This window comes from Lepisma saccharinum, chromosome 18 (genome assembly GCF_977018435.1).
Source record: "Lepisma saccharinum chromosome 18, izLepSacc3.1, whole genome shotgun sequence".
NCBI classification, from domain to species: Eukaryota; Metazoa; Arthropoda; class Insecta; order Zygentoma; family Lepismatidae; genus Lepisma; species Lepisma saccharinum.
In genome coordinates, this window is record NC_139246.1 from 34,756,876 (window position 1) to 34,901,054 (window position 144,179).

General features: G+C 38.6%; 2 protein-coding genes across 2 annotated transcripts; both read right to left on the reverse strand.

Annotated features, from left to right (window-relative positions):
* Window positions 1–8,859: 8,859 nt before the first annotated feature.
* Window positions 8,860–31,161, reverse strand: LOC146001956 (endoglucanase F-like). Its single transcript, XM_083139675.1, has 9 exons — window positions 31,044–31,161; window positions 28,727–28,891; window positions 27,716–27,811; window positions 25,753–25,935; window positions 24,749–24,926; window positions 24,231–24,393; window positions 21,602–21,766; window positions 9,658–9,800; window positions 8,860–9,158 (listed from the first exon to the last, which is right to left on the reverse strand). The coding sequence occupies exons 1-9, from the start codon at window positions 31,117–31,119 to the stop codon at window positions 8,951–8,953; spliced, it is 1,377 nt and encodes a 458-aa protein (XP_082995801.1). The 5' UTR covers window positions 31,120–31,161; the 3' UTR covers window positions 8,860–8,950.
* An 18,426-nt stretch (window positions 31,162–49,587) lies between these two features.
* On the reverse strand, window positions 49,588–102,932 carry LOC146002519 (endoglucanase E-4-like). Its single transcript, XM_083140417.1, has 9 exons — window positions 102,677–102,932; window positions 89,913–90,071; window positions 88,674–88,769; window positions 86,003–86,185; window positions 70,792–70,969; window positions 65,720–65,882; window positions 62,422–62,586; window positions 53,997–54,136; window positions 49,588–50,154 (listed from the first exon to the last, which is right to left on the reverse strand). The coding sequence occupies exons 1-9, from the start codon at window positions 102,732–102,734 to the stop codon at window positions 49,926–49,928; spliced, it is 1,371 nt and encodes a 456-aa protein (XP_082996543.1). The 5' UTR covers window positions 102,735–102,932; the 3' UTR covers window positions 49,588–49,925.
* Window positions 102,933–144,179: the final 41,247 nt, after the last annotated feature.

Sequence of the window (144,179 nt, forward strand, 5' to 3'; positions counted from 1 at the left end):
CTTATTGCAAGTGCCGAGTTTGATCCCTCAATAAAAGAGCATTTATTAAATTCTATAGTTTCTCGCGGTACTTCGGCAGGCATTCAAAATGATTTAATAAATTCAGTTTCGGATGTTCTGAGAGATGGAATCTACAATGAAATTCAAAACACAGACTTTGTGGCTATCATGGTCGATGAAACATCAGATATTAGCAATAAATCTCAGGTGCCAACCGTGTTACGTTTTTTTTCGGCCTCGCAGAAAAAGTAATTGAATGATTTCTTGGATTTCATGACATGAGCGCCAATAAAACTGCAGGAGCTCTTTTTAATCAAGTGCTAAATGTGAAATAATGGATAAATATAAGTGTGAAAAATTAATTGCCCAGTCATACGATGGATCTTCGGTAATGAGTGGCCATTTGAATGGCCTTCAAAGCAAAGTTTTGGAAAAGTATCCAAAAGCTTTTTTTACGCAATGTTATGCTCATGTCATGAACTTGGTGCTGCAACAATCGTTAGAATGTAACAAAGAGCTTAAGGTGTTCTTTTGTGGTCTTAAATCACTTAAACCTCATTCTCCAAAGAGGTTACACGAACTTTCTGCTTTCATGTCCAGAAAGCTCCCGTCATTAGGAAATTTTACCTCTAGGCTAGTGTGATGTCAATGACAACAGAGAAGCACTGCTTATGTTTTTTGAACATGTTAGTGAAAGTGGAGACTTCGATCATTTCACTGCAATGACTTCAAGAGGATTTTCTAGCTTCCTGAAGGATTTCGATAATATATTTTTAATAAAGGCTTTATCCAACTTGCTTGCCTTTTTCAGACGTATTATTCAGTATTTTGCAGTCTAAAAATGTTGATATTTTGTATTGCAGTAATAAAATAAACTTAATTTCAACAACAGCTGCAAAAGGAAAGTGAGAATTTCGAAACACTATGGAATTCTATAACTGGTGCAGTAGAAGAGGAAGAGGTTGTTGAAATTAAAAGGAGGCGACTGAACAACGAATCACAGAAGGAACACTGCCGGAGGCTTTAATTTGAAATCATTGATAATATCAGCAACGAGATCACAATTAGATTCGCATCATTTGAAAAATTACAATATTTTGATTTACTAAATCCTACAACACGGGGCTACTTCAATAAAAGAGAAAACTTTCCTCACCATCTCGGAAATTTATGGCAGTCTGTTTAATTTAACCAAACTACAGAATGAACTTTATGTTTGGTATGCTTCCACTGAAGTATCAGAGAAAGACCAATTGAGATTGTAAATTATCAACTGAACACGAATCTAATGGGTGGGTTTACGGAAATATATAAATTAGCAGTGTTGATCGCAACAATTCCTTCCACGATGTCATCTGTCGAGAGATCGTTCTCATCACTGAAGAGGATCCACACATTCTGCCGCTCTACTCAAACTCGGAACCGGATGACGAATTTAAGTCTTATCTCCATCGAGAAAGAATTACTTTCTAAGCTGCGAGAAAGGAATAAATCCAAATTTTATGAGGCGGTGATCAGCGCATTTCTCTCTAAAGAAAGAAGAATAGAGCTGGAATTCAAGTAACTGTAAGAAATGAGCAGTTGATTTTTCAAAATTTACTTTTTGGAAAGATAAATGAAGGGTAAAGGAAAAAACCGGGAATGCATTTTAGCGATTTTTCAATGAACAGGTCATTCTTATGTCCAGGGTGTGTTTTGTAGGGGGGTGATGGGAGTTCCACCAACCCCTCTGGTTGCAAACTCATGCTCTAAAAATTAATTGTATGGCGAAGTATTGAACATTAATTTTCTCGTTTAACCTGTTCTTTGGCAGTCCTTGCTTCTCCTTACCCTTCAAATATATTAATATTTTAAATGAAGTATTTAGTTCATTTAAAATAATTTATGTAATTTAATGTTATTTCTAAATATTTCTAAATTTACACCAAAAATGTTCTGAGAAAATTTGTAATATTTGTTCACAGAAATGAGAGGGGAAGGGGTTAACATTCCTTCTTTGCCAACGCCTTAAGTTCAGAGTCAAGAAACGGCACTGGTCTCGGTCTTGTATTCATAGCCGGCCCCCGTGGCAAAATGGTTAGCACATCGCGCTACGACGCCAGGGGTCCCGGGTTCGAATCCGGCCTGAACTTGGATTTTTGTGAGTGTCCATTCATCAATTTCATCATGTCATGACTCATCCCCATCTTCGCAAATTAGCCAAAAGTGGCACAATAAGCGAAGAGAAATCAATCAATTAGGTAGAAGAACCGGGCATTGAACCCGAGAACTCCTTGATTACAAGGCGACGGTCTTACCACTATACCATCCAATATAAGTATATTTATACATACACACGCACATTTTCACCTTCTCTTTCTCCTTATAATGAGATTTCCGGTAAGTGCCACATGTGCAGACACCGATTGCAAAACACACATACTAGATGTACTATTGTAGTTCCAGTAACCGCATGTGCATGCCATGGAGAACTCCCTAGAAGGATGGTATCCAATTGGGATGGTAGGCTTCTATACTGCAGGAGGTCTTAGAAAGAGCGCTTCGCGGACTAACAGCAGACGTCGCTCGCACTCTATTGCCGATACTCTTCTGTCGTCTGCTCCTCAGCCGAACAAACAGGCCGAGGTAGCAAGAGGCAGACGTCACTCACCCTTCCAGAAGGATGCAGCGAGCTAGCTGTGGCAACCGAGCTCGCTCATTCGCGTGCCTGATTTGTTCTCACAGACATACACCCATATTGTCGCCTGCTGCAAGCCCGCGAAGCGATCTTTTTTAGGCCTCATAGAGTATAGAGTGGCTGCGTTCCTCACGCGGCGCCGTAGATATGTGCTGGGCCCCACTCACCCCGGCAGGCCTTTGGTGGCCTGGATTACTACTTACTTTCTACTTCTACGCGCGCACATACACATGAAGGGTTGGGTGGGTGTCTTCTATCTTAAGCTACCCCTTTGCTTTTCAAAGGCAGTAAAAAGGAGTTTTCTTGCAGTTCTGCTTGCAGCATGTACTAGGAGTTATAGCTTATTGAGAACACAATAACTGCAAAGAACCTTACAGATACTATTTAAGGTACTGGTAACTCTAACTTTCCAAAGTTTAGCTCATAGCATGTGCCAACATTGTAATACAGGGTGATTCTTATAGAACTGGCCCGACAAAATTAACTGTAATATGAAATATACCACACAGATATTAACGTAATTTATACATGACGTACCTTGGATAGTGTGCCGTTAAATGTTCATTCTGATCAGAGCATGTGTTGAAAATGTCCGCCGTATTCAAGAAGCCACGCCTCCACCCGCGTTTGCATATTCGCCGTGACTCGCCGCAGTGTTTCTCCGGTGATGTTCCTGATTTCAGCCGACATGTCGTCTTTTAAATCTTGTAACGTAAGAGGATTGTTTGCATACACCGTGTCCCAGTAAACCCCACAAGAAAAAATCCGGGCTGGTAGGGTATATTTGTGGCCTTACGCCTAGACAATGCAAACACAGGAAGCTGGAAGAGCTGGAGAAAGAAAACGCGGCGCTCCGAGAAGAGAACGACTCACTGTGACGGAGATTGTGTTCGGCGGAGACGGAGGTAGAAAAAGTTGTGGGACATTCGAAACGAAATAATTTAATTTTCGATGGTGTGGAAGAGAATGGACATGAGACCTGGCTGCAGTCGGAGGAGAAGATCAGGGAGCTGGCGAAAGAGAAGCTGAACGTGGACCTCGACGATCTGGCGGTGCATAGGCTCAACTACAAAGTCTCGGGTTGCAGGCCGATCATTGTTAAGTTCCACCACTACAAATAGAAGGAAGAGATATTGGCATGCCGGAAGAAGCTACGGGGCACCTCCATATTCCTCCGAGAAGATTTCTCGCCACAGATCCTGAAGCAGAGGCAACTTATCACGGAACACATGAGGGATGCCAGGAGAGAGGGAAGACGGGCCTTTATTACTTATAATAAATTAATAGTTGATGGCCAAGCCTACGTTATGAACGACGATTGCTCCGACATCATCTGCGTTGGACAAAGGCGAGGACACGGAGGACGGACATTTGGCAACCAGGGACGGGAGGTGGACAAAGGCGAACCGGGCGGCAGCAGGATGGAAGGTCCTAGAGAGGTGAAAGGCCAGAAAAGGGTTGCTTCCCAGAGGAAAGATGTCACGGGTGGACGCGGCTCGCACGACGGGGGAGTTTGGAACGAAAGGCCACAATCGTCCAGCCAGGACACCAGGGATCCACGACTTAAGAAAAGGAGAGGCACAGAATGACCCCCGGACTCTGTAGTGGAGGGGGAAAGAGCCCGACGAGAACAACAAGTGCGTCCTAGGAATTCGGGTTTAAATTGTGCCGATGTGTGTGATGTTTCCAACCGCAGACGTCCAAGGGTGAGGAACAAGGAGAGGCCTTCGGAGCTGCAGCCGAAATCAGTGCAACCACCGGAAGGAGACAAGAATGATTCTGGACACTTTCAAGATGCAGTCGAGGGAACTTTCTCCTTAGTCCAAAATGTGGAATGCTCGGTCAACGACCCCAGATTGCGTATCCTAACCTGGAATATCGAGGGTCTGGAGAAGAGGGTGCGTGACGAGAGTTTTATGGAATTTGTCCAGCAATTTGACATTCAGTGTTATACGGAAACTTGGGGAAGGTCTAATAGTGTTCCAGAGTCGCTGGGGGAGGGGTTCTCGAAAGTCACATGTAGGAGGGCTAATAGGGGCAGGCATCCGGGTGGGATAGCAATCATATTTAAACAAAAATGGAAAAAGTTCATAAAGCCACTAGATATTAATTATGAGGGGATGCTGGAGATTCAATTTGGGGGGATGTCTCTGAACTTCATGCTAATAGCAGTATACATGCAACCACCGGGGTCAAAATTCTACGTTCGATAACCTTGGAACGTATATGTTGCGTTTGGGGGAGGATCACCCGGGAATCAGCATCGTAGTCACGGGCGACCTGAATGCTCGCATAGGGGGAGGAAGTTCCATGGGACACTTACCGAGAGATCGACGGGGACCAAATGACGGATGACAGAATGTATTTAGGACACAGGAGAGAAATCAGGGACACAACTTTAAACGCGGGGGGCGGGAGGACGCTGTTGGATCTCTGTGCGATACATAAGATGCAGATATTAAACGGCAAATTTTTCTATGATCAACCAGGACACTTTACGTACGTAGGGGAGGGGGGAAGCAGCACAATTTACTATACCATATGCTCACTCGATATGCTGAAAGAGATCATAGATTTTCGTGTGCATACCCAAACGCAATCCCATCATATGCCTCTCGAATTCTCCCTCCAGTACAAAATAAACGGGAAATCAGTTTTCAATAACAGTAATACGAAACTCAAGACAGAGCCGGGAAAAAATTTACATAAATACATATACGTCGGTTTTATGGGGGATGACACAACAAAAATGATGCGTGAACGCATGTGCGCAGCCTTAGACAAATCCCATATAGACGAAGCGGTCCAGCTGGGATATGATATCTTTGAACGTGCAGGAAGAAATATGGTAAAGGGAGGGGGAAGGGGGACAGGCCTGCAAAGACAGGGTGGTACAACGGGAAGTGTAAAGCAATGAAAAAGAAACTAGATCACGCGTTAAAAGGGTATAGATAAGTAAATAGCATGGATACCAGAAACAACTATATCTCGAGTAGAAAAACTTATAATAACATTTTAACGGAAGAAAAGGAGAAATAGGAACAGGGGAATTTTGAAGATAAAAAAAAGGCCGTAGCAGAAAAGAATAACACCGCTTTGTGGGGCATATTACGGAAATTGCGGGGCCAAAAGAGCAACTGGGCACAGACTGACGCGAAGGAAACCAAGTCTCGGCACTGCAGCCTTCGCTCAGGGGACTCAAACAAGGATGCATCCTATCACCAGTGCTATTCTCACTGTTCATAGATTGGGTACCGCATGAAATTAAAATGGACCAGGATTCTATCCTATGTATAGGAGTGCAAAGTATACCAGTCCTTATGTATGCAGACGACATAGTCATCTTGTCCGAGACAATAGAGGGTCTTCAAAGGGGCATATATAGCATATATGAGGGGTGCATCAAATATAAAATGAAGGTAAACATTAAAAAAAACACAAATCATTGCTTTCAAAAATGGCTACATATTTAGCAGACGGGAGACATGGACATACGGGGGGGGGGGTCTAATGGAGCGGGTTAAAAACTTCACATACCTGGGGGCAACACTCTCCATGACAGGGAGCTGGACACACCACATAAGGGCAAGAAAAACTAAAACAAAATTTGCAATAGAACAAGTCATAAGGACAATAAATAAGGCACCTCAAGTGCCTTTCCCGGTCATTCAAAACCTCTATTCATCAATAGTATTAGGTACATTAAACTATGGACTAGAACTGTGGTGGTTAAGGGGGGACAACACAATAATTCTCATACAAACCGAATTTTATAAGAAAGTAATGGGCCTAAGCAGAGGCAACGCCAACTGTGGGATTCTCAAGGAACTGGGCCTGAACAGAGACGCGGTACAAGCACGGATGAGGGTTGTTAAATATTGGATGCGAAATATTGGACAAACTACGCTGAGGGGACAATGTTTGGAAATACAGACAAGGGAGGAAAACGTTTACAGCTGGGGTCTGGAAGTGAAAAATATCTTATATAATAGTGGAATGGCTTGGGTATGGGAAGAGAGATGAAGCTGGGACATCTCAACAGAAAATCAAATCAGAGACAGGTTACTGGACATAGACAGACAAGAAATAATAGCAGACTGCCAAACAAAGACCTCAATCAGGGAACAGCTAAGAGTAAGAGAATGGAGTAAAGCTAAATATATCCAGGTTGTGGGGGAAAAATGAAAGAGGCGTGCTGGCATGGTTCAAACTAGGTGGATGAAAACAACTAAGAAGGAGAAACGAAGCAGGGGAAACGATATGTTCTTTGTGCGATGGGGAGGAGACGGACATGCATATCCTACTGAACTGCCCTTCTACACGTGACCTAAGGGACAAATGGTTGAAAAACTTAACAGGGGGGGGAGGTGATAGAAGTGGTAGACGACAGAATAAAGATAAAAGAAGCGGGGCAGCAAGTGGGGAAATACCTTGGAGAAGTAAAAGAACGGCTGGGGAAAGCTATTAGAGATGGCAGTGAAATGAGTGATCATGCTCCAGACGAGCCATCTTTATAGTGCAAGTGTGTGTAAAGTAAAATGTATGCGTTTTTTGATGAGAGTGCAGGAAAAGAGAAGTGGGGCGAGGAAGAAGGAAGAAAGACTGGAAGAAAAACTGTTGAGGGAGGGGAAGAATGTGTATATAGGGGACAAAGTAAGAGATAGCTTAAAATAAAACTAAATGTAACGAAATATTGTAGAAAAATCAAAACTATGTAGTGCGTATAACCTATGGCTCGCACAAAAAGAAAATAAATCTAAAAATGCCCGTTCGTTCGTGCTCCACTATGTGTCATTTAACCTTGAAGCATAAGTGCTGCCACCTGTCATATCATCTGCACACCATTCGACTCAGCACATGAGCGGCTAGGGACAGCAATAGCACCTTGGGAAATACATGATAACAGCACCAAAAAGGACCTGCCTAACCTATCCACGTATGCATATAATGACATAAATAAGCATGTAAATAGGTTTGGGAAGTTATATTTTGTTTACTTAAGCTATTATATGCCTATGTGAATAGGTTAGGTAGGCCAGGTTTGGTGCTGTTAGCATGTAATTTCCCAAGGTGCTAATGCTGTCCCTAGCCGCTTGTCTCAGCACAGCCCACGAATTATTATGTTGTAATTGTGAGCTCTTATATGCATCACCTGCAGCATTATTAGCAAATTCATCAGGCAGGTTCTATAAGAATCACCCTGTATAATAAAAGGCAGTGGCGGCCGGCGGCAAGTGTGATGGGTAGTGCCAACGTGATCAAGAAATCGAAAAAAAAACAACTCCGCAATGCCCCCGCTCCCTCCTTGAGGTTGCCCCACTGGCCAAGATGTTTATCCTCGTTTGGTAACGTGGAAAACAGTGTGGGTTTAAGTAATAACACACTAATACGATTCATCTTCACTCACTAACCTATCTTTATACACTACAGGACACTTCACTAAAAACACAATTATCAAAATGTTCATTTAACTTTGGAAAAATACTAGGTTCGTTTCTCCAAAAGTTGCCAGAAAAGTAGATAGTACCTTTTTCAAGAATACTTCCCAAACGGGTCTTACAAATCCGTCGTATTTAGCGACTTATCTCTGAAGATGGCAACTGTGTCAGCACTGCGAAAGTTCCCTCGCTGTGCCAAAGCAAAAACGGGCACGGCTGGTGTCTTATGGGCTAACTCCATTGGCTAACACCACCCCCTGCCACCTTCTTCCCGGCTCATGGTGGAAATGTTACTCGCTGAGACTTCTCACATGTTTCAACTTGGTTAGGCCAGCTCTTGGGTGGTGCGGACCGCTGCCTCGCCGAGGGTACGAAACAGCTGGCGATGCAGTGAGGAGGTTGGGGCTGTTCATATCTAGTCTGTGGTTGGGGCGGTCGTCACGTCAGCTTGACCGATTGCAAGATTCGAATCTCCTTGTCTGTAAACTATCAATGTATAAATTTAACAATACTTGGGCTATTTATGCATTTCTTCTGAGGGTAGTGCCATGGCAAGGCGGCTTTCCCCCTTGAGCCGCCGCTGGAAAAGGTACAGTTAGCACAGAGAAATATGATCTCATGACAAGATGAGTACCTTTTATCATATTTTTCTCCAAGAAATGATGATCGTTTACACTATAGAGCAAACTGCCACTGCATGTGGTATTAAGCTATCATTATAATAAGCAACATAAATTATGTTTCAATATTTATTATATTTACATTACAGAAATTCCCACGAGCTGTAAGTGTAACTATTTTCTTCATATATGAAGCCTGGCGAGGTTAATGAAACCTAGTGGCTGTTGAAGTAGGCAAGAACACCCGTGTAAGCTGCGTTATAGTCGCAAGTAGGCTCATTGTGTGTAGCATCTGGTCTACTGTCTTCATAATTATCATATTGATCTGGACCTCCGGTCATGGCACCAGCGTTAATGTGATAGTTTGGTTGGTTTCCATTGTACACGTTCCAGCCACACTCTGTTGGTGGGTCAGGGCAAGATCTGAAATCAAACAAAGTTTTAATGTTCCAGGAATGAGAAACGCTGTAGTAAAATAATATGTAATGGAATCAAGTACTAACTCTATCCCCAAAACTATTTATCTGCGGTTCTATTACTTTTCTTGTTATCAAGATAAGAAAATAAATTCTATTGAGATAATATATTCATTTACAGTAAAGCAATTTAGAAATGTTGTATTACTTTAATTATACAAAATAAGCATGTATTTTCACTTTTAACTTTGTATATTGTAAAGAAATCGGTAGTGTAAATATTTTATATTTACAATTAAATTAAGGAACTCGTTAGACTTTGATATGCAATACTGAATGGAAAATATTGTGGAATATTGATTATATTTTCCAGGGACCATGTCTACATAAATTGTACCCACTCCTCGCCTAAAATTTGATTCATTTGAACCATAAAACTAAAAGCGGATATAATGTAATATCCAGGATAAAAAACCTGGATCAAACTGTATTTCTTGTGAACGTACGCTGGTCTGTTGTGAACATGTGTGGGTGGGTTTGTTCCATATCCAACAATGAAACTCCTTCCAGTGCTTCCCAAAGCATAGTGAAGCTGCTCCTGTGCGAAATTCACGTAAGTAGTTGAATCTCCTATACCAGCATTGCTTGCCTACAAAATAAAAACAAATAAAACTTGTCCAGAATTCTTGACAGTTAATCAATTAAATGTTGTTGTTGTTTTTTTTACATTACATATGTTTTAACTAGAAATGTATATAGTACACACAATTTCATTACTTTATCGGTATAAGAAGAGAAAACTCAGGTCCTTAAGTACTTTAACATATTATGAGCAGCTACTATATCAGCTTGTGTTCATACAAAATATTCAGTCTCTCTTCAGTTTAATACTTATTTGTCACTATTACAGACCAACCTATTTTACACTGATTATCTAACTATAGAAAACTGTTTCTTGTCCTCCATGAAATAATGTTAAGTATACAGTTATGCAAATTGTAGTATATAGATATACAGAATATGAAAATTACAAATGTATGTAATTTAAAAAAAACATACGTAGTAGTAGTAGAAATAGTAATGAAGGGTCGTTCTTGGTAAGAGCTATTTTTAAAAAATTGTGCGAACGGTTTACAATGTGTTTTTCAAGTCAAAATAGGGCTTTAAGGCATTTATAGGAATATATAGTTCATTTAGGAATTTTTAGGTCCTATAAAATTTCAGTAGAGGAGTGCTGTGTACTACACGAAACGAAAAGATCTCTAAAAAAAAATTATATATCTAGGACTTAGCAAACAAAAATAGGTATGGACCTCTAAATCCATTTCCTAAATATAATAATAATAATAATAAAAGTTTCTGTGACTGCCCCCCCCCCCCTGAGAAAAAATCCTGCGGACTCATTTGATTCGTTTATTTATAGAATGACAACATGAAGTGACAATATTATTTTATGTGTGTTCTCCTTGAGCTCTCAGAGAAACACCAGAAGAACGGACCGTCCTCGCTGCTTTCTGCTTTACAGTGTTGGCCTGTGAGAAAGCACGTAGCCAGGAGGCAGTTTGAGGGGCTGCATTATGCACACAACGTGAAGTAGGTACCATCCCATTCAGTTATCATGGAGAAGTGGGATGGTGCGCAGCGTGCATGTGCTGTGAAAGTGTATTATTATAAGAATAACGACAGTGTGGAGGCTGCACATTGCGATTTTCGGCGACATTGTCAACTTCTGCGACATGCACAAGTTCCATCCGCGCATGCAGTGCGAACTTGGGTTAAAATATTCGAAGAAACAGGTTCGACCTTGAAGCTGAAACAAGCAGGTCGACCTCGCAGTGCTCGAACACAGTGTTACGACCGAGATTCCGTGTTAAAAGAAAATTTGATATAGTGTTACCTCAAGTCATTGTTAATGTCCGTGATACTACATGTTGTGACGCAAATATGAACGCGCCAATCAAGGCGTTGTTGAACTAATGTATTCACCTTTCTGTAACTATCTAATGAAGACAGCTCGCTTAAGACAACGGGCATTTATTATGATGTAAATATAGATTTGCCAATCAAAGATTATCCATGTTTGATGAACTAACCTAATTGTAATTAAATAATGGCGGAACATTTAAATTTGTATATTTCCAAAATGTAATATTTTATCAACGTTAAAGAAATAATTGTTAATTCAAATGAATATGTAAACTTTCTTTGTAAATTATTAATTGCCAAACTATGTATTTTTCAAATATCTTTCTGTTGTAATTGTGACTAGCACAATAGTTACAATGTTGTGATGAGTTTGTAATGTGAATTTATGAACGTACGTGTTGTGTTATGTTGAGCTATGATGAGTTTGCAATGCGAATTTATGAACGTACGTGTTCAAAATGAAACATATGACTATCGAATATAGTAAACAGTTTGTAAAAAGTTATGTACCATATCTAAGTTAAAAATACAAAAAATATTAATATTGGAATCTAGTTTTATGTTGATACAAATGTGTAGGTTTCAATAATTTGGCGACCCAGTTTCCAGGATACGAATTAGTAAGTGTTTAGCTATGCGTTTTTCTTAATAATATAGTTAAATAATGACAGATAAAGGGAAAAGATCAACACGAAAAGGACAAACTATCGATGAAAGCTTGATTTCTGACAATGCGGAAATCAATGTTGAAAATTTGGGTTGTTGTAAGGATCCAGATAAGAATGCTAAGTGTATAACTTGTCGCAAATGTGGAAAGTTATATCACCATAAATGTCTACAGTTAGCAGCGTTACATTCCAGTAATTCTGATACATTTGATCAGTACTTGTGTAAAGTATGCGATCCGATGTTTAGCCAGCATGGGACTGAACACAATAAATATACTAATTTCAATGCATTATTGGAGACAATAATTCATAAAATGGATGACGTTCAGTTGCAGTTTACAGACAGCCAAGCACAGATGAAACACCTTACAGACAGCCAAGCGCAGATGAAACAACAACTTACAGACAGCCAAGCGCAGATGAAACAACAACTTACAGACAGCCAAGCGCAGATGAAACAGCAGCTTACCGACAGCCAAGCGCAGATGAAACAGCAGCTTACAGACACCCAAGAACAGATGAAACAACAGCTGACAGACAGCCAAGAGCATATGAAACAGCAACTCACTGATCAAATGAAAAAGTTTTCTGAAAGTCAGGAGTTAATAACAGCGACTCTTTCTGAAAGTTTCAATCAGTCTCTTGTTACGTTTCGCGCTGAACTCCGAGAAGAAATAAAACAGGTGGCTGATGCTTGCAAAATAAATACTAACGCCCTTAAAAATGAGGTTAAAGAGGAATTCAGTGGTGTGCAGTCTAATATAGAATCACTTATTGCAAAGATTTCTTCTCATCAGGAACATTTCGTCGAACTAACGTCACAAGCGGAAGAACAAGCCTGCAATATAAGTGCTGTTAAAATTACACTAAATGAACAACAAGTATCTATTTCTCGCTTAGAAGATGAGATTGGTGTAATTAAAACTAAAATAGGGCACATTAGTAGTACAAAAGTGTTAGCTCCTGAGAATGATAATGCACCAACCGTTGATAAAATATCTGACGTGTCTGAAGCCAATCAAGTCGATGTAAATTCTCAAACTGCACAAACTACTCCAATAACAGCTTTAACTAGAAACCATGTTAAGAGAAAGAAGAAATTTGTTTCTTTTAAAGGCAAAAATACAAACGCAACTTCATCCGATACAGATGTAACAGATTTTGGGAGTGAAGATTCGAATACTACGCATGTAAAGCAAATGTACAAGGGCAAGAGAACGAAGAGAAGCAGATTAGTTAGGGAGCGCTATCAGGCCATCAATAATGTTAATTCTAAACAGTGTGCAAGTGCTTCTTTCACTAATTCATATGTCACACGAGATTTGTGCGGTTGTGATAATTCGTTACAAGGGCAATTTAACACCGGTTCTGTTCACAACTCACCTGACAATTGCACTAGCAATGTCCATGCTTGTTTCCCGGGCTGTTCAACAAATGGTATGACTACGGATTCTATTAACTGTAGCATTCATACCAATTCCTGCCCATTAACAGTTTGCAGAAATAGTTGTGTGTTAGACAATAATTCTGAACGAATTAATGCTACATATAATCGCGGCAGAGGTTTTGGTACTGCCAGAAGTAATGTACACTTCATAAGTCCGAATAATCAGGATAGCACAGTAGTAACTACAGTACCGTATGACCCAATGACACCCCGTCTTCAGAATTCGATGACTTCGTTCAATAACCGTACTCCACAAGCAATAGTAACTGGCTGTAATGAGACTATGCAACGCATATTAAAAGTGAGTGACTTGAACCTACTCCCAAAGTTCGGGGGAAATTTAGAGAAACAAAGTCCTAGAGACTATATTGATCAGTTAGTTTCAACATTCAATCTAATGGGAGTTCCGGAGGAATACAGGTTGAATAGTATATACAAGTGTTTTTACGGCAAGGCATTGTTATGGTATAATTCTCATAAGAAGAGATTTTCATGTTTTCAGGATTTCGTAGGAAAGTTTTTGCATCATTATGCTTCTGAACAAGTAGTACAAGCACAATTGGCAGCTCTACGAACAAGAAAATATGATCCTAATGTTGATGAAAACTTAGCTACTTTTGCATTAAAACTCTATTCTGCCTATTCAAATTTGGAAGAAGACCCATCTGAATCTGATATGATTCAGTTAGTGTTGCGACAAATACCGAGAAATGTGTCAGAATATGTGTCATGTCATGACATACCAAGTATGGACAGACTGATATCTATTTTAGACAGAATTGATTTGGTTCATTCGGGAAAAAACAAATCTTTTAGAGTTCCAGAGGACCAGGAAGAATTTATGAGAAGAAATAAGACAGCCAAATTTCTGAACAACAAATCCAAACAATCATTCAATGTTGGACAAGTTTCTGTCAAAACGCAAGATTTTCGTAAGACCAGGAATTTTACATCTTCCCAAAATGCCGAACCTACAACAATTGGTGGTGCAAGTAGATTTTCGAGCAACGTTCAGCAATCAAATCCATGCTCAAATCAACAGATCCAAAATACTTTACGAACGGATGAAGGCTTTTCATCTCCGAATAGTGTTCAACCAAATACACAAAGTGGTTATAACAGACGTCCAGTAAGGAATCAACGGGGTAGATGTAATTGGAACACAGTACGAAGCAACACTGAACAATCTAAACAACAATCTCAACCTTCTTTAGCTGAACCGTGGTTAAGGCCTTCGCAGAGTATGCAGGTGAATCCATCTGTACCTTTACCTCAGTGGAATGCAAATCATTTAAATTCCATGGTGCAATATCCTACTCAACCGTGGATATTCTCTCCCTGGACTACACCATTTACTTCTTGCAGTACTACAGTAACTCAGCCAAGTATATATCCAGCGAATAACTCTTTATGGTATGGTAATAATTCCAATTTGTTACCACAACCTGGGACTAGCAGTACCGTGACCCAAAGTCAAGTACCTTCGAGTAGTGGAGTGTGTAATTTAACAGGAACGACTGCTAATACAAGTGAACACTCATCCTTAAACATGTAAGGCAGAGTAATGAGCTCCGGTTCCTCTGTCCAGTTAATTACAAGGAGCATATTCATCACTATACTCCAACATCAATTGAAGATAATCTCAATTATCAGAGCAACACATCTATTGTTCCCAACCATTCGGAAAAGGAAGTTCTTACTATAAACTTTGTACTCGATTGGTATGAAGCTGAACCAGAATGGGTAATGGACGATGACGGTGTTCTTGTTTCAAACAGAAGAGTTATTGTGTTGCCAGGTCAAATTTGTGACTTAACCATTAACTGTATTATTGATTGTGGGAGTCAAGCAAATTTAATGGATTATGCAACTTGGTTAAAATTGAAAACTATTATTCCCACTGCTAGATTAGATTCAGTGGATAATGTTAAATTATTTTCTTTTGCTGGTGACAAAAGATTTAGAGTTATTGGTTCTAAGAATATTAGTTTAATAATAGCTTCAGAGCACTTTCATATAGAGTTATATGTTATTAAGCAGTTACATGCCGAAGTAATATTAGGATTGCCATTTCTTTGGCGCTTCGGAGCAATAATTGATTTCAAGAAGCAAAACATCACATTATCAAGTGATAAGGGAGTTCAATCTAATTATGTTTTAGAAACGACTGACACATTCCCTTCATGTTCTCTTCAAAGTAACTTTGTAACATTTTATAAGAATTCTGAGGAAGAAGAGGATGAAAACTACTTAGCATCAGAAACCGATCTTAAAGCTTCTTTAGCTGATAATAGTTTGTTGATTGCTACTGATGAAATGTATGATTTATTTTTTAAGTTATTGTTAAGTTTCAGAACATTGTTTTCTGATAAACCAAGGCAAGCTAAAGTAGAGCCTTACGAGATTAAATTAAATACAACAGAAACAATTGTGGCTCCCATATATCCTATACCTATAGCTCGAAGAGATGATTTGGAGAAGGAACTCACTAAATGGAAGTCTTGGGGAGTCATTCAAGAATCGGCTTCACCTTATTTAAATCCGCTACATATAGTACCAAAAGCTGGTGGACAGTGGCGGCCAGTGGTTGATTTTCGTCGTTTAAATAAACATGTGATATCTCCTCTAGTTCGTGTGGAACCGATTAATGAACTACTTCAGAGATTCCAAGGAGCTACAGTGTTTTCAACCTTGGATTTATCGTCGGGTTATTTCCAAATTCCACTTACAGAGTGCTCTTACAAGTATACAGCATTTTCATACAGAGGCCGACAGTACGTGTTTAAATTCTTGCCGTTTGGCATAACGTCAGCTGTATCTGTTTTTGTGGAAAGAATGAATCAGATTTTTAATCCATCTACAAGTTCGTTCCTAATCTGTTACATAGACGATCTTCTTATATTTTCATCTGATTTGTCTTCTCATTATGAGCAATTGAAATATGTGCTAGAGACACTTCATAACGTAAATATGTCTGTAAAATTGTCTAAGTGCAGGTTCATTAGGACTGAAATTAAATTTCTAGGACATATAATATCTGGCACCGAAATAAAAGTAGATCCAGAGAGCAATAAGGCAATCTCCGAATTTCCAGTTCCAAAATGTAAGAAAGATGTTCGTCGTTTTCTGGGTTTGGCTAACTGGAGGAGAAAATTTGTGCGAAATTTTGCAACTGCTGCAGCTCCTTTGTATCAATTACTGAAAGGAAACTCAAACTGGTGCTGGACGGAAGATCATCAGCAGTCCTTTAATAACCTAAAGAAATTAATCTTATCATCTTCATCATTAGGACAACCTGATTATAATAAGGAATTCTGTATTAATGTTGATGGTTCTAAGATCGGCGTAGGAGCAGTACTTTGGCAACCGGATGAAGATGGAAATGTAAATGTCATTCAGTATGTCAGTCGCACTTTGAAAGGAGTTGAAACCACGTACAGTACACATGAAATAGAATGCCTTGCTATTCTTTATGCCGTGGAAAAGTTTACCGTGTATATTACTGGAAGACATTTTACAATCTACAGTGACCACAAATCGTTGTGCTGGCTTGAATCAGTAAGGACACTGAACCCTAGGTTGAACCGATGGGCACTTAAGCTACAATCATACAACTTTACAATCGAACATGTAGCTGGTTCTCAAAATCCAGTTGCTGATACATTAAGTCGTTATCCAATTAGTAAATCACCAGTGACTACGATCAAAGAACTGTATGTAAATCACGTAATCTCTGATATAGAACCCAATTTCTGGCGAAGTGCACAAGAGAAAGATCTGCTTTGTTCGTCGTTAAGAAGAAAATTGGAGTCTCAAGAAGTAAATCTGATAATTAAAAGGAAGTATTCCGTTCATGATGGCATACTATTTTTCAAACCTTATGTAGATGATGATTGGAAGATAATAGTTCCTAGTGCTTTAATTGGAGATGTTTTGTATAAACAGCATGATTTAAAGGGACATTTCGGCTATTTTAAAATTTACGATTTTTGTAAAAGGTTTTATTATTGGCCTAAAATGCGTAAAAGTATTAAGGACTATTTAAGAAACTGTCTTTCATGTGCAAGGGATAAGCAATGCACCTTTAAAATTTCAAAGGAAGAATTACATGTGTATTCAACCAAACCTCACTACTTACTTTCAGCCGACTTAATTGGTCCATTACCTTTGTCTAAAGGTTTCCAACATATATTAGTCATTGTAGATGTAATGAGTAAATTTGTGATGGTTTATTGTCTTCGACGTGCAACCTCAAAGGAAATAATTAACAAGTTTGGAATTTATTTTAATCATTACCCAAAGTGTAAGGTAATTCTCACCGACAATGGTTCGCAATTTAAGTCAACTGAATTTAAAAGTTATTTGGATTCTGTGAGTGTTAAACATGTGTTAACTTCACCATATGCACCTTTTGCCAATCCTGTCGAACGTTACAATAAAGAGCTGGTGAGACTATTGAGAATGTTTTGTAAGTATAACCATAAACTTTGGTTTAATTATGTGAATATTGTCGTTCATCTATTGAATAATTCAAAATCGGAAACAACCGGTTTCACACCATCTGAACTTTTTATGCATGTTGATTATCACGATGAAATAATAGACAAAATAAGTTGGCCAGATGACTTGAAACATTTACCCTGGAAGACAAAGTGTATAATGGCTGAAGCAAATATAAAACAGAAAAACCAAAAGATTAAAAGGGATTTTAATGAACCTAAGCATCCGATAAAATCTGGTGACCTGGTTCTTGTTAGAAACCATCTTAAAAGCAAAGCTATTAGTGATAGCATTCACAAATTTTTCAGCTTGTATGTTGGTCCTTATCAAGTCAAGGAAGTTAAGAATAACCAAGCACATTTAATATCATTGTCGACGCCAGCAAAGGAACAAAAGCAGAACTTAACAAATCTTAAAGTTTTTAATTGTACAGAAGAAAAGAGAAGAGAGCTATTGAAAGAAAAAAATGAGTAACCCAAATGATTTTTGTGGATAATGTTGTATTTATTTTCTGTGTTCTCAATTAAATATTTGTGTATATTTATGAAAGTCATAAATTTTGCTTTTTTGTATAAAGAGAATATGACACATAAGATTTGCCTGAATTATGTATGAATGGCATGCTTGAACGCAAATATTTGTATTGCGTTAGTGTTTGTAGAAAGCACTGTGTAATCATGCCCCTTTTATTGTAAATTTTCTTCTTGTTCGACAATTTAATGTATATTGAATAATTGTCTCATGCAGAAAATGTTTCCTAAGAGAGGGGATTATATTGTGACTAGCACAATAGTTACAATGTTGTGATGAGTTTGTAATGTGAATTTATGAACGTACGTGTTGTGTTATGTTGAGCTATGATGAGTTTGCAATGCGAATTTATGAACGTACGTGTTCAAAATGAAACATATGACTATCGAATATAGTAAACAGTTTGTAAAAAGTTATGTACCATATCTAAGTTAAAAATACAAAAAATATTAATATTGGAATCTAGTTTTATGTTGATACAAATGTGTAGGTTTCATAATTTAGAGTATTGTAATAAGAAATTACCTAAAGACAGGTGTTCGAGGCTGGAACTTTGGGTATAAATACGAAGGAGTTTGGTCCGTAAGGAGGTCTGTTCTGGTGTCAGTCTAGGAAGAAGTGAATAGGTGCAAGCCGCTCTTCTGTAAAACCTAGACTGGCCAAATAGGAACGGTCTACTCTAGGAAGAAGTGAATAGGTGTATGCCGCTCTTCTGTAAAACCTAGGTTAGCCGAATGGGATATAAGTTCCAATTTAGGAAGAAGTGAATAGGTGCAAGCCGCTCTTCTGTAAAACCTAAATTGGCAATCTCGGGTGATAACTCCAAGTCTAGGAAGAAGTGAATAGGTGTATGCCGCTCTTCTGTAAAACCTAGGTTTGGGCCACCCTAGTTTGACCTTTCTAGTAAGTTTGAAATTATCTATTAAAAATTGATCTCCAAGTTCCAGTTATGAATTACCTATCCACTGGCTGTAAGTACTCAAGCAGTAAATAAACATTTCATTAAAATTTCACGACGTTGGTTGGATTTGTTCTGCACCTACCCTGAAGATAGGTTTCAGTGTAGAGCCTCAATGCTCCCGGCTATAGGAGTAAAGGGTGAGGAAAGTTACTAGGAACGTAACAACAGGATAACTTACTGGCTGTCCAGGCTGCCATTGAGAGAAGTCAACGCCAAGCGTCATCTCCGCAGCTGCATAGGTCAAGTGTGCACCGCATAATGAAGTTTGACCTTAATTCCATCCATACAAACTTCAGATCGTCCAGCAATTGAAACTAAACGACCAGAAGCAACCCAGGGATTTCTGTGCAGCAGTGCTGGCAAAATTGGACATTGACGAACAATTCATTGACAAGGTGTGGATGTCAGACGAGGCATTTTCACAGCAGCGGCTTCGTCAATAAGCAAAATTTCAGGTATTGGGCCCTCAAAACCCGCAGTTAGTGCATGAAGTGCCGTTACACAGCCAGAAAGTGACTGTATGGTGTGCAGTGTCATCATCTGGCATCATAGGCCCTTATTTGTTTGAAGATGATAAAGGTAACCCAGTAACCATCAATTCCGAACGTTATATTGCTATAGCGAACAACTTCCTTGCTCAAGAACTAAATCGCTTTCCACACATTCGTGACAACGCCTAGTTTCAACAGGACGGGACAACATCACACACAACTCGGCAGTCATTTGCAGCATTGAGACAGTTGTTTGGCAATAGACTGATTTCTCGATAAGGTGACATCCCATGGCCTCCCAGATCCCCAGATCTCTCGGTCTGCGACTTCTTTTTGTGAGGTTACCTCAAGACAAAGGTGTTCCTTTAGATGAAATCATGTGATTTGGACTAAACAAAGGATACAAAATTGAAGTGTGAAAACCGTATGCCACTATCACGCATCATTTTCATTGGACAGCCACCTTATTCATTGCCACAAGTACGTGCGAAAGGCATATTACAATACACTGTACAGTAAGAAAACACAGTAACAATACCTACGAACATGACGTTGTGGAGCATTTACACTTGTACATATCTGTAGGGGTCTCCCTGATTGATGATAGACCAATAATAGTCAGCAAGCATACTGCCATTTCAACGTCTTCTGATGTTCATCACTGACTGCTTCCAGGTTTTTCGGGGAAAAGCCCACATGTGAGTACAGAAAGTGTAATTTGAGGTACATGTGGCACCCCATGATATGAAATCAGTGCACCATGTCACGAGCAGTGACTTCATATTTGTGTGCTTTGACATTACCTAGGAAACTAGAACACACCAACTTGAGTGCCTGCCATGCTGCCTTTGCTGGGTCAGAAAGTGTAGAATCAAACGGCTCTAATCTGTGTGCCAATAAACACACCTTCCTTAACCTTTGCTTCACTTAAGTGTGGGAATTTCATCCAGAGGTACCTGAAAGCTTGGCCTTCTCGGCCTAGTGCTTTGACGAAGATTTTCATCAAACCAAGCTTGAAGTGTAATGGGACAGAAAGACATTCTGATTGATTGATTGTATTAAAATTTTTGGTTGCGTCGGCACGTGTGGCCATTTTGTACCCTTAAATATATGCAGGGAAATATTCCTTTATCTAATATTCTTACTTAAAATGTTAAAACAAGGGTTGTAAAAAGCGCAAGGTTGTACACAAGACAAAAACAGCACATTAAAGAGTCTAATTAACTAGAAGCTTCCTCACAGACCAGCTAAAGCTAAAACCATTTGATAAAACACTGTCATCATCTCCCAACAGGGATGAGAAACAGCTGACGAAATTAGAAGTTTGCCAGAGGAATGCAAAATCCGCACATTCAACAAGAATAAGGAGAATACTTAAAACGACATCACAAATACAGCAATTGGAGAGTCCAACCCGTGCAGCAAGTGACCATGGGTTAGACGGCTATGTCCAATACACAGTCGAATAAGAACTTCTTGACTAGAGAGAAAGGGAGGAACGCCATGCACCTTAATCGCGTGAAGCTTCTTCCTCGTTGCCAGATCCCACATTTTGGGGTTTGTCAATTTGATCTCATGATATTTTCTTGATTCCTGTCATGGCGGCCAGTGTTTACGGACATAATGATTATCTCTGTCCCACTCACAGAGGAAGCAACATTATTCCATGTAACCTTCTTGCATACATCTTATGCTATCATACCAATGTATAATTAGAGCTTGCATTCCTTGTAACACAGGAGAAACACACTTTCGGCTATTGTACCATACGTTTCTTATGTAACATTAAAATTTTGTGTTTTTGGCTAAATGACACGTGTTACACGGAAACAAATTGCAGATTCGTTTTTGTCATGCACAAAGACATTAGAATCACACATTTTCATCTAAAGGACAAAGTTCGTGTTGTACAGTGTTATCACTTACCTCCAAGCAAATGAATGCAATGTTAATGGCCCAGCGAAGAGTGCCCCATTCCATGATGTAGACCAATCCTTTAGGAGTTCGTTGTCTTTCATTAATCATGTAGTCACAAAATTCTTGGATTTGAGCGTTGTAATCAGCTTTAGAAGTTAATTGGGCCAAAAGAACCTGTTAGTAAAACATTAGAGTTTACAACTAAGTTCTCCGTAATGATTCGCATTGAACCAGGAACATTGAGCATTAGATACCATAATAATATAATTTTCAGGCTGTTGAAGTTGAATAAGTTGTAAATCGAACATCTTTATGAGGATGATGATTGTGTTTGAAAATAACTGAGTGCAATGAAACAATTACAAATTCCTATCCAAATGCAAATTTTCTTTATTTTTATGTGAATGCTAAATAATCTACTTCCAATAAAAAATTGTAATATTAATATGATAGTTTACAATAAGAGATTTCTTTCAAAACTTTATGGCCACAATGAAACACAGATTCAACAAAACCTCAAAATAGTACCATCCCATTATTCACCTTGATATACTGAGAAAGATATTACAGATTTTGCAACACTACAAATGTAAACGTTCATTACATATCAGTATTCTTTGATGGGAAGACGCTAATGTAAATAATTCATTTTCTTTATTATTTTACGATGTTTTTCATGGCATAATCCCATCGATGCGGATTGCCAATTAATTGATGAAATCTGTAGTTGGGCAAAAACAATGAAACCTGACCAATTTAGCATTAGAATCTGGTAGCGCGGACTTTTTAGCTGACCACAATGGTAATTTATGAAGCTTTGAATCGAGTCACTGCATTAGACTATACATCCCCACACTGATATAAACTTAGAAATGTGCCACATAAAAACTTCCATGAAGTTTTTCTCAAATTTTTAAGTCATTCTAACAAAAACAGAGAGTTCAAATTCTCGTAACAAACTTCAAATTCAGTTCAGGAATTTTTCTATAACACTTTTGAACAGAACAATTAAAATTAGAAATAATTTTATGACAGATGAACAGGCCTGAATAGGTACTAACAAAAATATAAGGGCATTTCCCCATCCTGACTGCTGTCAAAGAGAAGTTGAGACATGTATGGTCATAGACAGGAAAAACACTTTCTGGGAGGGAGTTTCGTACATAATTGGTGGTACTATACTTATATTGCATACAGTCACTATACAGGCATATGTTTTATGTGGCCAAGTACATACTACACTGACCCAAGGGTGAGGGAGCTGAGCATAACTTGCTAGGAAGCCATAGATCCCAGTTTTGAACTTTTGTCAAGGAGAACTGAAAACTTTATCCAGCAACACAGAAGATTTAAGGATCGGAAATGGAATTTTAGGGCATCAATAAAGAAATTTTCACTCTGAGGATGCCAGAAGTTAAAATAGCAGGCTCACAGGTAGGGTGGGATTCCAAGAAAAATTTCTATTTCCCAGGAGTGTCAGGAAATCCGAATATCTGAACATTCTGGCTTGACTGTCTTTAGGAGATTTCCTTTGCATTGTCTCCCCATTTTATTTTTGTTAATCTTTGAATAAGTATATTGAAATGAGTTGCTAATTTTAGTTTTTAAACTTGCATTAATCCAATATGCCAGAAATTTAGGGGGGGCGAGTTTAACCCTTGCCCCATACTCTAATCAATATGGCTGTTGTATTCTACTCAGTATTGAGTTATTCTTTTCCCTGCTAACAACATTTTCCCATAACTGAAATCTGATTGTATGTGAAGTGTGTGTTCGTGTGAATTTGTTTCTTCTTGTTCTTCACACAATAAGCTAACCATAAGCTGTTATCTGGCTTGGACAAAGGTGTCACTGCATCATATGTGCATTCCGAGTACCCTACACAGCTCAGCACTTGACATAAGTATGGTTTATTTGGGTTTAGTTGTTAATAAGCTGTTGACTCCTGTATTACTTTTAATCTGTGGATTAATCAATGCTTAAAAGACGTTTTTCATTTTTTTGCAAGAGCCCTTACCATTATTTTCTTTTCAGTAATGAGTTCGCCTCTGTGTTATGTGCTCAACTCGATCAACAATTGCACTAAAATACCTATTACTATTTAGGTGTAATTTCAAAATAAATAAATTGTTATAACAGTCTGCATGTTCGAAACGAGGTGGTGAACACATTATGTTTGCATTTGTTTGTTCATCTAGTTCATCAGCATATGTGGCACATGTCTCTCATGATTATTGATATTGCATGACACTCAAAACACAATGGAGACATTTTAGAATGAACAGTCTTAATTTCAGTCCTCATTTATTGGAAATTCTTTGTCTTGGTCAGTTTACAGATACTGTATATACAACATCACAAGTATCATTGTTCTTCTGTATCTGTCTTAGGTAAGACTTCCAAGTTGTTTTCAAGTCGTCTCTCTTAAGAAGGGACGCTAGTTGTAATTCTGCCACGCGACCCTGGAAGATACTTCAGAGCAATTGTTTGCTGTGTTGGGTTGCACACATCTAGTGAGATTTTAAGCACTTACAGTGCAGAAACTAAGCATTTTTGAGGCAATGTTGGTAAGGAATAGTTACTTGTTTTTATGATATCTACCATTTGTATGTTCACACCTCAATACACATCTGATTACCTGAATACCAGCTGCTTTGTTGTCCCATCCAAAATCCGGAGGCCTGTAGTTTAGGTAGAACCCAGCATACATTTCCTCTGCAGCATCCAAGTAACTCTGCTCTTCAGTGGCTTTGTAAAGCCATATAGCTGCCCAAACAATTTCATCTTTAAATTCATAGGAGCTGTGAAAATAATGTACCTATGCTTGAGATGAATTGTTTGAATATAAGTGCCATGGTACTTACATTATACTGCCTATTTGTTTCATGGTAGTAATAATAAAGCAACAATAATAGAAAACAAATACACGCGGGCACCAAATTGTAATAGTTTTTATATATTATTTGGCTATTGAAAGTTGAGATTCATGAATATTGCAGAAACTAGAGACATAATTAATAATAGAAGTTACATATCATACAAATAATTACTAGTATAAAATTATTTAATTGCATATCATATTAATAATCAATTAATCATATTAATGATACTTTTACATTCTCTCAAGGGTAAATAACCACAAAAATGTCAACTTACTTGTACCATAAAGCAGCATCACTAATAGCATCGGAATATTTTCCTCTAAATTGATCAGCAAAGTCATACAGAGTTCTTGCATGATCTAGTAGCTCGGATGCATAGCTAGCATCATAGTCTCTGAAGACCATAGAAGCTGCTGCAAATGCAGCTGCTGTTTCGCCAACAACATCAGAACCTAGAGGAGGAAACAACCTCAATTATAGCTGCGATAAACATAAAACTGCCAAACCTGTAAGAGGCCAGGAACTACCATAGGCTATAGTGATGGTGAGAGACAGAGATCTAAGAGAGAGTGTGTGTGTGTGTGTGTGCCAAATAACCAAGGTTACACAATAGACTGGATATCATGGAAGAATGTAAGTGCTAATTTAAAAAATTATAAGAAATAAGAAATAAGATGAATTATGTAAATAGAAAGCTATTTCACAATAAATACAAAACAATATCTTGCAAAACCATTTCTTTCAATAAGACATCTCAATTTGACAAGCAAAGCCATGTAACAAGCAAACCCATTTAATATACTTGGCCTACTTCCGAATCATCCACATCAAGTAGATTTTCCTATATTTGTATGATCAACAAAATAACACAAACAAGAAACCTCACACAAACCAAAATCTAAATTATACATGAGTAAATACAGTAGTTAATGCAGTAAAATGCACCTTAGTAATTTAACTGTGTACAAAAAATTAACAATAAAATAAAAATAATAGATTCCTTGCAACAGCTAGTTAATTTTCATTAGAATCAGAGAGAATACAGTGGGACCTCGATTTTACATTTCCATACAGCCAAAATGAACTTAGGCATGTAAAAATGTAAAATCTGGCATATCTTATAACATGTTGCCATGAAGATTATACATAATGTAGGGAAATGTCAAATCCAGAAGCATTAAACTGAGGTGCTACTGTATCAAGTATATGAGATGTATCACTATTTAAATATCTGCCAATCATTATAATTTACTAAAATTAAAATGGACTATGTCATACCTGGGTTTTGCTCATCAACATACCAAGCTGGCCGTTCCATAGTCATGTCTTCAGGTCTTCCCCATAGGCTGTGGTCAAGAGTCCCATTTCCAACCTGGGCATAGAATTTATGGGGAGCCACATGGGCCTTGATGAAATAATCTGTTGCCCATTTAATGGTGTTCAAGAAATATTGAGTTTGGCCTGGTTTAAAAATGAAAATATAATAATAATTATTGATTAATTCAATAAAAATATGAGATTTAAATAGTATATCTGACTGTATGCACCATATAAATAATATATAATAATAATAATAATAAATTTCCTTTATTAAGCGAGCGAGGTACAGCCAATATGATGATACATATAAGATAAGATAAACTGTGTATGGAGCAGTAAGCTAAATGTAAAATAATACACATACAGATACAAAAATACACAAGAATTAGATGCATACAAAAAAAGTGTAACTACAAATGCAAAAGACAATAGTAATAATAGAACAATAATACAATACCATATAGTAAGTGCCTTGATACCTTCAGTGTGTGACTCTGCCATTGTTGCATTAACAGCAGAGTTTTTACTTTACCTTTGAAATTTAATAGGTTGTTTATACTTGCGATGTTCACAGGCAATGCATTCCATTCTTTGGGAGCCGAAAAGGAAAAATATGATTTGTAGCTGTGGTAGAATGATGGGGTAAATCGAAATTGTTCCGCTTTACGGGTAACATATTGATGGATTTCCTTATGGGAAGTAGAATGTATGTTCATTTGAATTTGAATATGTTCATTTCATTTGAAATGTTACAATTTGTTCAAGATAAGGAAGGATAGTATTCTAATACATAGCATGAATCACTAAAAACAATATTCACAGATTTGGGAACATGTTCTACTGTGACACAAAAAAACGTCTTACATCATGTGTGGCAACATTTCCTTAACAAGAGTGTTCAACTATCAGATCACTTTAAAATTAAAAAATTGTACCCCAAGTACTCCACTTAGATATCTCTAATGGTTGAAGTTGATTCATGTTCATGGGTAGTGCTGAAAATGTTTAATGAAATAAAATTAATATGTTGTGTGAATATTATTTGTGTTCTTGTAAAAAAAAAAACTCTCACCTAGACATTTGTTCAGGATATCTTTGAGTGAGAAATATACATTTCACTAACACTCCATGTTTAAAAAAGTATTTTTATGTAAAGAAATGTGAAATTGTATAAAACGAACATATATGTAGAGATGAGAAGATATGCTGTTGTATCCTTATTTCTCTGACATTTCAAAATCATTTTCAGTTTCTTTCTCAGGAATAGTCAAGAATTCAAACATTAAAGGTAGTTGAAAGTTTATGTCACCTGTGGAGGTACAGCAAGGTGGGAAAATCTGTTTTCCTAGGAGGAAACAAGGACACAAACTACACATTCCTTACAAGTGTAGAGTGACTATATATAGCCATGTAAGGTTGTGTGTGTGTGTGTGTGTTTATCTTGGTGTAAGCTTGAAATAGTTCTGCGAAACCTGTACGAAACATCACAGGAAAAATAAAAACCACTACAAATAACTGTATTATATTATTTTACAACTACAAAAAGTTGATACGTGAACCATAGATAAGATGAGCATAGTTAAAAGTTTATGGAAAGGTTAAAATTAAAGGTATGATCATATTGCCAGTCCGAATTCATCAAATGGACCCACAGTTGCAGATGTTGTCAACAGCAAGAAACCGGGACTTGATGTTGACAATGTCTACAAACATAGATCTACATCATCAGTTGAAAATATCAACATAATCTTACCTTTTACTTTTTTAAACTTGTTCACCCTTTTAACTAACTACCTTTCATGTTTTCATTCTAGCCTATTAGTGAAGAAGAAACCAAACTTACACCCTTCTTCATGGATTTGAACAGATGTGGTTATTTAAGAAAGTACTACGAAAGTTACTACAATACAAGTATACATACCAGCTGCCTCATACCCGGCTTTGTTGGACAGGAAACCCCAGGATAATATCACAACAGTATGAGCCATTGGGAATCCAAATTTAACAAGATCACCAGCTAAAAGTAGAGAGAATACAAATTATTAGCAATTTTGAAATCCAAGTGTAATCACCATAATTGACCAATTGACTTATTCACTTTTAGAAATAAGCAATGAAGTTATTCCAGTATTAGTGAATAAATAATATAATATCACATCACATGAATATTTTCCATTAAGACAATGCAAAGATTTTTTTAAAGAAGTTTGAAAAAAAAATCATTAACACAAGCAATAACACAGTAAATCCGAGGAAAAGTTATTCAAAAAATAAAAACAGATTTTTTAAGTGCTTCCAGCAGTGGCGTACCCAAGGGAGGGTTGTGTCATAGCCCCCTTCCCCTCACTTTGGCCCAGTATTTCTAAAAAAAAAAAAAGAATGTCAAAGGCAGGAAAAGTTGGCAAAATGAGGACTGACTACTAAAAACATGTATACATCCCCCTTCTTCCATCTTTCAAAACCCCTGGGCACGCCACTAACTTCCAGTATTAGCTAGGCATTTCATGATGTGTAAAATTCTTCTTCCGAAACAATCTAATTTCAATAGAAACTTAATTTATAAAGAATTCCTTTAATGTACAGGGTCAACGAAATTAGTAATAAGTTGTGTTTTATTGTATTTTGAATTGTATCTTCTGCAAATATGCTGTATAAAGAAACAAACTGCCGAAGTACTAATTGAGGCGAGTGTACCTTGGTGTCCTATTTCCTATTCATTGATTTTTCAATAATGAAAATTTAAAGATTTACGAAATCGTAACCCATAGGTTACTTTTTATAAAAATATAAATTCTTAAAAATATTAAACAGCATTGTAAAGAACCCTTGAAACATAAGAACAAAAAGACCACACCAGACTATTTGAGGCTGACTGCAACATAGAAATGCCAGTAATTGGACAATAAATTAGACATAAAATAATTATATTTACCATCATAGTAGCCTCCCACCAGATCTTCTCCATTCTGCCCTCTATCATTAAGAGCAGAGTCTCCCCTCCATGGTATACGGTTGTCTGCCGGGAGTTTTCCTGATCTTTGAGCTTCATAGAAAAGCATTGACCCTTCAATGAGTTCTCCGTAGTCATATTGCGCAACTAAAAATATATATATATGTATAAACGTCTGTAAAGATATAGTGATAAAACAAAGAATCTATGTTATACCGATAATATTTTGTACATACTAAACTCAATTCATAGTGCAACAATGATTTGTGATCCAAGGTCTACCAGGAAGTTATTCATTGGTTGGCATGTGGTCAGGAAAGCAAGTACCTTCGACCTGCAGAATGTGTTTCGTTGTTGCCTTCCTGACACTTGGCAGGTAGATTGGGATGCGGTAATGGGCAACAAGCCTCGCGCTATTAAACCCATCATAGATGTATGACGTTCCTCGTTCCGTCCCTCTCGTCAAGAAGTTCTTCTCACTCGACTGTGTATTGGACACAGCCGTCTAACACATGGTCACTTGCTGCAAGGGCTGGACCCTCCGATGTGTCATGTCTGCAATGTTGCTTTAAGTTTTCCGCATATTCTTATTGAACGTGCCAATTTTGCTTTTCTCAGGCAGACTTTTCATCTTCCCAACTGTTGGGAATTGACGACAGTGTTTAATCAAAAGTCTGTGATTAAGTTTTTAGATAGTTCTTACTTCTTAACAGTGACATGCACTGAGGAGTAGCTAGTCTAGCAGAGCTAGATCAATCAATCTCACATCTCGAATTATTTTCAAATCACAATATTTATTGTCTTGTTAAAGCCACACTTCATATGCAACACTTTTTTTTCACGTGCTTCTCGTCCCTCGGTGCGATCCGCATGCAAAGCTGGCCTAGCTCACTCTGCCTCACCAGTTACAGGTAGAACCGGCCGCCCGAAGGAAAAGGGAAAATTTCTGCCTCTACCTCGCTTGCCCCCTCACGCCCTGCTGCAATGGTTGAAAGCCCATGCTTTCAGGTCCCCCAGTCTATCTCCTATAGGACATATAGGGGATTGGTTTCCCTTCGATTCTGTGATACCTTTCAATCTCCACACGAAAGTTCCCAGATTTGAGTCCCAGCCTGCATGGGTGTTCTCTCTGAGTGTCCCTTCATAATTTCATTTCAAACCTTCACTGATCCTCATTGTTGCGATTAGCTAAAAAGTGTCAGAAAGTTGACACTAAATGGCAATAATGCGAATACAACAATTGAAACTAACTAAATAACTCTCTGGTATTCCTAAATCCAGAGGCATGTACCCAGTGTTACTGTAGGTAACAGCAAAATGTGAAGAATTAAAAAGGTGTTTCAATAAAATAAGAACATTGTTAAATACATTAACCAACAGTGTTGTTGTCGAGTATACTCGTATATTGCAGAGGACATTTTTCTGCAGCCGACAGAAGCAAAAAGGGAGGCTGTATCCGCTACCCTGAAGAGGTAACAAGAAGAGAGAGTACCAATGCAAGGGAAGAGTGGGGAATACTTTGGGGCAAAGTGTGTTACAGGGTTACTCACATGCCAGTGTTGTCACATTGGATTTTCAGAAAAGAGCTAAATCCCACCTAAAATGGGATACTATTTCTCTGAAGCAACTAGTGGTAGACTGCAAAGCTAAGGCTGGATTTAACTACAACTGAGGCCCGTTAGGTAAGGACGAAAAGATAGTTCCTTGGTGCAATTCATGATTTGAACAAACCTTGCTCCAAAAAACTAAGTTGGCAACAGTAGTATGTACAGCTGGACTTCCCTTCCACTATTTGACTGTTGCTTAAGGAGCAAAATTCTGTCGTCTGCTCACCGTACAAATGTCAAACTGCCCAGAGAAATGTTCCATCTCAATTGCAAAGAAACAGAGATGAAGAATTGACAAGGTTTGACCACAAATCTTTGCATTTTCGTGGTAACTGTCTCATATAAGTGGTAGTTCTTTTTAGGAGTGTGTGTGACAAAATCACTGAGCAGATTGTAAGAAATGAACGAAATGAACAAAAATGAAGATCGAAGGCACGTTTTTTTTTTGTGGGGGGGGGGCAGATTAGGTATAATTGTCATGGTCGGGAACACTTTTGAAAAAGTCACGCCATGCCACTGCCTAAAGCTGAAGGTTCTTTGCCAAGCTAACCCAAGCCCTCCATCCTCGCCTATCGAAGACGAGATCACTAATACCTTCACCAAGCTTTAGATCATAATATTAGACCATAGACAAATGCTGGCAACTTATTATCAAGTGATTTCTCTATATAGAGATAAGTAATTAAATGTACCTGCAATATGAGCACTGGCAATGAAGATCAGGCAAACCAGCATAGACTTCTGCATGATGAAGAAGACCTCCAACATCTTCAACTCTCAATTTATACCAGACATCTTTATATATTATTGTGAGCCTGAATGATGTTACGACGAATGTGTAATTAAGACTTTTGCCTGCAAATAATGTTGATCGAAAAGGACTAATTCAATGTTGATAATTTTACTTAAGGAAGCTGTGTTTGTCAGTGTTTCCTAAATGCATTCATTGATGGGTGTAGTAAAGGTATGGCCTTCATGTAATCAGCACAATTATAGTACAAACAATACTCATCACATACAGCTTCCGTCCTTACTTATATAGCTTGTGCAACAGTTGATCAAATATTTGCCATCTGTGTAAATAGAATACAACATATGATAGGAATTTGAAGAATACTGAGGTGTTCTCATTAATGTTTTCTGAAATAAGGTACCTCGACCTAATATGGCCTATTTGGTGTTTCAAAGTAGTTACATGGTTGATTCATCAGATGACATTAGCATGTCATTCAGACTGTTGACTGCACCTATAGTGTAGTAACTTGAGGACAAAAAAGCAAAATAATTTGACTTCACCAAATTGCCAAAATATAATGCTCTATTTTTACCATTTACAATTTTAAATACTTCCCCAGAAACTTCTAGTCATTATTCAGTAACTTGCACATCACACCATCATGAAAAAATCCTATTCAATAAATATTTTCGGGCAATAAGTGTAAACTTTGTCTGACTATTTCATTAAAGACAGGAAACAGTCGTGAGTGTATAGAAAAAAAAGATCTGACAATACTATTAATATAATTCTGCATCAATGCTTTTGTAGTTCACCATTTGCCCCTTGGGCCTCCCCGATGGTGCAATGGTAGCGTCGTCACCTTGTAATCAAGGGATCTCAGGTTCGATACCCTGTGGAGGCACATAGTGGTTCGGATCCCACTTTAAACTGTAGGTCTAGTCCCGATTAGCCTTACTGTGCATAAAGTGGACTTAAAACACCAACTCAATCAACTATTTTCCTTTTTTCCCAGGGCAATTGCCTCCTTCGCTCCTGCATCGACAGTTAAACTAAGCTGAATATTCTACGTGATAAAATTAAAGATAACCAAAATAAGCGCTTAAAGATAGTTAAATGCTTATAGAGGTAATAGCTGTGGTCTAGTCGGTTGGGTGTCTGACTGCTGCATGGAAGACCCATGTTTGATTCCTTGGTTGGATGATCTTAGGTCAGAATTTATCCGGCCTTGTCCATGCATGAAGAAGCTCAAGTAAATTGGTACCTGAGGGGCAGGGGCGGCGCCAGAAATTTTCGACCGGGTGGGCAGAAGCTCCAAAGTGATAGATTAGGGTGGGCAGTATAAATGTAAGACCATGTATGTGTACGTAAGACGTATGTATCCCCCCTCTCTCTTACACTCCCGATTTTCCTCTTACTTCTTTTCTTTTAATTCTCAGTCTCCACACCAGAATTTCCGCAACAGGCTAAGACAATAGTAATACACAAGAATTGGATACCATAATGCTCAATGCCCCTCTAACTAAAATACCCGCCATAATCTAAGACTCAGAGTTGAATACTGTCCCCGCCAACGTTTAATTCAGAATTGCCCCCAGAACCCACGTGTCAATTAAGGCCTAACAGATAAGAGTTGGATATTTATCCCCCCATCGCACCTTCAATAATAACCTTAAACGCTTTCTTTTCTTCATCTAATGGATTAAATATGGTGAATTTAAGGTGTAAGATTTTTACCTGTATTTTGGAAAAATATATAAATGTTCAATTTTACATTATTTGAAGGGAAAAAATCCCCTAAAGAATCTCGATGGCGCAGCCTGCGTGATAATCCTCCCCCCCCGTGGGCACCCCTGAATATACCTTTTCTTGGTATAAAAGGCTTAGCATAAAGAGGCCATAGTGCGGGGGCAAAAAGTGGCAAAATGTGGAGGGGGAACTACATCCCCCACTTCCCGCTCCTCCTAATCGCCGCCACTGAATGTTTGGATTAAAATGAACGTGTTATTAGGAATGATTTAAAACACACACGGAAAACATTAAGTATCCCTAGGCTAATGAAAGGCTATTTTGACAAAATATCACTCGTCATAAGTAATAAACAAGTAAGATTGCGAAATCTGTTAAGAATTTTAAGAGATTACGAGGGTCACTATTTATATTTTGAGCCTAACAATGAAAAAACAGGAATTTGGCATTGAAAACTGCTTTATTGTTTTTCCAAGTATTCTCCTTTATGGTCAATACACTTTTGCATTCGTTCGAACTATTTGTCAAAGCAGTTTTTCCAATCTTCTTGAGAGACCTCCATAATATGGTTTTTGAACGCATCAACGGCGTCTTCCGCAGACGAAAATCGTTGTCCACGCAATTTATTCTTGACATTCGGGAACAAGAAGAAGTCATTGGGTGCCAAATCAGGACTGTACGGCGGATGACCCATCAATTCGATTTTTTGACTGTTCATAAAGTCGGTTGTTAGACGAGATGTGTGACAGCTGGCATTGTCTTGATGAAGAATGATCCGACGGCGTTTGTTTGTTTTCCGTATTTGACCGAAGACCTCTGGCAAACAAATTGTTGTGTACCATTCAGAGTTGACCGTTCTACGTTCCTCTAAAGGCACAGTTGCCACATGACCAGTTTTCCCGAAAAAACAGGCGACCATTTGTTTCGATGTGCTTCGAGTGCGAACAACTTTTGTTGGATTGGGTTCATCTTGAAACACCCATACAGTCGACTACTGTTCACGTTGCATATATCCATGATTCGTCACCTGTTACAATCTTATATACGTCTTTTGAAGCACCACGATTGTATTTATTGAGCATTTGTTTGCACCAATTGACGCGAGCGTCTTTTTGAGTTTTTGTCAAATTGTGTGGGATCCAACGAGAACATACCTTTCTCACAGCTAAATGATCATGTAATATTTTATATATGCTGGTGGAACTAATGCCTATGGTTGGTTGCCTCAATCTCACATGACGATCTTGCAGTATTAGGTTTTGCACAGCATCAATGTTTTCTTGAACAACAACTGATTTTGGACGACCTTCGCGAATCTCGTCGGTGAGCGAATGGCGGCCACGATTAAATTCGTTATACCAGCGTTTCACAGTGGCAAAGGATGGGGCTTCATCGCCAAATGTGGAAATAAGTTGATCGATGCACTCTTGTCTTGATAATCCACGTCGAAAATCGTAAAAAATCATCGCACGAAAATGTTCACGAGTTAATTCCATTTTATTGTTGTCGCGCAATCTCCAAGGCAACATAAACAACACAAATGAAGCTATTGACAAAACATTTGAAGTACGTTATGGTCAATAATGCCAGACGATTCCGTGCAAACGTCAAATCGCGCCTAACTTCAATCAGTGTTGCCAAGGCTCAAAATATAAATAGTGGCCCTCGTATTAGCTAAGTTGCTCTTCGTTTTCTGAAGAACTGTCACATTACTAATGCGGGAGAAGGAATACACTTATGGTTACATGAACATATTTTTTGAGGTAACAAAATGATTTAGGACACAAGGAATTCATCGAAGTTGATCATCGTACCAGTAATACTTCATGTATTTTTCATTGGGTTGTATGGCGTTACCATTTCGAACACACTAGAATGTCAACCTCTATCCTGTGCAGCATACCCTGGAAACTTTATTCTTTCAGGGCAACGAGTCCCTGGCGCCTAGAATCACTGTCAAAGTAATAATTTATGAGGGTTTGTATTTTGAGTGTCAGCATGTGTTTGTTTTCGCCCCTTCCTCACTTTCATCTAATCACCATTGAACCTTATAACGTCGTCATTATTAAAATTAACAGAAAAATGATTTACAATAAAACAAATGAACCAGAACTTACTCTTCCAAAAATGGAGTTTCATTAGTTCATACCTCTTAGAAAGTTGAGGTGGTCATTTCAATCGCACAGCGTTTCATTAGTGGATCAAGGCAGCTAATTCCGTGAACAATGACGTTGTTTTCCGAAAGTCTCAAATATTTGTCTCAGGCAATCACCCTCTTAAAATAGACGCATCTTCTGTGGTGATAAAATGCAAAGTTTTGTGCGAGTTCTTTCTGTATATTTTTTCCCCCAATGGCATAACGCTGTCGCATTATAATGAAGAGGTCCTGTGTTCGACTCCCCCCTCCTCTGGTGGAAGCACAATGCACACGGGTTCGGACTACACGTTAAACTGTAGGTTTAGTCCCGATTAGCCTATCTGAGCATAAAAGTGGGCTTAGAAACAAACTAACAAAATCGTCTTCTATATACTTCGTGACGTAACTTTTTTCTTTACTTCAGCTGCATCTACAGATTCTGTTGACAGTTTCGGCTGATTCATGTGACAACATTTATATGTGGAACGAGGATTTCTAAATAGGATAAGCCACTCATTAGCAATTGAATAATTCTGTAGCTTTTTCCATATCTAACTGATTTATTAAAATTTATTCACTTCGGTATTGTAGTGATTGTAGTGATCCTTCTTATTAGTAGAACGAATATAAAGTTGATATTTCATATACCATATTGATATTTGAAGATGACAGGTATATAAAAATTGTAATGTAAAAAAAGGGACACTTCTGGAATTTCAATGCAGAGCTAATTAAAATTATATTATACTCTATAGCAGGCATGTCCAACTTCAATCAAGCAGTTATCTACTTTTTATTGTCACAACAGGCAGTGAGCTACTATTAATCGTTCATCTTTGCAAAAATTTGTACCTACTCAACCATTACACATTATAGAAGTTGAATTCAAATAACGTAGATTCGTATAATTACAATAGATAACTGCGATCGACCGGTCATTCGCGATCGACGCGTTGGACATGCCTGCTCTATAGCATACTTAAACCAGAAGGTTTATGGCTGCAGCAACAAAAGCCTTCCATCTGTCCCTATCCTGGGCAAGATCAATCCAATCTTTCCCATCCTTACCGATTTATTTTAGGTCCATCTCAACGTTATCCCTCCATCCTCGTCTTAGCCTTCCTACTGGTCCCTTACCATCAGGTTTCCCAACAAGAATCCTGTAAACTATTCTTTCCTTTGCCATTCGTGTCACATGGCCTGCCCATCTAACTAAGTGTTCTTGATTAAATTATTCTAATATTAATTAAAAAGTCGAAATAATTTATTGTGTTGCTGGTGGAAGTAACGCTAAGATGATGTTTAGATTTGTTTATTTGGAGATTATTTTAACCATAGCCAGGCCGGAATATATATACGTAGTGGAGGCCCGGAATTGCAGCAACCAAGTTCACCCTCAATTCTGATTTAATCTTGATCATACCCTGCATAATTTTGAGCCTCCTAATCCTACTAGCTGCTTTTAAACATGGAAGTATTAATTTGATCACAGTTTTTGTTCCAACAATGACAAAAGTGGCTTTTTATGGGTTGATAATATGTGAACATTTCCAGCATAGATAATATTTACAAGTAAAATATACATGTTATGAACACCAGGTTACACTTAAATATTTAATCATTCATATATCCCCGAGTATATGTACTTATTGAATTTGATTGGGTGGGCAATCGGGTGGGCACCGGAATTTTTGGGTGGGCGCTTGTCCACCCGTGCCCACCCCTGTCGCCGTCCCTGCTGAGGGGGTGTGGAGGTAAAGACAACTTGAGTGTGGTGCTGATCATACCAATGCCTAAAATGGCCAAGGTCAAGAATGTGTGAGGCCCTACCACTACACCCCCTACCATGTGCCTTCGTGGCATGGTGCAATATGAAAGGGGAACATTACCTAACCTTACCTTAAATGCTTAAAGAGAAATTTGAAATTCTTATCAATAGAGTCCATTTTGATAATATTTCATCTACCTGAATAATAAGCTGGCTTATAAGTGTATTAAACTGAACCATTCATCTGAATAATTTTTACTGAAGAGTTTTTCTATTACAATTCAACGAGATGCCCATAGTTAAGTAGAGAAAGCATTGTTTCTTAGGAAATTAATTGGAATATAATGAAAAATTTGTCCCTTTCACTCATCTTAGGACACCTTATCTTTTGTGACAAACGTTGATCAAAATGTCCAACACCAGCTGATCACCAACCCCATACATACATACATATGCTACCTCTGGGCAAATGGAGTTGATCACTACAATTGCAGTCACTTATATACTGGCTCTCCATTATTTCAACCATACAAACTGTACTGGATTGAAGTGATTAATTTGTGTGATATTAAGCCCTAGTAGAAGAAGAGCACAAAAAATTCTTAATAAAAGACATGTACTTAAAATTGCCCGCAATATATATACAGGGTGTCCATAAAGTCTCACCCCACCCTGGGTATTGTGAGAATGGCTGTAAATAGGCATAAATGGCGAAACACGGATTCCATTATGTTCAGGGAGAAACGTTTTTAGGCCACCCATTCCACACCCGGGGCCCCCCCACAAGGGGGTAGGCTGGGGTCGACTCAATTTTTTCAAATAGCAAGGGGGGTCGAAGAATATGTTGTTTGAAAGGTCTTATCATAACAACAATAATACAGCAAATCCGGGGTCTCTATGTAGCTCCAATTGATAATGGCATGAAATCAAATTTAGAACATGACCAGCATTGGACAGGACTCCTACAGTAGTAATCCTAGACAACAGTGGGAGCTGGAAAAATGTTCCTACACTGTACCATGCTTCGGAGATATCCTAGCAGTGTCTACAAATACGTACACCCCCCCCCCCCCCAAGAGATGTCAATGGCCTATTGATATATTTTGGGTAACACTTTACTATACCGGAGACGGATTTCTTCAAATTTACAGGAGAAAGTACTTACGCAAATCATTTTCTGTAGCGTTGTTGATGTTGGGGAATGTAGTTTTGATCCATTTTAAGCCGAATGCATGTGGTTTTCTACGAAAATCTATTTCCGACGCGCTATTGCTGCTGCCGCCATTTGCTTTCTGCACGAGAGCACAATACGCGCTATTGCTGCTGCTACAACATGATGTGTCGAGGATGCGTCGTGAAGTTGTTGGCGGGTGTGGAAGATGCCGTGGAATTTGTAATTCCGATGTCCGTATATGCTAAATTGAACGAAAGGAGTGCTAATGGAACCTAACCTAGTAGGCATACCTCGTCCCAGTGATGGTTCGTGGGGCTATCGTATGTAAGAAATAGACATTATTTTCGTTAGAAATCCATTATTTCACGTAAAGAAATGTTCTGCAACGCAGAATAGTACGTTATCAATGTAAAAAATTGCGAAATAAATCATTGATAGGTGTCTCCAGTATAGTAAAGTAGTACCATATGTTGTTCTTTCACAGCAAAATATGCAACGGAAATTGTAAAGAAAGTACAACAATGCTCGTAGATAAGTATATGAACACACTTAGATTTTATTTACATAATGGCATATGAGGTTACATAAAAATTAATAGCGCTTGCAAAAACACTAAACTATTTGTCACCAGAAGACATGGACAGTGGCGGATTACCAAATAGGCCCACTAGGCACGTCCCTAGGGGCGGCAACTCTTGGGGGCGGCAAATCTATTTTTTTCCAGAATATCAAGAATAATAAAAAGTGCCATACGTACACAGTGACAATTTAGACCTATGAAACCAAAGTTTCAAATCAACGGTTTGCAACACTTTGGCTTCATACGAAAGAAACCTTGATGTATCGGATTTATGTGTTATCAAGAAATGTTTCGTCTGCTCTGCCTCCTTCAAGCGCCAATCAATTTGTTTTTAACCCGTGATGTGGCTTTTATCGCTTACAATGACAATGCAAGCCGCCCAGCCTTTGTTGGTTTGTTTTTGTAAATAGGCTACATACCCCTCGATCTTCCGCTAAGCGTTTGTTAATGGCCAGGTAGGAAAGAAGACTGATTGTTTGAAGATCGAATCTGTAACAATGCCAGTCTTAAAAAAAAATAAACACATAAACACTGCTGATAAGTGAGTGAGTGAGTGCAGCTTTCGCGTGGACCGCAACTAGTTTTTGTCTTACTCAGTGACGTGTACTGAGGAGTAGCTAGTCTAGCAGAGATAGATCAATCAATCTCAAATCTCTAATTATTTTCAAATCACAATATTTATTGTTTTGTTGAAGCCACAGTTCATATGCAACACTTTTTTTTCACGCGCTTCTCGTCCCTCGGTACGTTCAGCGGCCTAGCTCGCTCTTTCTCCGCCTCACAGTTCCAGGTAGAAACGGGTTTTCGAAGGGAAAGGGAAGATTTGTGCCTGTACCTCCCTTGCCCCCTCGCCCCCCGCTCCCATGGTTGAAAGCCCATGGTTTCAGGTCCTCCAGTCTATCTCCTATAGGACAGATAGGGGATTGGTTTCCCTTCGATTCCTTTGTAAATCCTCTAAAGAACTAAGGGGAAATTTTTCTGCAGTACTTATGATCTCTGTATTTACACTACTTTTTACACGTTGTACAATATGTATGTATAATATGGGATGTACTTTTATTATTTATGCAATTGGAACGTCTTATGTGCAGACAAAAATTTTATGCTTTTTTTTTTAATGTGGAATATATAATGATTAAATAACAAATATTTGCTCACGCTCTCTCTTGCTCTCGTTTTAGTAGTGTTTTATTTAAATGTACTAATCTCTTGGCCTCCAATAAAAAAATGGATAAGCTAAACAATCATACATACGGATGTATTTATTTGAGCAAGTGAACGCGCGTTCTAATTCTTGTTGTTGGTTTGGTTTATTTTACTTCGCTTTTCTGCCACATTTGGTTATCGCGTAAATGAGGATGAGTGATGATATGATGAAACTGATGAACGGACCTCACAATGAACAATTCAGGCCGGAATTCGTAACGAGCCAGCATTCTTGTTCTTATGTGTTGTACTCTGCCTGCAGTGAATAATGAAAAAATTAGAAATGAAAAATGTATCCCAGAACTCGAAAAGCCAAATTAATATCATTGAAGAAAGTAGAAAAAAGCTTTGTTTAAAGGTGTGTTTTGTTACCCATCGCTTTTTCTAGCTGTATAGATTTAGTCGGAATAAGTAGCTAAGAGCTTGGAAAGTCGTGAGGGACAATCATAAACAGAGAATTCTAGGCTCCTGATTTCACAGTGCCCTGCAGATGCACTGGGAAGAAATTATTTGTATTTTCTTCTCTCTTCCATCGCTTTACCTAATTTCTGCCATGACGATGAACGTTGAATAAATTAAACGGGTGAAGAGTGGTTGCAAAGAAACACTCATGCAAAGGCCAGGGCTCGAGTCCGGATCCTTCAGTAACGAGATCGTGAGATTGGGAAATTAGGGAAATCAAGCAATGCAAAATTTTTGAAAAAACGTTAATCATATATAAAGATGATATTTCAAAAATTCAATTGAAATTTACTACTCAGGAAAAATGCAGTTTGCTTTACCGATACCCACGTATCCGAATGGTTAGCGCCTTCCTCACAGGTTTGTTGTGGGCCGACCTCCGTGGGGGAGTGCAAGTGGTCCCGGATCTGTACCCGATGGAGGTACATAGTGGTTCGGATCTCACATTAAACTATAGGTCTAGTTCCGATTAGCCTTTCTGTGTATAAAATGTACTTAAAACGTCAAATCAACCATCAAATCAACCAACCGTGGGGGAGTGGTTACCACAGCACACTACGATACCAGGAGTTCCGGGTTCGAACCTCTACCTGGACATGGGTGTTCTTTATGTTTGTCCCTTCATTAATTTTGTCGTATCATCTTCGCGATTAACTAAATGTATCAAAAAAGCGAATCAAATCAAATCATTCATTGATTGATTGTTTGATTTGGTTTATTTTACTTCGCTTTCCGCCATATTTGGCTAATCGCGAAGACGATACGATAAAATTGATGAAGGGACGCACACACAAAGATCACCCATTGCCAAGCCGAGATTCAAACCCGGTATCTCTGGCTCAGTAGTCAAATCAAATGGTTTTTGATTTTCGAAAGTGGGTGGAAGTTATGTGTACAATTTTTGTAGTCATTCCTAACTTTGCAATTTTTCCTGTTTTTGACGATCTTCTTTTAGGAATACTGGGTCCTAAAAAGGGAAGGGGGGGTTATGACCCGTTGGGCACGCCACTCATTGCTACACCAAGTGTCGACGTCACCGCACGTCACTGGTCTTACTGTATTCTCTGGCTGGTGCATTCAGTTTGTTGCTAGTGCATTTGCGATTTGGTGGGTTGTTTTTCTTTATGCAGCAGGCAGCATGAAGCGAACAAAGTTAAGTGGGGCGGCTTATCGTAAACTTGCCAACGAAAAGCGTGAAAGAGAAGCAACCTTACAGAAAAAGCTTTGTACAGTGGACACGTTTTTTAGGCGAAAGGAACAAGTGATTTCCGAAAGCAGTTCAAAAACTGAAGTGGAAGCGGCTACATCGAGTGTACTCTGTGAAACGCAAAATGTCGAATATATTGTGGGTTTAGTGGAGGAAGAAAGTGCACCTGAGATAGTGTCCCCTCAGTTCGTAGGAGTTCCTGATTGTGACAGTGAGAGTGCAAATTTCGTTAGTGACGATCCTGCCGAGTGGTGTCTGAAGGAGTCTACAAGTCGTGGAATTAATCAGAATGCTGAAAACGATTTTTCTAAATCGCAAAGACTCATAGCAGGTAAGACAAGATTTTTAAATAATAGTATTTTTTTTCGTAAACTTGTAAATGGCGAATCAATTTTGCGGAATTATTTGGTATATTCGTGCAGCACTGGTGCCGTTTATTGTGCATCATGCAGGGTGTTCAAGGGCAAGACAAACATCGCAACTCACGGCATTTCAGACTGGAAAAACATTTCAAGTATTCTAGCATCACACGAAAATTCTGAAGAACACAAAAACTGCGAGTTGGCACTCTTAACAAGGCAGAAATCTGTTGGGACCTTGGAGAACCATTTTCAATCACATATTCAGACGGAACTTATGTACTGGGTCAGTGTCTTAAGGAGAGTTTTTGCTGTCGTAAAGAAGTTCACAAGTTGCGGGCTTCCCTTACGTGGTCACGAAGAAAAATTCCATTCTCTGCACAAGGGGCAATACATGATGTCTCTAGAGCCTATTGCCGAGTTTGATCCATTTCTTGCAGAACACATTGAACGGTATGGAAATCCGTGGAAAGGTCATACAAGCTACTTGTCTTCTACAATTTGTGATGAAGTTATTGAACAGCTTGCTGATAGAGTGAGAAAAGAAATTATTAATGAAATAAAACAAAGCAAATATTTCTCCATAATTGTTGATTCAACTCCAGATATTTCGATATACGCAGTTAGCTTTTGTGTTAAGATATGTGAATGAAGATGGCAAACCTGTTGAAAGGTTTCTTTCGTTTCTGTCAAATCCAGGTCACAAGTCTGAAAATCTAGCCGAAGCTGTAATAGATATTTTGACCAGACATTCTATTGACCTTACTAATTGCAGAGGTCAGTCGTACGACAATGCCAGTAATATGTCGGGGGCATATACAGGTTTACAGGCTCGAATTAAAGGAATAAATTCTAAAGCATATTATGTGCCCTGCGCAGCTCATTCTTTGAATTTAGTCGGAAGTAGTGCAGCAAGCAGTTGTAGGGAAGAGTGTTCTTTTTTCACTATGCTTCAAAACATTTACAATTTTTTTCCAGTTCAACAAAACGCTGGAACTTACTTTTTTCTTTCATGTATCCAGGAAGCAAAACACTAAAATTTTTATCACAGACACGTTGGTCAGCACGAGAGGAGGCTTGTACGATGTATATATGAAAACTGGGATAGTGTAATGAAAGCCCTTACTCATGTAAACGATGATCCTTTCGAGAGACCATTAGTTGGAAATGAGACCTTATCCCTCTTGAATCAACTAAACAGGCTGGAGACAGCTTTCATGATCACTATTTGGAATGATATACTGCAGAGATTCAAGAGTATCACCGTGAAATTACAAAGTGTCAGCATAGATTTAACAATAGTACATGATTTATTTGAATCACTTGTGAACTTTATAACTTCTCTTCGTGACATGTTCGACTCTTATGAGCAAAAATCCATGGAGAAAACTGATATGGATTACGAGTGTAGTTATAAGAGGTTTAGAAAACGTAACATTCAAGCCATGAAGTAAGAGACAATGAGGTTGTTCTAACAGGAAGAGAAAAATTTAAAGTTGAGGTGTTTCTTCCTATTCTTGATAAATTGCACGCTGAATTAGTTAGAAGAAAATAAAGCTATAAATTAATGTCTGACAACTTCATGATTTTCAGTAAGTTTCTGCAAAGTTCTTCTTGTGTCATTTCTGAACGCGCAGCTAACCTTCAGGCTGCATATGAAACTGATCTGGAATCAACCTTTCCAAACGAATGTGTGCATTTTGCGGGCCTTCTGAAGACCAGAGGAATCTGTGACTCGCCAGCAGAAATGTTAGCCTTTATACGGAAAGAAAAGCTGCAGGAAGCAGACATCTTGACTGATGGACTCATCAACTTTGAAGAACTTATACACGAGTTTGCAGCAACCAAAGTGAGGCGGAAGCGGCTTCATTTATGACTGGTGAGTGGTGAATTTAATATCTCAATACATTACATAACTTTATGTATAGCACATACAGAAAATGAATTGTTTGTTATTGATTTTTATCCTTTGTTTTTTATATCAGTATGTTCACTAATATTTATATTAGCCTGTAAAAATACTGCAAATAAGTTACTACTTTTCTTTTGAGAAGGGCGCACATTAATTTTGTGCCTAGGGGCGGCGTGGAAGCTTAATTTGCCACTGGACATGGACGTCCGGAAGGGAGCGGATCCCCCCTGGAAAATGAATGTCCACCTAAAAAGTATATGCTTCACACATAATTTCATTTCAGTCACAGTAATTTATGTTAATTATTACAAATTACAAAAATGATATAGTGTATTTTCAGGAGGCATCACTATTATGAGGAAAAATATGCCTCCTTTGCACCCCCTGTAAAAAAATACCTTGCTTGCCCCTCCTTGGAAAATATCCTGCAGACGTCCATGCCAGAAGATCATGCATTTCACACCAAAATCTGGGCAAATGAGGCCTCTATCATCCTTATTGAGTCCCACACACTCTACTTGAACCTAAGAGTAAAGAATGTCATGTTTGTGTATGCCTTTCACGAAATATCTTCACGATTAGCAGAAAAGCGAAGTAAAATAATCTAAATCACAATCAAAACCATTCACAATATCTTCCTGTGTACGCCATGCCATATTAGTCCTATCTTACATAGTGTTCATTTTTTCATCATTATATCCAGTCTGACCTAAGTATATTGTTGTAATGTACAAATACGCCTATCATTTGGAAGATAACCTAGATACAGGCACGTATCTAGAAATGCAGTTTGGAGAGGGGGGTCCGACCAAGTGTCTCGATGATAATAATAATATAATTAGAATAATTATATTATATTCAATTAAAATAATATTAATTAAATATGTAAATAAATTAATATTGTATTGTTATTATTACATGAATAGGTAAAAAGATAGTAAGAGAATAGATATGTAACAATCAACATGTATTCACTATCTAGCTTATGTGTAGTTGAGGTTGCCAAAATTTGTAAAACAACTGCTATGGCAAGGGAATTAATGTCAAGTAGATAGAGGCACAAAATAGAAAAGCCAAATTTTGGTACAAAAACAGTCAATTTCGGGTTCAAAAGTGGTAAATAAAATAACATTTCTGTGTTATAGTGGTGAAAAAACAGATCAAAAGCAGTATATAAAATGACATTTTGATATTAAAATTGTGAACATAATCCAAAATTTATTCAAAAACTGCACTTATTACAATAATAAACATAACCCTTCTAATAACACATTTATGTAGTTACCAGAGAATTCAGTTTATTCCTGTATAAAGGGGTCCATTCTTGCTTCTCAAATATTTACAGCAGAATTAATAATTTTCTGTGAATTGCATAATTCACAGGATAATTCAAACTTCAGAAAGTGTTGTGTCGGTAAATAAACTCTAACTTTCGTGTATAAGAGACTATTTCACATTTTGCAGTTCATTTCGCATCATTTTGTGACGAAACAGTGTAGTAAAATGCACCTCACACTTTTCAGAAACATTAAAAATTAACATTAGAATGTGTTATTCCACATTTCGTGTTTTTGTCAAAAACAAAATATGCATGCCCCTACAAATAGATAAAGAATTGAATATATAATGATTAATAATAAAGGAGTTAGATCCAAATGTAATAGGCAACAATAATTGTATGGTGATAACTTTTAATTGCTTATTACAATTAACCATAAGTAAAGTTGCTGATTAATATTGTATACATACGTATTGTAGTATCATGCATAAATCTTTGGAACTGTTCTTTAAAGCCATATGAGACAAATTTGTTGCCTTCCAATAAGTTCAGCGGAAATAAATAACCATTGATTACATAATAACTGCTAAACAATTATATAATCTCTAGAAAATTTTAAATGTGTATTTAAAGTTAAGTTCATGTGGCACAATTCAGAGTAAACTTTACAAGAGAAGCAAAATAATACATTAGATCCTCTTAAGCAAAATTATTTGGGAGGCTCTGCCCCAAATCGTGAATATTGGGGGGGCTCGAGCTCTCCCAAGCCCCATGGAGTCGGCGCCTATGTCAGGAATTGAATCAGAGATGCAGAAGAGTGGGATGAGATAACGGGAAATAGGCTTCATGCAATCAAGACTACTGTTGGTGCATGACATTCTTCGTTCCATCCTTCCCAAGAAGAGGTCATTTTAACTCGGCTTCACATTGGATGCAGTTGTCTCACCTTGAGCATGCGCTCCAGTACAGCAAGGGCAGCGGTGCTGGCCCACAGCATAACAGTATTTCTTTGACTTTTGGCTTTTCATTATTTCTTCCCTATTACCTCAAAAGAATCAAGCTCCAAGTCTCCAAGGTTCACCTTTTTCCAGTATGTGGCATGTTGACAAAACATCTGCGACACCACCCTGTAGACAGCAACACCAGCAAAGATCCGAAAAATCAACATGCACTGTATACTGCCAGCATTGTAGTATATCCCCAAAGCTAGTTACAATTTATATTTTTAAATAAACTATAAAGTTTTAAAGCACAGGAGAATCTCAAAAATATGAATGCTGACATACGTATGACATATTCTTTGTGAATATAAACGTTTCAGAGCGTTCGGTCTATAGAGACAGCTAACACATCCATAGACACATCCGCCAAATAGAGATGGTAAAACTCATTGGCCACGGTCACACTCTTTACAAGCGCTTTGCAAGTTTAAAACTTGCTGTTTTTCGGACACGTGAATTTCTATATATTTTTTTCTGCACATCTCTATCTATCTCTCTCTCTCTCTCTCTCTCTCTCTCTCTCTCTCTCTCTCTCTCTCTCTCTCTCTCTATCTATCTATCTCTCTCTCTTTTTCTGTGTGAGAGTGTTGTGAAATCAGAAGTGTAAAGTGGGTGTTCAACTCCAGATATTCCTGAATTGTGCCAGCAGAGAAGAGCTTCAAATGTAACCAACTTTTAAACTACAGGAAATTCGAGGGATTGTGTAGAAACCGAAACCTTCACTTCAAAAAGTTAAGTGTTGGCATTGTTTACTGTTTTCTACAGAAAGAACTACGTGGTTCCAAAGTAAATTTGTAAATATTGCAACATGCGAAAAATGTTTCAATCATCCGGGATCGTCTGCTGCATTACATATGTTTGACAACAGACCAAATAAATGAACAACTGCGCCAAGACATTCATTTTTTCCCTTAGAGTTGTTAAGGAAACAGTATCAGGTAGAGTGCTCATATTTTCAGTAAACATACCATGTAGAAGCAATGAATTCTTGGTTTTCTTAATTTTTCTGGATCTGCGGAAAATGTCACCGCACGCCACTGTGTTTCACATACAGTCATTGGCTGTAAGATCTGGGCCCTTCATTGTGACGTGTCGTATGTAATGTTGTTTTAAGTATAACGTCCTGATCGAATGTGCTGATTTTTATGTCCTTAGGCATACTTTTCATGTTCCTGACGCCTTGTCATCCATGTTGGAAGTTGATAACATTATTTTAAGTAATACGTTTAGCTTTTTGCTGGCGGCCGTGGTGTTGTGCTGATCACATCGTCTCCAAAATGGCCGAGATCAAGAATGTGTGGGGCCCAACCTCCACTTCCCCTAAATATACGGACTTTTTACACTGTCTCTGAGAAAGTGTTTTGGTCCCTCCTTTCCTTTTTTAATGTGCTGTTTTTGACTTGTGCAGGTCCCTTTACAACCCAGCATTCTTAGTCTTTTTCAAAGGACCTTTTGCACTCCTTTTTAAACTTTCAGGTAGGGATTTTAGATGAGGGAATTGTTCCTTGTATGCCGTGAAGCAGGTGGTCTCTAGAATTTTCCATCTAGAGAGTGGGGGGGGGGTTCATAACCATAAACTGGCCCTTTGTTAAAAAGTTTAGGTGGTATTGAGGATATTTTGCGGGTGTTAGTGTGTGTGGGGCATGTGTAGAGGGTGAAAAAATTGCCATACGTGCCAAAGTACCCAAAAATTTTAGCTCATTTTTTCAATTATAAAAATAAGAGCAATGGATAATTTGCCTACTTTTATTTTTGCTGTCTGGTTTTTGTGGGGCAGAGCCTCCCAAATAATTTTGCTTAAGAGGATCTAATGTATTATTTTGCTTCTCTTGTAAAGTTTACTCTCAATTGTGCCACATGAACTTAACTTTAAATACACATTTAAAATTTTCTAGAGATTATATAATTGTTTAGCAGTTATTATGTAATCAATGGTTATTTATTTCCGCTGAACTTATTGGAAGGCAACAAATTTGTCTCATATGGCTTTAAAGAACAGTTCCAAAGATTTATGCATGATACTACAATACGTAGTACTTTTAAATGCATTATAATAACATGTGTTCCAAATAACATATTTAAAAATAATATTGTTAAACAGGGTGGAGAAACTGAAACCAGAGGCATGCGGTGCTAAATCAGCCAGGGAACATGTGATCTGCACTTGCCCCCCCCCCTCATAGAGGTGTCTTAATATAATACAGTAGATGAATTAAAATTCAACCCTTATTGAAATGAACCAAATAAATATACGATTCATATATTACAAATTGTCAGAAGTGACATACATGAGGCACATTAAAATTATATGACAAAAATAATTTTAAAGCAAATATGATATGATATAAAGAAAACGTTTAAAACAAAATTGTTGATGTGCAACAAAAAAAAAATTAATAAAAGCAATTTATGAGCGATCAGAGAAAAATAATAATGTTTTGTAGAAAAACGTTTCACTCTTTATTCATAGATTAAGTTGACGTTTTTTCATAGAGGTGAGTATTCTTGTAATTCAAACGTCCTCAATGCAATAATGGCATACAGATGGCTGACTTTTTTCATGGCATCTGCTAGATTTGTAGAAGTTCTTAATGTGACAAAACCCGAACTGTTCCAGACTCCCTTCTCAGGAACAAACAAGGACAACAATATAATTTGCCACTGGAAGAATATCCAGTTAATCGTTTTATGGAGTTGTAGTATCTCGTTTGAAAATGCCTTGTGTTTTTAATTCAGTTAGGATAGGTGTTGGTTTGCTGTATTTTCTGCAAAGTTCAATGAATTAAAAGCTTTCGTCTTCAGCCAGTCGATCATACAACACTCGCTTTCTCATCCTCGCCCTGTGTACGATGAAAATTTGGTCTTGGGGCTGGTGGAACAGATGGACTGGAGCTGTTCCCTCGGAAGGTACATCGTTTAGCCAAGGTAACTTAAGGCATTTAGCAGGCGCTTAGACTGTAGAAGATTTTTCCAGTTCGTTATGAATGTCAGATGCAAGTTCGTACCAAGATTATGAAATTATAGACTTACTACACTCAAAAGTATAACTATGATGCAATTAAACCTCAACACATAGCAAAAAGTCGAAGAAAAGTGAATCTGTTATATCTCGCATAGGGAACAGCTATGGAGTTCCACTTCCGTGGGACCTTGGCATTCGTTTACCTTCGAGCATGGTCGGAAATACTCCGCATCAGGCAGTAGATAGAGGGTGGGAATGATGAGGCTGTCTATGCGATGAGGGTAGGTGAAGTAAACAAACGTCCCGCCACGGTAAAGATTTTCTTCAGCGTTACTTTTGGAAATGTTATTTTGGGAGAAAGAAGTGTTATTATTATGTTAATGTAGATAATTTAAATAGCTCAAAAGGGCGATAAGTTGGAGGAAACAGCCTGTTCTCTCTGTTCCTCTGCCACTGACTGAAACACTTTGTTTCCGACTCTTTACAAACTTCTTCTTTGTTTTCTCTGATACTGAAGGAATCCCATCCAATCAATTCTTTGGAGGATGTATTAGGAAATGTTATGGTGTTAACATTCTAAGTCTTGCTAATGGACCATAGATATTTGTAAAATGTTGCTAAATTTCAGTGACTTTACTTTTAGAAATTAATTACAAATATTGAAAATAATAACATGGTAATGTGTTGTTACAACTTGTATGGATTATTTTAATATCACATGAAATATGTATACATATCAATGTTTATTGGCTGTTAGAGTAATAAATGAACAGTAAATGAAACACAATCATGTACCTGAATATAAGATCTGTCTTTTCTGGTGTTTCTGTAAATGTAAAGGTATTTACAAATAGTTTAACGGTGAGGAAAAAAAGGATATTTAAAGGAAGAATTAGAGGATGTAAATGAGTACAATATGTATCTACCTTCAATTGTCAATATTTAAAACGAAGTACAGAATTCATCATCACAAGCCAATTGTTACATATGTTCTATCACTGGTCCTTTTTTTTACATGTATACATTGTACATTATATAATACTCAGAGGAGAAGTCCTTTCTTTTGGAGTTTTATTATGCCAGCTAGTGCAGACTGGAATCCTGCATTGTAGTCACATGTCACTTCATTCGACACGTAGTCATCCCTCTGGTCTTGGTAGTTGTCATCGATGTCTGGTCCACCAACTAAAGCTCCATTGAGAATGTGGGGATTAGAGTCAGAACTGTCAAAATTGTCCCAGTCACAGGTGTCAGGAGGATCTGGGCATGAGCTGAAACAAAATTAAATCAAGTGCTGCAAATCTGAGTGCTTCTATTTATGCTTCACTATACCCTGTCCCAGCTAACTTTAGAGCAGGGCCACGCATAGCAGCAGAGGAGGAGGAGGGAATTCGAGTGAAAGCACAGCATTGCCAACTGTCCTGACCGTACATGTACGGAAATTACATGGCATGCACGGACGTACAGTCCAGACCTTAGTTCATATCGTAAATGAACAGCTTGTCAAAATTTGCACTTGCAGTTTTATCCCTAATATTTCCCTAAGAAATTCTTAAACCAAGCATACGGACCTGGAGACAAAAATATGGTCCGTTTGCCATATGCGTACGGTATTATCGCTCTCAAAAGTTTGCAACTCTGACAAGTGAAGCAGGGAAAGTGGTCAACTCCAGTCACCCATTACGCAATCCCGTTTCTCTGACTGTACATTGGTGGAGCCATCTCATGTCACTACTTGCACAGAGACTTGTTCTTGTTCACCTGGTCTACAGTTAGCTGGTATGGGGTTTACATACAAGATGGCATACATGGTATTAAATAAAAGGGAACACACAAGATTAAGCATGGAAGAGAAATAATAAACGGTGGGAAGAAGTCATAAAACCAGTAGTGCTGCTGGTATTTTAGCTTGCATTTTTTTTTTTTTTTGTAAATTGTGTAACTCTGGATGCTAACAAATAATAAACAAATACCCTTAACTTGTTAATTTTTAATAAACCTGAAAATTCTTGGGTATGAATGCCCTTCTTGCCTCCATCCCATGAGTTGTTGAGTTGAGTTGGTGTTTTAAGTCCACTTTATGCACAGTAAGGCTATTCAGGACTGGACCTACAGTTTAAAGTGGGATCCCAACCACTATGTGCCTCCACCAGGTATCAAACCTGGGACCCCTTGATTACAAAGGGATGACGCTACCTACCACTGCACCATCTGGGAGGCCCTTCCTCCACAAGTTATGCCTATGGTCTAGTAGACAAAATGTACAAAAGGTGTAGACTTGAAAATGGAATTTTGACAATGTTAGTGTAATTAATAGTATAATTAATTTGTTACAATATCATTTTTCAATAAAATTTCTAATTTATAGATTTTTCATGATCATTTGGCAGTGCCTTCATCAAGAACATCAGACAGTGCCTGTTCATGAAACAATATATTTCATATTAGTGCTCAACTCCAGATATTCCTGAATTGTGCCAGCAGAGAAGAGCTTCAAATGTAACCAACTTTTAAACTACAGGAAGTTCGAGGGATTGTGTAGAAACCGAAAGCTTTACTTCAAAAAGTTAAGTGTTGGCATTGTTTACTATTTTCTATAGAAAGAACTAAATGGTTCCAAAGTGGATTTGTGAATATTGCAACATGTGAAAATTGTGAAAATTGTTTCAATCATACGCGATCGTCTGCTGCATTACATATGTTTGACGACAGACCAAATAAATGAACAACTGCGCCAAGACATTCATCTTTCCCCTTAGAGATGTTAAGGAAACAGTATCAGGTAGAGTGTTCATATTTTCAGTACCATGTAAAAGCAATGAATTCTTTGGTTTTCTTAATTTTTCTGGATCTGCTTCCCCAACGGAAAATGTCACTGCACGCCACTGTGTTTCACTTACTGTCATTGGCTGCAAGAACTGGGCCCTTCATTGTGACATGTCGTATATAATGTTGTTTTAAGTATAACGTCCTGATCGAATGTGCTGATTTTAATGCTCTTAAGCATACTTTTCATGTTCCTGACTCCTTGTCATCCATGTTGGAAGTTGATAACATTGTTTTAAGTAATGCCTTTAGATCGTTATAAGGAAAATGTTAGACTAGATCGTTATAAGGAAAATGTAGGACATGCTGTCAGAAAATGTAGGATATTAAGTCAAAATGTAGGACACAAAACATTCTTAATAAATAAATAATACATATTTCTATAGAACACATTAGAAAGTAATTGAAAAATGACACTTTTCATTTTTAAAAAATGAATTCTTAATGAATTTTTAAATGCAAAATTTCAAAACTTGCAATCATACTAACAATGCACCTCTTACTACATGATTTAAGTGGTACTTCTCAGAGGAGCCAATTTCTCTCAAAATTTCAGGTTTAGTCAAAATATATTTATGTTAGACTGGACAGTCAAGCTCTTTGAAATTATAGGGACCAGTACCAAGCATTTTACAGACATTATGGAAAAAAAAAATATCTCATGACTCTGTTGGGCTGGTGGTAATGAAAGTACTCTCTCAACATTTGCATTTTGAAAAGTTGGAAATTAGTAATTAAGAAAATAAATATTTATTTAATGAAAACCCCTACCAAAAGGCCAGTTAAGATGCAAACTAAAACTGTATTTTAGAAGAGAATTAGACCTGCTTTATCTATTTATGCATCCTCGACTGTATTTGGCAGACTAGTGAGGTTTTGGTATTTGGACTCGCAGCCAGTATAATCTTATGTGAGGCTTGTGTCGGTTGTTCCTATGTGTTTGCGACTGTCCCTTCCTCCATCTTATCTTAGTACCATTCATCCTCATCTTCACGATTAGCCAAAGGGACAAAGTGAAGTAAAATAAACTAAATCAACCAATCAGTTATTGTGATTGCAAAAATTCTTGACCAGAAGAATAATTTATTGCCTTTTTATTGACTTCTTGACCTACTTGTTGATTTCTTTACTTTTTCTTGACTACCATGACTTTCTTGACTGGCAGTTATGCTGAATAACTGTGTTTATCTATATTCCTGCTTTACAATCAAAATATTGAATAAGAATGAGAAACACCTTATTTCATCAGCAGTGGCATAGCAACATATCGAGATTAGAATGCGAGGTCACCATCTGCTTTTTACATTTGAAATCTCTCAATGTGAATCGATACAGAATCTTCTGTGATACAGTCAGCAATTTTTCATATGGGCCTGCTGTAGGAAGGAATGAAACAATGCAAGCATTTAGATGCTGCACAGTTGCTTCGTGGCAGTTGGAGGTGCTTTATTATTAACTTATTAAAATCGGGAGTGCAAGGTCAAGGGAAAGAAGAAAATACAAGACAAAGTACTTTTTATTCAATAAAAGAATAAATGGGTAAAAATGTCCTGCCGAACTATCGTGAATGTTTGCGTAAATGTTTCACATGAGAAATACGACGATAATTTTTATTTTTTTGAGCCCCCTTAAGCTTAGGGCCCGCCTGTCTGTATGTTTTGCCCCTGATTTGATGTATTCGTTCAAACTATAACATTAAACTAGAATTTAAAACTATATTAAAGCAGAATGTCTTAATTTTATTGCCCACAAAAATTAGCCTTTTCCAAATCTTTTCCCTACTTCTATTTATTATATTTTTCATATCAACCTCACATGATGCCCTTTAGGTGCGAGGTCCCGGGCAGCCACCCACTTTGCCCTTCAATTGCTACGCCACTGTTCAACAGTGTAAACCCCAAGGCATGCAATTCCACTGAGGCATTGAACAGTGACATCATCAGAAAGTGGTCCCAAAACTGTTCATTAATTGCTTCTATTTTCCCGTTTGTTTCCTAGCAGGACAAACTCTTATTTTCTTTTTGGGCAATGGCTGAATCAAAATAAGTTTCACTATTGAGTTTGGGAGCTCAGTCCATAGACTTGTAAATTGCATTATTTTTTCTTTGTTACGTATTTTCCTAATTAATATTATGTGATGTTCAAAATGTAGGAAATTTATGATATTTTTCAAATTCCTCCCAGACGCTGGACATAAGGCTAAAATGTAGGACATGTCCGGGAAAAACCGGACGTCTGGTAACCCTATTCAAGCACCATGGACCAGATCCATTACATTAGTTTTTACCTTGATGCATGGTGAGGTCTCTTCGGATAATTGGTTCCAAAACCAACAACGAAACTCCTTCCTCCATCTCCCAGCATGTAATCAATTTGTTCTTGTGCAAACGTTCTGTAGTCATCTGGGTTTATTCCAGCTTCCGCAGCCTGTAAGAGACAAATGTGTTATATTTACCTCTCCAAGCAGAAATTTTAAGAAATTGAATTGAAATAAATATCAGAAATAACTGGTTTGATAAAGCATAACATTACTTCTTTTTAGCTAATCAGTGGTGATTTATTCATTCTAGTTTTTGGACTTTTAACCACTGTTATTTTTTAAAAGAGCCTCCGAAACATAGGTAAATCTCTTTTAAAAAATAACAGTGGTTAAAAGTCCAAAAACTAGAAAACTTTGAATGACCTGAAGTGCTAACTTCCACATCTGCTAAGATAAAGAATCAACAAACCAATCTATCTGAGATAATTACCGAATGACTCAATAAGATATGTTCCACTGATTGAAAGAATTCTACTACTTACAAAGGGTTAGATGAGATAACAGCATATACCAAACCTCACTTGCTGAATAGTAGGGATGTGACGAAGCTGAAAATTTACCGATGCCAATGTACTCACCGATAATTTTTGGAACCGATACCGATGCTGATATTTAACCGATTCCGATACATAAGATTATTAAACAGAAATGGGATGTTATTTTCAGCATGACAAAAATAAATTTGCTATGTACATTTCTATTGCATATCATATGTATATACATATATATTCTCAAGAGATGCGAATGTACATTTGCATCTACAAAAGGTGGTTCTGTGAACCTTTAAGAAGAACATGGATTCTCAAGAGATTTTACATTAGTACACAAGCAGTTCTTTGAAATGCAAAATGAATTCCTGTTCTTAATGTTGGAAATTTACTGCTGCCAGTTTCAACTTCAGAAACACGAGTTTTGGAAGCACTTCAGGAAGTTACCTACTTCTTCTCTTATCGTAAATCTGTTCAGAAACAGTGAACACTCAATCACTGAATACTGATGCAGCAGGTATGCCCTAGTATTTTCTCAGGACTTGCTTCAGGTTCGAATACTCATTTTTGAATTTCCAATACAACAGCAGATGCTGGTTCAGCAGTGTACTGTTTTATTTCCGATTTTGAGTTAGGTTGATCCTCTAAATGAGAGTTTGCAATAATTTTATTACAAAAACTCTACAATAATGAAGAATCATAACCAAATGTTCAATAAATCTTACAAAACTAAAATATAAAACTTATTAGAAGGTAAAAACTCTAGTATAATCTGTACCGGTTTAAATATCGGATTTTTGCCCATGCCGATATGTCAATTTCTGCCGATTTTTATACATCTGTAATCGGCTTCGGCACATCCCAACTGAATAGCATATTATCAGTAGCGTAGCATCCTAATACGCCCATACGCCCGGCGTTCCCTGATTTAAAATTTTAAAAATGCGTAAATGCTGTAAATATAAAGTAAAATGTGACTAATTATATACATGTTTGAGCATAATGGCATTATAAAAGCTATTTTTCACGATCCGTCTACAACGCTCCACTAACAGCTCTCCTTGTAGCATTTCCCTAATGTCTTTGCTTGCCGGATGCCGGCTAGGTTTGGCGTACAGGACCATACCCGCCTGTAGGCTGAGAGAAGGAGGGAAAGCTTGTGGCTTGGATCTCTACAGCACGGGCGAAATGCTCTCGCCATATGCTGGCGTACGGAGAGGAGCACCTGATTGGTTCTAGGGGCCATGTGACCTTTCCTGCCTTCCGATTCAAGGCGCTGTACTTCCGATGCAGACGACAGAAGTAGAATTTCTACCCTGTTTTTCGTGCTCGGGCCTCTGCTCGTGCTGTGTGATGCTACAATATGCAATATTGACTGACGTATCTTTAATGACCACTGCATTGGGTAATTTATCGCAAGAACAGTGAAGTGCATTAAAAATTAAAAAAACAAAACAGTCAAACAATTTGATAAAGTCCTCGTGGTATAAGTTCAGCCTGTGGATGCTCTACCACCTAACCCACAAAACTATTTATTTTAAAAAAAAAATTTTTCGTTAGTATCTAATTGCCTAATATTGTGCCAGTGGAAATGTTTAGCATTCGTTTCAAAACTCTTAACATCGTATGATCTCTTGACAAAATTATTTTAAAATGTTTATCAGCATTCTCAAGATATAATAAACAGTGGTCTGAAACTCTGAATTACTACTAATAGGCACTGTTACGTCAGTAGAGTGTACGATTGTTGGATCATCCACCCACCTTCGTGTCAGAGTGTTTTGCACAGCACGCTAAGATGCCAGAGGTTTCCGGTTCAAATCCCGGCCTACGCATGTTCTTTGTTAGTGTCTCTTCATCAATATCATCACTCACATTCATATTTGCGATAAGCCAAAAGTGGTAGAAAGTGAAGTAAAATAAACCAAATCAATCAATAGTTGTATCATCCACAATAATGAAGTCTACTGTTGTTCTAGAGGCGCTTGTGATTCAGGTAGGTTTTTTTTAATTACTTCTGTCATGCCGAAAGGTTTCCTTGATTATAAAATACTGTTTTGCTACACATGTGTTACGTGTGGAGCAAAATACTCCGAATGGTGAACGGTGTTTCTGACTTGAGCAATCTAATTAAAAATGGTATAAAAGAGTGCTCCAAGCATTTATTGCGCACTGAGGCATCTTATTTTCTAGATAAAACAAGCATGGATCATGTTTATCGGAACCTGTCTGACTTAATGTAATGAACACAATGAGGTTTTAAATAGACAATACATATGTCGGCTAATTCCATAAGTAAACTCCTAAGCAAAAAAAAGAAGGCCTACCCTTCCTTCTAACTTAGCGTTCCCATCCGAAATGCTCATGCTACGCCACTGCATATTATTATAAATCACACTTGTTCACTCATTCTTAACAGTGTAGTAGATTAATCATATAATAAAGGGGGAACCCCTGAAAAATGCCCTCCTCCACCTGCATACATTTGGAAGTATTCACTATTGTCCCGGTGCCTTAAATTATACCGAAGCATCGGTTATGCTAAATATTTACCGGATTCTCCCATTTATCCTTGTTCTTTATCCTATATTGGTTATTTCCATTTTTTAAACGATGGTATGATTTAATATCAAACCTGAAAAAGGACCAATGATTATTTGGAGACCAATAATCATTGGCTTACCTATAAAAACAAAAATACGTTAGAGTATTCAAATTGGTCTACTTACGCAAGTGAGTATGTATTCTTACGTGGACGACGTTTCGGAAGCTTTACTGCTTCCTTCCTCAGGTTGTCGTTTTCAGCTCGGAATATCAAGCCATGTCAGAGAAGTGTCATGTAAGGATACTGGGTGAAAGGTTCGGGTTAAAAACACTTCATAGTGCTTGACCTATACAGAATTAAAACCCCTTTGCTAAAAACCCCTTAAAACTCACATTAAAACACGTAAAAACCACTGCTACGGTAAACTAGAGTGGCCGTTGAGAGTCTAAACTCCCTGTCAAGGTGAAGCGAGCGGGCAGATGGCGCCGCGCAGCGGAGTGGTACTTCCCCTCCCACGAGAGATCCCTCCCCTCTCTTTTTCTTCCCCTCGTCACCAATCCAAGGAAAATTCCCGTTCCACCTCGGCTGCTTTCCTTACTTCCGATGTGACATGGAAGCCCATCGGGGCCCTTTTATTATTCAAATTGTCCCACTTTTTAAAAAAGCTAATCCATACGTCATCTAAATTGCCATCGTCCCGGTTCAGTTTATTTCTGTTTCCCGCGCATATCAATGCCGTTTCGTACACGTTCCTATCCAATTTACTATTACTTTTTTTGATAACCTCTCTTTTTATTATTTTATGCCCACTGTTTATTATATGCTCTGCAAGCCCCGTTTTCGGATCCCTTTCTTTGATGTTCTTATCATGTTCGCCCCATCTAATACGCATGCTCCGGCCGGTTTGTCCAATATATTCCATCCCGCAATTGCATTCAATCCTATACACCCCTTTTTGTTCATCAGGGTTATCTCGAATTTTTACCCCCCTCTTATAATCCGTGAAATGCTTTTCAATATTTCTAGGTGCTCTCGTCCCGCATTTCACACCATACTTTTTCACTGTTTTTTCAATTTTCTCGGTGAGCCCTTTACAGTACGGTATCCCAACATAGTTAACTTTACTATCCAACCCTCCCTCCTCTTTTTCCTCCTTTTCTAATCTGCTATCAGAAACGGGGTTCCCCTTTGAAATATTCTTCCTTGCTCTCCTAGCTAACACGTTCATTTCATATTCGGAAAATCCATTCTTCATTCCTACCCCTATTATCCACGATATTTCCTTTTCTTTTTCTATGGCATTATTGCATAACCTCTCAGCCCTTATGAAAAAGTTTAAATAAACATTCGATTTGACCCTACTTGAATGTTCCGATGCCTTATTAATATAAAGACTGCCTGCAAGGGGTTTGTGAAACACCCCTGTCTTTATCCCCTTTTCAGATTTGGTAATACTTAGGTCCAGGTAGTTGATTTTACCTTCCACCGAATTCTCCCTAGTGAAGCTTATTCTGTCCTCTTGTTTTCCTAACTCCACGAAAACAGTGTTAAGATCTTTTTCTTTTCCAACTACAAGGATATCGTCCACATACCTACAGTAATATTTTATGTCTACTCCCACCCTTTCCATAACCGCTTTTTCTAAGTAATGCAAGAAAATGTTTGCCGCAAAACCCGATATCGGGTTGCCCATCGCTAACCCTTCTTTCTGACGAAAGATCTTATGGTTTACGCGAAAATAATTGTACCCAGTTACAAGAAAAAACCACCTGACATATTCCCATGCTACCAATATATCCACGCCATGGTCTAGTAGCCATCTTTGAAGGCAGTCACCGGCCTTCTCTCTCGGTACACTAGGGTACAAATTTGTTACATCAAAGCTGCTAATTTGGTCATCCCTCCCGATTTCTAAATTTTCAATTGACTCTTTTACCTCAAAGGAGTTTTTAACGCTATACTGGGTGTTAACATTAATCTTCTTCATTTTGCGGCAAACATTTTCTTGCATTACTTAGAAAAAGCGGTTATGGAAAGGGTGGGAGTAGACATAAAATATTACTGTAGGTATGTGGACGATATCCTTGTAGTTGGAAAAGAAAAAGATCTTAACACTGTTTTCGTGGAGTTAGGAAAACAAGAGGACAGAATAAGCTTCACTAGGGAGAATTCGGTGGAAGGTAAAATCAACTACCTGGACCTAAGTATTACCAAATCTGAAAAGGGGATAAAGACAGGGGTGTTTCACAAACCCCTTGCAGGCAGTCTTTATATTAATAAGGCATCGGAACATTCAAGTAGGGTCAAATCGAATGTTTATTTAAACTTTTTCATAAGGGCTGAGAGGTTATGCAATAATGCCATAGAAAAAGAAAAGGAAATATCGTGGATAATAGGGGTAGGAATGAAGAATGGATTTTCCGAATATGAAATGAACGTGTTAGCTAGGAGAGCAAGGAAGAATATTTCAAAGGGGAACCCCGTTTCTGATAGCAGATTAGAAAAGGAGGAAAAAGAGGAGGGAGGGTTGGATAGTAAAGTTAACTATGTTGGGATACCGTACTGTAAAGGGCTCACCGAGAAAATTGAAAAAACAGTGAAAAAGTATGGTGTGAAATGCGGGACGAGAGCACCTAGAAATATTGAAAAGCATTTCACGGATTATAAGAGGGGGGTAAAAATTCGAGATAACCCTGATGAACAAAAAGGGGTGTATAGGATTGAATGCAATTGCGGGATGGAATATATTGGACAAACCGGCCGGAGCATGCGTATTAGATGGGGCGAACATGATAAGAACATCAAAGAAAGGGATCCGAAAACGGGGCTTGCAGAGCATATAATAAACAGTGGGCATAAAATAATAAAAAGAGAGGTTATCAAAAAAAGTAATAGTAAATTGGATAGGAACGTGTACGAAACGGCATTGATATGCGCGGGAAACAGAAATAAACTGAACCGGGACGATGGCAATTTAGATGACGTATGGATTAGCTTTTTTAAAAAGTGGGACAATTTGAATAATAAAAGGGCCCCGATGGGCTTCCATGTCACATCGGAAGTAAGGAAAGCAGCCGAGGTGGAACGGGAATTTTCCTTGGATTGGTGACGAGGGGAAGAAAAAGAGAGGGGAGGGATCTCTCGTGGGAGGGGAAGTACCACTCCGCTGCGCGGCGCCATCTGCCCGCTCGCTTCACCTTGACAGGGAGTTTAGACTCTCAACGGCCACTCTAGTTTACCGTAGCAGTGGTTTTTACGTGTTTTAATGTGAGTTTTAAGGGGTTTTTAGCAAAGGGGTTTTAATTCTGTATAGGTCAAGCACTATGAAGTGTTTTTAACCCGAACCTTTCACCCAGTATCCTTACATGACACTTCTCTGACATGGCTTGATATTCCGAGCTGAAAACGACAACCTGAGGAAGGAAGCAGTAAAGCTTCCGAAACGTCGTCCACGTAAGAATACATACTCACTTGCGTAAGTAGACCAATTTGAATACTCTAACGTATTTTTGTTTATAGATAGTGAGTAACACGCACGAAACCAATATGTTATTTACCTATAAAAGTGTTAGTACGGTTAAATTGTTATAGTGTCAGATCTGCAATTAGTAATTTTAAAATCTTAAAGTTAGAGAGAATAGGTTAGTAATCAGAAGGTTAATACTAGTGTAAAGTGTATGAAATGGGATAAAATAGTTATTAGGTTAGGGATTTAAAATGGTAGGAAGTATAAAAGCCTTTATTTGTTGTTAATTTTTATCACCATGTTCTTCATCACCATGAATTAGTAAAAGGTCTTAATAAATTCGAGATGATTAAAGGGGGGGAGGGTATCTTACTGGAATCACTGTAGGAGAAGTGGGTACTGGGGAACATCATAGAAGATTAATCATATATTAGTGATTAGGACAGATTAGTGAGTAATCTACCAGAATCTGCATATGTAAGCATCAGTAAAATTTATGATACTTTCTATCAAGTCCTTTAAAAAGCTTTATTTTAATAGCTTGTAATTTAGTGCTAAATTCAACCATTTTGTTGTACATTTTAATGAATCCCAACCCCTTCCTTATCACCTGGGCAGTGGCGTACCCAGGATTTTCGAAAGGGAGGGGTTATGTATACATTTTTTAGTAATTGGTCATCATTTTGCCATTTTTTCCAGCCTTTGTCTTTCTGTTTTAGGGAATCCTGGACCAAAAAAAGGGGGTAGGACCCCCAACGACACCCCCCCTCCCGGGCACGCCACTGCACCTGGGTATTAAATACCTATACTCTGTCCCAGAATTCTCTGGAGCAAGCAAACAAAAACAAGTCTCTCCACAAGTAATGATGCGAGACAGCTCTACCAATCAACACGTGAGAGGGAATGGGATTGCATGGAGGGGAGAAGCGACTGCAGTTACCAGCCTTCGCAGCAGCATGTACTGCTCTCTCTGCCCACTCGATTTTCCTCCCTTATACATGCGGCCTTGGTCCACAAATTCCGGGGATAGAGTAAAATCTGTATACATACATCAACGAAGAGGGTGAATTATCTATTCAGGTTCTTCATGAAGTTCAGTATGTATGTATATAGGTGTCCTGTTTTCTCACACTTAAACTATTAGAACTAGATGACTTTCTATAAGTTGACAGTGAGATTGAAATGAATACCCCAAAATTTTGACTCAAACCTAATGAAAAAAAATAATAGAAACTAGGTCTGAATCAATACCACATTAAACAAATAGCAATATCACTGATGACGCTCTAACTCTAAGTGATATGAGACGATACTTGAAAATTGTAGCAATTCAAACTATACCATAGAAATCTACCTACGTTTTGCATTGATTTCACATGAGACTGTTTGAATCACAAATCGCATTTCTCCCAATATTGCTGGTGTGAAATTAATAAAAAATTATGTATTTTACATAATTTACAAGATATGTAAATTTTTTGAAAGTGTTGAATAACCTATTGTGTACACACCGATTCACAGGGCTCCAGGGAAGTATCAGCTCATATCAACAAATAAATTTCAACGAATAACTTTGTGATTCCAATACCACGGTGTTGTATTAATTCTGCCCTAATAAAACCCTTTGTTTCTGTACAGTGGGATCCATAAGTAATACCAAGCAAATTGTCCATCACTTTGTTTTACATAATGAGAGCTCAAATAATTGAAACAAGCTGCTGACAACCTCTGTACCAGCATACATAAAAATAAATTTCTTAAAAACACCTAGGGTACAAGAGAAACAATCAATGAAAATAGTCATGGACAATTTGCTGAGCAATACTTGTGAATCTCACTGAACATGATACACAGATTTCCATCTCAAAATACACCCTCAGAAAAATGACTCACCTCTAAGCAAACAAATGCAACATTGGCTGCATGCCTCAGTGATCCCCAGTCGTCAATAAATACCAAACCTTTTGGAGTTCTATCCTGTTCATTCATCATAAAATCACAAAAATCTTTAGCAGCATTCTTGTATTTCGACTTGCCAGTAAGTTGCGCTAAAAGAACCTGTAAGTAAAGGAACTAGGGGCTTTATTTGATGCTAATGAATCTATGCATATTTTCTCTGTTCTTAAGTAAAGGCAAAAAAAATAAGGTAAAGCTAGGCCTGTGCATTCCATCATGCTGTGAAGGCATATGAGAGATGTGGCATTACGGTCCCACACATTCAGAATTTCAGTCATATTTTGGGTGTGCTGTGATCAACACTACTTTACAGCTGCCTTTACCTCCCAGGTTGCTCCCAGGTACCCATTTATTAGAGGCTGGATGGACTCCAGAGCTGCTTCATGCAGGACCATCGCTGCTGCTAAACATCCCACATGAAATCATCGAAACTGATCTCCCACATACAAGGGGGGGATTTGTCACTAGGCCATCCTAGGCTATAACCATGAGCGTCGCCAGAAATTTTCCTGGGGGGGGGGTCAAATCGAAGATGTCAAGGACACCCCCACCCCTCAAAAATATTGTGATACACACCAGTGGCACATGCAGAAGTTTGTCTAGAAGGGGTTCATTTTTTAAATTATTACATTATCGGTATTTTAAATTATTAGTATTATTATTATTATTATATTATTATCATTATTATTATTACTACTACTACTAGAAGTAGTAGCAGTAGCAGTTTTAGTTTAGTTTATTTTAGCATCCAATAAGTTTATTATATGAATAAAATAGTACTTGTTACAACCAAGTTTACATACTAGTTTGTAACAGTAGCAGCAGCAAACGCAGTAGTATAAGAAGCTTCAAAACGTGTGAAAGTTGCAAATTAATAGAGATACAGTGTTGCAAATTATGAAAGTTTTGTACCAAATTCGATATCTCAAGACCATTTTTAAACAATGACACAAAATGAGGTGAAATAAAGTGCTTCGTTTATAAATTGCCATAAATTGAAAAAAGTTGATGGACAGTTTCAGGGGGGGGGGGTCGACCGACCTGTTTGACCACCCCTGCCAATGCCCATGGCTATAACCTAGGGGCTGCAAGTCCAGGGGAGCTGCACAAAAATAAGACACTGAAGGGGCAGAAGTGACAAAAACCATAGACTATTAAAGTTTCTTAGTATTGTGAACTTTGATAATAGCAAAATAAAACAACATGTCAAGTCTTTTTACTTACTTATTTTATCAAAGAAGGTAGAAGGAAGGAGTTTCCAGCATTCAAATTACTTCTTACATCATAACCCTATTTTCAGTACTGTATTGTAACAGAAGTGCAAGTCTGTATGGCAGACTGCAAAGGAAGCCGCATGAGGTCATGTAACAGAGCTCCAATATAAACAATTGTTGTTTGAAGAAATTAATGTAAACATTTTGAATGCCAACAATTGAAAGTCTACAAGTGTTATTAATACAGAGCATGCAATTAGTGTAACTGAAGTGTCATGATAACAAAACTGTTAATAATAATAATAATAATAACAACAACAATAATAGCAGCAGCAGCAGTAGTAATGTCGGCAAGGCCCAAAACAAAGAATAGCCTAGAGGTTCAAATTTTATAACCCCTCCCTGCTTGCATAGGAGATGCCTTGCCAACGGGAGCACTGTGGCAATTTTGTTTTAAGTTATTCAAAGCTGTTGATCTCTTTTCTAATTTTTTTCCTTTCAACACAGCACCTATTGTCATTGCCACTCTCAGCAATCCTTCATTCTCTCTTCAAACATGTCATATGGAGTTCCTTTTCCCTATATCTATTTGATTTGATTGATTGATTGATTTGGTGTTTTAAGCCCACTTTATGCACAGTAAGGCTAATCGGGACTGGACCTACAGTTTAAAGTGGGATCCGAACCACTATGTGCCTCCACTGAGTAACAAACCCGGGACCCCTTGATTACAAGGCGATGACGCCACGCTGTGCCATCGGAGAGGCCACCTTTATCTATTTCTTTGAGCTCCCAGGTAGCCATTGGTTAGCACTCTCATCTTACGTACAAGCAGTCCTCATGGGAGTTCAAAAATTGCAGCATAATGAGAATAATTGGGAGCTACTTGGAAACAATCGTAGTAAACTTCGGTCCAGCCAGAAAACATAAGAGTTTAGAACTTGATGCACTGATCACACATCACTCAGTGCAATGTTGTTTGGTAGGGTTCTTTTTTTTTCTATTACTTAAAAATCTATCTCTATATATATGTGTGTGATGGTGTGTGTGTGTGTGTGATGGTGTGTGTGTGTGTGTGTGTGTGTGTGTGTGTGTGTGTGTGTGTGCGTGTGTGTGTGGGTGTGGGTGTGTGTGTGGGTGTGTGTGTAGAAACTGTATTGCTTTATTTTTAATTTCTTTTAAGTTATATTTTTTCATTGTGTTAGTAAAAATAATGAGCAATGTAATTAATGATTAATACACGGATTGACTGCTTGTATTCAAACTGTATTGATTTCATTTTATTTTCATTTTACTTTCATTTATCTTTTTTCATTTTTAAATTGTATACAATTAACTGTAAAAAATATTGACCACTATAATTAATGGTTAAGTGTAAGAGAAGGCATTAATGCCTTAGCTTCACCATGTAAACAATGTTGTAAATAAATAAATAATAAAAAAAAATATCCACACTTGCAATCCATACAACAATACACTTCATACAAAACATTCCACAAGCATCTTCCTAATTTGGTAGGGCATAAAAAATTATCTTTCTAATATTCGAGTGGGCATACTTAAATAGCGAAACTATGAAACTTAATGTGAAACTTGGTCCCTTACAATAAAAGAAAAACATAAATTAAGAGCATTTGAAAAAAAAAACTTTGAATAATATTTGGACCTAAAAGGGATGAGGAGACAAGTGAATGGAGAAGGTTACATAATTTAGAACTGCATAAGATGCATTCATGTCCAGATATTATTAGAATAATTAAATGAAGAAGACAGGCCATGTGACACAAATTGGAGAGGAAAGAAGAGTTTACAGTATTCTTGTTGGGAAACCTGATGGTAAGAGACCTGTAGGAAGGCCAAGACGAAGATGGAGGAATAAAGTTGAGATGGACCTAAAGGAAATCTGTAAAGATGGAAAAGATTGGATTGTTCTTGCCGGATAGGGACAGATGGAAGGCTTGTGTTGCGGCAGCCATAATCCTCCGGATTTAAAAAGGCTAGAGTTTTAATAGCTACATTACCTGAACACCAGCATATTTATCATCCCAAGAGAACTCTGAAGCAGTATCACCAAGTCCAAATTCGTCATACAGGTCTTCTGCTCTTTGTAGATAGGAGTCATCTTTAGTTGCTTTGTATAACCAGGTTGCAGCCCATACAAGTTCATCTTCATAAGCGGTTGATCTTAAAATAAAAATTGGATAACTTTAATATAAAGGATTTATATACTTCGCTGCAGTAGATCTCATAAGGATCAGTATAATTTTGATTAAGTCGTCATTGGCCTTAATCAGCTTCTGTGGTCAAGCCTGTTAAGTGGTCAACTTTATTAAAATTACATAATGATTGTGGTGTTAGAAGAACACAATCATTGTGTAATGTAATGTAATTTTAGATTTGGATTGATTTGGTTTATTTTACTTTACATTTCTACCACTTTTCACTAATTGCAAAGATTAGGATATGGTGCAATGGATGAAGGAACACTTACAAAGAATGCACATGCCTAGGCTGGGATTCAAACATAGGATTCCTGGCATAATAATAATAATAATAATAATAATAAATTCTTTATTTCCGTAGACCCATATCCATGGGTGTGGAAAACGTCATAAAATACTAAATATTACAAATGGAGTAGGATTACAATGAAAAGAACAAAATGCAAACACAAAAATACAAATATATCATATGGGTTAAACATAAACAGTTATAAGTGGTTACATACTAAACTTGTAAAAGAGAAAATCCAAATATAGGAGACATACAATATCAAAAGAATTTAAATGCTTCAATTTACTAATCCAGTTTAACTATTGAAATTCATTGAGATTATATAGAGGTATATCTGTTAAATACTGTTTGATTGCTTTCAGTTTCTTGTGAGTTTCTGTAATTTGTTTGATGTGTGTGGGAAGTTTGTTATGGTATTTTATTCCTGCAACATGAGGTGACTTGTCTGAGAGAACAAGTCTGTGTGCTTGCATGTGGAAGTTCTATTTTTGACGTGTGTTGTGCTGATGGAAGGTTGAATTCTTATCTAATTTACGGTGTTTTAGTACATATTCAATTACTTTGTAAATATATAGGGAATATATGGTCATAATTTTATTTTCTCTAAATAATTCTCTACATGAGTTTCTAATTGGTATTTTGAATATATACCGTATTGCTCTTTTCTGTAGAGTAAGCAATCTTTGAGTGTATTCCTGCACAGCTCCTCCCCATGCTATTATGCAATATTCTAGGTATGGATATACAAGTCCACAGTATAGATTTGTGTTTATTTCAGACACATGATATTGTGTTAGGAGTTTTAGGAGATATAAGTTTTTCCCTACTTTTTTGCATACCTGGTCAATATGATATGCCCATCTTAATTTGTCATCAATAACTAAACATAAATATTTAACTGGATTTTCATAATTGATTTGATTATCATCTATTTGTAATTTTATATTATCAAAATTGTTTTTTTTTCCAGGATTGAAAGCCATATACATTGTTTTTTGATAGTTTACATTCAAGTTATATGAATTTAAGTGCTGAGTTATTATATTTACTGATATGTAGGTTTGTCTTTCTAATTGTTCTTGTGTATTTGCACTGCATGTTATGGTTGTGTCATCTGCATATGTTAAAATGTTTGTATTGTCTGGGGTGGGTAAGTCGTTGGCAAGCCGTCGTATCTGGCAGACATGTTGATCCCAGCCACCATGCAAGAAATAATTTCAAATTTAACCTTCCACTCTGCAACACACAGGCATATCAGTCGTCGTTTTCATATTTTGCTGCAAAAATATGGAGTGCCCTACCTAAGACCATGTCGAGCATATCTAAAATAGAATCTTTCCGAAATGAAGTAAAGAATTTTCTTTTGGCAGAGCAGAGATTGTGTTCAAATACTATGATGTAACTTGTATGTTTATGTTATGTATGTTGTCTACATGTTATTATTTTTACTTATTTTTCATTCATTTTATTTTATTTTTATGTAGTTGTCTTTCACAATTTTTGTATAATTTTATTCATACAATTATTACTATTATTTTATCAATAGATTTTGTAACTAAATCATACAGTTTATTGCACACTGTATTAATACTGTAATAACGAATGGGTTAGGTGGCAGAACAGCCTCAGGCTGAACCTCGCCCACGTAAATAAAGAATTTGGATTTGAATTTGAATTTGAACAGTAGCGGGCCTAGTATGGAGCCTTGAGGGACTCCTGTTTTTGCATATTCAGTGTCAGATATAATTTTGTGAACCACGGAGTTTTCAGTATGTAGTATCTGGGTGTTCTGTGGTCTATCCGTGAGAAAAGATTTTATCAGTTTGTATGTATTTCCTCTAATGCCAAGTTTGTATATTTTTTGCTTGAAAAAATATAAATATGCTGACCAATATGCTGCATATTTATATTTTTTCATAATAATGGAAACAAGGCTTAATGGTGTTATTTTTGCTTGAGCATAGAGTGGTCTAAGCAGTCAAAGGCTTTGGACAGATCCAGGAAAATAGCTCAGGGTATCTCATTATCTTCTAATGCATCTATAATTATCTCAATAAATTGAGAAGTAGCTGTACTTGTCGATTTACCCTTTTTTTGTGTGTGTGTTACCATAGTAGCTTACTGTGCTAACCATTCCACCATGGAGGCCAGCTTATGTTAGAAGACTACAAACATTATGGAATTTTAATTTTTAAAAAGTTTGTGAACCTTGTAGGGGTAGAACTCTTTCAAAGGTTGCTTTTCTGCCACTAATTGTAACAATGAGGATGAGTTATGATTAGATGAAATTAATGAAGTGGCATTCACACTGTGAGTATTTCGGAATAAATATAAATGTGAAAAAGACTAAGGTAGTGGTTATTGGGAAGAAACCAATGAAAATTAATGTAAAATTCAAGGCCAAAGTATTGTATTAAAGATAATGATAGTTTTGGATACCAGGGATGTATTATAAGCAGTGACATAAGCTGCAGTGACAAAGACAAATTTAGAAAGCAAATGACAAAAAAAGACTTTAATAAAAGAAGTGTGTCTTGTGGACCTTTGAACAATGAAGAGACTAATGAAGTTCTTTGTGTACAGTGTAGCATTGTGTGGTGCAGAGACATGGACTGCATGAAGAAGTGAGGAAAAGTGGCTAGAAGCTTTAGGAACTATGGAGAAGAATGGAACATGTAAAATGGACAGGCAAAGTAAGAAATGAAACTGTGTTGGGAAGAGTTGGTGAAAGAAGAGCAATGCTGAAAAAGTGATCAAGAAAAGAAATAGAAATTGTCTGGGAGACTGACTAAGAGAGAACTCTGCTTCATGGCATGCTGGAAGGAATGGTTAACGAGAAAAGGATCTGTGGAAGAAGAATATATTAGATGATATTAAATTAAGTGGATCCTATGCTGTCATGAAGTGTAGATTGGAAAGCCTGGAGGCTACAATGAAAAATCTGCCTATTATGGTAGAGAATTATGAATGGAATGATTGTGGTAACATGGGCAACTATGAATTCTAAACAATTAGGTACGATTATATTGCAGTAAGAACACAGTTTGTTAATTCTATTATATTTCCTTGCATCTGTTCTTTTTTTTAATTCAATCAATAATATATTTCCAAAAACTATTAAATTATCTTATTGAAATCAAACAATATATATTCACAATAATTATTCTGAATTTTCACCTCGCAATGTGTTAAGCAAAGGAAAAAGCATAACAAACGTATCTTATTTAAATTGCAATTCAACTGAGGGAAGCATCAATTTGCATGTTCTAAATTAAACTGCATGATCATAGTTTCTTACATAAAATCACATCCTTTGAGGACCAAAGCAGAAATATATCTGTACTTTTTAACCTGAGGAGATGTAAGGGACTTTTCGGTGGGTGTAAAGGCAATTTTACAACCAAAATGACCTCAAATTAGGCCATTGTTAAACATTTTAGGGGATTCATTAAATTAGGCACACACAGGAGATGTATTATGTAGAATTTAATTTCAGCGATAAATATAGGCTCGGCCAGGACTCGAACCTGGGTCTCTGGCTTACAGTACCATTGCTCTACCACTGAGCTACTGAGCCAGTCTGGCTTCACCTGAATTTTGCTGCTGCTGTTTTACCTGTGTGGAATTGTCTCTGTTAGTGCTACCGCAATGGGATCTGTTGCCTTTGAAACACTGTGGAACATTTTAGGTGATTTAATAAATTAGGCACACAGAGAAAATGTAATGAGAATGGGAATGGGTGTCTATTTTAATGAATTTACATCTCTACACTGGAAGAAACCAGGCAATGTTGACATCTACAGTGTAACAATCCAGGCCGGCTTGTTAGCTCAGTGGTAGAGAAATGGCACGGTATGCCAGAGACCTGGGTCCAAGTCCTGGTCGAACCTGCATTTTTCTCTGAAAATTCTATTTTAGGGGATGAAAATTTTGGTCTCGAAAACGAAAGGACAGTTGCAATAAAACTCGATGCACTGACTTTTTGATTGATTGATTGAGTTGGCATTTTAAGTCCACTTTATGTGCAGTAAAGCCTTTATATGCCTTCATGGTGTGGTGCTAAGCACAGGGGAGCACTTTACCTCTTGTTTTGTGCACAGTAAGGCTAATCGGGACTGGACCTACAGTTTAAAGTGGAATCCGAACCACTATGTGCCTCCACCAGGAATCGAACCTGGGACTCCTTGATTGCAAGGTGATGATGGTACCACTGTGCCATCGAGAGGCCCTCGATGCACTGATGATGCATCAGCCAATGATGAAACAGTTTGGCAGGTCCTGGCACTCAATGGGCTGTTGTACCATGAAGTTTTAGTGCAGATTAGGTTGTGTAGGGTTGATTAGGGTCAAGGGGAGTGGGGGGATATATCACTGGGCTAAAGCCTATCATGAGGTTTTGGTTTTCTTAATTATGGTGATTCTTATTGTTACTTATTATTTCATTTATTATTCTTGAATACAAACTCTCTTATTTACTAAACCCCTAGAGTTGCCACCAGGAACACAGATAAAAGTTATTTGGGGATTATGGTACATAATAAACAAGGTACAAACAGAATAATGGAATGAATTGACATACGGGTAAGAGTCCAATGCATCAGTAATTGATTCATGGTACAGTCCACGATAATTATCAGCAAAGTCAAATAACTCCTTTGCGTGATCGAGGCAGTCTTGTGAATGGTCTGGATCCCAGCTCTTGAAGGCTATTGAAGCAGCAGCCAGAGCAGCTGCTGTTTCCCCCGCAAGATCTGAACCTGCAATAAAAATTAATGTTTGCTTCATTTCTGCTGGCAATGTAGTAGTGTAGTTGTAGTAGTAGTGTAGTAGTAATGTAATTGGCTATAATATAAACTCGAGAAATGATGAGCCCCCCTGAGGCAGATTTGGCTACACTTAAAACAAGCTCAACATGCCTATATGAGCTTTTTGCTCAAGTGTGGAACCCTGTCTAATCCAAGATTTTTGTAAAAATGCCCTCGGGAATTTCCCGTGAAATGATGACCCCCCTCAGATTGATTTGCCCACACTTACAAAAGTTGCATCAGCCAGATTGTTGTCCATAAGCTTGTTAAAAATATGCCTCTTTTGATATTGTTTTGGATACACTTGAAATTAAGCCAAGATGCTCATAAGGGCCACCCACACCCACCCACACACACACACACACACACACACACACACACACACACACACACACATATGTTTACTTCTGGTTTATTTCTATTGCATCATGTTGTGCAACAAATTATTATCCAATATTATGCAACAAAATATAAGGCAAGAGCTCTTGCATCATGCTGTGCAACAAATTATTATCCAATATTATGCATGTGTTGTTTTCTGATTGGTTAATTATGACATAATGTGATGATGTGTTATATTCTGATTGGTTCATTGTTTCAGAAGTTTTAATCCGTGCTTAGGGTATATAAAGAGATTTTGCATTACATATCAGCCAGTATTGTGAGAGTGGCTGAGAAGCACAGATGTGTTGTTACAGTGCTTCTCATACTACAGGCCTGTTTGGTTTAATATATAACATTTCTTATTATTCATATTAAATATATTTCTGGTATATTGAACAAAAGGGCTTATATTTTGTATAAAAAATCTGATATTTGTTACATCCAGCTTGTTTGTTGTAATCCACTCATATTTAGAGTCAGGCTTATATCTGTCCCAGCCTGTTATACAAAAATCAATACATAACACACAGTGTTAGGTCATTGCCTTTCTAGGACATGCATGTCTGTGCAGGCATTTGTGGAAGGTCAGTGTAGATCAATATTTATTCTCTTTTTCCACTTGTAGGCTATTAGCTTTACAACCTGTCATAGTAAGCATAGAGTTTTGATTAAAACCCAAGAAATTTTATATAATAAACCGAGGATAAAAATTAATAATAATATTAATAATAATTAATAATATTAACATTAAATATATACAAGAAATATACAAAGCACACTGCTGAATCCAACTTATATTTTTTATTCAGTATAAAGTTTTGAATTGAAGCCCAGGAAATTTTATATAATAAACAACAACAAAAATGCCGAATCAAAAATATTGTAATCAATGCAATAAGAATATATCCAGCCCCAATTGGGCTAGGCATCAAAATAATTGTGATCTAGATAAATGCAGAACTCCTACAACAACATGCCCCAAATGCCATAGAAAATATAGCATGGAATACTTCACTTATAAACATAAAGGTACTTGTTCTGCACAGTCATCAACATTGCCCCCACAACCATCTTCATCTGGTCTGAAAAGGAAGCATGAAACACCTGTTAATGCTAGACCGGCAAAGCAGCCACGCTATGAACCCATCCATAGCAGTTTTAATGGCCAACTTAGGGATTACCGGTTTGTATCAGAGCAAAAATGTGATATTAAGAATTTTTTGAACAGTATAAATCCTGATGTGCAGGCAATTCTAAATGCACAAAATGGCTCTTATAAGCTGTCCCTCAAATTGTTTACACAATATAAGAAACCAAATGGCACAAAATTTACACAGCCCCACATAACAGAAACTGTAGCGGTATATTCAAATGCAAATTTAGACAAAATAATAAGCAGTTTGATAGATCAATTGAATATTAAACACTCTGAATTTGCTGGAAAAGAGTCAGGATGGAGCCTATGTGGATCTCCACACAGGCTTTATGTTAATATTTCTGAATTCAGCCCATTACAAGGATCTACATATCTGCCATTACCTGCCAATATTAAAAACAAAAGAGCCGTGGTTAACATAGAAAATACCGACCAGAAATGCTTTCTGTGGTGTATTTTAGCTGCTTTGTATCGAGTTTTAAGGAATCCTCAGAGAATAAGTTATTATAAACAGCATGAAAATGATTTTGATGAAGCAATGGAGGGCTTAAAATATCGAATGTCAGTTCAGAATATTGATAAATTTGAAAAAAAGGCCAGGGATATCAATGGTAAACAATTATCTATTAATGTATTTATTTGTTCTACTGGCCGTGGCAATTGCTTGATAGATCCTCTCAGAATCAGTACACTTGATGATGATTCTGCTGTTCCGATTGATCTGCTCTTAATTGAAGGGGATGACACACACCATTACACTCTGATACATAATCTTGAAGCTTTAATTAGAACACAACTAGACAAATCTAAGACAATATTCAAGTTGTGTAGAAGATGTTTAACTGTATTTGATGGTAGAAAAATGGTGAATGGGGTTCGGGAAGTGAATACAGAAATTGCTAAAAACAAGTTAATTGAGCATCTGAAATACTGTGGCAATCATAAACCTGTTCATATGCTTATGCCTAATCCAAGTGAAAATGCCAAATTCAAAAAATTTGAAGCCTTGTTGGAACACCCAGCATATATAGTCTGTGATTTTGAATCAAACCTCAAACCCCTTGCATTCTGCAGCCCAGATCCTGATGAATTTTCAAGTACATCATACCAGCTACATGAACCTTCTAGTTTTTATTATGTTGTTGTACAGGATGGTGTTGTTAGTAAAGAATATTTATACATGGGACCAGATGCCATCAAAGAATTTGCACATAGAATAGAAAATGAGTGCCATGACATAGCATCTAATGTCTTATTAAAATCAAAACCCATATTGCCTTTAACAAAGGATCAGATTGAAGATTTCAACAATGCAGAAAAATGCCCGGTATGTGATTCTGAATTTTCAGATACAAATATCAAGGTACATCACCATTCTCATACAGATGGTAAATTCTTAATGGCCCTGTGTAATAGCTGTAATATTAAGATCCAGAGACCAAAATTTGTCCCTATATTTTGCCATGGTGCATCTAATTATGATTTTCATCATTTGATCAGGTACGAGGGGTTTGACAAGCAGAATTTAAATATTTTAGCTGAAAATAATGAGAAATATATAGCTATTAGCAAAATAATTAAAGTTAATGGTGTTCCCATTCACTTAAGATTTCTTGATTCTTACAGAATTCTGTCTGCTAGCCTGGCTACACTGGCCACTCAATTATCTGATGATCAATTCAAAATCACATGTGCTTTGTTTCCAAATCAGGACCTGAAATTAATTAGGCGGAAGGGTGTATACCCATATGATTATATTACAGATTTTTCTAAATTTGATGAGTGTTCTCTGCCACCACAACAAGAGTTTTACAGCAAAATCAGAGCATCTGGAATTACTGATGATGATTATCACCATGCCCAGTTGATGTGGAGCAACTTAAAATGCCAGACATTTGGTGATTATCACAAGGCATATTTAAAACTTGATGTCACTCTCTTGGCTGATATACTTCAGGCATTTAGAAAATCTTCCATGGAAAATTATAAACTGGATCCAATGTATTTTTACAGTGCTCCAGGCCTAGCATGGTCTGCAATGTTTTTAAACACTAAAATGCAATTGGATCTGATCCAGGATCAAGATATGTATCTGTTTATGGAACAATGTATAAGAGGAGGCATGGTGCAATGTTCTCAGAGATATGCCAGAGCAAATAACAAATATATTCCTGATTATGATTCAGCACGGCCATCAAATTATATACTGTATGTAGATGCAAACAGCCTGTATGGTTATGCTATGATGGATAAACTGCCATATGCAGGGCTTGAGTGGGTTGAAGATTTCAATATTGAAGATCTTCATGATTTTGATGACAGTAACTATGGCCTGTTCTTAGAGGTTGATCTGACAATTCCTGATGATTTACACAACACATTTTCTGATCTGCCCCCAATTCCTGAGGTTGAGTGCTCACCTGGCTCTAAACAGAAGAAATTGATGATGACTCTAGAGCCGAAACAGGATTATGTCATATATTACAAAAACCTCCAGTTCCTAATAAATCATGGTGTCCAAGTGACCAAAGTTGGAAAAGTTTTGAGGTTCAGGCACTCAAGATGGTTGAAACCATATATTGATACAAACACAGAGCTTCGAACATCTGCAATGAGTCAATTTGATAAAACTTTGTTTAAATTGATGGTCAATTCTGTGTATGGCAAAACAATAGAAAATGTCAGAAAACATATTGATGTTAAAATAATTACTGACCCCAGCCGGAGCAAAAAATTGACTGCAAAGCCTAATTTCAATTACAGAAGAATTTATGATGAGCATATGGCACTTTTCAACATGAAAAAAACAAAGATTAAGTTTGATAAGCCTATTTATGTAGGGGCTGTGATATTGGAATTGGCCAAATTACACATGTTAAAATTATATTATGATGTGTTGAAGCCTATTTATGGTGATTGTGTAAAACTGATGTACATGGACACAGATAGTTTTATCCTTGATATTCAAACAGAAGATGTTTATAAAGATATGTCCCAGCCTGCATTGCTTGAATATTTTGATACCAGTGAACATACAAAGATTCAACCCCACAACAAAAAGGTGCCTGGCAAGTTAAAAGATGAGACACTTCGTGATGTTATTGTGGCATTTGCTGGGTTAAGGGCCAAGATGTACAGCTTTGAAACATGTAGTGGTGTTGTTGCAAAAAAGGCCAAGGGCATTGGCAGAGTAACTGTTGACAAAGAGCTCCAATTTGAAGATTACAAAAATTGCCTCAAATCATGTAGCACAATCAGAACATCAGAATGCAGAATTCAGAGTGTGGATCACTTGTTGACTACAAATGTTGTAAGAAAAGTGGCTCTGGACCCACATGATGATAAGAGATGCATTTTATCATGTGGCATACATACTCTACCATGGGGTCATTGCGTTTTGAAAAATGGCAATCAATGCCCAATTACAGAGCATGATTTGAAATAAATAAACATGCCTATGAACTTATTTGGGATCAAAAAACAGGCTATTATGGACCTGCCAACACCATCACCCTCTTCTGATATAAAATCTGTAATATCTAAACTAAGTGGTTTGTTAATTATTCATCTGAACAGCATACTTACAGATGTTGATGATGAAACAGGTAAAACATTGTACATATTTAACAATAATTTAAATCATTACCAATTACCTGTAGGTGGTCAATTACAATTTATTACAACTCCCGAGGGTAATGTCAAGGTTTCAATAGGGAGAAATATTTATAGAATTAAGCACTCAAACATGATTTCTGGCACTGTATATACTGTTTCTGCTGGTGACTGCTTATATATTGAGGTCCCGGGATCCTATGACAAGCTTATACCTTTTTTTATAGAATTAAGAATTAGATATTCAATAATAAATAACCACTAAATCAAAATGCCTAATGATATATTTGGCCATACAAGGCATGAAGATCACAGTGATGAGATTCTGATGCTTGATGTCAGAGTCAAGAAATTAAGAAGTGATTTACAAGCTTTACAAACCACACTGAATGCCAGTCTTCAACTAGAAATTACAAATTTGCAATCACAATGCATGGACCCTCTCCTTAAAATTGATTCTGAACTCAAATTATTGCTTCAGAAATATACTGATTTGGCCACATTGGATAATTTTCAAAGTTTAGAAGAAGCTGTAGCAGCTCTTCAAGCCAAATTTACGACCCAGGCCACCAACTCTGAGCAATTGAAACAACAATTGGAAGAGCAGATTAATAATGTCCAGACACAGCTCCAAACAATTGTCAAAAGCATAAAATCACATGAAGATTTTGATCTAGTGATTTCCACTCTAAAAGAACAGATTCAATCACTGGAGATTCCTAATCTGGGCCCTCTAAACAATGCCGTAGCCGAGGTTAAAGAAACAATTGAGACACTTGAAAATTTTATGAACAACTTACCATCCTCTGATGCTTTGAGTGCTATAACTCAGAGTGTTGCCAACATTAAGCTGCAACTTGAAACATATGAAGATTTTGGAAAAATTCAAAGTACCATAACCCATCTTGAGGGTACAATAGCAGCAGTGCAAAGTGATTTGACAAATGTACAAGAATCTCTAGAATCCCGCTTGCCTGGTATTGTAGACACCCTTGTCAGTGTCCAACAACAGATCACAAAACTTGAAAACCTCAACACTGAATCTGAGCTATCTCATTTTCATCACTTGATCGATGATATCCAAACAAAGCTTGAAATTTTACAGCAATCAACACCCACTCAGGCAGACATAACCCTGCTCCAAGATGCTATGCAAAGTGTGGCTGATGCTTCTGAATTAAATAATGTAAAATTGGCACTTGAATCTTTGCAGAATACTGTATCAAATCTGCCTACATCACAGGAACTTAAAAATATTAAGAGAGCTGTGAATCGCATATTGAAATCAGAAGATATCAAGAATATCCAGACAGAGATCAAACACCTTACTCAGACAGTGGCCACTCTACCAACTAATCAACATATTAATGAACTGCATGCCCTGTTTGAGGATATCAGAAGACAAGTCCATGATCTTACTGCTCAAAATTCAAAATTGGCAGTTGTTGAAAATTTACAGCAAATTGTAGCTAATATCAAGCAACAGCTAGGGACCATGGAATCCAATCAAGCAAATGCTTTGTCTGTTTTTGCCACCCAGCTACAAGTGATTGTGCAACAATACAAGAAACTTGTTGTGGACATAAAGATCAAGCCAGGCCATGATGATGTTGTTAGGACTATCAATGAGCACCTTGAATCTGTAACAAGTAGATTGCTTACAGCAGAAAAAGAAATAACTAGCATAATCGAGAATCCTAAACATACAGTAATTCTTGAATTGTACAGTATCCCCAACAAAGAATATGATTCACCATTTACACCAGGCGGCAAAATATATATGCTGTCCCCTGCACAATTTTATTACCAGTTTTTTGTTGGGGACACACTTAGACCAATCAAGATCAAATATTGGCTACAACCACAGGCACACCACTACCCCACCTTATCAATAACAAATGCTGACAACAAACCAAAAATCACCAGTGTAGAGTTAGAGGATTTTACAGATCCCAATACATTAGAAACATCTTATGCTGAAGATGATGGCTCTCTGGAATTTCATATACAAATAGGAGACAAATTATATTTAGAAAATCCTGTAGTATCAGCTGCTGAACACCCTATAATTGCAATATTCTTGTTTACATATTATGTCTAGTCAAATTATTGTTGATGAATTACACAGACAAGCCAGACATAATTATAAGAGACTGCCAGTGGTTACAAAAGGCATAGATGATTTATGGCAGTGCGACTTGGTGGAAATGGCAAGTGGACAGCTGAAAAACTTAGACAAGATCAACAAGGGCTACAAGTATCTACTTACTGTTATAGATACATTTTCAAAATTTGCCTGGTCTGTGCCACTCAAATCCAAGACTGGAGCATGTGTTACAGAAGCCTTCAGGACAATCATCAATCAGAGTGGAAGATCACCGCGATATTTGCAAACAGATAATGGCAAAGAATTCTATAATTCTGTGTTCCAACAATTTATTAAAAGCCAGTCAATACAACATTACTCGAGTTACAGTGATCTCAAGGCCTCAATTGTAGAGAGATTCAACAAAACCCTAAAAAATCATATGTATAAACAATTTACACTTCAAGGTAATTATAAATGGATTAATATTCTTCCAGAACTTCTACATAAATATAACAACTCGGTCCATTCCACAATCAACATGAAACCCTCTGAGGTAACTTCATCTGATGAGCAAAAATTGATCAGAACTGTTTATTATCCTAGATACCAGCGAACAACAAGAAAAGCCAAATACAAGGTGGGTGATCAAGTAAGAATCAGCAAATATAAGCACTTATTCAAAAGAGGCTTTACAAGAAACTGGAGCACTGAATTATTTACAGTGGTTCAAGTTAAACCTGGGACCCTTAACACATATATAATAAAAGATCACCGAGGAGAAATTCTCAAAGGCAGGTTTTATGAAGAAGAACTCAGCAAAACTAAACAGCCTGACACATATCTCATAGAAAAAATCATCCGCAGAAAAGGCAACAAGTTACTTGTCAAATGGCTAGGACTCCCAGAACACAGCTGGATCGAGGCAAACAAAGTGATACTATGAACACCTGGGATGTTATAAAGAGGCTGCCAGAACCTGAACAGCAGATTAAGAGAAATGGCAAGTTGCTGCCTGATAATATTAGATGTCTTATTGTTGGGCCATCAGCTTGTGGTAAAACTACACTAATGATTGATAATTTTTTATTGGCACCCAACTGGTTAGACTGGAAAAACAGGCACTTGTATATCTTCTCTAAGAGCTTGGAACAATTAAAATATCAGCAGCTGATGAAGCTATATGATGGATTGGATATTGCCACATTTGAATCAAATGTTAAGCCACTCCATGAATGTCTCGATAATTCTGTTGTTGTGTTTGATGACATTATACTGGATAATCAAAACAAGGTTAGAAATTTCTTTACACAGGGCCGACACAGAAACATTGATTGCTTCTACCTGGCACAGACTTTTTCTAAAATACCGAAGCAGCTGATCCGAGACAACAGCAATTTTATATGTGTGTTTCATCAAGATCATACCAACCTCAAACACATACATGATGAATATGTAGGTGGTGACTTGAGCTACAATGATTTTTCCAAGTTTTGCAGTAGGTGCTGGAATCAAAACAGTTATGGGTTTGTCACAATTGATATGACAAGGAAACCCAATAGTGGCAAATACAGAAATAAAATCAACAATTTTCTAGACATTGAAACATATATAAATAACCATGAAAAGGCCAATCATTGATGATCTTAAATTAAGAGATTATCTTGTAAAACGATTTAAGGGATGGAAATCAGAGAACTGAGGAATCTATGAAAAACACAAGCAAACAGAACAACCTATTATTGATGCTATTAGTGAATTAGGTAAAAATATCAAAACTGTTACAGAACAAAATCAAAATTTAATCACAGAGCTTGTACCTGTTGCTGCTAGGAACATATTAGATTATCCAATCACCCCACTTTCTAGTATTCATACACCTAGTCCTGTTGCTTCTCGAAGAATTGAAGCTACTCAGGATCCTATTGAATTGGGTCTTCTTGCTCAAAAATATTTAAGCACACCTAAAGACAACAAAGATGAGGTCTTTGGCTTATATGCTGACACAGAGCGTGATGGTAGCATCATACATAGAATTGGCAATTTCAGAGTAACATTTATGGGAGATGATATAATTGTATATTCAGAATCTCATCTTGGAGAAAGAGGTGGTTTTGTTAAGTATCTCGGAACACCTGGATTGTGGGAACTGATGACTAGGAAGAGGCCTGGCAGCTATACAGATCAAGATTATGAGCATTACAAAGAAATATTAATAAAATCAGATGCTCTATACCAGAACAATGATCCCACACAAAAAAGAGTCAAGTCTAGCAGTGGAGCAAAATACAACAACTTAATCAAGCCCATATGGTCACAGATCAAGACAGGTAGTGGAATCAAACAATACAACACCCTGCCTAAAGAATTTGTGTGGGTTGATGATGTCAGGAAACTTGTAGATAGGTTGCTGGTCATAGCTGGGGAAGAAAATGCTGGCAACCACAATTTTTACAATGAAAAGGTTGGAATTATGGACATGATAAGCACCAAATTGTCTAATTTTATAGTGAATGACACTAAGGGGATTGGATATCTTATAAAAATTATTAATACTCTACCACCTAAATTTTGGAATATCTCTGAGGGTCGGGGGCTGGTTAATGACATTATAAACAAGCTGCCATTTGAACTACACATTCCAGGCTATCAGTATTGTGGTCCCGGTACAAAACTAGATCATAGATTAAACAGAGGTGATCCTGGTGTTAATCCCCTAGATGCTGCTTGTAGAGACCATGACATAGCATACAACACACATCCTGATCTTGACAAGAGACATGTTGCAGACAAGAAATTAGAAGAGGCTGCATTTGGTAGATTTGTAAGCAAAGATGCTTCTTTAAGTGAGAGAATAGCAGCATTGGAGACCACCATAGCTATGAACACCAAACAAAAACTGGGGTGGGGGTTGTGAATATATATATAATAAACCTAGGATGAAGGCCAAGGGTGTTATGTATCAGATACCTTATGCAGGTCTTAAATCTCTTAAAACTATTGATAGTCTTTTAACCAAAAAGCAGCGCAAGAAAAAAAATTCTTGTATTGCCAAGGGCCATGGTATGAAATTATTACTTAGTACCCCCCAATTAAAAAAATTACAGCAATCTAGAAAAAAATCACATGTGGGTGGTTTCATATTTACTATCCCGGCCATCTTAGCAGCACTTGGGGCTGTTGGGAGCTTGGCTGGGGAATCAGCTGCTATAGCAAAAACAGTAATAGATGCCAAGAAGAATAAGGCAGAATTAGATGAATTGAAGCGCCATAATCTGGCTATGGAGAAACAAGGCAAAGGTGTTAAGAGAGCCATGAATAAGTTTAAAAAAAACAAGAGCCGCTTACAAACCAAGATATTGAAGCTTTAATCAAGCCACTGGGCATCAAAAATTTTAGAGGTGTGTACATGTCTGATTCTTTACCAGAACAACCACTCAACAAAGAGTGTGGCATAGTTAATTTGGATAAGTACAAAAATCAGGGCACTCACTGGATCTGTTATCTTAAATATTTAAAAGATGAGGCATTTGTGTTTGATTCATTTGGAGGTGTTCCACCTGAAAATTTAGTAAAATATCTAAAATCAACTAATCTTTATTACAATAATGCCCGTGTTCAAAATTTCAAAGATGTTAATTGCGTTACCCCCACACCCCCTATACGCCTTCATGGCGTGGTGCTATGCACAGGGGAACACTTTACCTTTTTTTACCTTTCTAATTGTGGACATCTGTGTTTATCTGTTCTTAGATATCTGTCTCAAATAAATAAACCATCAATTGAAGATTTTCAAAAAGCCCTGTGGTATTTAAAACATCATGGGGGTATTCCATCTCACCAGCCAAAATTCAATATTGAAACTTAGATTACATGGTGATATAGTGTATCCCAAAACAATAGCTCTCTGAGCTTTTATGGCATGTACTTGATCCTTAATATTACACACCACAACAACACAATTGCAGTAGGGGATCAAAAAATTGTCATCACTCCAGGGCAGTATAATCTGTCCACTTTAAATGCTCAGTTACCCAGAGGTATAGTATTAACTCAAAATTCTGTCACTCACAGAGTAGAGATTGTATCTGCTACAGAAACAGTGGATCTGGGTACTATAGGAGAGCTGTTAGGATTTGAGAACAACACAAAACTTGAACCAGCCATCAAACACACTGCTATTAATATACCTAAATTCTTAGCCATAGAGACTCTGAATATTCACTGTAATGTGGCCGAGGGTATGATCACCAAATCAAATGGCATAGGCACTCACAAACAAACTGGCATCATTGCAACATTCAAACCTAACTCTGAATTTATGGAGCCCATCATCTACACTCCATCCCCAACATTATATTTTCCTGTGTGCCATAATAGAATAGATTACATTGAGTTGATGGTCACTAATGAAAAAGAAGAAATAGTTGATTTTGCTGGAGCCACAACAACTGCAATCATAGAAATTAATATTGAAATAAAAATACATACAAAAAAATGGAAAATATTGAGAGTTATGAGCTACAATCATTCCCCCCAAACAGGAGGACATTTGCAAATTTAAATCAACCCAACACAGAGATTGAGGTTGATCTTGATGTAGGGGATGGCTTTATACACCCCCACAGAGCAGATCTATACATCAAATTTGATGTTGTAAAGCTCGATGGTACAGATTATCCGGCAAATTCAAATATAAGATTGGTAGACAATTTTGTGCCACATCTGTTCTCTGAAATTGAGATCAGAAAACATGGTGTTGTTATAAATAGAGTGGATTAGCCCGGCATTACCTCCACAGCTTTGGCCACACTAAAATTATCCAAAACCGAGGCATCATACTACAAAATAGGTGGATTTGAGGCTGGTGATAAAATATTATCCAAGAGCCACACAGTATTGTTCCCCATGCGCCTGTTGCCAGGATTCTTCTCAGATTACAAAGATATTATGTGGAAGGGTGGTTTAAGAATCACATTTAGAAGAGCTGCCAATGATAATAATGCTTTGATGAGGTACAGTACATTAAACTCTACCGGGGAAGCTCTGCCTAATACCCTACCTGATGAAGGCAAATGCTTTATTCAGACTATGGAGCTAAGAATCCCGGTTGTTGAATATGAAGCCAGTTATGCTCTTAAATACAAAGCTGATATCCTAAAAAATCCACAGGTTCCTTTACAATTTTTTACATATCAATGTGTACAGAAGCCTGCCACTGGTACCTATTATGAGTTTGATGCTACAAATTCATTCTCCAGTATACAATATGACATGCCGGATTTTGTGGTGGTGCTGTTTCAGACTGGAAGACACAACAATCAGGAAAAAAATTCAAGTAAATTTGATAACTGCAACATCAAGAACATATATCTTAAAAATGGCAGAAATGAGGTATTTCCTAGAGAAAATTATAATTTAGACATGTCCAAGGATGATTTTCTTAAATTATATGAAGCATTTACAGCATACAAAAGGGTCACTACTGGCAATACTGACATGTATTACACACCAGATGAATTCAAAGCACAGAGACCCATGTTTGTCATCAACAATTCAAAAAGGAAACAAGTTGTGGTTAATGACAGGACAAACATTAAAATGATCTGTGAATTCCACGATACACTTCCTGATGACACCATATGTAGTGTTATTCTTATAGGTGAAAAATCATATGTTTATGATGTAAGAAATGAGAGAGTCACAGAGCAATTCTAGAAGAGCTCTGCTTATTATATTGTCTTAGTATTAGATATGCAAGTTGAGGCTGGTGTTCAATTGAACTTAAACCAGAAGTAAATATGTGTGTGTGTGGGTGGGTGTGGGTGGGTGTGGGTGGCTCTTATGAGCATCTTGGCTTAATTTCAAGTGTATCCAAAACAATATCAAAAGGGGCATATTTTTAACAAGCTTATGGACAACAATCTGGCTGATGCAACTTTTGTAAGTGTGGGCAAATCAATCTGAGGGGGTCATCATTTCACGGGAAATTCCCGAGGGCATTTTTACAAAAATCTTGGATTAGACAGGGTTCCACACTTGAGCAAAAAGCTCATATAGGCATGTTGAGCTTGTTTTAAGTGTAGCCAAATCTGCCTCAGGGGGGCTCATCATTTCTCGAGTTTATATTATAGCCAATTACACTACTATTGTCATATTAGGTATGTTTTTGTTCAGCTCTTACCACTTGTTCTCCATTTATTGTGAAAGGAATGAAAAAAGTGTGTCAAAAAAACTGGAGCAGGTGTAGCAAACCCCTTTGGTTGTTTTACAGTTCTATAAGTGTGTTTCACCTACGTCACAAACTGTTGCATTGTGGCTTCGAGCAGCCATGATTGAGGCCAGTTCTTGTAAGCATACAGAATTCAAGCAGGCTAGCGGAAGATACTAACACAGACATTCATGATTCAAAACAAAAACTCAGTTGGTGCAGATGTAACAAACGCTACATGGTAAATATTTCCTTGCAAATGACAAATAAAATTGGCCGCAAACATGGCGGATGTGTGCATCCTGACGTCACATGAAACCCACCTATACAAGACAAAATATTACATTTTAAATCAATTAAATTTTAAAGGGTGATATTTAGTGAACAATTTCCCCAACAATTCATTGCATGAAATCACACTCTGCCACCATATTTCAGGCAAACAGATCAGATACCGAATTTTGTGTATGATCTTTTATGAAGTGATTCAATGTATGATCATGATCATATTAAAAATCTGTATGTATGTAAAATATTGCAAATTTATCACTGTATGAAGATTTCTCATACACTTTTCTTAACATGTGCAAATCTGTTTGCCTGATTTCATGCTGTGTCTTCCCAAAGTGCACTGCATAATGACATCAAGTTGAATATCATTCATTGGCAAAAACATATTTTTTATTACTCAGATTCATAAAAATTGCTCCAAAAAGTCAAAATTTAAGAGACGTCATTTACAATATGGTCTAGTATGTGTATTCATAATTCGTCCATGGTAAAAATATTACTGTAGATATCAGCATCATAAAAAAATATTGATTACTTCATTAAGACAGAAATCATAAGTAAATCAATTGTAATGTCATCACCATATGTGTGTCACAAAGTGTGACAGAAATAATTAGACAATGAAGGTTATAATGCATTATTGTATCCAGTGCCCTGGGGTGTGACATCCGTCTACAACCCCCCAACTTCGAACACTGATTATCATAAAAAATATAGCTCAGCTGCTCGTAATCAGTGTTTGCCATTGAATATTAATCAAAAGAATCATTGACAGCGACCAAAACAATTAAAATCAAGGGCTCAGCTCTGATCATGAGCTGTGGTGGTCTAATCAGTAAGGCATCTGACTGCCATGGGGGAGACCTGGGTTTGATTCCCAGGCTGGGTTTGATTTCCAGGCTTTTCCCTGGAGAAATCGGCTCTGGGGCTAACCCAGGCTCAAATCAATGGGGACCTGGGAGAACCCTGGCTGGTCAAGGCTGCCAGAGCATGGTACCGATCATTTCACCTCCAAAATGGCCGAGATCGAAAATGTGTACGACCCTACCCCCACATTTCCTAAATGTGCCTTCATGGCACGTTTATACATGCATAGGGAACTTTACCTTAACCTTATCAATTTCTATATAGCAGGATAATGCCCCGTTACAGATCACAGAATGCTTTTTCATGTACTTGATTTCAATTTATAAATCATTTAATTGATCCTGCTGCACTGTGTACATAACACAGAGGATGTCTCACCTGGATTGTTTTTGTTGATTTTGTAAGCTGGCCTTTTCATGTCCATGTCTTCAGGGCGCCCCCAGTAGTCATGATCCAATTCCATTTTGCCCACTTGTCCGTAAAAGGTTGTCGCACTTACATGGCACTTGATGAAATAGTCTGTTGCCCATTTTACAGCTTGTCTGCAATGATTCACTTGACCTGGTTGAAAAAATACAAAGCTTAAGCAAGAGTACAAAATAGGGATGAGAAAATATGGAATTTTAATTACTACATTAGGTCTGAGTCGATATCACTGTGAGCAATACTGATATCAATACCGATTCCGACTGATACATTTACTGAACTTTGAAAACTGTGATAATTCAAAGTAACAAATTTAAATATTTGAACTATTCTACAAAAAACTACAAGACTTTTGCTTTGAAATGTTCATAATTTCACATGAGATAATCGTCAAAGCAGAGAATCCACATTTTGATGCCAACATAATGAAAATTATGCAATTTGCACAATTTCCAGGATATTTAAACTTAACGAAATTGCTGTGTGGTACTTCTGTGGAGTCTGTAAAACACCCAGATTTTGGAAAAATATCAGTTAATAGTGGTGATTGAATTCCAACCAATACTCTAGTAGATATCTACTAGTATCTAGTATAAGAATTGGCTCAGACCTAGTACTAAACCCTGTCCCAGCTAACTGTAGAGCAGGGCTGCAAATATCGGCAGAGGAGGAGGAGGAAAATAGAGTGGTGAAAGCACAGCGTTGCCAAGAGTAAGGTCCTAACAGTACAGACCTTAGTCCGTACACTAAATGCATGGCTTGTCAAAATTTATTTTATACCTAATATTTCCATAAGAAATTCTTAAACCAATCGTACGGACCTGGAAGCAAATATATGGTCCATTTGCCATGTGCATTCGGTATTATCCTTTTCAAAAGTTTGCACCACTACATAATGAAGGAGGAAATCAGGAAAACTCCCGTCGCTCATTACACAATCCCGTTTCTCTCACTGTTCATTGGTGGAGATATCTCGCGTCACTACTTGCACAGATACTTGTTCTCGTTCGCCTGGTCTACAGTTAGCTTGTACGGATAATAATATAAAAGTTAAATATGTTTATAACCAATCCACCCAAAATTAAACTGGCAATCTTTCATGGAGAATCTGCATGGTTCCATCACCTCCTTAAACTACATACATACATAATAATTAATAATAATAATAATAATAATAATAACCCACGGGTCTGCAGCCCTGGAAGGGCCTTGGCTTATCTCGTGACTATCAGTCTCCCTCCCACAATCCTACCTAGAGGTGTGGAAATCTTCAACCAGTAATGGGGTGACGTGGTGTCAGCACGTCAAACCCCCATCATTATAGGAGATATCCATGCCTGGATTACGCTACTCACTCGTAGCTCCTCAATTTCCTCATGATGGTGGGTTGCCACCCATCCTATACACAGGCCGAGAATCCAGAGACTGAATCCAGGCAGACTTGAACTCATGCCATTTCGAAGTCAGAGTCCAAAGCACAGCACCTTAGACTGCATGGCCACGGAGGAGGACACATACATACATACATAATAAACTTATTTGCACAAATACTTTACAAAACCAAAATGCATGAAATATTACACCTCTGTATTCATTAAAAAAGAAAATGACACATTTTCAACGCACTCATGAGCTATTTATTGAAGGATAGTTTTTACTAATAAATTGCCTAAACCAGACAATATTGATATAGAAATAATCAAAGTCAGGGGTTTGTCCAGAATTTTCCACCTGGAGGGTTAAGTTCATTTTTAGAGGGGAGTAAGCATATATTTAGAGCCAAAACTAGCATAAATTTGAGCTTTGTGAAAAAAATTAGGGGGAGTGAGGAAATTTTGGGGTTATTTTAAGGATATGTGGATAAATTGCCCAACCACCCGTTCCTACATCAAGTATGTATATATTTCATGTATGTATGTCACTTTATCTTTCTTTACACACTATGTTAACAAAAATATTCAATACCAGCTGACCACCCATCGCATAGACAAGAATAGTGTGCATATATGGACTGTTCACCACTGACTATGAAGCAGCCAATGAGCCATTTTCAATAAAAGGGTTTCAAAGGGCTGTTGAGTTCAGGGATTCGGTTTATTTCCCAGGTCTTAGCAATCAAATCTAATGTGATATCTGTGGCATGTCCCACACATGTTAAATCATAAAATTACAATGAGCATATTAAAACATGCTCTCTTTGTAATGATAAGGAATGTATTTTGTTCTGTCACATCCTGGATGTATTGATCATAAGCATTATTTATACATACAAATATTGTGTTATTGAGGAGTTGGGTGCAATATATACAACTAGCTATTTAAACAAAGAAGTTATAGCCACTTTAAGTCATATCCCCACCTTATACAATTCTTGGGATTGTCGATTGTATTTTATCATCCCTACTTTTCTCTGTCACCAGACATGAAGTAAACAAGAAGGTGCACAGTAAAAAAAGTAATAAAAAAAAGATCAACATTTTCCAATGCAAACATTAATTTGCTTCAAAATGGTACTTTGTGTTTATATTTCAAAAAAACAATAATTTATTATATTAATAATGATATATGCCTTACCCAGCAATTTCAAATATTATAACACAACACAGGAAGAGCAATTACTTACTAGCAGCAGTGTATCCATCTTTGTTTGAAATTAAACCCCAAGCAAGCAATGTTGTTGTGCTGGCCATAGGAAATCCAAGTTTCAAATAATCGCCAGCTGTAATTAAAATAATTGAAGCATGTATGTATATTTCAATATTTGTTACAAAAATTTCAAACTATCTTCTACTATCTTCTTTAGAATGATTGAATAGTATCTAAAAGCTACAAAAAGATGGGCATAATTTGACATCCCAAGTAACCACAACTGTTGGGTGAACGTCAGTTTTTACGTGGGAAAGGTTGGCTTTATGTTGGTTGGCAATTGATGTTGGTCTTACGTTGGGCCAACGGTGGTTGCAACATTTGCCCAACCATGGAAAAGCGAGTCAAAATCAGTTCTAAAAACAACTTTTCATGCTAAGACAACTTTCAGAAGTATGCTGTAAATTCTAGAGTGTAAAATAAATGACATGTAACAGTGTTTCTCGAATATTTCAATCACAGCTCATCCTGGAAATATAATATATTTTTAATGAAAGTAGAAGCTATTTTTAACTGGCAGTCATTCACCAGTCCTTTGTCAGCCACCATGGATGAAAGATGTGTTGGGAATTGCTTATTGTTTGTCTCTTTTGCTGTGGTAGAACAAGAATATTCTTACAGGTATTATTGTGAAGGTGGTTAAGCAATGTTATGTGTACCCTAAATTCCATGAAAGGTGGAAAAACTAAGTAAACTCTAGAAGGTTTTTGTACTACCACTTGAAGGTATGGTGCCTTGAAAATAATGATACCATGTGACTGAGAAAGTGCTGTGTATTTTTTTTCATAAATAATTAGTACTATTGTTTACATTTAGCCTCACAATAAATTATGTATATATTAGAACACAAACCTATCCATTCTTTAGTTTTCAGTATGTTCGGCCAACATAAAACCATATGTTGGCCCGACATAAAAACCACACGTTGGGCCAACGTTGGAACCATGACCAAAATCGCCATTGCCCAATGGTTTGTTTTTACGTTGGGCCAACCGTGGGCAAACCATTTTCAGTACAGTTGGCTCAACCACTTTTGGTTACTTGGGATTACTAGTGTTAAATCATAAAATTTCAATGAGCATATTAAAACATGCTCTCTTTGATATGATAAGGAATGTATTTTGTTCTGTCACATCCTGGATGTATTGATCATAAGCATTATTTATACATACAAATATTGTGTTATAAAATGTTATGGAAGCATATCCCTACAAACCATCATAATACCCTCCTGTCAGGTCTTCGCCTTTGTCACCCTGATCATCTAATGCTGAATCTCCCCTCCAAGGAATGCGGTTGTCATCAGGAAGTTTCCCAGACCTCTGAGCTTCGTAGAAAAGAAGGGACTTTGACAGGACTTTCTGATAGTCATATGCTGAAAAAAAAAGGCAAAAAGATTAATTTCTTCAAAGAAACTAAGGCACAGATTCTCAGGAGTGTGTGGGAAAGAGGGGGATAAGATTTAGGTTAACCAATAGTGAAGTTTAGCATCGCCAGGCAACTTTGGTTAGTTGGGCACAATGTTGGGTGAAATATTTTAGTGTAGACTCTATTTCTATAATAATGATAATAATATTTATTTCCATAGTCAGTAGTGGCGATTAGGGGCATGAGGACAGTTGCCTAATGCTAAGTCTTGTCTACTAAGAAAAAGTTAACTGTCCTTGCCCCCTTTTTGGCACCCAATCACCGCTACTGTCCATGGGTATGGAAAAAGTCATACATTTCTCCTGTACAATAAGAAATTTGGACTACAGCCTATTCCTCATCAATGGTAATAAATGTTAGGTATGTTGTAATTTAAACACTTGTTAAAATAATTATTTTCATCTGAAAATGGATCATGTTTTGTACGAGTTGAGTGTGTTCTGTATTTTTCATGGTGGGCTAGTGTCCACACTTGGTACTCCAGTGGTTGATTTATTGATTGATTGATTGAAATAATAGTTTTGGGTACATCAGTACTTTAGGCCATTTTGTACCCTTCAATGTACGTACATGAGGAAATATCCCCTTCCTAAAATTCTGACTTAAAAAGATAAAATAAGGGTCTTTACAGAAATACAGGGATAACACACAGGAGAGTTTTAATCAGATTTATGAATCTGCTGAAGATCTTTGCAAAGGCAATGAAGTTGATTTACAAAAATTGCCTCGCCTTGTTGGAAAGCAGGCAAATAGGGAAAACTACATGGAACAATCCAATGAAATATTACTGTGTGTCAGTGTACATCCCTTTGTTGGACTTCATGTTAAGTGAACTAAACGAAAGGTTTAAAATGCATAGAAATACAATTTATATGCTTCAAATGATATTCTCAAAATTTTGTGTTGTTGGTTCATGAGAAAATGTCTTAGAAGCAGTGATGTTTTATGAAAATAATTTACCAGGTTCAGTTTCTGTAATCAAAAATGATTTTGAACTCTGGAAAACAAAATGAGAATCTGTTAAACTCGCAAGCCTCCCTTCAACTGCCATGGAAAGCCTCAACGCATGTCATCAGATTTTCTTGTCAAATATTCACAAAACTCCTGAAAATTCTCTGCACTCTACCTGTGACAACCGCTACCCCAGAAAGAAACCTTTCGACTCTCCGGAGATTGAAAACATATTTGTGCAATTACTTTAGTGAAGAACGACTGAATGGATTGCACTGTTTAATATACACAGGAAAGTGAAAATTACACCGGTGGAAGTTCTCAACAGATTCACTTTGCAAAGACGGGGACTGGATTTTGTTTTATAGCCTTTGATGAGTATAAATTCATTTTAAATTTCATTGCATTATGTGTATTGTATTTTAAAGTATGTTTCATATAGGTCTAGGGGCAAAGTGTTTAATTATGTTCCCAAAATCCACCCGCTACCATTCCCCCTTTTGAAATTTCTGGCCATGCCACTGTGTTTCTTAATTTTAGGTGCAAGTTTGTTAAGTATTTTCCCAACAAACACTGCCCCCCTTCCCAATTTGAAATTTCTGGCTACGCTACTGGGTCTATGATGCGCTCCTTCAAATAATTGGCGACAATAAAACTGTCCAAATGGTTGCGCATGAGACCCAGTGTATTGCAAACCCATGCGCGTGCACTCCGGTACAGCAAAGCCAGCAGTGGTGGCACACAGCATAACTGTTACAAATTATTTCTTTAACTTTTGGTTTTTTTTCATTATTTCTTCCGGGTTGCCTCAATCTGCAAGCCTCCAAGGTTCGTCGTTTTCGGATATGGGGCCATCAACACCCTTTCGCGGCATGTTGACAAAACATATGCGTAACATCACCCTAGCCAACGCCATCAAGGTCATTAGGAACCAACGGACGACCTTGAAGGATCCAATAGGACTTTAAGCTATGTAGGAGGAAATTTGGTTTCCCAATGGGCAAGCGCTGAACGAAAGCCAGAGTGCCATCGTTTCATTCGGTTGATGGCCTCAGTGCTGCGAAATTCACGATAAGTGTCCAAGTGTGCTGTATACTGTCAGCGATGTAGCATATCCACCAAGCTAGTTAAAATGTATATTCATAAATAAACTATAAAGTTTCAAAACACAGGAGAAACACAAAAATATGATTGCTGACATACGGATGACATATTCTATGTGAAGATAAACATTTCCGAGCGTTCGATCTATTAACACAGCTAATATTTCCATGGACCCATCCGCCAAATAGAACGGAAAGAACTACGTGGTGCCAAAGGGGATTTGTGAATATTGCAATGTGTGAAAATCTTGAAAATTGTTTCAATCCTCCGCGATTGTCTGTTGCATTAAATACGTTTGTGACAACAGACCAATTGAAATTCGAAAAAAATAACAACTGCCAGGACATTCATCTTTCCCCTTAGAGACGTTATGGAAACAGTATCAGGTGGAGTGCTAATCTTGTTCAGTATGACGCAGTGGCGTACGCAAGGGGGGTTACGAGGATTAAACCCCCCTTGAGCTTGTGAAATATTATGAAAAATGCTGTGGAAAAAATTTAAATGGCCAATTTATCACAGTCAAAGATCTGGGACAATATATTACTAGGGACGTGAAGTTTTCGTTTTATTTTTCCCTAAATTTTGGGGTTATTTTTTACTGCAATTCGGTGTTCTTTTTCGCTGTTTAGAGCAAAATTCGGTGTTATTAATTAAAAATCGGTGTTATTTTTACATGCGTTTTTACGGTTTCTTCTATGCAAAAGATCTTCACATTGTTTTAGTTATGGAAAATTAAGGCAAATTTTAGTTTTAATGACAAAAATAAATCAATCGAAGGCTTACCTTTGTGAGAAATTACCAAATTTCTTGCATTTGGAAAACTATTTCATCTCATCGGTCAGTAAATATGAAATGTTTATTGAAGGATATCACCCAAATCTTTGAACACAATCATATTTCAAACTTTTCACTCTCACAGAATAAAATTTTCAAAAATTGTTCTCTTAAATTCACTTTTCAGTTTACATTAACATTGATGATTTCCACGCACGTACAGATGGTGCGTAGTAAATGTTCACAGTATTCACTCACTCGCCACACTTCCTATAAAAAAAAGCACTTCTAAATAGACAGATAGCATTTTTTTTCCATTCACTCCAATGGAATGATTGTTTAACAAAGGCCTCCACAGTTCGAAGTGTGATGTACACCTTGTCTTCTTTCCATCTTTTAAGCTTCTCGAAGCCATTGACGACGACATAAAGTTGCCGGTTTGTTTCGCTCGCTTTAGTTTTCTTCTCGGGCCTACCCGACGGCGTAGTGGTAGTGTCGCCGCCTTGTAATCAAGCGGTCCCGGGATCGATACCCAGTGGAGGCACCACAGTGGCTCGGATTCAACAAACTGTAGATCCAGTCCCGATTAGCCTTTATGCATAAAGTGGTCGTGAAACAGCCTCTCACTTCCATGGCGCTCAATCAAGGAATCCTTCCGCAACCATGTCATTTTGCAATTCAGTGATTACAAAATAATGTAGTTCTATCTGAAGCATAAAGTCTTTCAGGATCAAACTAATGCATTCACTGCTGGCTTTGGGATGCTGCGGAGTACACCACAGAAGGGAAAGGAAATGAAAGACACTGCACAAATCGTCCAGCTTCAGTAATTCTGACTCACTGAAATTCCCCTAACAATGCCAAGAAATCCCTCTCAGACCTAAAAATATCGTTTGGTGTACAAACATGCACCCACACCCCTATGCACCCTCCCCACACAACAGGTGTTTCTCCCTGAAAATTTTCCCGGTTCTACGAAACTTCCGTTCTGAGAAGATTCCCCGTTGGCGTATTTCACATATGCACATTGAAATAGAGATTGGGGGCGTGGCTTGTAATGGAGACGTTTCTGGTTGGCTGGTCTATTTTTTCTTTATTGAGTACTTCTATGGCGTGCCTAACAATTGACTGCAGGCTTCAACTTGTTGAATGATGTTAATCACTTATATTTTCCTTTTCCATCTATTTTCTACTTTTTATACATTGCTTTGATCTTTTCTACATCATTCTATTGTAGTTCACTTTCACTAAATCCATACTTATATCCTCCAGCGATTTATTTATATTCCTTCACCTTGTGCTGCCATCTACTTTTCTTTTTTGAAACTCCTCTCTTTTCATCTTGTGTTATTGTTTCCAGTATGTAATATCTGGTTTGTAACAACTTTTTACAAAACAAATAGCATCGCGCTTACATAGTCGAAATTAAGGTTTTGGCGCTAGTCAAGGTTTTGACAGATTTTTAAAGTAAGAATTAAAAATGTTCCTTGTTTGCATCTGACGAAAAGCGGAAAATGACCCAATATATTAAATAATTGTATAAGAATTTTCATCCAACGCAACATTTTAAAAATTATTGCCTCTTTTATTTCCAATAAGAAAGTCTGTTCGCTTTTCGAGTATTGATTACTATCCGATTGCGTTGTATTTTTCCCACTAGATGGTTCTGCTTGTAGTCTGTGGTTTACAGAAAGTGTTCGCACAAGTCAATGAAATAAATGCCAGTGTCCTATCCTCTATCATTGAGGCAGTCTGCTAGCCAATAGGGAGCATTCATACACAAAACCACGCCCCCAATCTCTATTTCAATGTGCACATGTGAAATACGCTTCCCGTTGCGAACTCTATTTCAGGACGAGGTCAAAGCATTGTCAGTCATTTCTGCGCAAAACTGAAATACATGAAGCATGACAAACGCTTTTGAATCGAACATTCACTAGCTAGACTATAAGTAGACAAATCTAATAGCGCTTCTGGTAGTTCTTTTTGAACGGATGAAGTGTTATGCGCAGTTTATAGTGCATATTTCGCGGCGTTTCTCGCGTTAAAGTGCAAAATTCGGTGTTATTCTGAAAAATGGCATAATTCGCGTTATTTCGCCGTTCCGAAACACTGAGAACTTTCTTCCTTAAAATACTCAAATACATTTTAAACACTTTATTTTGCTTTCCTCAACTTTTCGGTGTTATCGTTAAAACGAAAACTTCACGTCCCTAACTATTACTACTTCTACTACTACTGCTAATAATAATAATAATAATAATAATTTGAATTAGTATTTTCATGCAGCATGGAGAAAAGCACAGCATTTCAAACACACACGTCTTTCAGAGTGATGCCTTGAAAATAAACACAATGTCTTGAAAATAAAATATGAGGGTAACTATGATTAAAAGAGAAGAAAAATGTTTTATATGTCAGTTGCAACAATGTTCAATACACTGGCGTACAAAGGATTTTTTTTTTCGGGAGGGGCCGGAATAGTAAATGTGGATAGAACATGTCTTCGTTTTGGAGGGCAGGATGCAAAATAAAATATTTCGTATTTGCGAAGCTTTTCAGTCTATTGAAATTGTTGTTGTTGTTGATTTGGTGTTTTAAGTCCACTTTATGCACAGTAAGGCTAATCGGGACTGGACCTACAGTTTTAAAGTGGGATCCGAACCACTTGTGCCTCTACCGGATATCGAACCCGGGACCCCTTGATTTCAAGGCGACGACGCTACCACTGCGCCATCGGGGAGGCTCTATTGAAATTGTATTCAAAGACAAAAATGGTAATCGGGACTCACTTGAAAAGAGGTTTCGCATTTACACATTTTTACACAGTTCTTAACGGATTTTTATTTGAAAATTCTGATTTTCTCAAAATTTCGGTAGGGGCTGTAACACCATCGGCCACCCCTCTACGTACGCCAGTGTTCAACGAACATGTATTTTTTTGTGTGTGAACAATGAGAATTAACAAAATAAAGTTCTTGGTTCGTTGTAGGAGCCTAATGTGTAGACAAAGGCTTGGCGGACAAGTCACCAGTCCGCCTTCCCATTGTAAGTATTATTTACCGCAGCACGTTTGAATGTCCCTCTTTAAAATGTCTCACCTTGTTGACTAGACAATTATTCAAACGACAATATGCTTAACTATTGTAAAATGTTTAGTTGGTAAGAACAGCGAGACAATTCAGATGTGAATTATCGGGAACATTTATGCGGGGAAGAAGCTGGAAAAATTCCAACCAATTTCGGGAATCGAATCCGGATCTCCCGCGTGATTGTCAGACGCTCTACCGACCTTAGATAAGTTCCATACTTTGATTATTTCAATTTAATTTAATATATTTTCTTATTTTTACAGATTTTCTTCATCCTTAAAATGTCTCACCTCGTTGACCAGACAATTATTTCGTAACAAAGAAACAAAAAATTGCTTCCAGGATTTGATAAAAATCGAATGACTAGAAAGTAAATTCGTTCTAATGTTTTCATAAATACTATATTTATGTAGATCTCTACTACTTAATAGTAGTAGTGGTATTAGTAGTAATTCAGCTAATTAATTAATTATAAGTATTATTAATTAATTGTGATTATTATTATTTAATTAAAGTATAATAAAGCAATGGTAATGTGAATTTGAAGAAAGTTTTAGAACCCGCCCCCCTTGATGAAATCCTGCGTACGCTACTGGTATAACGTACCATGTAGAAGCAATGAATTCTTGGGTTTCTTAATTTTTCGGGATCTGCTACCCCAACGGAAAATGTCACCGCACCCCACTGTGCAAACCAGTTGTGTGGCTTTACATTCCTTTGCTCACTAGTTATCTGGTATGACTTTTTACTCCACGTAATGTAATGAGCAAATGTCTTCAAAACATTAATCTACGATGTGTTAGACGCTGTCAGACGATTTCTTTCAAACATATCAGCGCTTTGAAAAAAGCAGGAGTGATGAAAAATTTCAAAGTTCCTTAGACGCCACTTGGCAGCGCCTCCCTCAATCCCTCCACTCGTGTAGGCGTCGGGGCGACCTGTGTGTCCCGGTTGACGAGAAAGAATTGGCATCGAATTTAGATATAGGCTTGACGATCCAAAGATAGGCAACACTGTACATCATGAAACTGTTAAAGATCCAAAAAAACGGTACAAAGTTGATTTTTATAACCAGGTCCTAGACGAATATTTTAGCTCCAAGCAGCTTATTTCACCAGCTTAAACATCATAGTGAATTTTTCAATTTCTTTTATGATATTAGTAAGCATAAAGTCATGACATCTGATCTTTTGTCTGAAAAGTGTAGAGAACTTGCCGGACTGTTAACACAATTACACCAAAGACTTTAAACAGATAGAGGGTCATGATTTTGAACCTAATGCGAGTGTAGAACTTAGAATTTATTAACTTTGTCGGTAACCGTGGCAAGTGGCGAACAAAGTTGGTTCTTTTTGTTTGAAATTAAGGCTAATAAAAATACTATCTTTGGTCAATCATGTCTGAAACACGCTTGTTTCCATTTTATGCAAGATAGCATTATACGAAAAAGAATATTACATGCAAAGGTAAAGTTCCCTGTGCATATAGCACCATGTCATGAAGGCACATTTAGGGGATGTGGGGGTAGGGCCACACACATTCTCGATCTCTCCCATTTTGGAAGTGATGTGATCAGCACCATTCTCCGGCCGCCTTTTCCTCCCAGGTACCCATTAATTTGAGGCTGGGTGAACCCCAGAGCCGCTTTATTCGGGGACAACGCAGGAAAGAATTCAGGGCTTGACTGCACAATCGACCCTTGTGTTTTACCGTTTGAAAGTAAAAAAAAAGATTGTGCGCCAAATAGTACGTATTTAACACTTCGAATTGTTAGTGTGCATTTCTAAATTTGAAGTTACATTTCTATAAAATAATAAAAAAATATTACTACATTACTTGCCATAGCTGGTTTCCTTGAACCTAATCCATGTTGTAAACACACAGTATTGCCAGGTCGAACTTTGATTTTCAACGTGGATATATATGCGAATTTCCACTAGGATTCAACTTTTTTAAATCATGTTTTCATTCGTATTTTTTCATGTTTTTATTCAAAGCGACTCTATAGAAAACGGCGGGTAGCCGGAGCGGAGCGGAGGCGGGGCCGCGGTAGCGGTAGGGGGCGGTAGGTCAATTACCCTAGGGGCGGAGCCCGGAATCGGGACGGCAATTAATACTACTTTTTCCCACTTCCAATTGTTTCCTCATCTTAAATTTTACATTTCTGGAATCCTTGATTCATACTCTTTCCAACGATGTATCTATCATACATATTTCTATTAAGAAGGGTCGATTTGAAATCCTTACCGAATTCAGACCTTAGATCATCCACGCGGGAGATCCGAGATTATTACATGTAATTATTTTTAAAATCCAATCACATATCACAGACCTACAACGGTAAACATATGAAGTCAAGCCTTCATTTCTTTTCTAATATTTGTTACATTTAAGATTCGTTTAAGAGGGAGAGAGAGAGAGTTTTCATAAAATATAATAATAATATAAAATTAGTGTCGGATTTTTTAGTCTGACTGTGGTCGAGGGAGATATCCTTTTGTGCTTAATAGTACTGAATGCCGTAACAAGTCTCAATATTTATTTTATAGTTTGATGTTTTACTTAGAAATATGAAGATTTTCAGTTATCCGTTGTTGCGTAATGACGGGAGGGGCTTTCGAAAGGGAGCGGCATCTGCCGCCACCGCCCAGGGCGGCAAAATGACTAGCGCTGGTGTAACGGGGAATTTGGACTCCCTAGAAAAGTAACTGTACAGTGTTACGTACCTTTCAGTCTAACGTGGAATTTTTCCCTTCGTTCCTCACGTCGTGTCAAAAGACTTCAGCGATCACAAGGCGTGGAAATGAAAACTTACTATTTCACCATAATGTTAGGTAGGTATATATTTTTGAAATAGACACACTTACAGCAATCAAATAAACTTTAAACCACATATTACAATTATTTTCGACATTTTTCTGCCACTATTAACCTGTTGCTATCGTGATTTGAGCTTGTTGATAAATCTCGGATAAATCTATCAGTTTCTTAAATGTGGCCAGGTCCTGGCACATCAAGGTTAGTTTATTTTCTACTTGATACTATAGAGCGTCTTAACCTTAAAAGTCAGTATGGGTTAAATGGAGCGCGACGTTGCCAGATCAACAAACGGAGGAGCATCGAGTCGCGGATAATCGCTAATGATTGTGGCAAATTTACTTCCTTATTTTATATAGGATATCTTCAAAATCTATGTATTTGATGCATTTAAAAAAAACTATAGTTACCTCAAGTTTTGCATGTAAATCTTTATATTTCGACGTAACTATTTACTATTTTACATTTGCATTATATGTGTAATACACGCAACTATTGTTACTTCTTTCGTTGAATGTTGTATCTTTTACATAAACTAGGGCTACCAGATCGCTATAAGGGAAAAGTAGGACATAATGTTCCAAAATGTAGGACATTAAGTAAAAATGTAGGACATTAAGTCAAAATGTAGGACACAAAACATTCACAATAAATAATACACATTTCTAGAACACGTTAGAAATTAATGTAAAATTTACACTTTTCACCTTTAAAAAAATATGATTTCTTAATGAATTCTTAAATGCAAATTTTCCAAATTTGTAATCAATTCTAAAGAATACACTTCTCGCTACACATGTTTTAACTTGTACTTCTCAGAGGAGCCAATTTTTATCAGAATGTCTTAGTAAAAATATATTTATGAGAGACTGAACAATCAAACTTTTGAAATTATACTAAACCCCAGTACAAAACTTTTTACAGACTTTTTGAAAAAAATATTTCTCCCATGACCCCCTTGTGCTAATCGTAATGAAAATACTCTCTCATTATGACCTGGAATGGAAACAAATGTTCAGCAATTACCGTAATTTGAAATAGTTCCAGAAGTTTCATCTTGAGTATATTCGAGTTCAACATCTTTGTTCTCTATACCCCCTGTAGGGGCCCTGCGTTACAATGAAAATATTGAATAAGAATGGGAAACACCTTGTTCCATCAGTATAAACCTCAAGGCAAGAAATTCCGCTCAGCCATTGAACAGTGACATCGTCAGAATGTGGCCCAAAAAACATGTTCATTAATTGCTTCCGTTTTTGTTCTAGCAGAAAATTTTATTTTCTTTTTGGGCAATAACTGAATCAAAATAAATTTCACCATTGAATTGTAACTTGCATGATTTCTCTATGTTCAACTGAAACACGTATTTTCACAATTAATATTATGTTAGACTCAAAATGTAGGACATTTATGATAATTTTCAAATTACTCCCGGACGCCGGACATAAGGCTAAAATGTAGGACATGTCCGGGAAAACCCGGACGTCTGGTAACCATAACATAAACAGAATTAAATAAATACAAAAACAAACATTAAGATACATTTTTCCGGAAAATAAAGCACGAATCGGGGCAAATGCCTGCAACTGAATTGTAACCTCGGTGGCGCGCAATGAATTTGATACGCGAGACAGCCCGCATAAACAAACTACGATTGCGGAATAAATAACGGTGCTGTGGAGTAACAATGCATTCTAAAAATAACTTCAAACAATTGTCAACACTTTTCTCGCTTGGTCTGCACGTGTATCGCGACAACCCGAAAAGTTTATCGCTAACCAACTTTTTCGTGTTACGGTCTGATGATTTATGCAAAATATCCAATGTATATATATATAACTTTCCTCGTAAGCAAATTAATTTACTCTGGCGAAGAATATCATATCTACAAACACCATAGATCCCATAGAAAAGAAACTGGCGAAGTTGTTCAAGCGTAGGGTGACCAGATATTTGTTGACCAAAAAGAGTATAGTCTATAGGTTGAAGGTGCGCAATGACAAAACAAAAAGACAACGAAAATAAGGGTGGCTATTTGTTATTGCTTCCATTATAGCCCCTATAAAATAGGACTACACTTTACAGATTCAAATTACTTATGGGTCTAATGTAATTAAATTATGATTAAATCGTCCTCTATTGCCAGTCCAAACTCTTCACAGATCATGTCCACACTGAATTTCACTTTCATTACTTGTTCCAGTGTTGACACCAGGAGTGTACTTTTTCCTCTCGTTAATAAGTTTTAATAACACTGAAGAGTCTTTCACAATCAACATTTGTACCAGGCAGAGTAAACAAGATTTTTATAAGAGGCACAATCACTTTTAAATTTGACCCAGCCTGTACTGACCTCCACTTACCCCTCATTGTTTCTTTTCTTTCTGTGGATTTTAACACATTTTTACGCGTAAAATAATGAATGAAATTAAATAGCAAGGAGAAGAGTATATTTGGGGATTTTTGCAAATTGAAAAGAGTATAGAGTATATGAACCTCTAAAAGAGTATAATACTCTTAAAAAGAGTATGTCTGGTCACCCTATTCAAGCGGTTTCATATTTATGGCTTTTGAAGTATTTACTAGAAAAAATTAAGCGTTTTGCAAAATTGCACAATTATGGAAATTTCAGATCACATGAATTTATGACAGGTTATGCCGTCATTAAATAGAGCATAAAAAACTACAGGATAATTATTTCACATTTGTAAATTTTGTAACATCTGGCGACGCAGCGGTGGTAGAGAAAGACAGAGCTATTGGCAAAACTCATGTATTAGAGAGAGAGGGAAGTACTCCATTTACTTCCATACTGATTTTTTAGGTTGAGACACTCTATAGTTGTCTATGACATCATAAATATTTGCCAAATTAAAAAACGAACAAACACAACATTTCAACTAAATAACAGAGAATTACAATGTAATGTCCAGGGCATTACAACAGTCAATTTTCTACGGAGAAATATGACTGCCCCTTAATTCTCTCTTAAATGAGGGGGTAGAAATTCCCGTAGAAAAGTGACTGCCCCATAATTCCTGCTTAAATTAGAAGGAGCTACAATTTCCCCGTAGAAAATTAACTTCAGCCAAAGAAAGAAGAGGTAGCTGATGTTATTCAAGTTTAACTATAAAAGTAACGACGGGCGAAACTTTGGGGGGCAGAATGGAAAAGTTTTCCATCCCACAAAAATAACATCCAGGACTATTTGGCTAAATATATGTTACATTTGAGAAATCATAAATTACTTTATTTCTTAGTTCCTCAGGTTCTAGAAGGTTACAAAAATACCCTTGTCAATTTTAATAAAACTGAAAATTTGGAGGCAAGTGCTCCCTTTGCCCTCCTCCAAGTTACGCCTATGAAAGTAACTGAAGCCGAGTTACTTTTCAAAATGAGTAACGGTTACTATAACTTATGGTAAAATATGCATGAAAATTAACATACTCTTATTACACTGTATTTGAAAGAATTAAACTCTCCCCAATGGTATAGTAGAAAAGTAAATGTTAATCGGTTTCTTATTCTCATAAAAATTATAATTTTTCGAATACTGGTTAAAAGTACCATCTCAGCATTCGCTTGAGGTGACAAAAGAAACACTGGAAAAATCCGTCTCAGTGAATGGTTTAATGGAAATAGCCCGAAGCAACACAGCTATCAACAAGGTGTTTTAAAATTATATCGAGGACAAGTTCTTGTTTCACAAGCCACGCCCACAAATTAAACACCTTCATTTGTTATTCAACTACTTCAGAACATTAGCATAAACATACAACCTGTACTTGTTCAGTTGAAAAGAATAATCACTCACCTTCGGCAGCTACCAAACACAAAAACAGTAGAGCGCAGTGCCTTGCAATTAACGCCATCTTCAGTTTTTTGTTGGAAACAGAATCTCCCAATCGCTCCGAATTTCGATATTATATAGAAAGGATGGTGTGACGTAGGGTCACACCTGCACAGACTTTGTACTTGAAACGTGCAAATGTCACTGACACACTCTTCTTTTGTTTGTTTGTTTTTTTAAGTTCAGTGAATACTTCAGATGGTTCGTTTATGTCGTATGTTTGTCGCCAAACAATCGAATGTTTATCTACTGAGGAAGCCGCAAACGCGAACGCAAAAAGTTAAGGAAGTTGTCTGCGCAGTTCGACACGATGACGAGATACACGCGTTCACCCTTTCACAAACAATAACTGGACTCAGTAGCAGGCATGGTGATAGAGAAGCAGAGGAGCACGACCCGTAATTTCTTCGTGCAAATAATATAAATAGGCTTCTGTAGTAGAATTAATGTTCTCGGAATCAGATTTGTATTGAGAATTATGTGTTAATTCTTGTTTCTACACTGAAATAAATTTTACGAGTTTGGAGGGAAATATGGTAAGGTTCGTGAAAGCAAGGAATTATTATTATTATTAGGATCTATTATGTGCAATCGTTTATTTGTAATGTGTAAAGATAAATGGATACTGATTTCACCGTTTTCTGTGGGTGAAAATTAGGCCACATAAATATGAATGGTCACGCGGTCATCTTTCCATTTCAAATTTTAAGTTGAATTTAAAAATGGCGGTAGGATATGACAGTGGCAGCTCTTGTAATAAATATATATAATATGTATACACGCGGTGGCTCAGTCGGTAACGCGTCTAACTACCATGCTAAAGGTCCCGGGTTCGATCCCCGGCCGGTTCAAATCCGGGAACTTTTCTAACGATGGAAGCAGCCCCGGCGCCCACCCAGCGTCGAATAACATGGGTACCTGGGGGAAACCCTGGGGGGTAAAGGCGGTCAGGGGCGTGATGCTGATCACATCACCCCCACTCATGACCGGATCAAGAACGTGTGGGGCGTTACCCCCACACCCCCTATACGCCTTCATGGCGTGGTGCTATGCACAGGGGAGCACTTTACTATTTTTTTACTTTATATATTCTAGTACAGTATTTATATTATTTGCACGAGGAAATTGCTGGTCGTGCCCCTATGTCCCTTCTCTATCACCAATACTGAGCCCGGTTATTGTTTGTGAAAGGGTGAACACCATAGTGAACACGTATATTTCGTCATCGTGTCGAACTGCGCAGATAACTTCCTTAACTTTTTGTGTAAGCCGTAAAAACTAAGAGTTCTCGTTTTACTCATTTCAATTTTTGTGCTACAATTAAATAAAGATGAAATTTTAGAAGAAACGATCACTCAACCTAATATGTAAAACAGGCTTTTACTAAATTCACATGAGCAGCTTTGTCACCCTTAACAAAATCAGTTAATGCTCTTTGATATATCAGAAAACGCACTTAAAAATCATGGCAACGACTTCGCACTGAAATAGTTCTGATCTACACGTCAAATTCTTACATTCAGGCACTATACAGGGTGTTTCCGTGACCTTCATTTAAACCTTGGACGGAAATCAATTCTAGGCGGGGCAAGGGGTAGAGAGGTCTGCAAACGTGATCCATTGCCCGCCCGCCGTAATGGGAAGAAATGCCCGCCCATTCCGCCCTGCGCAGCTGTTGTCGTGAACCAACCCTACTCGCCCATCTGAAGGGGAGCTTTCAGGCGTCCATCAGTACCCAGCATGGTTCAACCCTCGCTGTCTACTGCACTGCGAACATGGGCGTCGGAAGCAGGGGCGGACAAGGAATACTTGAACACTTATTATACACATTGCGAATCTGTTACAGGCAAATATGGTTACAACTGATAATACATTGCTCGAATTATCAATGTCACTGCATGAAGAGGCTGTTCAGAAGAAATCTCGAAAACGTTAAATGTGAACGAGTGTCGAGTGACTTCCCGTTTGATAGGTTTGTTAATTTCAAACTACAGTATATAACAGATTATTTTGATGACTGATTATTTCTTCAAAGAAGAAGGAGGATAGAGAGATTAACACCCCTCGGGGAAAATGAACCGTCCTTACTATGCATTGTGTAAAGGGACAAAGAAAAACGCGGTGAAGTTTTTCGAGGTGTTTGTTGAGCCTTTGAGTGAAAAGCCGCGTTACTTCGCGCGTTGGCTGCAGAAGTTTACATGCAGCAGTTGGCGTAGAGATCTCTGGGTATGGAGAATTCACGAATTTGATAGTGCTATCGGCAGCAATTTGCAGTTAGTTATTCTTGGACTGTTTTTGTAGATGTCGTCTGCCTAGTGGACAGTTAACAGTGACCTGTGTTCCGGACAGTTGAACGTTCGCGTGATTGACAAAAGAGCGCGCGGAATTTTATTTAAATACAGACGGTTTTTCTCGTGGCATCATTTATAGCGCGAGAAGTGAAAAGAAGATAGACGTCGAAGATCTTCGAGGGAGAGAAGAAGCGGCGGAAAGAAGACATCAAGGAGCTTCTGCCAATAGTGTTTCCCCCCTAGTGTCGAGAGCTCTCGAGATGTGTACTTTTATATCGGAAGTGTTGATTACAGTAAAAGTGAAAACGCAGCGCTGTGTAAATTTCGTAAGAAGGTCGACCATATTCTTTTAATTGAGGTTAAAGTGTTTATTTTCTGTTTATTAATCTATGTTACTAACCTAAGATTAATCTAAGGCAACTAGAGGTAATTTTTGTATTAGTTTTAACTATGTAAAAAAAGCCCTCCAGCTTTCCAGGGCAAATTAAAAATTTATTAACCGCTAGTTTATTTTAGAAGTTTGTAATAAAAAACAGTAAAGAATCCTTGGGTTTTCTTAAGCGGTTTTAAAGTGTAAATTAGAAATGTAAAACCAAAAATATGTTCTAGCGTAAACGAAACGGTGACCCAAAAAGTCCAAAAACAACTTTTATCGTTATAAGTAAACATAGTGTAGTACTGATAACCATGTTTCAATAGTTAACCACAAATCTAGGTCAGATATAATTGGATACGTCAGTGGTGTTACAATTACATGAAAGGTATAGGAAGCATTCTTAACCTGTACTAAATAGTTTGGAGTGCCCACTTGAAAGCACTTTTCCATATCAGAAAATGCATTTCCTAGAAGTTGGATCGTAATATCGCTCCACTCATTTAAGATTCAAGTTGTGATGGTAGGATTCAAATTTAACAGGACAAGTATCTACTAGGGTTATAGCGTGGTCCAAAACCAAGTGAAATTTCAACTCTAACTTCCTGTTTATTAGAGACCAATTCAAGAGATTGTTTTATCTTGTGATTTTAAACAAGACAGCTCAACATCCAGGCTACTTCATATTGATCGAATTACTGACAACCTTCAAACCTACGGAACAAAATATTCCCCTTTTACATTTTGTAATAAACACTTCAAAGGCGTCACAATTTATATATATAAAAGAACAAAGAACAGTATTCTTTCTTCTTTCATAAATACGCAATTTATTTCGATTTTTCATTTAGCCACTTTTGGCTAATCGCGACGATGAGGATGGTAACTGATGAAGCGACACTCACAAGGAACACCTATTCCCAGGACGGGATTCAAACCTGGAATCCCTAGCATCGTAGCAAGCTGTGCTAGCCACTCCACCACGCATGTCGCATGCCGTATAATAAAAGTTCTCGATTTGTTGGTCTTACAACCACACAATCTTTTTAAGCCATTGCTAAGAGGATAGTTTTAAAGAAATATGATCGAATTCATAAGACTGGTAAATCAGTTACGTTTTCTTTTATTCAATTTACCAATATGTTCTAATTGACTATAGAAATGCAACGAGACATTAAAAAAAGTTTTGAATATAAAGTTGCTTGAAGTGGGGATCGAACATAAGACCCGCACTACGCCATTTCGCCAACCTTGTAAATTGTGATTCTTCTGGGGCCTTTGTGTATGCTGCTACTTACCCTTATAATTTATTTTGTACTGGAACGGATTTTGAAATAATCATGTCAAACACATTGTTTTTAACGCTGAATCTACTATGAAGGTTTCATTTGGAAATCTGAACCGTCTCCTCAGTTATCATCAAATGATTGCCTTAGCGCTGTGCCAAGAATATACATGGCTGTGTAGCGTACCGTCTGCCCGCTTAAAGTCCCGGATGAACTGCGCATACCCGCTCCAGCGTGGGTGTGAGTGACTCGTTAGTTCGCGACCGCAGTTGGAAGCATGTGGATCCCGCCCAGAGCAACCGTAGTGCGATGACGCTAGCCCGGTTTTATCCAAGCTGCGCAGGCATATGGATAGCTGGATCCCGAGTAGTGGGACGGCGATTGAACGGATCCCGGATTACGGAGTGAGTCAAGCCCGCCCATGCAGATGTCTAGCAAAGGGGACAAACATTGACAGCCAAGGGTACCTGCAAGGGACACAGAGAGGCAATTGCCCCCTCCCCTCCGATTTCAAATTTTATGCAAATAAAAATACATTTCGTAAAATTTTCTTGCTCGCTTCACTCACAATACCTGCTTTTCTTCCGGTTTCCTCAAGTTCAGAGCCATAGCTAGGGGGCAGCAGGAGTCGGACCTGGACACAGAACGATCTAAATTTAAAAAAGTTGTAAAGGAGAGAATGCCATGGCTCTCCGGGAAATTATTTGCGCCCTATTAAATTAATATTGTTTTCAGTTTGCAAAAATTGGATCTAAGAATTTTCTTGCTCGCTTCGTTCGCAATATGCTTCTTTTCTGTAATGCACTGTTGATTACCAGAAAGAGAAGTAAGACCAAATATGTACTTGAGCCTGTTGTTGTTAAACAGTTTTGTTTTAAATATATGAACAATTGTTTTGAGGAAAAGGATCACTCATGTGAGAGAGAGTTTAGCTATATCATTTTTGCTGTTGGTTTGTTATTAGGTGGATGAATTGGTTATGTAATGTATAAAGAAACATTGAATACTTGCACAATTTAGTGTTAGCATGTTGCATATGTATTTTCTTATTTTACGTTGCTCCATGTTGCATATGTGAAAAACATATGTTCTATACGAAAATTGCACATGTCATGTATACAAAAATAATTATATTCGTCATTTTTGTGTTTCAAAAATGCACTTTGTGTGCTTGCTTTCCATTATTAGCTAATGTGAAATTGCACGTGTTGAAAAAATCCCACGAAAAAATGCCAATAATAATAATTATTATTATTATTATTGTCATTATTATTTCTATTATTATTATTCCTTTTTTTGGGCATGTCTATTCTCCTGGTACTTGCCCCCTCAGGCAAAAATTCGTCGTTGAGCCTCTGCTCTATAGTTGTCTTTCTTTAAAACTCATTTCATCTTAGCTTTAGCGTATTTTATTTCCCTATTTTTTTTCTGGATTTCCTTATTATTATACTTCATTCTTGCCTTTTCTTCCTTTCTTTTATTTATTTGAAAAATACTTTCTTCTTTCCCCTCCTCTCTTTCTCTATCTCTCTCTCTCTCTCTCTCTCTCTCTCTCTCTCCATTTTCTCTTTTATCTGTTTCTTTACCTTTTCTTCATTCTCAGTTTCCCCATTTATAGCTTTTTCCCTTTATTTCCCTTTACTTTTTCCATTCTTCATTTATTCCTCTGATTTTTCGCTTTCTTTTTCATACCTATCTGTATCACTTTTTGTTCTTTTCTTTGTTCGTCTATTTCTCTTTCCCGGCATCTTTCTTCGTTGCTGTTTCTCTCTCTCTCTCTCTCTCTCTCTCTCTCTCTCTCTCTCTCTCTCTCTCTCTCTCTCTCTTTCCATGTGTCTTCTATCTCTGTTTCTCTCTACCCCCGTTTCTCAAACGCACTTTTATCTTGCTTTCTTTCCATTTTCTTCTTCCTCAATTTTTCTTTGCACCGCTTCCTTCTTTCTTCGTCTGCTTTTCTAGTATATCTGTCCATTTGTTTCCCCATCCGCTTTCTTCATTCTTTTTCTTTCTCCCTCGATTTCTATATTTTTCTCTCAATTTTCTTTCCTTCCTTTTCTTCCAGGAACAATTGTTTATATTCGAGCACTGTTATGATGTAAGAATGTATTTAAACGCTAGAAACTTCTTCCTTCTATCTTCTTTCATGAAATCAGCATCTCAAAGGGTTTGACATGTTTGCGGTTATCACAATAATAAGAATTTTAATACTCGATGGTATTTGTCACTTCTACCCCATTCAAGGTCTCATTTTTGAGCGGAGGTAAATCTATATTAGGTCAAATCTTTGACCTAATAAGTTCACTTGAGTAATGTCGAAATTGCATAAATAGACGAAACGAAATTAGAATGTATATTCATTGTTGCAGAGAGTATACGCTAACGACTATAAGGTTAACCAGAGGTCATGCGGGGTATACCACCGTATACCCTCGACTACAGTCCTGCCTACAGTTTATGTGGGATCCGAACCACTGTATCAAACCCGAGAGTCCTTGATTACAAGACGACCACGATTCGAACTGAATCATTTTGTAATGCTAATCGAGTAGTGTAATTTATGATAATATAAACCCGAGAAAGTATGAGCCCTCCTCAGGCAGATTTGGCTACACTTAAACCTAGCTCAAGATGTGCATATGAGCTTATTGCTCAAGTGTGGTACTCTGTCTAACCCAGGATTTTTGTAAAAATGCCCTCGGGAATTTCCCGTGAAAGTATGAGCCCCCTCAGATTGATTTGCCTACACTTACAAAAGCTACATCTGTGAAATTGTTGTCCATAAGCTTGTTAAAAATATGGCTCTTCTTGATATTGTTTTTGCTACACTTAAAACTAAGCCAAAAATGCCCATATGAGCCACCCACTTCCACCCACACCCACACATATTTACTTCCGGTCTACTTCCGGTCACTTCCGGTCTACTTCAACGTATGTTGAAACGTTTATATAGGAACAATGGGCATTGATTGCCACTTTTCAAATCACAATGACCTATGGGTTGCAAACATGCTTTTAGATTGCTGTATAATTGTAAATATTGTTTATTTTACAGCCTATTCTGTTAAGGCAGTCAAACCCTGTCAGAACAAACAGCAATCAAACCTGTAACATTACAGAGTGAGCATGTAGAGTGGCACAGAGTGCATTCAAACCTGTAGAATAAACAATACAGAATAAACAGCAGTCAAATATGTAGAGTGAATAGCAGTTAAACCCATGTCAGGATTAACAGCATTCAAACCCTGTCAGGATAAATATTTAAATATGTATGTATTTATAAATTAACACAAGTATTAATATGTATTTCCTGTTCAACAGGTACAGCAAGCAGCCCTGAGTATCTCAGCAGGTTCATAGAAGGCATAGACAGCAGACAAGGTAATATGAGATTATTGTTGAAACAACAGAACTTTGTACCTGTCAAATATTTTATATGCTAGGAACAATATTAGCTTATAGAAGGAGTGGCATATGTGTGTTTTATCTTTGCATGGATAATTCTGCTACAGGATTTTTTGAAAGAATATGCATTTCAAAATACATAAAATCCAAGTCACTTGTTGATGATTTCAAGCTTAGATTCTCCGGCCTATCTGAGTATGACCTGTTTGCTGTACAGAATGAAACTGAAATGCAGTGGGTGCTTATGAGTGACAAGATTTTCCAGTACCTGTGCCTGAAACTGCTTAGCAGGTTTGAAAAATTTGTATACAACAGGTGCAGGAGAATTGTTGGATTTTTTATCAATTTTTACACAGATGAATATTATTATTACTGCATGTTGAAATTGTTTGATAATTACTGGTTCAACAATTGCTATGAATTGTTTGCAGAGTATAGGATGTATACAATTTCAGATCAGAGTTCAAATTGGAGGCATTACAAATTTTCAAATAAAATTATTGACAAGAAATTAATAGATGAGAATATTGAATTTGTTACAACAGATAATGGACACTTGTACAGCAGGGAAGATTTTAAGCAAAACCTTGTCTGGTACTCCCAGTATACACACCTGAATGAGCTTATTATGTATTTCCTAAGGCAAAGATTTAGGGATTGCACCTATGATTGTATTGTTGAATCTCTAGATGAGAACAACCTGAATGATACATGCAGCTGTGGTAAACAATTATCCAGTCTGTCAGTGAAATTTTTTACATGTATTTCAGCAGTGGTCAAGTGAGCATCAATCTAGTGCTGCAACAGCCCTGAGCATCTAAGCAGGCAAACAGGACAGAGACAACAAGCAAGGTAATTGAGATTATTTTTATTGAAACAGAGCTCTGTGCTAGAAACAATCTCAACCTAGGGCAGGCAAGCAGGGGTGTTTATGTAAATTGCACATGTATCTTGTTTTCTATTAGAATTATATGGAATTACCTGATACAGGATTTTTTGAAAGAAGATGCATTTCAAAATACATAAAATCCAAGTCACTTGTTGATGATTTCAAGCTTAGATTCTCTGGCCTATCTGAGTATGACCTGTTTGCTGTACAGAATAAAACTGAAATGCAGTGGGTGCTTATCAGTGACAGGATTTTCCAGTACTTGTGTCTTAAGATGCTTAGCAAGTTTGAAAGGCTTGCATACAACAGGTACAGGAGAATTGTTGGGTTTTTTGTTAATTTTTACACAGAAAAGTGCCATTACTATTCCATGTTGAGATTGTATGACAATTATTGGTTCAACAATTGCTATGAATTGCATGCAGAGTATAAGATGTACATGATTGCAGATCAGAGTTCAAATTGGAAGCATTACAAATATTTAAATAAAATTAAAAGGAAATTGATGGATAAGAGTGTTGAATTTGTCACCACAGAAGATGGGAACTTGTACAGTGGTGAAGATTTTAATCCAGATCTTGTCAGGTGCCCAGAGCATACACACACAAGTGAGATTGTTATGTATTTTCTGAGACAAAAATTTAGGGATTGTAATTATAAGTGTGTTGTTGAATCACTAGATGAGATCAACTACACATGCAACTGTGGGAAACAATTATACAGTCTGCCTGTGTGATAATACATACATTAAATTTTTAAAGCAAAATATGTATTTCAGATACAAGGATCTGGCAATAAGCAGTGAGCACCAATCTGCAACAGCCCCGAGTGACAGAAAACATCAAGCAAGGTAATTGAGATTATTTTTGTTGAAATAGAGCTCTGTAACTGTTAAATATTTGCTGCAAACAATCTCAAAGGATAGACAGGGGTGTTTAAATTATATGGAATTACCTGATACAGGATTTTTTGAGAGAAGATGTATTTCAAAATACATAAAATCCAAGTCACTTGTTGATGATTTCAAGCTTAGGTTCTCTAGCCTGTTTGAATATAACCTGTTTGCTGTGCAGAATGAAACTGAAATGCACTGGGTGCTTATAAGTGACAGGATTTTTCAATACCTGTGCCTCAAGCTCCTTAGCAGGTTTGAGAGGTTTGTATACAATAGATGTAGGAGGATTGTTGGATTTTTTGTTAATTTTTATACAGACCAGTATCATTACTATTGCATGTTGAGATTGTATAATAGTCACTGGTTCAACAATTGCTATGAATTCTGTTTTGAGTACAGGCTGCACATAATTGCATCTCAGAGTTTAAATTGGAGGCATTTTAAATTTTTAAATAAAATGATTAATATGCAATTGGAACATAGCAGTATTGAATTTATCACCACAGATGAGGGAAATTTGTTTAGTGGGGTGGATTTTGATCCTGACAGGGTTGAGTACTCAAAGCACACATACCTCAATGAGCTTGTTATGTATTTCCTGATGCAGAAATTTAGGAATTGTGACCATGAGTGTCTTTCCCTGTCACTAGAGGAGAATAATTGGAGTGATGTATGTAACTGTGGAAAACAATTATCTAACCTGCCAATAATACATACATAGGGTTGGAACAAATATTTTGAAGCCAAACAGACATCATGTATTTAGGCCACAAGGGTTTGGAAATAAACAGGGAGTGTCAGCTGCAGAGGAATGATGTGCTTAAGAAGAGTGCCTCAAAAAATTACAGCATTGTATCTTTGAGTGTGTTGTTGTCCTGGAGGGATAGTTATATGTGCCTAAATCACAGAACAATTCTAGTCATGCACCTGTTCCTATAGATTTGTTACCCAGTACTGTTCACACTATACAATAATGTTTTTTGACAGGAGGAATCTTTCAAGATACATAAAATCAGAATCACTTTTGAGGGATTTCAGGCTTGTGTTCTCTGACTTGTCGGGAATATGATCTGCTTGCTGTAAGAAATGAAACTGAGTTCAGGTGGATGCTTGACAGTGAGCATGAGTTTAGATACATGAACCTGGGGTGCCTTGGTGATTATGAAAAAATTGCATATCTTATACACAGGAGAATTGTTGCATTTTTGTCAGTTTCTCTAATTTCTTTAGGATCAATTACTGGTTCACAACCACAAATTTCACAGCACTGTACAATTTTTATATGCCCTTTGACCAGACTTCAAACTGGAAATATTTCAATTGTGATATTGTTATGAGTTGTTTTGATACATTTGAGTTTATAACTACAAATACAGGCATGGTGTATTCTGGGTTGGATTTTGTTGGCAGGCAAAATTTCCACAACGGGAGAATTGTTAATATGAATGAGGTTTTGTTGTATCTGCTTAGTCAAAAAATTAAAACTTGTGATCCTGTTATAAGACCTCTTGTGTGTAATTTTCTAGACAGAAGCAATATTCACTTATTCTTAGGTCACCATGTGTAAAAATGTCAAGAGGTATTGCAAAATATTGAGGATTTCAAAATTAGATTCTCAACCCTGTCAGAGTATGATGTGTTTGCCAGAGTTTCACTGGGCACTTAACAGCAAACACAGTTTCATTCTTGTATTTTCTGCTTCACAGTGGCAACAGTGTCCTCTGGATTAACCTCCATACCTACATCTGTTAGATTGTTAATGTCTGTATGTCTGTCAGAATTATGTTGTGATGCTATTATTAGGTATAGGCTTCAAAAAATTGATTGCAAGATTTTATATGCCCATGCAGGTGTCTTGCCTGTTTCTGCATACAGACCAAAGCCTGGCAAGGGTATTCCAGGGCAGAGATATACAGCTGTTTTATTTTTTATTGTTGATATCTTACATGCCTAAGAGATCAGAGGTCTATGTCTATGACATCTACAATCTAACAACAGGATTGTTTTTAAGACCCTACATGAGAACCCTGTATGTATTAAGTGAGGCTGGGTTCAAGAACACAATTAAAGGCCGAGTAGTGCACCTGACTGATGATTTTTGGGCAGGGATAGAGTCAGAGAAGTCACTTTTATTCCCACACATAAATCAAATAGAGGGATTTGTGTTCTATCACAACTCGTCCCACCCTGTTGTTGAGGGTCACATGTTCAATCAGAACATATTCAAATACAAAACCCAGGGCTGTGTGATAGCACTAATTTTGATTCTGGGCTGCTTATATTTCTGGGGGTGACTCGGCATGGCCCACTGAACAACATACTCAAATTTTGAAAAAAATCAATAATTTTGTTCCTCTGATATCTCTAAAACTATTGATGCTAGAGACATGGGGCTTGGTGATTTCTCATAGACATGCCAAAATGCAACTTTTTGATCTCTATAATTTTTCAAAAAAATCTTGTTGTTCTCTAGATCCTGAATAACTTGCCTATTTTTCAAGATAAAGGCATGGGAGTTGTGTATTTCAACTCTGTATGCTGTTTAGAAGTTTTTTGAAAAATCGATAATTTTTTGATTTTGTGATTTCTCAAAAACTACAAGTGCTGGAGACCTGGAATTTTTTCAGGTGGATTCTGTGCATGATTCTCTATGTTTTAGGTCTCTATAATTTTTTTGATAGATGCAATATTTAAGCTGCAAATGTCCAATTTAAGTCTGTTCTATAAATAGAATTTTATGAAAAGTGCAGTATTAACAGTATTTTGAGAACTATGCATTCTGGACTACTCCAGCAGGGAAATATAAACTTGTGGTGCCCTACTGAACAACATACTCAAAATTTGAAAAAATCAATAATAATGATGGATACTCTTTTTAAGCACATCATTCCTCTGCTGCTGATACTGTCACGGTATCTAGTGACATGTGAAACGCAGTTCGATATAAATTATTTTTTGTTTATTGATTCATTTTATGCACAAACATGAAAGTGTGAGGTTTGACCTTATTTTGTGAATAAACTTGTATCCGAGCCAGACGTCGGAAGCTGGGGACGGGTTTTTCTTGAGTGACAGCCGCCGCTTAGAACAGGACATATTTGCACCAACGCGGAGATAAGGAAAGATTATTTTCGCCGCTACCGGGCTCGAGTCGCAGCAGGCGTTCTAACCCATGTTCACGGATGACCAGAGAGATCAGCTGGAGCTCAAGCCTGCAAGGATCGACGACGCGCACTTGACCGCGTTTCAAGACAATGGAGAGAGGTCATTTCCATCCCTCTGAAACAGAAGCCAAGCCACTAGAGCGTCCCGTTCAACGGAAGAATTCGAATCTCTTATATATAGGCAGTACTATGATTCCAGACACAGTTTTTACCCGGATTTCACAGAGAGAGCATCTCCGCGCTACACTCTCACGTGATCATTGTTTTGTGTCCGTGGACTTTGTTTCCTTACGTACCGTGAGCGAATCGCAGATAGAGAGGTACCAGTGTGCGCCTTATTTTGGTGAAGATTACGTGGTGATTTGTTTTTGCCAAGCGTTAACTACATAATCATGGGCGGCTAAAGGAGATTGAGAAGGGAGTCTGTCGACTTCCCTGACCTCGCAACGATGCATCGCCATCTTCCGATGAAGCCAGTCAGCCAACGCCAAAAACGACATCAAAGCCAAACACTGCCCAAAGCCCGAAGGACGTCTTCAGAACGACGCCGATCGAAGCCCGCCACCAGAGAGAGAGATTGAAGGACGACTCCAGAACGACGCCGATCGAAGCCAGAGGGAGAGATTGAAGGACGACTCCAGAACGACGCTTCCAGAACGACGCCGAATCGAAGCCCGTCACCAGAGAGATTCCGAACCGACGCGTGACCACGTACACCCGACGCTAGTGACAAGAGGAACGCCCGAAGTTCTGAGGAGGTGCAAGTACACCATATCGTCGCAATTATTCTTCGTCGCGATCGACCTCGGAGGACAATTTCGCCACAAAGGAACCGTGTGCAAGTCCCGCGTCCAGGAGAGATGAAGGACCACGCCATGTAGCAGAGTCTGGTACAGTATACTTCAGAGGGTCTCATGTACATGTAAACGTGCGCCGTTAGTATCAACACCGTACAGTTAACGCCGACGTCTCACTTATTTGCAAAGTTACTCAGGAAAACCCAAACCTAACTTCCGCGTTTAAAAATTGTTTTGGTATTGTTATAAAAAAGGGTAATTTCATGTTCAGATGTTCTAATTTAATTGTCTGCATTCAGGGTTAGAAGCTCCATTTCATTTCTTTAATATTTAGTATAAATTGTCAAAGTGTGCTCCATTTTTTGTGTAACCGACCGCCCCGTCGCGCCATTTAATTTGTCAATAGTTGACTGATGAGTCCTTTTTAATTATGGAAAGCGTAGTTGTTTTTATTGCAAGGTCGTGTGCGTGAAATAGTATTATTTGTTGCATAGTGGTTTTTAAGGTAATTTTTGCTCGCGCCGACGATTGATTTGTGTATTCCGGCAGCTGGAGCCAATTAAGTTTTTGCATCACTATGTAATTGTGTAGTTGTTCTCATTGGACGAGAGAGGCTTATGTGTAATACCCCCGTCCGAGAAACTTGTATAATGTCGTGCTTACGACTGGGTGCAAACGTTCAGTCGAACGAAAGATTTAACCACGCCGACCCAATTGTCTTAGTTAACCGCTTTCCGAGGGCTGGCACTTAAGTTAATTTAAAAGAGCACAGGAGCTGGCAGACAAATGCCCTAAATTCACATAAAGGTTTAAAAATTAAAAGGAATGATATGTTAATGAGATCCATGATTTGTATCCATACTTCACATGTAAAAATACCTCATGTGTGTGAAAGAGAGATAGCGTGAATGTTGTGAGAGTGAGGAGGCTTTGTAAACAGTTGTTGATTGCAATATTTTTTTTTGTTGTTACAATATATATTCACTTTTTACCGTTCGTCAGTGTTGTTATTTGACGTTTTTCAGGTACCGGATATTATGCTATTAGTGTGTTATGAATGTTCGAATCTACATATCAAAGGTAAACAAATCAGTGTAACATTTCAAGGTATTAATCTCCGCCTCGCAATAGTATGACAATAAACGACCGTCTCAGTACCGAACTTGATAACTGGACCGTGAGTCACGACCGGTTTCCCGTACACATAACGACGTTTGGCCCCGTGCCGGGGTATGATTGACACGTCATTTCGGGGACCGTGAGTGCACTCGTTACATTTGGCGCCGCGAACATGGGACGGCAACTTTTGTCATTCCTTTCCAAGAAAACCAGGTTGCGAGAGCGGTAGAAATTTCATTGTTGTATACGTCATGCATAAAATTCTTGTGTTAGGTTCCTGATGATTTGTGTGTTTTTCGTTTTGTATTTCGAGGGTTATTTTCATGTACTTGTCGTATGTTCACGTGTAAGGACACGTTTTTGGGCGTAATTGGTAACAATAGGGCAGATATTTTTTTTCGGCGAAAGCAGCAAGGGCAGCTGCATAGGGCATTTTTTATGTACTATTTGTGCATTTTTTTGGTTTTTGGCGTAATTTATGACATCAGGCTGAGTTGCGGGATAAGGGATTCCCGACGGACCTCCTTTTTCTTTTTATGTATCGATTTGTAATTCACATTTTGTGTGAGCTCGCGTAAGTTTGCGTAACTGTTCCAAAGTGCGACAGAAGGTTGAGCAGATAATTAGGGAAAGGCCTTCATGAGATTAAGAAATCGCCGTATAGACTGTTTGAACAAGAGTGACGTCATGATGGTTTGCGAGGCTTGTGGAAAGGAATTTGCTGATTTCAAATTCGACAGCGAGGGGGCCAGACCGGTTTGTCCCCAGTGCAAGAGGCCGCCAGGAATGGAAAGGGAGATACCAAGTGCCCAGGGGGGTACATCACGTGCGGACAGCGACCACAGCAAGGAACAAGATGACGTAGGAAGTGGCAGTGGTGCCAACCACTTCCAGCTAATCCTCCAGACGCTTCGAGAAGTACAAACCATCGTCGAGGGGATGCTGCAGACCGAGATGCAGACCGACGTACGAAGAATGGAAGAATGCCTCCAAGGAACAGTTCGCGCCTCCGGAGAAGAAATGACGCAACAACTCCTCCCAACGATCCAAGAATCCGAGGCTCAAATCAAACCCAGGACCGAGGAGACCGACGCTCGCATCATGGATCAAGGAGCCAAGGTGGCAACACTGGCGCAGAGCGTACGTGAACGAGAAGGAGCCTTGCAACACATCGGCCAGCAAAGCGCACAGCTGGAGTTCCTTTGCAATCGGAGCAACGATGCCCTCGAGCGACAAGTGCGGCGAGCAGCGAACCCAGCGGAAGGGAATTCCGACAAGATAAAGGAAATCGAGGAGAAACTGCAACGACTGAACGTAGCCGACGTTCCCGGATCATCGCGAGAGCCGGCAGCTATGACGTCATCGCAGCCAGCTGCGGTCCCATCGTCTTTAAGGCGCGCGAGTGACGCAAGACCGACTACGCTTGTCAACGGAGGAAGCGAAGTGGAACCTGGACTACATCTTCCATCGCCGCGACCGTTCGAAGCCCAAACTTCAACCCGGGAAGATATACGGTCTGAACCAGCACCGACGAGAAGGGCTCTGTTCCCGCCGGAATATAAGAAACATTTCAAGAAGTTCTCCGGGGCCGACAGGATATTGCCGTCTGCTTTCGTCGAGGAATTCGAAGCAACAGCGCGGGAGTTAGGACTTGCGGATGGGGAGCGATTACTCGTGCTGAAAGGCCTAATGCAAGATCGGGCAAAGAACGGGCTGGATCGGAATGAAAGACACTTTCATTCATACTCGGCGTTTAGGGAAGCGTTCCTGACACACTTTCAGCGCCCTATGCAAGTGGAAAGGATGCTCATCCAGCTGAGGAACGAGAGGTACGACAGGAACGGGGGACTTACTTTTTCGCAATATTTCTGGCGTAAGTTCAATGAGTTCCAAGCTCTCCAGCCACAGATGACCACGTCGGAGATAATTGCGGCCCTAATTTATCATTACCCGCAAGAGATAAGACGGCATCTCAACGGGGCGTGCGTTTTCGATGCAGAGGCCATGTCGCTCACGCTCGAGAACCTAAACCAGTGCGAAGAGGAACGCGAGAGGACGCGGAGTGACAGATGGAACCAGTAGCGTACGCAGGATTTCATCAAGGGGGGTGTTATTTAGAAAACTTTCTACAAATACACATTACCATTGTTTTATTATACTTTAATTAATAATAATAACAATAAATTAATTAATAATTATTTTAATTAATTAGTTTAATTACTACTAATAATTACTACTAATGCAGCTGCTATTTATGAAAGAAATACAACAAAATTACATTTCTTTTGTTTCTTTGTTACAACGGTTATTCTAGTCAACGGTTGTATATGATAAGTGAGACATTTTAAGTGTGAAGAAAATCCATAAAAACAAGGAAATATATTAAATTTATTGAAATAATCGAAATATGAAACTCATTCAAAGAGTCTTGTCTGGTCTAGTCTGACAACTTCTTGGGATATCCGGGTTGATTCCCGGAATTGGTTGGAATTTATCCAGCCGTGTCTCCGCACCCAGCCTCATAGCAATGGGTACCTGAGAGCAACCCTGGGGGATGAAGGCTGCCGGAGCATGGTGCTGATCACATCACCTGCAAAATAGTTCGAGATCGAGAATCTTTGGGGCCCACCACACCAGTACGTGTGCCTTCATGGCACGGTGCTATATGCACGGGGGAATTTTCATTACCTTTACCTATGGAACTCGCCCAGGATGATGATGATGATGAAGCGCGAGAATACATGTTGTCAAATTCCACTGAGTCTATGCTTTCGTTGAAAAGTAAGTTTATAGACATTCCAACACATTTATCACTTCTAGGTGATTCACAAAGCACTTCTTCAACATTATTTAATGATGTGGATGTAGACTCAGCATCACTCGAGAGTTCACAAGGGGATGTGAAATGAAGAACGTTTGCAATAAGGTCGGCACACTGCGACGAAGCAAGGAATTTTCACAATTCTCGCGAGAGTCACTGCGCGACTTTTTGCAAAAAAAAATTGCAAAATTGAACTTTGCGGCCGCTTAGATTGTGTTTGGAATGTTGTGTTTTTCTTCATGCTGCATGGGAATAATAATTCAAATTATTATTATTATTATTACTGTCGCAGATCTTTGACTGTGATAAATTAGCTATTTTTAATTTTTTCTACAGCATTTTCCATAATATTTCAAAAGCTCAAGGGGGGGGTTTAAACCCGGTAACCCCCCCCTTGCGTACGCCACTGGATGGAACAAAAGGAGACGACCGGAGGATGAAGGAAGCCGAGGAAATAAGCATCCACGCGTTCACCTGGTCCAGCAAAGATACGGTGGGCAGCAACACGCTCCAGGAGCCGAAGTAAGCCGTTTTCTAGACAATCCGCCTTCACCGCGACGCAGACGCCAGTGCCGAGGAAGGAGACGTCGAGGTGGACCGAACCGTAGGTCGCCGGGTCACCATGGCAACAGCGACAACAACAACTTCTTCAACGGGCGGGTAAGCAACGGCTATTACCAACGTCATCCGGACAGTAGACCGGGGAGCCCGCGTTCTGACAACGAGAACACAAGGAGCGGCCAGATGGGGGTCCAGAGGAGCCCGACTAGGAATGCGAACGGCCCGGGTTCGAGACATGGATCACCGCAGCCGGGGCCGTCAAATTACCACCACACGGGAAACCGTTAGGAGTCTCGCGTCAGGGCTCAGATGCGGGACAGACTGCACCCAACCCACCTAAATTCGAGCCGAACCACCCAGGAGAAAAAACCACGCCAATCCGGATTCGAGATGCCTGGTTGGGCGAAGATATGCACGGCGATGAGGATGCGGAGGAGAAACGCGAGGACCATTGGCCTACGAGATCACCGTTGGTGGAGCTGCGAGTTGGAAACGAGGTGGTAACTGGACTTCTGGATACGGGATGCGAGGCAAGCCTTTGTTCCGAGGCAACATGGCGGCGAGTAACAGAAGGGGTACGCCGGCCACAACTTCGCCACCTACGAGATTTCAGACTCGTAGATTTCTCCGGGAAAGCGAGAGAGAAGCCGCTTGGACACACAGTTCTGCATGCGTCCATGAACGATCACCCAGTAGAAGTTGAAGTTTTGGTGGTCCAGTCTTTGTCTGTCGACTTGTTAATCGGGATGGATTTCCTCAGTCGATATGCCTCGGTCCTGAATATCGGCAAGCATTTCGTAACTCTGGCTAATCGCGACGAAGAGTTTGACGTCGAGTTCATGAAGCCCGGGGAAGGAGAAGAGAGCGGGTTCCAGCCAAACGTCGCATTGTGCACCGAGGTCAACCACCACGAGAAGCTTAAAGAGAAAGTGGATTCAACGGTAACCTCCTGCGGAAGCCTCACCATAGGGGAGAAGAGAGTGTTCGCCGAACTATTGGAGGAAAATGCCGTCGTTCTCGCCGAGCTACCAGGGAGGTGTAACAAATACGTGCACGAAATCGTCGTTGAGGGAGAAAAACCGGTAGTCAGCAAACCTTACCCCATCGCTTTTACGCACCGCCCGGAAGTGCGTCGGCAGTTGCAGCAGATGTTGGAATGGGGCGTCATAAGAAAGTCACGTGCGGTTCATGTAAATCCCCTCCTAGTTGTGAAAAAAATGACGGTAGCCTTAGAATTTGTGGCGACTTCCGCGGATTGAACCAAAGGTGCAAGTTAGAGCGCGTCCGGACATTAAAATTACAAGACACTCTGCAGTTGTTCCACGACAAAAAGGTATTATCTAAGATAGACATGCTGTCTGGATTTTGGCAAATATCTCTAACGGAAAAAAGCATGCCATACACCGCCTTCGGGTTTGAGGATAACCTGTATGAATTTACTGTTGTTCCTTTTGGCATATCAAACGGGGTACAGGCCTTCACGCACGCCATGGCGGAGGTACTAGGGGATGAAGTCAAAGATTTTTGCCTGTGGTACGTGGACGATATATTGTGCTTTTCGAGGGACGTGGCGGAACATTTTGAACATCTGAGCATCATCTTCACCAAGTTGCGAGAAGCGGGAATGACGATCAAGCTCGAAAAGTCGGCCTTTTTCCAATCAGAGGTGAAGTTTTTGGGACACGTGATAGATGAAAAAGGTGTGAGGCAAGATCCAGCGAAGTTCGAGACGATCCGGAAACTAGAAGCCCCCACGACCAGAAAAGGAGTGCAGCGCCTGCTGGGAATATTCACGTGGCACCGCCGCTTCGTTCCGAACTTCAGTGACATTGCGAGCCCACTCTTCGAACTTCTGAAGCAAGGGAAAAAATGGAAGTGGACACCCGAACACCAAGGAGCCTTGGATAAGCTGAAGGACGCCGTCTGTGAGCAGCTTTACCTTTATCACGCCGACCTCTCGGACACGTTTTATGTGCAGAGCGACGCATCGATTTCGGCTCTAGGGGCGGTCTTGTATCAGGAAAAAGAGGGGGAAAAACGGATCATCCAGTACGCCAGCCGCTCCCTGAGAGGGGCGGAAAGGAACTACTCCGTCGGCGAGCTCGAGTGTCTGGCGGTAGTTTGGGCACTAGAAATTTTTCATGTTTACCTGGCCGGAGGGCACTTCGTCGTAAGGACAGACCACCGTAACCTACAGTGGCTGCACCGCGCGAAGAACTGGAGCGGACGCCTCACGAGATGGAGTCATCACTTGAAGAAATATTCGTTTGATGTGGAATATGTGAAGGGGCGCGACAACGTAGTTCCAGACGCCTTGTCAAGATACGTCGAAGGAAAGGGACTAACCAAGGTGCGCGTGAATCTTATGCAATTTGATTCCCCGTACTTAACCATCTTCAGTCGTGAGCGGTTCGTAGAAATGCAGCGTGAAGATGCCGAGACCGGGGAGTACTACCGTATCCTGGAGGGTCAGCAACCCGCCGAAGCCCGCCGCCAGCGACGCGTAAAGGAGCATTTCGTCATCTCGAACGGGATCCTATGCAAGGTAGACGTCCACAACCCCGAACGCCTGAGGCTGTGTGTTCCAACTGAAGCGAGGGAGAAAATCTTGGAAGAGGCGCACGACAAGTCGGGCCATTTCAGCGGGAAGAAGATGTGGAGGCATCTCGATCACCTCTATTTCTGGAGAGGGATGCGCAAGGATGCGAAGAGATGGGCTCGAGACTGCGTAATCTGCATGCAGACGAAACCTAACCGTGCGAAGGCGGCCAAGAATCCGACGTCGCTAGTGGCGGAAAAGCCGCGGGAGATAGTCTTCGCAGACTGCGTGGGACCACTTCCGAAGAGCAGCGACGGAATGAGGTACATTTCCACCGTTATGGATGGATGCAGCCGTTTCCTCATGGCGTACCCAGTCCGGACAACCACGACGAAAGTACTACTACAGAAATTGACCGGCACCTACTTCGCACACATGGGGACCCCACGCTACGTGCTCACCGACCGAGGAGGCCAGTTTACGAGTAGCCTATGGAAGAAGACGTTGGAAGAGTATGCTGTCAAGCCCATATGGACACCAAGCTACCGACCGCAGGCGAATAAAGTAGAGCGCATGCATTGCGAAATGAATCGTCTGTTGCGAGTATTTTGCCACAAGCAACATAACGAATGGAGCAAGCATATTCCATCTATTGTGCTCCTTCTCAATAACACGGAGTCAGACACCCTAGGTTTCGCGCCCGCAGAGCTTCAGTGGGGCAGCACGCAGCGAAGAGACGTAATCCGCCACTTCGGTCTCAAGGAGGGTGACCACGACCTAACTGCCAACCAAAAGGTCTTAATGGCCGTGGAAAGGACGAGGAAGGCAAGACAAACAGCAAACGAGAAGAGGGCACGAGACGGCGCAGGGGTTAAAGCAGGTGACCTCGTGTTCGTGAAAAATCACGGACTCAGCTCGCAAATTGAGGGAAAGATAAAGAAGCTGTTTTTTATGTACGACGGGCCGTATTTCTGTAAGAGCAAGCTAGCCACTAACATACTTGAACTGGTAGATTGCACAACCGGAAAAACGCTAGCGCCGCAACATGCAGAGAACTGCAAAAGGTGGAACTGCTCCGACGAAAAGCGCCAAGAGTGGTTAGCGCGATATAAAAGCACAAGCGAGTCCTTGGTTTAAATTCTGATCAGGATGTGAGGTACATTTATCCTATTTTTGTGTAAATTCCTAGAGTGTACAATATGTATATTTATTATGTAAATTGGAGCTATCATTTATATCATGTGTTTTGTGTTATCGAACTGGTTTACTTTTCTTGTACAGGGTGTTAAAAAAATTGTAGTCAAAAATTTCATGCCCCTGATTAGTAAAAAATTTTATTCGCCTACAGAATTTTTTGATCGGAAGGAGGGCGAAATGTCACGGTATCTAGTGACATGTGAAACGCAGTTCGATATAAATTATTTTTTGTTTATTGATTCATTTTATGCACAAACATGAAAGTGTGAGGTTTGACATTATTTTGTGAATAAACTTGTATCCGAGCCAGACGTCGGAAGCTGGGGACGGGTTTTTCTTGAGTGACAGCCGCCGCTTAGAACAGGACATATTTGCACCAACGCGGAGATAAGGAAAGATTATTTTCGCCGCTACCGGGCTCGAGTCGCAGCAGGCGTTCTAACCCATGTTCACGGATGACCAGAGAGATCAGCTGGAGCTCAAGCCTGCAAGGATCGACGACGCGCACTTGACCGCGTTTCAAGACAATGGAGAGAGGTCATTTCCATCCCTCTGAAACAGAAGCCAAGCCACTAGAGCGTCCCGTTCAACGGAAGAATTCGAATCTCTTATATATAGGCAGTACTATGATTCCAGACACAGTTTTTACCCGGATTTCACAGAGAGAGCATCTCCGCGCTACACTCTCACGTGATCATTGTTTTGTGTCCGTGGACTTTGTTTCCTTACGTACCGTGAGCGAATCGCAGATAGAGAGGTACCAGTGTGCGCCTTATTTTGGTGAAGATTACGTGGTGATTTGTTTTTGCCAAGCGTTAACTACATAATCATGGGCGGCTAAAGGAGATTGAGAAGGGAGTCTGTCGACTTCCCTGACCTCGCAACGATGCATCGCCATCTTCCGATGAAGCCAGTCAGCCAACGCCAAAAACGACATCAAAGCCAAACACTGCCCAAAGCCCGAAGGACGTCTTCAGAACGACGCCGATCGAAGCCCGCCACCAGAGAGAGAGATTGAAGGACGACTCCAGAACGACGCCGATCGAAGCCAGAGGGAGAGATTGAAGGACGACTCCAGAACGACGCTTCCAGAACGACGCCGAATCGAAGCCCGTCACCAGAGAGATTCCGAACCGACGCGTGACCACGTACACCCGACGCTAGTGACAAGAGGAACGCCCGAAGTTCTGAGGAGGTGCAAGTACACCATATCGTCGCAATTATTCTTCGTCGCGATCGACCTCGGAGGACAATTTCGCCACAAAGGAACCGTGTGCAAGTCCCGCGTCCAGGAGAGATGAAGGACCACGCCATGTAGCAGAGTCTGGTACAGTATACTTCAGAGGGTCTCATGTACATGTAAACGTGCGCCGTTAGTATCAACACCGTACAGTTAACGCCGACGTCTCACTTATTTGCAAAGTTACTCAGGAAAACCCAAACCTAACTTCCGCGTTTAAAAATTGTTTTGGTATTGTTATAAAAAAGGGTAATTTCATGTTCAGATGTTCTAATTTAATTGTCTGCATTCAGGGTTAGAAGCTCCATTTCATTTCTTTAATATTTAGTATAAATTGTCAAAGTGTGCTCCATTTTTTGTGTAACCGACCGCCCCGTCGCGCCATTTAATTTGTCAATAGTTGACTGATGAGTCCTTTTTAATTATGGAAAGCGTAGTTGTTTTTATTGCAAGGTCGTGTGCGTGAAATAGTATTATTTGTTGCATAGTGGTTTTTAAGGTAATTTTTGCTCGCGCCGACGATTGATTTGTGTATTCCGGCAGCTGGAGCCAATTAAGTTTTTGCATCACTATGTAATTGTGTAGTTGTTCTCATTGGACGAGAGAGGCTTATGTGTAATACCCCCGTCCGAGAAACTTGTATAATGTCGTGCTTACGACTGGGTGCAAACGTTCAGTCGAACGAAAGATTTAACCACGCCGACCCAATTGTCTTAGTTAACCGCTTTCCGAGGGCTGGCACTTAAGTTAATTTAAAAGAGCACAGGAGCTGGCAGACAAATGCCCTAAATTCACATAAAGGTTTAAAAATTAAAAGGAATGATATGTTAATGAGATCCATGATTTGTATCCATACTTCACATGTAAAAATACCTCATGTGTGTGAAAGAGAGATAGCGTGAATGTTGTGAGAGTGAGGAGGCTTTGTAAACAGTTGTTGATTGCAATATTTTTTTTTGTTGTTACAATACATATTCACTTTTTACCGTTCGTCAGTGTTGTTATTTGGCGTTTTTCAGGTACCGGATATTATGCTATTAGTGTGTTATGAATGTTCGAATCTACATATCAAAGGTAAACAAAACAGTGTAACATTTCAAGGTATTAATCTCCGCCTCGCAATAGTATGACAATAAACGACCGTCTCAGTACCGAACTTGATAACTGGACCGTGAGTCACGACCGGTTTCCCGTACACATAACGACGTTTGGCCCCGTGCCGGGGTATGATTGACACGTCATTTCGGGGACCGTGAGTGCACTCGTTACAATACTCCCTGTTTATTTCCAAACCATTGTGCCCTAAATACATGATGTCTGTTTGGCTTCAAAATATTTGTTCCAACCCTATGTATGTATTATTGGCAGGTTAGATAATTGTTTTCCACAGTTACATACATCACTCCAATTATTCTCCACTAGTGACAGGGAAAGACACTCATGGTCACAATTCCTAAATTTCTGCATCAGGAAATACATAACAAGCTCATTGAGGTATGTGTGCTTTGAGTACTCAACCCTGTCAGGATCAAAATCCACCCCACTAAACAAATTTCCCTCATCTGTGGTGATAAATTCAATACTGCTATGTTCCAATTGCATATTAATCATTTTATTTAAAAATTTAAAATGCCTCCAATTTAAACTCTGAGATGCAATTATGTGCAGCCTGTACTCAAAACAGAATTCATAGCAATTGTTGAACCAGTGACTATTATACAATCTCAACATGCAATAGTAATGATACTGGTCTGTATAAAAATTAACAAAAAATCCAACAATCCTCCTACATCTATTGTATACAAACCTCTCAAACCTGCTAAGGAGCTTGAGGCACAGGTATTGAAAAATCCTGTCACTTATAAGCACCCAGTGCATTTCAGTTTCATTCTGCACAGCAAACAGGTTATATTCAAACAGGCTAGAGAACCTAAGCTTGAAATCATCAACAAGTGACTTGGATTTTATGTATTTTGAAATACATCTTCTCTCAAAAAATCCTGTATCAGGTAATTCCATATAATTTAAACACCCCTGTCTATCCTTTGAGATTGTTTGCAGCAAATATTTAACAGTTACAGAGCTCTATTTCAACAAAAATAATCTCAATTACCTTGCTTGATGTTTTCTGTCACTCGGGGCTGTTGCAGATTGGTGCTCACTGCTTATTGCCAGATCCTTGTATCTGAAATACATATTTTGCTTTAAAAATTTAATGTATGTATTATCACACAGGCAGACTGTATAATTGTTTCCCACAGTTGCATGTGTAGTTGATCTCATCTAGTGATTCAACAACACACTTATAATTACAATCCCTAAATTTTTGTCTCAGAAAATACATAACAATCTCACTTGTGTGTGTATGCTCTGGGCACCTGACAAGATCTGGATTAAAATCTTCACCACTGTACAAGTTCCCATCTTCTGTGGTGACAAATTCAACACTCTTATCCATCAATTTCCTTTTAATTTTATTTAAATATTTGTAATGCTTCCAATTTGAACTCTGATCTGCAATCATGTACATCTTATACTCTGCATGCAATTCATAGCAATTGTTGAACCAATAATTGTCATACAATCTCAACATGGAATAGTAATGGCACTTTTCTGTGTAAAAATTAACAAAAAACCCAACAATTCTCCTGTACCTGTTGTATGCAAGCCTTTCAAACTTGCTAAGCATCTTAAGACACAAGTACTGGAAAATCCTGTCACTGATAAGCACCCACTGCATTTCAGTTTTATTCTGTACAGCAAACAGGTCATACTCAGATAGGCCAGAGAATCTAAGCTTGAAATCATCAACAAGTGACTTGGATTTTATGTATTTTGAAATGCATCTTCTTTCAAAAAATCCTGTATCAGGTAATTCCATATAATTCTAATAGAAAACAAGATACATGTGCAATTTACATAAACACCCCTGCTTGCCTGCCCTAGGTTGAGATTGTTTCTAGCACAGAGCTCTGTTTCAATAAAAATAATCTCAATTACCTTGCTTGTTGTCTCTGTCCTGTTTGCCTGCTTAGATGCTCAGGGCTGTTGCAGCACTAGATTGATGCTCACTTGACCACTGCTGAAATACATGTAAAAAATTTCACTGACAGACTGGATAATTGTTTACCACAGCTGCATGTATCATTCAGGTTGTTCTCATCTAGAGATTCAACAATACAATCATAGGTGCAATCCCTAAATCTTTGCCTTAGGAAATACATAATAAGCTCATTCAGGTGTGTATACTGGGAGTACCAGACAAGGTTTTGCTTAAAATCTTCCCTGCTGTACAAGTGTCCATTATCTGTTGTAACAAATTCAATATTCTCATCTATTAATTTCTTGTCAATAATTTTATTTGAAAATTTGTAATGCCTCCAATTTGAACTCTGATCTGAAATTGTATACATCCTATACTCTGCAAACAATTCATAGCAATTGTTGAACCAGTAATTATCAAACAATTTCAACATGCAGTAATAATAATATTCATCTGTGTAAAAATTGATAAAAAATCCAACAATTCTCCTGCACCTGTTGTATACAAATTTTTCAAACCTGCTAAGCAGTTTCAGGCACAGGTACTGGAAAATCTTGTCACTCATAAGCACCCACTGCATTTCAGTTTCATTCTGTACAGCAAACAGGTCATACTCAGATAGGCCGGAGAATCTAAGCTTGAAATCATCAACAAGTGACTTGGATTTTATGTATTTTGAAATGCATCTTCTTTCAAAAAATCCTGTAGCAGAATTATCCATGCAAAGATAAAACACACATATGCCACTCCTTCTATAAGCTAATATTGTTCCTAGCATATAAAATATTTGACAGGTACAAAGTTCTGTTGTTTCAACAATAATCTCATATTACCTTGTCTGCTGTCTATGCCTTCTATGAACCTGCTGAGATACTCAGGGCTGCTTGCTGTACCTGTTGAACAGGAAATACATATTAATACTTGTGTTAATTTATAAATACATACATATTTAAATATTTATCCTGACAGGGTTTGAATGCTGTTAATCCTGACATGGGTTTAACTGCTATTCACTCTACATATTTGACTGCTGTTTATTCTGTATTGTTTATTCTACAGGTTTGAATGCACTCTGTGCCACTCTACATGCTCACTCTGTAATGTTACAGGTTTGATTGCTGTTTGTTCTGACAGGGTTTGACTGCCTTAACAGAATAGGCTGTAAAATAAACAATATTTACAATTATACAGCAATCTAAAAGCATGTTTGCAACCCATAGGTCATTGTGATTTGAAAAGTGGCAATCAATGCCCATTGTTCCTATATAAACGTTTCAACATACGTTGAAGTAGACCGGAAGTGACCGGAAGTAGACCGGAAGTAAATATGTGTGGGTGTGGGTGGAAGTGGGTGGCTCATATGGGCATTTTTGGCTTAGTTTTAAGTGTAGCAAAAACAATATCAAGAAGAGCCATATTTTTAACAAGCTTATGGACAACAATTTCACAGATGTAGCTTTTGTAAGTGTAGGCAAATCAATCTGAGGGGGCTCATACTTTCACGGGAAATTCCCGAGGGCATTTTTACAAAAATCTTGGGTTAGACAGAGTACCACACTTGAGCAATAAGCTCATATGCACATCTTGAGCTAGGTTTAAGTGTAGCCAAATCTGCCTGAGGGGGGCTCATACTTTCTCGGGTTTATATTATCATAAATTACACTACTTAATTGGGACTGGACGTACAGTTTAAAGTGGGATCGCAACCGTGACTCTATCCTTTTATTGACTTCGTTTTTGAACCCATGCCATTATAGATATATGTCAGTTAAGAAGTACAAGGATAAAAGTGCCAATAATAATAATAATAATAATAATAATAATAATAATAATGGCATTATTATTATTATTATTATTATTGGTATTTTATCCCGGTATTTTTTTCAAAAAGTTAAATTTCACTTTAGCTAATAATGAAAAACAAGCTCAGAAACTGTATTTTTAAAAGACAAAAATTACGAATATATGAGGCTTGTCCGGAAAGTAAAGATACAAACACATTTGCACGTTAGGAGAAAAATGTGTACCAAAGTTGGCAACACTGGCAGTAACCGTGATCCATACGACGAGGATTGGGAGTGAGTCGTCAGTGCTGTGCTGAGTCTTGTGCGAGGAACACGCGTTGGAAATTGCAGCGGCTATACAGAATCCCGCCAAGTGCGAAGTGCGCGCCGTGATCAGGTTTTTCCAGGCACAAGGAAAGTGTCCATCGGAGATCCACCGAGGAATTGTGACTGTGTATAGGAACGTAATGAATCGTCAAAATGTGGCGAAATGGTGCCGTGCCTTCGCAGAAGCTCGACGTGATGTTCATGATGAAGAGAGAAGTGGGAGGCCGTCCGTGACCACTGACGACCTTCGCAATCGTATTGAAGCAGAGCTGCGTGCGAATAGGCGGGTGACAATTCGAGAATTGTGTGTGATGTTTCCTGACAGTTCGAAAACTACTATTCGTGAAGTTGTGAGTGGGTTAGGGTACAGAAAGTTGTGTGCATGCTGGGTCCCAAAACATTTGACTGACGAACACAAAACCAAACGACTGACTTTCTTACTCGCTACGCAGAAGAGGGAGATGCATTCCTGCACTCCATTGTGACAGGTGATGAAACATGGGTGTTCCATCATGCGCCTGAATTCAAGTAGCAGTCACTGCAGTGGCGCCATTCCCATTCTCCAAAAGCCAAAAAATTCAAAACGTCAATTTCAACCTGCAAGCTGATGGCAACAGTTTTCTGGGATCGCCACGGCATCCTGCTGGTGGAATTCATGCCGCCTGGAAGAACGATTAATGCTGAAACCTACTGCCAGACTTTGAAACATCTTCGACGAGCAATTCAAAACAAACGGAGAGGCATGTTGTCAAGTGAAATCCGCTTTATTCATGACAACATCCGCCCCCATGCTGCGAATGTCACCAACGATCTGCTTGCACAGTTTATATGGGAGGTCCTTCACCATCCGCCATACAGCCCCAACCTTGCACCCAGCGACTACCACCTGTTCCTGTACCTCAAAACAAATCTTGGTGGAAAACAATTTGCCGACGACGATGAAGTCAGGGAAAAAGTCAGAACTTGGTTCCAGATGCAGGCGGCGGATTTCTACGATTCAAGGATGCAAAAACTTGTTCCGCGTCTGAACAAATGTTTGGACAATGGTGGCACCTATTTGGAGATATAGCCTCTGTATCTGTGTATCTATCAAGTGTAACTTTAGTTGCGAACAATACATTTATTTTATATCTTATTTTTGGTTTGTATCTTTACTTTCCGGACAAGCCTCGTAATTATTTTTGTACACATCACATGTGTAACTTTCATGTAGAGCATATGTTTTACACATATGCAACATGGAGCAACGTAAAATAAAAAAATACATATTCAACATGTTAATACAAAATTGTGTAGCTACGTATATTATTTAAATTCCTTACATAATCAATTCATCCACCTAATAACAAACCAACAGCAAAAATTATACAGGGTGGCTCAAAAAGTCACTTAAAACCCCTGTACAAGGCCACTGTAGCGTGCAACATGGAAATGGTGATGACCAATCGTTATCAGGCCAAGGGGGAACCACATTGGAACCCACGTGGTCGGCGGCCATCTTGATGTCCGCCATCTTGAATTCAACTTCAGAATTTTAAATGGAAGGGGGTGATATGATATATCAAATCAGGCTAGAATTTCACGAGAAATGCAATGGTGAAGGTTTTTTTCGATTTATCTTTAGTCAGTAAAAAGTTATGACTGAATTCTTGTTCCAATTTGCTCCTTTTCGAAGTGTTACAAAAATGCCTTAAAATTTGTTTAGCGCATCGGTAATGCATCGAGATCAAAGTGATGTCTAGGGAGAGAAGTTCGCATGCCATTGCACACGATTACATCTACGAAGAGCTGCTAATTATGAATGGTTGTTGCGAATAATTTACAGTGTGACGCTTCCATTTAATTAAGAGTCCTTCACAGTGACAAGGCTAATCTTTATGTTCATAAGGAAGTTCATAAACAGAATATGCGACCCTTGTCATCTGATAACTAACTTTGGACAGAAACTGCTTCACAACGTTCCCATAGTGTTCTGGTGTTCCTCCCAATTGAAAAAAAACTCTGTAAAAAGTACCTTTTCCATAAGCAAGGATGAAAAAACCTGTTTATTTAACAAATCCAAGTAGCCCTAAGCAATTAAAGTTCCGTTGATACAAAATTGACTAACCAGTCGTGTTCCACACAGCTCGCCACACCATTAACTTACCAGCACTAACCATTCAGCTTTGATCTGTCGAAAATGGGTTATCAGATAAAAAGCCTTGAATATTCTGTTTATGAACTTCCTTATGAACATAAAAATTAGCCTTGTCACTGTGAAGGACTTTTCATTTAATGGAAGCGTCACGCTGTAATTGTTCGCGACAACCATTCATAATTAGCAGCTCTTCATGGATGTATCCCATTAAAATAATGTGCAATGGCATGCGAACTTCTCTCCCTAGACGTCACTTTGATCTCGATGCATTACCGATGCGCTAAACAAATTTTAAGGCATTTTTGTAACACCTCGAAAAGGAGCAAATTGGTACAAGAATTCAGTCATAACGTTTTACTGGTTAAAGATACGTCGAAAAAAACCTTCACCATTGCATTTCTCGTGAAATTCTAGCCTGATTTGATATATCATATCACCCCTTCCCATTTAAAATTTCTGAAGTTGAATTCAAAATGGCGGACATCAAGATGGCCGCCGACCGTGCGGGTGGCGTCAATGTGGTTCCCCTTTGGCCTGGCAACGATTGGTCATCACCATTTCCATGTTGCTTGCTGCAGTGGCCTTGTACCGGGTGTGTTAAGTGACTTTTTGAGACACCCTGTATAAACTGTCTCTCAAATGTGTGTGTGTGTGCTCCTTTTCCTCAAAACGATTGTTCATATATTTAAAACAAAACTGTGTAGCAACAACAGTCTGAAGTATATATTTGGTCTTACTTCTCTTTCTGGTAATTCACGGTGCATTAAAGAAAACGATGATAATGCGAGCGAAGCGAGCAAGAAAATTTCTATATCCAATTCTTGCAAACTGAAAACAATATTGATTTAATAGGGCGCAAATAAATTCACGGGGCGCCATGGCACTCTCATTTACATTTTTTTCTTTTTTTAAATTTAGATCGTTCAGTGCCCAGGTCAGACTCCTGCCGCCCCGTAGCTACGGCTCTGAACTCGATCAGACTGTAAGAAAAGCAGGTATTGTGAGTGAAACGAGCAAGAAAATTTTCGAAACATATTTTTATTTGCATAAAATTTAAAATCGAGGGGGCAATTGCCCCTCTGGGCCCCCATACAGATGCTCTTGCCCATCTGGAGAAAAATAAAAGAAATATATGACAACTAATTTCAGCTTGAGTATCAATTTGTCCTACTTTTCTTCGATTCTGCTAACCTTGCTTTTCTTTACTTCAATGTTTGTCCCCCCCCCCCCCTTTGTCGCCCCTAGAATTGGTTTCCGTCCAGGGTTGGGTGGGTAATGCACCCTGTGGTTGTGCCATTGTTTATGATTGATTTATTTAACTTCGCTTATTGGCGAATAGCGATGATGAGAATGAATAGTGATGGCATGAGATCAAAGTGATGAAAGAAAAAATCATAAGTACAGGACACAAACTTCTCAAGGATTATACTGGCTACCGGTCCAGCCGCCGAAGCCTCGTTAGCCTCCAAGAATGCTTCGTGGAAGAGAAGATCATAACCTTACACATCCATAACCTCTGCGGAGGACTTCTACCATTTCGTATCTTGTGCTAATAGTGTTTCTCCTCACTTGGTGGCACTATCATCTGCAAATAGGAGAACTGCCAAGGTGGTGCAGGTAGATGTTGGTGGAAAGCCCCACAACGCCGTCAACGTCTCTACCATCTGTGAGTGCCTCTTTTGTTTACAGTTGGAGAGGGACACAAGGCCGCTTGCACCGTACGGCCTTGCCCCGGAGAACCAACTATGTCCTTATTTGAAGGGCATAGGTTTGAATCTCAGAAAAGCATGTGTGTGTCATATCTCAAAATGTTTTCACCATGCTTCGTCACAGATAATCAGGGTCCAAGATAGAACAAGTGAAATCAGGGTGTTCCAAATTTAGCTTTACAACGTTAACCCTCCATAAAATCTAAACGAATTAAGATAGCAATTTTTCTGTTTCTTATACATGTAATGGTGTACCACCTGTACTAGTCACTTTGTGTCCGTGAGTGTTTTGATGAAACCATTCCTGGCAGATTGATTGGATGGGATGGTCCAATTCGTTGGCCTCCAACTTCACCGTACCTTAATCCGATACTCTTGCTTCTACAGTCCGGCCAAGGAAGACGAAACTACCTGGAAAGGACGATTCCAAACGCGAGAGGGGAAGCAGGGAGAAGCACTCGCCGAACTACCCTGTGGTATTTCGCTTGTGGGGGTTTGGTTGTTGTGTTTATTACCGCTTTCTGTGTTGTGTTTGTGATGGCTCTTACAATTCGCAACAAACCGTTTCGAAGTGGAATGAGGAAAATTGGGACGTTTTGCCCCCTGTTGCACATCCTACAAAACACCCTCGTTATGCTAGAAAATGTCATAAGCCATTCAGTTACTACATTTATATTTATAATACTATATACAACAATATTATTATTATTGAATACTATCCTGATTAATGTTGTGTAAATTTGTGCTAATTATAATATTTACTAAGAAGATCAATTTAATTGAATGATCTAAAATAAAGCTACTGGTTTACAAACAAGTTTATCTACTAATGTGACGATATGAATATTTTCCTGTGCTGATATAGTATATGGCTGGCTTACATAACCTTACTTAATTCGTAAACATCTCTGTATGTATTTTGGCGGCGATGTTACTACGTTGAAACTTCATTGTTGTTTCTACAGCAGACGATTTTCAAGGAACCCGCTTCCTGTCCAAAGCTCCGTCACCCCTATTTAGCCACTGAACGCGTCCGGTTGGCGCATGCGCACTTCCGTCCATGGTCTCGGCTAAGGCAGCCAGACAGTAAAGGGAGGGGGTTAAGAATATTGAATACGAAACAAAGGTTAAGCATTTAGATGAGCTGAAGTACCGGATGACATGGACATTGCGTGGAGAATATGTCGAATGGTGCTCATCTGGTGCTTCGAAAAGCATCACACACAAAAAAAAAAATTGGAACTTGTTGCCCATGAACAGAAAAAAATCATTTTTACCCTGTTCCGTTTCTGCTTTATTGTCTATAAAAGTTGTAAAGATAACTGAGGAACACCCTGTACCTATTTGGTGGTAGAAACAGCGTAAGACAGGTAACGAAACATTTGTTAAAAGTAATGGTGACGAATGCTCATTTCTGTAATGTCCTTTTGATATTGAGGCAATAAGTATTAACATAGCGTATGTCAAAAGTCCTATTTTAAAAAATAAAGTTCAATATCTTCATTTTTTTCAACACATATACAATTTTGATTTTTTGTTTCAAATCAAAACAATAATGCCACTTCTGGTATTTATTTCTCACCTTCATTGTTCTGTTTTTGTATTTCTGCCTTTTATACCTCTGCTTCTTAAATAACTTTTTTAAACTCTAGCTTGAAGTTTCACGTATAATCAATCACTGTATTTGCCGGCGTATAAGACGCACTTTTTCCTTTAAAGATAAAGCTTTTGAAAAACAGGTGCGTCTTGTACGCCGATAGCCAAGAAGAGCCTTCACATTTCACAAGTTTGTGAATGGGTCAAATCTTCATGGGATGCTGTGAAAACTAAGAAGGTGGTTAAATCATTTACGGATGGTATACAGAGGACAATCTGTTCTATGAGGACTCAGATTCTGATTTAGAAGAGGTTTCAAGTGACTCTTCAGTTAGCTCAGGACGTTTGGTTTTTAACAAAGCACAATGTGTATTCTTTCCTAGTTAGATTAAGTAAGATATTTATGAAAGTAGACGTGCTTTATATTTGAATGTACTGCAAATTAATTACAACATTAAGCGATAAAGCATTTTACTCAAAAATGTGTACAAAAAAAGGATCTTATGAGCTGGCAAATATGGTATGTTTCCCGTATTCTAAGATACTCGTGACGTCATTTGTTCTCATGTAATAATCATATTAACGACACTAATGAACCCACCATAGAAACTCGGACAATGAAATTTAATGGATTCTCAATAGATGGTAGCACTTACCAAATATTATATTTCTAACAAATAAAGTCATTTTTAATTTTTTGTACACAATAAGTTAACAAACTAAGTACGTATTTAAATACATGTATTTATTATTTAAAACATATTCGCTAGAACGTAAAATTTTGGAGTACTTTAGGTTTGTTAGCTAATTATTGTGCAACACCTGCAAACAGTTTCTCTACAATTCTTAGTGTGTCTGAGGTTTTTGCACGACGACGTTATTCATTATTTTTGGGTTCTAAAGACTCTGGAAAGGTAAGGGTTGCCAGCGGCTCTTGCCTAAAATTGGCAAATTAACTACTAATCGAATAATAATCATTGCGAAGAAATAAATCCTGAAGTTCATTTTCGAATTGTTCATAGCCTTTTTGCCAGTGACGTCACTGAGGAGTAGCTAGTCTAGCAGAGATAGATCAATCAATCTCACACGCCAATTATTTTTAAATCAAAATATTTATTGTCTTGTCAAAGCCCCAGTTCATATGCAACACTTTTTATTCACGAGCTTCTCGTCCCTCGGTGGATCAGCGCGGGCAAAGCTGGCCTAGCTAGCTCTTCCTCCGCCTCACCAGTTCCAAGCAGAGATGTCCAGCCTCCGGAGGCCGGGCATCTTCAGGCCCGGCCTCAGCCTCGGACTCCAGGAGCCTTGTGAGGCTGAGGCTGTGTGAGGCCGAGGCCGAGTTGGAGTTCGGAGGTTGAGGCCGTGTGAGGCCGGAGGCCGACCTTCAGCTTGGAGGCTGAAGCCGTCTGAGTCCGGAGGCCGAGATGGAGTTCGAAGGTTGTGGCCCTGTGAGGCCGAGTTGGAAGTCGTATACTAAGGCCGTGTGAAGCCGGAGGCCAACCTTGAGTTAGGAGGCTGAGGCCGAATTGGAGGTCGGAGCTTGAGGCCGTGTGAGGCCGGAGGCCGATCTTGAGCTTGGAGGCTGAGGCCGTGTGAGGCCAGAGGCCAAGATGGAGTTCGGAGTCTGAGGCAGTGTGTGGCCGGAGGCCGACCTTGAGCTTGGAGGCTGAGACCGAGGCGGAGTTGAAGGTTGGAGGCTGAGGCCGAGATGGAGTTCGGAGGCTGAGGCCGTGTGAGGCTGTAGGTTAGGCCTCGCAAGCAAATCAAATGAACAGCTCTCACTACACGATAGCAGAATCCGATCTGCATCTCGCTTCCAATGGATTGTACTACGGGAATTTTTATGAAGTTCGAACTTTGTGAAACTGTCTTTGTCCTTCAGAAAGGAAGCCGCCTTCTACCAGTTGTTGATATGAGCCATGCCAGAGGCGATTTTTGGCCTCGAGGGTAGGTTGCGTTCCTTTATTTTTCATCTCGCTTGGCTCTCTGTGGCTTAGGGTGCAGTCTCTTCCTTTTTCTCTGTTTTTCTTTTGTCAGATGTTATTTCGAGTGTATTCTGGGAAAAAAAAGTCCGTAACTTCTGGACTATCTAGAAATCACATCCAGAAATTGTACAGTCGTTGTCGCTTGCCTCCTGGAAAGAAAGCATGCTCCTGTTCACCACCTGTGTTAGGAAACGCGAGGACACCAGACTATAACTGAGGTGCTTATGTTCTGAAAAAAGTGAAAATATAGACACGTTCCATACCTCGTAAAATTCTATGTTAAATCTAACATGATTATTAATACTGTGTAATCATTAGCCCCTTCTCTTAACACACATAGGATTTCCCATGAACTGTAGAAGAAATTGGCCAACTTCTTGTCAGTTCAGACCAGATATGTCAGCCTAAGCCTCGGCCTCCAGAAGCCTTGAGGCCGTGTGAGGCCGAGACCGAGTTGGAGTTCGGAGGCTGAGGTTGTGTGAGGTTGAAGGCCGAGATGGAGCTCGGAGACTGAGGCCGTGTGAGGCCGGAGACGAATATGGAGATTGGAGGCTGATGCCGAGTTGGAGTTCTGAGACTGAGGTCTCGTGAGGCCGGAAGCTGAGTTGGAGGTCGGAGGCTGAGGACGTGTGAGGCCGGAGGCCGAGATGGAGCTCGGAGGCTGAGACCGTGCGAGACTGGAGGCCGAGATGGAGTTCGGAGGCTGTGGACCTGTGAGGCTAAGTTGGAGGTCGGAGTATGAGGCCATGTGAGGCCGGAGGCCGAGATGGAGCTCGGAGGCTGAGACCATGCGAGACTGGAGGCCGAGATGGAGCTCGGAGGCTGAGGCCGAGTTGGAGTTCGTAGGCTGTGGTCCTATGAGGTCAAGTTGAAGGTCGGAAGCTGAGGCCGTGTGAGGCCGGAGGCCGAGATGGAGCTCGGAGGCTGAGACCGTGCGAGACTGGAGGAGTTCGGAGGCTGTGGTCCTATGAGGTCAAGTTGGAGGTCGGAGGCTGAGGCCGTGTGAGGCCGGAGGCCGAGATGGAGCTCGGAGGCTGAGACCGTGCGAGACTAGAGACCGAGATGGAGTTCGGACGCAGAGGCCGAATTGAAGTTCGGAGGCTGTGGCCCTGTGAGGCCAAGTTGGAGGTCGGAGGCTGAGGCCGAGATGGAGCTCGGAGGCTGAGACCATGCGAGACTGGAGGCCGAGATGGAGTTCGGAGACTGTGGTCCTGTGAGGCCAAGTTGGAGGCCGGAGTCTGAGGCCGTGTGAGGCCGGAGGCCGAGATGGAGCTCGGAGGCTGAGACCGTGCGAGATTGGAGGCCGAGATGGAGCTCGGAGGCTGAGGCCGAGTTGGAGTTCGGAGGCTGTGGTCCTATGAGGCCAAGTTGGAGGTCGGAGGCTGAGGCCGTGTGAGGCCGGAGGCTGAGACCGTGCGAGACTGGAGGCCGAGATGGAGTTCGGAGGCTGTGGTCCTGTGAGGCCAAGTTGGAGGTCGGAAGCTGAGGCCGAGTTGGAGTTCGGATGCTGAGACCCTGTGAGGCCGGAAGCTGAGTTGGAGGTCGGAGGCTGAGGCTGTGTGAGGCCGGAGGCCGACCTTCAACTCGGAGGCCGGGCCTCGTGAGGCCAAAGTCAAATGGCCATCTCTGGTTCCAGGTAGAAACGACCGCCCGAAGGGAAAGGGAAGATTTCTGCCTCTACCTCCCTTGCCTCCTCGCTGTCAGTTGAAAGCCCGTGCTTTCAGGTCCTCTACTCTATCTCCTGTAGGACAGATGGGGGATTGGTTTCCCTTCGATTTATTTGTAAAGAACTCAGGTGGGTGAGTGCAAGTGGACCCGGATCGGTACCCGATGGAGGTACTTATTGGTTCGGATCGCACTTTATAATGTAGGCTCAGTTCTGATTAGCCTTTCTGTGCATAAAGTGGACTTAAACACCAAATCGACAAACAAATCAACCAACCGTGGGGGAGTGATTATCAGCGCGCTACGGCACCACGAGTTCCGGGTACGAACCCCGACCTGGGTATAGATGTTATTTGTGTTAGTCTCTTCATTAATTTTAACGTATCAACTTCGCAATTAACGAAATATGACAAAAAAGCGACGCTAAGTAACAAAAATCGAATCAAATCATTGATTGATTGCTTGATTAGGTTTATTTTACTCAGCTTTTCCGACACTTTTGGCTATACGCGAAGATGATACGATAATATTGATGAAGGGACACACACAAAGAACACCTATGGCCAAGCCGAGATTCGAACCCGGGATCTCTGGCTTAATAGTCAAATCAAATCGTTTTTCATTTTCGAAAGGGGGTGGGAGTTTGTTTACTTTTTTTAGTACTCATTCATCATTTTGCAATCTTTTCCTGTTTTTCACGTTCTTTTTTTATTAGGAATACCGGGCCCTAAAGGAGGGAGGGGTACGACCTACACCAACCTCCCTTGGGCACGCCACTGATTGCTACCCCAAGTGTCGACGTCACCCCACGTCACTGCTCTTTGCTATTTGCTATTTCCTATTTTCCCCTCTTGCCCTACCTTTACATGCGTCGTACTTCTTCGATATATATTTTCAAAAGGAAAACTATATTCAATTGTTTTCTATAATAAGATTACATATGAGAATCTGCCTAGTTCCCAAGGATATAATTCCATCTAACTTATCATCTTTCATTTTCTTTTGATTTTAAGAGGCAAGCGTTGAAAGAAAGTTCGGAAAAATTCGCTTTAAATCGTAATGAAACGAGAATCAACCAACCAGCAGCATTAAAGGAGAATCTCGTCTCAGTGGCTGTTGGAAATGCTCGCCACACCATCTACTGCCCCATAAATGAATTAATAATGCAACCGCTCAGCAGCGTAAGTTAAATTGAAGGAATCTATGGAAGAGTGTCTTTGTGTCAATTGAGTCAATATCCTGCTACCTCAGAAAGGACAAAACGATGAGAAAGTTCTTTCAAAACCTGATTCAGCCATATTATAGTACTTTATATCGCTCTGGCAGTTGTCCCGATTGCATAAAGTGTCCAGCTCTTAAATTGGACGGCATAAACTGCATCGGTGCAGGCTAAGAGGGCTGAGGCGCCTCTATTTTCAATGTGAGTGTTTCCTCTACAGGTCAGCTCCCCTTCCCGCAACCAATTTTCATCCTAACAGTAACAATAACAAAAAATGGTTATATTTGAGGACAAGATTTCTGCATATTGGAATCACGCGATCTTCTCTTGCATATTAGATGGCGATACTCATGTCCGAAGTGTAATAATCAACTTCAAAGCAGTGACTTTTAGTTCCCTTGCTGTTTACGAAATTCGGCTAGTTTTCCATTACCTATTGCTTTCTTTTTTTCATTATTAATATTTCTTGCATGTACAGCATGCAAATTCTCATTCGATTAGTATTTAATTTGTCAATTTTAAGCAAGGGCTGCCGGTAACCCGTACTATAATATATTAGATAATGTGTGTGTAGGCTTAAATCTGAACATTAAAATTATAAAAGATGCAAAATCAATCATGCAAACACTGTAGAATAATTACAAGCTGAGTCAATCTGTGTAAGGATAAATAAGTGTTTTTTTCGACGAAATAAGCCACCCACCCTCATAGTAAGCTCTGAACCCCTGAGCACCCATAGATGTTACATGTGCGTCTCCTTGTCTTCGTGAGGAGCTTGTCTGTTAGCTATTACAAGTAACCAAGAAGACTGTGCACCTAATCTATCCAGTCAACATTAAAAACAACTTAATATTTTTTTAAAAAAAGGATATAAAAATAACCTTTTTGAGATACTCACAGCAGCATGCAGTCAGTGTTTGTAGTTACATAGATACAGCCAAGGTTATTAGAAGTATAGGTTGGGCCAATCCGTTGTTTACTCGTGTTGACGAAACGACGGTAAGAAGTGAATTTATCAATGAAATGAATTCCAAATCTATGCGCTAGTGTTGCACTATGCAGATAGGAAACCATGCCAGAAACTGAACAAACGAAATCGAGTACACAAATGAGCATTTCCACCCATTTACATTTTGGGGCTTCAGACAAATTGAAAATAAATATACTTGTAGATAGGTACTTATTGTTATGCGGGACAGAATATTTTTGATCGGAACGGGAATTTTTTTTTTAATCCCGACATTCGGGACGGGAAATATTCGCAATTTCTCGACTAGTCGGGAAATATCAAATTCTCATTTTCAACTTAAGTGATTTTCTTTGCATTTCTGGAATGAAAACTAACAATTTCCAATAAGTTCCAGACACTTGCAATGTAGAAAACGTCAAGAATTAATACAGTTTTAAAATGACCATTCGGTTTCCCGACTGCTCGGGATCCAGAAATTTAGGGAAGTCATTTGCTGAAGTCGTGATAGGGACGGAATTTTTCTTTCCTATCCCGGTCCCGACTTTCCGAGATACCGCACACCACTTGTTAATATTATTTAATTTAGTTCAGCACAAGATACATCTTCCAAGTACGTTGAACATAATATATACGTTATATACGTTTTTCAAAAGGATTCTTCGGTTACCGAGCTTTGGATTCGTGTGGAAACGCTAACGTGAATCATGCTAATGCTAGAATCTGCAGTGCGCATTTCTGCCCAGAAGATTATGTACGTAATCTGAAAAGTCAACTTTTAGGTTTACATCGAAGAAAGATCCTTAAGCAAGATACCTTCGACTCCTTATTATGAGCAGGAATGTAGGGAGCATAATCCTGGTAAATACTTCGCCTACCATTTCTTTGCCATTGGTGTACAATTCTCTCTCGCTTTTTCCCTACATATTCACATAAAGCAATAAAAATACAAACTGCTAACTTTTCATTCCATTTTGGTTATTTATTAAACGGTACGTGTTTGTATTTATATTTCATAAATTTACTTTGCTCTTCCGGCCATTTAAGGCAATTGAGATTATGAAGAAGTGATAAAATAGATGAATGGCCAATCACAGTTCCCCTTACTTACAAGAGCGACCACAAGAAAAAGAACCTTCCTCCTCTTCCGTTGAACTCGGACTATAAGAGAGCATGCTCCACTCTCCCCCTCCCCTCCACACTGGAGTACGGTGCACAGGAGTCGCGAGTCTGCGCAGGTTTCTTTGCTTGTGGCATGGCCGTAGGCAGGAAAAAATTTCGGGGGGGTTCATCCATAATTGTTCCCATGGGCGTCGCCAGAAATTTGAATAATAGAAATAATAACAATAATTGTACAATAATAATTAAAATTTCATAATAATAAAACAATTTTATTCCATAATAATAATACTAATAATAATTATTATTATATTATTGTTATATCCTTGAGGGGGCTTACTCAATCCAGCAGATGAGTGAGCACAAGTTTCTTTTTGTTTTTTTTTACGTTTCATACAGTGTGTACTGAATTGCACAATTATTATACTTCGTCATTAAACTTTAGATATCTTCAAGAGAAAAGTTTTAAAAGTTAGATGGAAATTTTAGTCATAAAGCTTTTGTTGTTTGACTTTAAAATTAAATTTTTGGAATTTAGAAAAGTGTGGAACCAGTTATTATTTTTAAAAACTTAGCCTGGTGCATGGATTGTAACCTCAATCGCGAACGTAATGCGCTACAAAACTGGAGATCCTAGGTTTGAACTCCTATCAAGGGGGATTTTCGACTTGATCGGACAGGGAATTTAAAAGCTGGAAAGGGAATTTTGGGACAATCATAAGGGAATCTTCAGTCTATATTCCCTGTGACGCAGGTGTTACGTTTAGGCCGTTCGCTGGCGTAAACTGCTTGGCTGCAAGAGGCTGTGTGTATGAAGAATGGAATAAATTACTCTCATTGCTCTTTACCAATATTTAATAGAATCGCACAAGTGAGGGGGGGGGGAGATCACGCACGAGCCAGCAAGATATCTAAACACTGACAATAATAAACCCAAAGTGTCACCACTGTACCTGATTTCCTTCGAGGTTCCTCGGTTGAGTCACGACGTGGCGCTCTATCGGTCCATTGAAGGTGTCCTCAGTGGGTTTTAAATGGACCGACTTAACACTGTCACTCGCAACACACTTCGCGCTTCGCTCCCTCGACCAAGACTCCCTCGGCGACCTCTCGTCACCCGGGGACTGCTGGCATTTTTGATTACACAGCATTTTATTTCCGGCTCGTGACATGCCACCTCCCCCTGAAAAGAAATGGGATTGGCCAGGGGACAATCACATTTCTTTATTGACAAAAAATATTAAGATATGATTAAATATGTACAAAGACCAGTCCCTGAATAAATGATTACACCCCGTATATAACATGATTCGTCGTAGGGCAGTAGGCAAGTAGCCTATGT

Bases quoted from the DNA above. Each gene is read 5' to 3' on its own strand.
- LOC146002519 (XM_083140417.1), bottom strand. From the start codon at position 102,734: ATGGCGTTAATTGCAAGGCACTGCGCTCTACTGTTTTTGTGTTTGGTA. The intron at 70,970-86,002 runs GTGAGACATCCT...TTTTTATTGCAG, and splicing joins AATCAACAAAAACAATCCAG to GTTCAGATCTTGCGGGGGAA. The intron at 65,883-70,791 runs GTATGTCAATTC...TTTTATTTTAAG, and splicing joins GATGCATTGGACTCTTACCC to ATCAACCGCTTATGAAGATG.
- LOC146001956 (XM_083139675.1), bottom strand. From the start codon at position 31,119: ATGTTGGAGGTCTTCTTCATCATGCAGAAGTCTATGCTGGTTTGCCTG. The intron at 21,767-24,230 runs GTAATCAGATGT...TTTTACTAACAG, and splicing joins ACAAAGCAGCTGGTATTCAG to GTTCTTTTGGCCCAATTAAC. The intron at 9,801-21,601 runs GTAAGTGATAAC...TTTATTTTGTAG, and splicing joins TTGCATTCATTTGCTTGGAG to GCAAGCAATGCTGGTATAGG.